The sequence below is a fragment of the Lathyrus oleraceus genome, chromosome 4 (assembly GCF_024323335.1).
Source record: "Lathyrus oleraceus cultivar Zhongwan6 chromosome 4, CAAS_Psat_ZW6_1.0, whole genome shotgun sequence".
Classification (NCBI taxonomy): Eukaryota; Viridiplantae; Streptophyta; class Magnoliopsida; order Fabales; family Fabaceae; genus Lathyrus; species Lathyrus oleraceus.
The window spans coordinates 438,929,056-439,073,234 of NC_066582.1; the positions used below are offsets into that span (position 1 = coordinate 438,929,056).

The window sequence follows — 144,179 nt, forward strand, 5'->3', positions numbered from 1 at the left end:
AAACATGCAGAAGTGATATTTTGGCATCCACTGTGAGCGACTCTGTTATGGCTCAGTATGATTTCGATAATCCCATCTACCAAGCCGAAGAGGAGAGTGAGGAAGACTGTGAACTCCCTGTTGAGTTGGTCAGATTGCTGAAGCAAGAGGAAAGGGTCATCCAACCTCATCAGGAGGAGTTGGAAATTGTTAATCTGGGCACTGAGGACGCCAGAAAAGAGATCAAGATCGGGGCTGCTTTAGAAGACTCTATCAAGAGGAGGCTAATTGAGATGCTAAGAGAATATGTGGAAATATTCTCCTGGACATATCAAGACATGCCTGGGTTGGATACAGACATTGTGGTGCATCGGTTACCTCTTAGAGAAGAGTGTCCGTCAGTCAAACAGAAGCTTCGCAGAACTAGTCCTGATATGGCTGTCAAGATCAAGGAGGAGGTTCAGAAGCAGTGGGATGCAGGTTTCCTGGCTGTTACCAGATATCCACCGTGGGTTGCCAACATTGTTCCTGTGCCGAAGAAGGATGGCAAAGTCAGAATGTGTGTCGACTACCGGGATTTGAACAGGGTGAGTCTGAAAGATGATTTCCCATTACCTCACATTGATGTATTGGTGGATAATACGGCTCAATCCTCGGTATTCTCTTTCATGGACGGTTTCTCAGGCTATAATCAGATCAAGATGGCGCCAGAGGACATGGAAAAGACGACATTCATTACACCTTGGGGCACGTTCTGCTACAAAGTGATGCCATTTGGGCTGAAGAATGCCGGTGCTACCTATCAAAGGGCAATGACGACTCTCTTTCATGACATGATGCACAAAGAGATTGAAGTGTACGTGGATGATATGATTGCGAAGTCGCAGACAGAGGAGGAGCACTTGGTAAATCTGCAGAAGTTGTTTGACAGACTGGTCAAGTTCAAACTGAGGCTGAATCCGAACAAGTGTACGTTTGGGGTGAGATCAGGGAAGCTTTTAGGCTTCATTGTCAGTGAGAAAGGGATTGAGGTTGATCCAGCAAAAGTCAAAGCTATTCAAGAGATGCCTGAACCAAAGACGGAAAAGCAAGTCCGTGGGTTTTTAGGGAGGTTGAACTACATTGCAAGGTTCATATCTCATCTAACTGCCACATGTGAACCAATTTTCAAGCTGCTCAGAAAAAATCAGGCTATCAAATGGAATGATGACTGTCAGAAAGCTTTTGACAAGATCAAAGAATATTTACAGAACCCTCCAATCCTGATTCCTCCAGTTCCAGGAAGACCACTGATAATGTACCTATCAGTTACCGAGACTTCAATGGGGTGTGTATTGGGGCAGCATGACGAGTCTGGTCGAAAAGAGCATGCCATATACTACCTAAGCAAAAAGTTTACCGACTGTGAAACAAGATATTCACTGCTCGAGAAAACTTGCTGTGCTTTGGCCTGGGCTGCTCGCCGACTAAGGCAGTATATGTTGAACCATACTACTCTGTTGATTTCTAAGATGGATCCAGTTAAGTACATCTTTGAGAAGCCGGCTCTCACCGGACGTGTTGCCCGTTGGCAGATGATCTTAACAGAGTATGACATTCAATACACGTCGCAGAAGGCCATCAAAGGTAGTATCCTGTCAGACTATCTTGCCGAGCAACCAATTGACGATTATCAGCCTATGATGTTTGAATTCCCCGATGAAGACATCATGTATCTAAAGACGAAAGATTGTGAAGAGCCACCTGTCGAGGAAGGACCGGATCCTGATGACAAGTGGACACTGATGTTTGATGGGGCTGTGAATATGAATGGTAACGGTATTGGGGCAGTATTGATCAATCCCAAAGGTGCTCATATACCTTTCGCTGCCAGATTGACTTTTGACGTCACCAACAATGAAGCTGAGTATGAGGCTTGTATCATGGGGGTAGAAGAAGCCATTGATCTGAGGATCAAAACACTTGACATATTTGGAGATTCTGCTCTAGTGATCAACCAGGTCAATGGAGATTGGAATATGAACCAGCCGCATTTGATTCCGTATAGAGATTACACCAGAAGAATACTGACGTTCTTCAAGAAGGTGAAGTTGTATCACGTCCCCCGGGATGAGAATCAGATGGCTGATGCTTTGGCTACTTTATCCTCTATGATAAAGATTCATTGGTGGAATCATGTGCCACATGTTGCGGTGAATCGACTCGAGAGGCCTGCGTATGTATTTGCAGCCGAGTCTGTGGTTGCGATTGACGAAAAGCCGTGGTATTACGACATCAAGAACTTCCTCAAAACTCAAGAGTATCCTGAAGGTGCGTCAAAGAATGATAAGAAGACCCTGAGAAGGCTAGCCGGAAGCTTTTACTTGAATCAGGATGATGTGTTGTATAAGCGGAACTTTGACATGGTCTTGCTCAGATGCGTGGATAGACACGAAGCAGACATGTTAATGCAAGAAGTGCACGAGGGTTCGTTTGGTACCCACGCTGGTGGTCATGCAATGTCGAAGAAACTGCTGAGAGCCGGTTATTATTGGATGACTATGGAATCCGATTGTTTCAAATATGCTCGGAAATGCCATAAGTGTCAAATCTATGCTGATAAGGTGCATGTACCACCAAGCCCGTTGAATGTCATGAACTCGCCCTGGCCGTTTGCCATGTGGGGCATTGACATGATTGGGAAGATTGAACCTACTGCTTCTAATGGACATCGCTTCATCTTGGTTGCGATTGATTACTTCACCAAATGGGTAGAAGCAGCTTCTTTTGCTAGTGTCACCAAACAAGTGGTTGCCCGGTTCATCAAGAAGGAAATCATCTGCCGTTATGGAGTCCCTGAAAGAATCATCACTGACAATGGTTCGAATCTCAACAACAAAATGATGAAAGAGCTTTGCAGAGATTTCAAGATTGAACATCACAATTCTTCTCCTTACAGACCGAAGATGAATGGTGCTGTAGAGGCAGCGAACAAGAATATCAAGAAGATTGTGCAGAAGATGGTCGTTACGTACAAGGATTGGCATGAGATGTTGCCTTTCGCTTTACATGGGTACCGTACTTCAGTGCGTACGTCGACCGGGGCAACCCCCTACTCCCTTGTGTATGGTATGGAAGCGGTCCTACCAGTTGAAGTGGAGATCCCTTCTCTGAGAGTATTATTGGATGTCAAGCTGGACGAAGCCGAGTGGATTCGTACAAGGTTTAATGAGTTAAGCCTTATCGAAGAAAGACGGTTAGCAGTTGTGTGCCATGGGCAGTTATATCAGAGAAGGATGAAGCGAGCCTTTGATCAGAAAGTGCGTCCTCGGACATTTCAAACTGGCGATCTAGTTTTGAAGAGGATCCTTCCTCCCGGTACAGATAACAGGGGCAAGTGGACTCCTAATTATGAAGGACCATATGTTGTGAAGAAGGTTTTCTCCGGTGGAGCCTTGATGCTTACAACTATGGACGGCGAAGATTTTCCTTCCCCTGTTAACTCAGACGTAGTCAAAAAATACTTCGCGTAAATTGACCCGCTGGACAAAAAGAATAAAAGAGTCCAGGCAAAAATGGGCATCCCGGCGAACCAAAAAACAGAAAGAAAAGGTTCGGGGAAAAGTTAGGGATAAAAATGAAAAAATTGTACACCCGGTAAGTCGAAAACCCGCAAGGGCGGCTTAGGCAAAAATGGGTATCCCGGTGGATTGAAAACCCGAAAGGGCGATCCAGCCAAAAGAGGGATTAAAGCGAAGACTACAGTCTGAGTTATCTGTACTTCATCATGCTTTGTCAGCTGCCATCTCGAAAGATGTGATCGGTCCAGTCAGTCTTCTCAGAAAGCAAGGAGTTGGGAGGAAAATGATGATCTATGAGTTATAACAGAGTTGGGAAACAGTGGATGTTGTGTTCACATTGCCATTAAGATAGTTTATTTTCCTTTTGTGTGCAATTACCTCTTTCTAGGAATTGCTTCCCAATGTATTTGCCTTTTCAGGCGCTTTCAATCAATAAAAGTCGTTATTCAGATAAATTGCTCTCTTGTTTTTACTTTTACTGTTTTGTTTGCAAAAACGTCCGAATTTTTGATAAGCATTGCATATAAAAACATGAAGGCTAAACAATGACGTGCAGAAAGATTAAAACATTTGAAAATCATTTTGAATGTTGAGGACACTTGAACGTATATTGTCCGTGTATCCCCCTGGGGCATCTGTTGTTCCGTCGTACAGGTCGTCACCTGTGAGCTTTCTCCAGCAGTTCTTTCCTCAGACAGAGTCATTCTCCTAGCTAAGGATTGGTTAAGTCTTCCCCAGCGAAGCAATCATTTCTCCAGCAGAGTTCATCCCACCCAGTGGATTGGACAGGTTTCCATAGCAGGTCGATACCCGCATCCCCAGCTGAGTTGATTCTACTTGTGAATATCGTGGGTCGTCCCCGGCGGAGTAACAGTTATTCCCCAAAGCAGAGTCTATCGTATCTGAGGTTTGTAAGAGCCTTATCCCCAGAGAGTTACCTGGATTATCTTCCTCAGCGGAGCATTTATTTCCCCAAGCGGAGTTTTTGTGGATTGATTGGGATATCCCCAGCAGTTTACTTTTGTCTATAGCAAGTTGCTTTATTACTCCCTAGCGAGTTGCCTTGTCTTCCCCTAGTGGATTTGTATGGATGGTTCCCCGGCAGTTACCTTGTTTTCCCCCAGCGGAATTGTATTGAAGATTTCTCAGCACAGTCGTCCTGTGTATTCCCCAGCGGAGTTTTCATCATTTTGCATTTTGCATGTAGTAATCATTGCATCCTCAAAACTGCGTAGCATTTCCATCCTATATGGAGCATTACGCCATAGAACAATTCAAACATATGCATTCATGTGTTCGAAACCCCATCAGACCGTATCCCCGGCAGAGGCGGATCATTCTTGTTCAACATCAGCATAGCATGTCTGCTACAGTTACTTCGACAGCATTCAGAATTGATATCCCCACAGAGGTTTATTTCCTCACCCGATGGTGACAGAAAGTTTGTTTCTCCCCAGTGAGACCCCCCAGCAAGTGATCAGCCTTGCCTTGGCATATCTAAGATGTCGTTCTCGTGATACCAGTAAGTGTCATGACAATACCCGCGTGTGTTCTATCATTTTTTGGTGTCGGTAAACACCATTGTTTCGGTGTCGGTAAACATCGAGTCTCACCCAGTCATCGGTAAATGTCTGGTCATTTTTGGTGTCGGTAAACACCATTGTTTCGGTGTCGGTAAACATCGAGTCTCACCCAGTCATCGGTAAATGTCTGGTCATTTTTGATGTCGGTAAACATCATCTTTCGATGTCGGTAAACATCGAGTCTTTCCCTCAGTCATCGGTAAATGTCTGATAACTCCCCAACTAGAAGTCCCCAGTAGAGTCATCTGTAAATGTCCTATCTGGTTTCCAGTTGCAAATTTTTGTTTGTATCTCCCCAATAAATTTCTCATCCCCAGTCATCGGTAAATGTCTGGTCATTTCTTTTAATATCGGTAAACATCATCTTTCGATGTCGGTAAACATCGAGTCTCATCCCAGTCATCGGTAAATGTCTGGTCATTCTTTGTTCTCTTGTTAATAAAATCAAGATCCCCAGAAGTCGTCGGTAAACGTCTTGTCTGGTTCCACCACAAAGATCTTGTTCCTCTCCAAGCAGAGATGCCATCGGTAAATGGCCCAGTTTTCTTCGATATCGGTAAATATCGAATTCCCAGTTGCAGCAGCCATCGGTAAATGGTCTTGCTAAAGTTGACATCGGTAAATGTCAAGTTTCTTTGAAGCCACCATCGGTAAATGGTCTTGCTTCCTTTCTACATCAAATTATTTCCCAGCAACCATCGGTAAATGGTCTCGCTGAAGTTGATATCGGTAAATATCAAGTTTCCAGTTTCCAACCATCGGTAAATGGTTTCGCTTGCCTGAAGTTGTCATGCAGTTGTCATCGGTAAATGACGTGGTTCTTCTTGTATTATATCCAGTCGGTGCAAATTTCTACGGTTCTTTGGTATTCAATCCCTGTTTACCCTGAAAGTCTGACAGCCATTGCTATCATCCGTTCGGGTTCCCAGCTGATTGAATAGGGGCAGCTGTAGCACCTCAAATTTGCACCTATCATTGTACATACATTCTCACATTAGGTCATAGCATAACATGGTCCACTGCATAGCATTGCATTGTCCCTTTTGCCTCAAGTGCAAGCCAGTCAAGAAATTAGGTCAAACTGATCAGGAGATCAGTCAACCAAGCAAGCAAGTGTGTTTTCCATTGAGCCAAGGCCCTAGGGTTGTTCCAACATGGTCACATGACTTGGGGATCCATTTGAAGTGTTTAGGTCAAAGACTGGATGCTCAGAGGTCATCAGTTCATGCACAATCAGTCAGAAACCCTAAAAAGTCAAACTTGGTCAACTGTGGTTGATTTTATGGTTTTGATGGATGGATTTGGTTTGAGAGAGCTTATTCATGTCCCAATAGGCCTCATATATCATGGCAAACAACATCATTGAAGAATTTGAAGCAAAATCAGAAATTTCCAAAAATAGAAACTGGACCTGTAATTTTTAACTGCCAAAAATGGAAACTTCTTGAGCTTAAGCTTACATCATGATACAAGCTTCAAATGAATTTTTGCCCAACATGAAAAGTTGAAGATCTTGTTCTCCCATTTCCAAAAAGTCCAAGAACTCTCAATTCCCATGTATGGTTGGCAAGATATGATCAATTCATTTTCAAAAATTCTTGAACTTCAAAAGGCCATATCTCTCAAACCATTTGGCCAAATTTGGTGAGGTTTTTTCCAAAAAGTCACATTTAACCTCCTCTTTCCAAAAATGTAACTTTCATGTGCCAAAACTCTATGGATCAAAATGGCCCTTTTTGAACTATCATGTTTAAATTTCAAGTGTGGTGCAAAATTGAATTGTTGAATTAAGCATTTTCCATCAGAATGGCCAATTGGAATTGTTTTGAAATGTCATTTGTGACTTGCTACAAGGCCCAAATTCGTGCTCCTACCACCACACCCCACCATTTGGACCAAAGTGCTCATATTAGCAAATTGCTTCATTTTGAACTAAGCATGATTAGCATACATGGATTAAACATTAAACAGACATATAAGAGTTCTTTTTCTGCCTTGCAAAAGCCCTAGCAGCCACAGAAAGAAAGGAATCGACTCACTCTCTCAAAAACCTCATTTCTTGCCATTTTCAATTTCTGCGAAGAAACTTCAAAGAACTGGACCTTGCTTTTGTTGTTTCATCATCCAAGCATCATTGTGAGCTTGTTTCCACCATCATTCTCCAACTGTAAGGCTGTTTCTCACGACTGTTTTTGCAAAGCACCATTAATGGCAAAGTTCGATTGAAGCTGTTTCAAGTTGTTCCAAGCCAAACCAAATTCACCATTCAACTGTGGGGAGCTGCTAGTACATCTGTTTTAGCAAGGCATCACACAATAACATCAGAATCCCTACTGCACTTCAGAATTGGTAAATTTTCGATCTCTTTATTTCTTCAAATCAATACATGCTTTAGAAAGGTCTATCCATGCTGAGCTTCATGATGGTTTTGCTTTTGAAAATGGTTGATTATTTCTTGAGTTATGTTGAAATGAAGTTTGGTGATGAAATATGTTCTTGCTCGATTCGTGACTTGTAGTAAGTTTTAGTGAAAATTGATGATGGATTCATGTTAGTTATGCTTTGCTGATCATTTTTGTATATTCATTTGCCATTTCTGAAAAAAAATTGGTTGAGTCGAATTTGAGAAAATGAAGGTGATGATACTGTTCATTGGAAACCCTAGATATTCATGCCTTGCCCAGAAATTTGAAAACTCACGTTGCATGGTACTGTTTCTTCATACTGGCCAATGAAAACATTCCCTTTGCCGTGCCAAAACGGCAGCGTTTGATTAAGTGACCCAGCTATTTACCAATATGCCATTCTCGGTTTATTAATTCAATTTAATTCATTTATTTTTCTCATTTCATTTCATTTGGCATGGCTTACTTGCAAAAATCATAATTCATTCATTTTAAATCCAAAATTCATGGGACTTGTTGCATTGTGTTCATATGGATCTCTAGTTTATTATCATATTTTTTCCAGAATTTTTGGATGAGTAGATTTTAAATGGTGCTAGGGTCTTGCTCATGTGCTCAATCTTTGTACATCTTGCCAAATCCTTTGTGAAATTGTGATGCATTATCCAATGGCCCTGAAATTTTTTGTGCTCAAACTAGAATCATTCATGTTTATTTTGATGTAGAGTTTGTGAATTTCTCATGTCTGGATTGGGAGTTGTGAATTTTTGAAGTAGGGTGTGACAATTTGTGTCACACCATTGATGTGCAACTTGTTGATTTTCATAAACTTACTTCTTGACCTCTAAATGGATTGAATTTTTGCATGATTGAGCTATTGTATGTCTAGTTTGCACATGATTTTTTTGTGGAATTATTTGTGCCATTTTCCATTTGTTTGAGATTTTCTCCCCTGTTTGACCAAAATGTTGACCTTATGTGATGCATGTTGCCATTTCATTTGTGAAATCCTCATACTTTATTAGATGGACATGAAATTTTACATGAGATAACTAGACATCCTAATCTTTGCCATGGTTTTAGTCCCATTCATTTATCATACACCATCTCTGATTTATGAATTTTTCAAGTTGATGCATGTTTGGTTGACTTCTTTGAGCATGTCCAAAATTGCTTTGACTTTCTGATTTTCATTGACTGCCTTCCACTTGTCCAAATGAGATGAAATTTGACATGCTTACCATGCTATGTGTTAGGATTGATCATGAGTTATTTGGTGATTTTTGGAAATGTTTGAGTTGACTTTTGATGCAAGTCTTTCTGTTGACTTCTATGAGCTCTCATTTGCCATGCTTTGACTTCTTTTGCTTATGAAATGATGATAGTGATTGATATGAATATGAACCCAATTGGCATTGATTCTTGATTGTTTGAACATGATTTTGGATGCTTGCCCTTTTGCTGTTTTGACTTTTTCATTCCTTTTTGACCCTAGGCTTGCCCTAGTGGTCCTGTTACTCACCCTTGAGTTCATGTTTTCAGGTTGACCAACAAATGACCAATGAGACCAATTCTTTTTGATTGAGCTTGCTTGAATATCATTGTTTAACTTGTTTGTTTTGTAGGTGGCTTGGCTCACATGCCTTAAGCCTTATGCCTTGCATATCCATTTGCTTCTGATTAACTGATTGATGTCTGTTTCTTTTTGCTTTGTTTGAAGTTGTATACTAATGTCTGCTTGACTATTTCAGGTGCTTTTAGTTGCTCAGTTCCTTGTGAACTTTTGCTTTGCTTTGCTTATTAAGCAATTTGCATTGAGGTATATTTCTAATCTCCATGTAGTCTGGAAGACCTGGCCTGTTACTTGGCCAGGCAACTGTCTGAAGTCCTCCTTAAGAGGCAATGTTTGTGTATGTTTAAATCTTGTCCCTGTACATAGTCAAAGACCTCCTAAGTGAAGAGGCAATTGGCAGAACCCAAGGGATAAGCAACCTATCCCCTGCTATTCTGTGTGTCATCTGCTTTGCTCACACCACTGTGTTGATGCATTGCAGATACAAACCCAAGATCTTGTACAATTGTACAGTTGAGTCAGTTTTAAATGTGTAGAAGGGTTCCCACTTTCTGAACCCACACATTCTTGTCTTAAGCTCTCTCAGGCCAGGGATAAGAGTTGTGAAGTCTTATCTTCACTCTCCTTTCATCTGCTGCACCTTAGCCCCTCAATGGCAAGGTTAAGAGCAACCTTTACCCAATTCCAGAGGTTTGTTTGTTGAGGTTGATATGACCCCTCGACTAAAACCTAGCCTTGATGTTTGAGCCCCTTGTTGGTGTGTTTATTTCATGCTGTATGTGCTTGTGTGGTGTGATTGTATCCCCTAGGTTTGTTAGACTCCGCGTAGTCTCGTTTGCATGTCAATTAAGGTAGCACGGTTCCTTCGTATAGGACTTCCTTTCTTGCTTGAGCTTTCTTAAAACACAAACAAACACTATCCCCTCTTAAGGATACGTTAACTCCTTCTACTACAGGTGAGTAAGTCTCCAAAGGTCGAGCATCAGGTAGATTGCGCAGTGACGTTGTCCACTTAAAAGACACAAACCAACAGAAGTAGTTTAGCCGAACTACGGCAACTCTGATTCTCATGTCCAGATGAGATACGTAGGCACGAGATGCGATGTCTTGTCGAGTTTGACTAACCACTAACACTAATTCTTTTCTCTCACCCCTGTTGTGATTGAGACATCCCCTTTCTCTTGCCCTAGTTGCAATCGAGACCTTTCTCTTTCCCGTGCCTGTTAGATAGAAACCTTAACTTAGGGACAATCTTGCATGACAACATCTAGGCTCGAGTCGTAGTCTCCCTAGAGTTGTGTCTCCCTCTGTTATCTGGTTAGGCTAGATCCTTTATCCCTGCGTAGGGGAACTACATCGCCCTGATCTTCATACCAGATGAAGTATGTAGGCAGGAGATTGAGCTGATCTCTCCGGGCGCCTTTTCTTTTCTTTTGTGTGTGTGTTTGACAGTTATAGGCTCGAGTCCCCGACTCCCTATTAACCTGTTGTGTTGTTGTGTGCTTGGAAGCCGATGTAAGTCCATCGAGTGGCATTTGGGTTCCAGTGTGTGTGTGTTCAGGTTCGGATGCTGATGTAAGTCCAGTGATTGGCATTCGGGCTCCACGTTTGCCTGTGTGTGTCTTGTTTGTTTATGTGCGTGTCAGCCGAGCTACGAATGCTCTGATTCTTCTCTCGTCCGAGAAGGTACGTATGCATAGGATGCGATATCCTAGCGAGCATGTGTCGTCTCCCCAGTCCGAACTACTTCGACTCTGATGTCTATGCCTGATAGACTAAGTAGGCCCAGGATACGATGTCCTGCCGAGTCAGTCTTGTCTGTTTTCTTGTGTCTCTTTCAGCCAGTGTGTGTGTGTGAGCAGTGTTTTAGCAACCATTTTCCTTTCCTATTGTGCGTGGATCCCGTAGAGTACTACGGATGCGTAGGGGTGCTAATACCTTCCCTTCGCATAACCGACTCCCGAACCCATCCTCTTTGGTCGCGAGACCATGCTTTTTCCCAGGTTTACTCTGAGCGTTTCCTTTCCCTCTTTTGGGATAAATAACGCACGGTGGCGGCTCTGTTGTTTCTTCTTTTCCCGCCGGTTTTTCGCGTAATGCGACAGACAAATCTTTGGGAGGAGGCACAGCGCTTTTGAGATAGATTCTCCGGACCGCCTCCAGCACCTCACTTTGGCCAGTTCACCTTTCCTTGGTGGAACCAGCCAGTCCAGATAGGGGGAGAGATTCCGCAGCAGCGACCGCAGCAGCCACCGCACCAGACACCACCTCAGCAGCAGCATACTCCGTCGGGCCACACAGAGACGTTGACGCCTATCTCTGCCTTCGCACGAGGGCACACTATGTTGGATCCGACAGATGAGATTGACTTTGATACCCATATGCAGGACGGTGGACTGGGTGATTGACTTTGATTATGTTTTTTGTACTTTTGGTTTTCTCTGTGCAATTTTTGTGTTTTTTTTTATTTATTCAGTTTTTAATTTCTGTTGCTTTGATGTAATCACCTATTATGGGTTGGCTTAATCTAATGAATTTGATTTGGTTTACCTCCATTTTCCTGTTTATTTCGTTAGATACGTGACTATGTCTGGCTATTGGGTTTCTTGATCACTTACACCAAATACTTGGGCGTCCTCTCTTTCAGTCCCCTGACTGTAGATACTGTTGTTTATGATTGGACGCACTGGTTAAGATTAACATCAGAACCACGAGCATGAGCTTTGAACTCAGAGGTATGATAGAACAAGTCAGCTTAACCCGTCCTGGTGAGATCATACAAAGCCAAACACTTATAATCATATGAGAGATATCAGGTATGTCTTTATCAATCTTGGTTTGCGTATGTTCTTTTGTTATTATTAGCTGTACGACTACACACACGGAGGCATGTTTTTGTTTATCACCTAGAGCCTTTCTAGCCATCCCATTATTATTATTATCCATTGTTTTACCCTGTTGAGCCTGTTATCATTTATTTTTGATATCCCCATTTTTTTTTCTAAATCCATGACCTTGTACCTATCCTACCCTGTTGAGCCTGTTAATCATTTATTTCTGATATACCCGTTTGTTCTAAATCCATGACCTTGTACCTATCCTACCCTGTTCAGAGTATGTGAGGATTGATTTCATCTCTACGTTTCTATCTAAGTTTGGGGTTGCTGTTGGAATAGCAACCTTTAAGTTTGGGGTAGCTTTGCAGTACATGAATAGTAAGTGAATGTCGTATAAAAGAAAAAAGAAAAAAAAAAGAAAAAAAAAAGAAAAAAAAAGAAAAAAAAAAAGAAAAACAACAACAACATGAAAAGAAAGAAAGAGAAAAGCGAAAAACAATAAAAGAACAGCTTTTGAAAAATGCTACATTCACTATAGATAAAAGGAAAAGAGGATTGCAAAACCCTACAGGAATAATAGGAAAGAAACGTAGTGAGAGAATGATTTCATGTACTCTGAACCAAAAGACCCAAAAACCGTTGTTCCAATTTCATACCCTACCTAAACCAAAGCCCCGTTACAACCCAGAAAGACCTCAAAAAGTGTGTGTGATTGTACATGTTGATAGGATGAGAGAATTTATTCAAACTGCTGATTTGATATTGCATATTGTGATTTGAGAGTGATAACACTTTAACCCAGAGAGACTTGGTGAGAGTGTGATATAAGCTGACAGGTAAAGTCATATCTCTGAGGGAAAGAGTTTCTAGCTCGTTGGCTATGTGGAAGAATCAGAAAACCTGAAAAACATCAAGAGGTCCAGTGCGAAAGATTTCAGCAGTATTGTGGTAAGAACTGTTTTATAGTAAGTTTGGGGTGACATGATCTTTGATGGTAATAAAATGTTACTTGAGGACAAGCAACAAGCTAAGTTTGGGGTTGTGATCAGTCACCATTTATGCTAGACATTCCACTATTTAACCGTAAATAAGTCAGGTAAACTGTGTAAATTGAAGCATTTTTAGTTAGATATAAGCTCAATTCTATAATATTAAGTGTGTTGTTACTTATGAGTTTCTTGAGGATATTTTACACTTTTGGGTATGTTAGCAGGTAAAAAACTAGTTTGGAAGCTCAGGGAATCAAACGTCAGATGCGAAATTGAGCCCGAGCAAGAAAACGGAAGAAAAAATCAAATTTTGGAGAACCTGCTGTCCATACGCGTATGGCCTTACATGATACGCGTATGGACCTGCCCAGTACGCGTAGCATACGTATATGACCAGAGGGATGGAAAATCAAGCAAAATAGTAAGCCTCTGGTGATACGCGTATGGGACTGGGCAGTACGCGTACCAGCCTGGGCAATACGCGTATCAGAGGTTGTCTTACGTGCAGTACGCGTTTGAGACTAGGCAGTACGCGTATGAGACTGGGCAATACGCGTATGGAGCATAAAATCAGGAAAAGTCCAACTGAATAGCTATTTAGAGGGCAGAACACGATTTTCCAGGGGTTGGACGATTTTGGAGAGAAAAAAGACGCGTTTTGAGAGCTGGAGACTCTACGATTATCAGAGGATTCATATGTTCAAGAGTTTTCCGACGATTGAAGATTGATTCCTCACGAAATTCTGTAATGACAACAATGTTAATCTTTGTTTTTATTTCGATTATGAGTAGCTAAACCCCCCATTGCTAGGGGGGTGACCCTGATTCTGAATGTGACAGATTTGATGTTTATGAATGCATTGACTACTTCTTCTTTTCCATTGATTTGTTCTTATTACTGTTCTTTATGCTTTATTCGTCGGACCAACGAATGATGATTAATATGAATAGTTTAAGCTGGACAGCGATTATTCATTGATCTGGATAAGAACTTTGGATAGTAAAAATAACCTAGGACTAGGGATTTTCTATCTGACCGGTAATTCTGGATATTTGAATGCTTGAGTATGAACTTAATTATTTATGGACATAGTAATTAGGTTACATAATCAAAGGTCTTTTCACTAAGGAATTAGGAATAGATAACCTTGAGGACCGGAATTAATTGGACAGGAATATTGTCTAAACCTTCATAAATTATATCTGTTACAGGAAGTTTCATTCACCGAACCCTAGCAATCTTCTCTCATTTGTATCTCGTTCAACCTTTTTACTTGTTTTATTTATTTGCAATTGGTAGTATAATTAATCACAACACAAAAACCAAAGGCTTTTGTCTAATTGAAACAATCTATAAACTCTGTGTCGTCAAGCAGTCCTTGAGATCGACAAACGGGGAATTTCCCTTTTATTACTATAGTGAGAAAAATAGTACACTTGCTATTTTCCCATCAATGAGCATATCATTAAATTAATGCGTTAAGACCCCTATTTAATCTTAACACAGTGTATTGACAATTCTAGTAATCCCCTATCTAGATTACATCACAATTACAATCATAAAATGCACAACATGATATAATTTAGTGCAACTCAAGTATACAATCCTTCTCCTCAGTTAGGTTATTACATATACATGCAATAATACAATAGTCATAAATATCACCTAAAAACATAATGACACCATCACACTCTTATTTCACACGACAACATCATTATAAAAATATCATCATCATCAATATAACTCACAAACAAATAACACTACACTAGTTCATGAGGTAGATATGCACATTAGCTTCTCAATGCTTCAAACGACGTCTCATTTGGACTTACGAAACAAAAGTTATGGCCAAAATCGTCGGTAATGCAACAAAAGACAAAACAAATATTATGGAAGTTTGGGGTCGACTCCCAACCTCTATGGGTGGACTCCAGTTAATTATGGGTCGTATCCAAGCACGTATGGGGTCAACTCCAACTGTGCAATTTTAAAATTTTATTTTTTGTTGGTTTGGGGTCGACTCCAGGCACGTATGAGTCGACTCCAACTGATGTTTTTGCCTAAAACCAGTTTTTAACACACATGGAAGGCCATTTCCTGTTATGAAACCATCCAAATACTTCTTAACACAAAAATAACTTATTTTAAGCATCTATTTTCTCAGATTAAAACCCAACTCTTGTTAAGCCCTAATTCTACCAATTAACATATCAATTCAATCACCAATCCATCAACTCATCATTAATTCACATCTCTAAAACCTTCACCATTGCAACAATGGTGGAAAACACACATATATACACAGTATAAAATTTCTAACATCAATTCACATGAAATCACATCAACATAATCAGGATAAGATCACTCCTCAAGAATACACATATGTATTAGAGGTTAAGTACTCCTTTACTCTATCCCTCATGCATAAGCCCTTATTGAAGGTTATTCTCCCCCTTATCTTAGATTTTTCCAACAAAATTCTGCAAAGCTCTTTCAATGGATGCTCTTCATATGCCTTAGCCCCCGCCTCTTCCTCTTTCCACCAAATTCTGGTTTTTACATGGAAAACTCTCATAACTCCTTACTAACCTTTTTATTAGTAACCTAATCCCTTAATTAGAGACTTCCATCATTACCCTCATTTATCCCCCTATTCACCAAAATGCTCTTATCATATCTAATTTTATTTTAATAAACTACTACTAATACTCCTTATTTTTCTATTATTCTATTTTCTCATTTTAATTAAATGATTAAATTAAAATACTATTATTTAATTAATAAAATAAACTCTAATAATTCTAGCTCACATTTACCAATGTATTGCGTGTATTGACTTATAAATTAATATATTTGATGTTAATAAGAGTAACATAATATACTAACTTGCAAACTAATATATTTGATGCTAATGTAATTATGTATATATTTAAATTTGAATTGAACTCTTCAATCCACTCATTAATAATCCAGATATAAGAATATTTCAAATACCTAATTATTTATAAAACTTTTGGTGTTCTTTGCTGGTATTTGATCTGTCAAGGTATATAGTTGTTGATTGCTTATTGTTAGTGTGTATTGCATGATATATATAACAAGTGTTTAGGTATATTTGTGTTTAAAAGTGTGCATGATTGTTTCAGTGATGAAACATCATGTGTTCCCCTGCTGAACCTACATAACCAGCAGATGCACTTCCTCTATTTCCTAATGGTAGGAAAAAAATAAAACTTAATGCTAGTGGATCTAACAAAACTTCCCGTATTTGGACCGACTTTAACATTTTACTTGACGAGCCTAAACCAATAGCCGCATGTAAACATTATCACAAAAGATATGGACGCGACCCTAAAACATGTGGAGCATATAACATGCTAGCTCACTCGAAAGTAGGCCACAAAACCTTACCCTTTTGTTGAAAGATCCAAATTAAAGAAACCCTGTAAGTGGTAAGGGTAGAGGGTTTAAGAAACTTTGTAAGTGCTGCAACATGTAGGAGGGCCATTAACACATTTGTCATCATTGATGAGCATCCCTTTAGAGTGCTTGAGGGTGGGGGGTTTAAAAAACTATGTAAACAATTGTAATCACAAATGGCTATCCCTCAAAGAAGGACTGTTGCTAGGGATTATTTTCATCTTTTCCTAGATGAAAAATTACGTCTAAAAGCCCTTTTTAAATTTGATTGTACTAGAGTTGCACTGACCACAAACTGTTGGACTTCCATTCAAAACCATAGTTATATGTCCACCACTGCACACTTCATTGACAACACATGGAATTCCACTTACTTAATGTTGGATGATGCTGAAAAGTTTGAGTCAACATTTGAAAAGTTAGAGCATGAGGATCCTGGATACATGAGATTTTTTCACCTTCTAGTCCACCTTGTACTATTGATTGGGAAAAATATAAGGTTTTTGTGATTTTTTAAAACACTTTCTATGAAGCAACCAAAGTCTTTTCAGCTTCACAAGTAGTATCCTTGCATTCAGCTTCCCATAACTTGTCTTCAATTTTGTGTGAGCTTCAAGAAGCGTCTTTGAATATGAATACTTTTGTGGCTCTAATGTATCAAATATGAAGACCAAATTTGATAAGTATTGGGGGGATGTGGGAAAAATGAATCATTTTCTTTACTATGGTGTGATCTTTGATCATAGGTTTAAGTTTGGCTATATTGAGTGGTCTTTTAATGACATGTAGGGGATTTGTAGCGAACTTGCCAAGAAAAATGCTAAGTGTGTAAAAACTAGTTTCTTTAAATTGTACAATTGATATAGATATGAGCATGATAAGAATGTTGGGGTTGGTCTAGTAAATGAACCATTAGGGAGCACTTCCCTTAGAAAAACATCTTCCCAAACTAAAAGTCCATCAATTTTTACACTGGTTGATGTTTTTAAAAGTCCATTATGAGCTCTTTGAGTCCAGAAATGGTCGAGGCCCTTATTTATTCTCAAAACTGGTTGAAGCCTTTTGACAACAATCTAAAAATCTTTAATATGATTGAAGAATGTGAGATAATTGATTCAATTATTTCAGGTATTTTATGAATCAAAAGATTGTATTTCTTTAACATTATTTTGAATACTATTTGTAAAAATTAAGCCTAATTATTTATTTTTAATCACCATTAGAGTTTCAAGTAGCTATTTGTGGAATAGCTGCTCCCTAGCATGCTGAGCTTATTTAAGTCACACTTAGGTACAAATTTTGTTTTATATGGTTTTACATGGTTTTAACCATACTAATTTGATTTTATAAATTTATTTGCAGATGTGATTTTTTTTTAATATTTTGGAGTCACTTAATGACTCAACAACATAAGCCTCTATTTTTTGAAGTCACTAATGGAAATTTTATTTTGATATGTGGGACATCTTCATCTGGAACTAATCATTTTCGGAGTCATTATGTTCTTTGTAATGATATATTATTAAATTGAAACTATTAAGACGACGACTTGTTTTTACAATCAAAGTCTAAGGTGGTTGGAAGCTTGCCTAACTTATTTACTTGCTCAATGTCTCATTTTGTGTTGCTGATGATATGCAGGTCGAGGTAATATTGGACAAGGAGAAATACAATTTGGAAGAGCTTTTGCTGTTTTTGTAGGCCCCGGAATGCAAGGCCTTGAACAATCGTCTCATTAACATGTATGTTTATGTTCAGTTCAAAATAATGGAATTCTTCTTTCCCTAATAATTTTCATCCATTCCGATGATTATTTTTGTTTGTCAGAGTCTAATGACATTAAATGATCAATATAGTTGTCATATAGTGAAAACTAAGGCTTAGTTGTTGTTGTTTTACTTATTACTATATCTGTCCAAACAATATTTTTTTAAACTCAGAGTTAAACTTAAAACACAACATACTCAAGAATGTTTAGCTTAAAATACAACATACTATCAAAGTTAGCTCTGATAGTTTTCCCTAATGTTTGACATAGTCTAATGATATTGAAGGATCAATATATGATGTCTGATAGTATGTTGTATTTAAGTATGTTGTGAAATACAACATACTTAATAATGTTCGTTTAACTTTGATAGTATGTTGTATAAAGTGCTCCATAATGTTTGTTTATTATAAGTTTAATTGCATAACGCAAATGTTGAGTATATAAAGATGATCATTAATTTTTTGCTATTGCTGTTTTTTGCTTTCAGTTTGAGAGATAAAGAGCATGTTGAGCAATTGTTTCACTACATTATTGAAGAACCACCAATGGATGCTGAAAACAAACAAGTCTTCAAGTATGTAGTTTTAACAAATAATTTGTTTTAAAAGAGCTTATGTTTCAATGCTTCAACTTTCTTATTTATCCTAGTTCTTGTGACAAGGATTCAGGTTTGAGCAATTGCTTCGCTACATTATTGAAGAACCACCGATCGATGTTGGAAACAAACGGGTCTTCAAGTATACGGTTTTAACAAACATTTTATTTCAAAATAACATAGGTTTCAACAAATGCTATTAGATAACACAATGATTGTTTAAATGCTTGAAAGCTTGATTGCACGATCAAATTTGATTTAAAATTATTAGAAGTTGATTCAAAGTTGATTCACAGCTTGATAGTAGGCTGTTATTATTGCTTTAAAGTTATTATTAAATATTATTTTAATTTAAAAAGTTAAAATGTAACTGAAATTTTTTATGACAATTAAATAAAAATTAACTCTACAATCCGATCCATTGTAATCATAAACCATTTAAACCGATTTAAATTTCAGTCGAAATTGAGCCTTGTAATTGCATCCAAGGTTTCAAACGGTTTGGCATTTTGGGCCCGAGCCCAACTCAAATGGACCGTTGTCAAACCCCAATACCTATATTTAAATGTTTGATTCACTTTGTGGAAACAGTCCTATTACACATTCTTCTTTTTTAAGAGGAAATGACATTGATGGTCATGTTGTCACGAATGCCATGATTCATTCTTCTTTTTTTAAGAGGAAATGACATTGATGGTCATGTTGTCACTAATGCCATGATTCGTGCATGCGGGTTTCACCATGATTCATACTTCCACCATCTCATAAAAAATATCTTATTTGCATTTTTTTCCCTTAAAATAATTATTCTTTTATAATATCAATATAACATTTATTTATTTTTCTCTTATTACTATACCCTTATTTATTAACTTTCATTTTTTAACTACTTTATTAACTATAATTAATAAAAATATTTTAATAAATAATAATAGATTTATCATTAAAATCAACCCATATCATTTTCTTTAACAATCATACAATATAACACTTTTATGAGACATAGGGAGAGGGAGGAGAAAGTATTTGAATATTACATTTTAAAAAAACTAAAAAATAGGTTTCTCATGATTCAGTTTACCTAATCAAAATTCAACTACACAAGAACATCTAAATGACGCGTGCATAGAAAAAACATTTAAGTAAAATAAGTTAAGCATTTTTCAATAAAACCAAATGCATAAATTTTTGAATTCATTTAGTATATATAAGGAGCCGTGCCAAGACCAAGAACAATCGTAAATAGGTTTTTAAAAATAATTTATAAATAGTACAGTATTACTTAAATATATCATTATTCTTTATGTATAAAAGTATTTAATTTCTACTGCATTTAAACAATAATATTTGTTATTTATTATAAAATATAGACTTATATAATTTTTTATTCCCGTAATTTGATGTATTTTTGATTTTTGCCATTTATATATTTTTCTAAAATAATGTAAAAATATTTTTAATTTTATTTTTAAAATTAAAAAAATTCAATCTAAAAAAAATCCACTGAAAATCTGCAGTTTTTACTCTGAATATAACTTTAATAACTAAGATTAAATGAAATTTAATATTTATAAATTGTATTTAAAACAAAATATATGCACGATAGAAAAACACTTCAAAAATCTAAAATATTTAACTCAAAAAATTAACGTGAGCATAATTAATTATTATTTATTTATTGATATAGTAAAACAAGATCCAAAAGTGTGTGGAAAGGATTCTTAGGTACTACATCAAATGCATATCCCAATATTTTAATTATTTTTAAAATTAAATAAAAAGGTAACTTGTATATTATTCATCCAAAGATGACAAAAACGAATCAGCTGTTTTTCTTAATTATTTTTTAATTAAATACTTCGCCGGACAGGTTCGTGAACGGTCGGCTTTGACGATTCAACATCTGCAACGTTTTCCTCATTCCCATTTCACTCTCCCAAAACGAAAAATTCAAATCTCTGCTACCAAGGGAAATTAACCATTATTCTCCGTTCAACCATGGCGGCGACATCTCAGGCTCAGTTGTTCTGCTTCCCCACCGTTCATCGTAGTCTACACATCCAGCAACGCCGCTCGCTTCCATGCCTTTCCTTTCGCCACTCCAAGGTCCTCATTCCACTCTTGGCTTCTCAAACTCTTCTTTTTTCTTTCTCCATTCAACTTATATGATAATCATCGTTATTAAATTAAACAAATTCGTATTGAATCTTTATGTTTTCTCTGTTTTTTTGTTGTATGAAATCCTCTTTGATCACGGTTGAGTTCAATTATGACTTACTAGGGTTTTAGTTTATCCAATTGAATTTTTCAACTACATGAACGCCTTCGATTTTCATAGATCTATTTACAACGACTCCCAGGTTAAAGAAACTTCGAAATTGAAAATCTGAATTCTTGTCAATTTTTATGAATGAGTAGCTGGTTTTAGAATGAAAAATTGTTATCTCTAAGTAGTATATTGTTGAATTTGTGGTTCTGTTAGCTACAGTGTTCTGAATTTGTTATCTCATAGATCTTGGCTTTCTTTTGTGCATCTGGTTTTCTGAATTTGTTGTTTTTATAGTTAATGGATTCAAACCGTTATGTTTTCCTTTGAAATCATGGAAAATCAAATTTAAAAGAGGCGTTAACATAGATCCATTTTAGTTTAGCTTCATGATTCAAATTTAGTGTCTGAGAGTCATTAACACTCACACATAGGCATATTTTCCGGCAAGTACCAGGAAGTGTAACTTTAATGAACAGATATGCTTCTACCTCACTGTATGTAATTCTAGTTAGAACCGTGAGAATTGTGCTGGAAGTGTGTATGATCGATCAAGTTGGCATTAACGATATAATGATCGGGAAATGCACAACTAGTTTATTTTTGCTTGCTGCTATATGTTTATACGCAGTTAGTGGAAATCATGTAAAATCTTTATTTTTGCATATGCCACTCTAAGATTAAAAGGCGTAGTGCTAGACGTTATAAATAGGGTTAAAGGGTTGTGCGTATTATATATTCTTTTAAATGAAAGATCTCTGTTGCAATTATTTTGATCTTGATACTAAACAGGAAACATATCTCATATAGTTATCAGTTGCTATGAGTTTGGAGAGGCATGAAGCAGAGACGGCTGATACTGAAACAAAAAATACACTAAGTTATGCAGCTGATGAATCAAAATTGAATGTCGAAGAAAAGCAGGAGTCATATTCAAAATTAGAAGAAAGTGGATCAGAAAAATTAGGGTTAGGAGAGGCAACACAGGAAGGTGTCGTTGATCAGCAGAAAAAGACTGCAATAATTCATGATTTTTGTTTAGGAATTCCATTTGGTAAGTCTTCCCAATTTGATAACTTGTCTCTTAGACGACTTAACTGTTCAGTCATAATATTTTTCACTTTGGTGTTGGTGAATGGTGATACAAGTTTGACTAGTCTCTCTCTATTTGCCAACAATAATAACCAAAGGATTTCCCACCGGGTTGGGTTAGTTACATGGATTAGGTGATGGATCATATCTTATCTTACCAAAAGGGAAAATAGACTCTTTTGTGGGATTAATGATTAGTTTGATCCTACGAAGCTCCGACACGCTATTCATACGGCGTGTCGCCGTGTCGGACATCGACACGTATACGACACGTATCAGACACGTTTTTGAAGTATCCAACGAAAATAAATAAATTTATTACTACGCACACGGATACGAGACCTTATTTCAAATAAAGGACGCGGTACAATTCAGAAAATTTCAGAATCTTTTTTAATATGAAAACTCAGCTCAAAATTTTTCAAAATTTAAAAAATAAATAGGTTTTTTAGCTTTCATATTCCACTTTACTATAAAAACAACACAAATAGGATTCCTTATTTTTTTTATATTTCACTTCTTTTGTCTCCACAAAATTCTTTTATCTTCTCCGGTTATTTTCATTTTTGCACACCATTGGTTTGGTTTTCACAAGGTAGCTATGAATATTAATTATCATGTTCGAAATTTGTTTGATAGTGTCGAAAGAATTTTTGATTATTTTATCTTAAATAAACATAAATTTTGCTTTTCATTTTAAACTTTTTACAAATTTTTCCCATAAATTGTATTATTATATTAATATATAAAATATATATAGCCGTGTCCATGTCCTATGATTTTTACATTAGTGGAGTCCTGGTGTCTGTGCCCGTGTCATGTCCCGTGTCCGAGTCCGGGCTTCATAGGTTGGATCTAATAATATATACTTGTGGCCTTTTTTATTTTCTATAAACTTTCCTGTGCTATTAGTTTTATTTTTTCTTTCCTTTCACTCAAGAGAGGGGTGGGGTGGGGGTCTGTTTCAATATGATATTCTAGTTGAGGTACTTCTTTTATATGCATATAAAATAGTTTAGATCTACGTAAGTTGAAAATAAGTGTAAGTGAGAGGGAAAAATAAGGGTGTTGTAAGTTAAGTGAAACATCTTGAAAATAATACAGGGGATTGATTTACCCTCAAGAATGCCTTTTTGAACATAAGTGTTTTATAGATTGTGGCTTTCACATGTCTGGTAGTTTAAGAACATTATGCTGAACAGGGTATAGAACTTGTAGGCGACATTTTGAGTAGAAAAACAATTCATAGGAAATGACCATACCTTATTTCAATACAAAAAATAAATAAAACAATTTCCTATGCAATTTATCCTCTATTTAAATATTCTATATGTTTCTTTGTCTTTTGTTGTAGGTGGATTTGTTTTAACAGGAGGCATTATTGGATTCCTTTTTTCACGGAGTCCTGCAACACTGGCCAGTGGTGTGCTCGTTGGCGGTGCTTTACTATTCCTCAGCACCCTTAGCTTGAAGGTCTGGAGGCAAGGAAAATCAAGTTTACCATTTATTCTAGGACAAGCAGGTATAAGATTTCATCAGCATTAAAAGCAAAGAGACAATAAAAGGCCACAGGTTGATATATTTTATTTGGACAATTTTTCTTTAATGTCTGTTTCTTTGTTTTGCAGCATTGTCAGGGATCCTTATATGGAAGAACTTTCAGAGCTACTCATTGGTACTACATCTTTTTTACAAAAGACATATTGTACCATATTTCATTGTTATACTCATTTGCTTTTCTGCATGCAGGCAAAGAAAATATTTCCAACCGGCATCAGTGCTATTATAAGGTACATTATCTCATTCTGTTAACTTTTTGGTGTTTGAAGTTCGTAATTGTTCTTTTATTCAGCGTGTTGGCTTCAAGATGGTTCTGACTTTGGTCTGATTCCTTATATATGCGTGAAATTTTTTCTGTGCAGTTCTGCAATGCTCTGCTTTTATCTATATGTGCTTGTCTCCGGAGGAAACCCCCCACCTAAGAAATTGAAGCCATCTGCCAGTGTAGCCTGATGAGATAATAAAAAAGTTATGTACTTAGAAAGTGGGAGGTATAGTTTCTTAGTTTTGTGAATCAAAATAAGGTTGTAAGCTAGTAATTTAGCCAAGTCACTTATGGAGGTAGGTCAACAAAGAGCTGCTGATGTGATTATTGCATTAGATTTCTAAGCATATAGTGGATTATATACTCTGAAATTCGGTGCAAAAGCTTATTTGCTTGTTACAGCTGCATACATAGTTTTGATACTGATGTCTACACGGCACATGTATTTTGGTTCGACGATGAATTTGGTTCCTTCAAAACATCCATATATTTTACCTTGAATGTTCATCCCGATTTCTCATTTTAGTTTTCTGTCAAGGAGATGCCTTTGATGATCATATCCTAGGTATTAAGGTCAGGCTTTTTTTTCATGTTTCATTCAAGAGGAAAAATAAGAGTCAGTCATTTGCATAGGTCTTCTATTAGCTAATCCAGCTAGGTTTAGATTAAAACAATAAATAAACATGGCGACTTTTCTGATCAATTTGACCCAAGCAAATAACAAGACAAAATTTGGCCATGTTCAGCCATGAGCACTGATAAGGTTATTAAAATAAAAAATTATGAAGCAGGTCATAGTAAAAGTCATATCGACTTTTGTTGATGACTTGAGCATATCGTTAGGTCTCAGATGGCAAAAAATGGGACAACCAGCTTCTCGACAACAACAAATGTATAGAGGAAGTAGTTATTTGGATGCGCATGCATCATGTTCAAATACGATAACCATTTTTGGGGTAATGCTTTGCAGGACACGTTGAGGGACTGCATGGGGAAAGGCATGCAAGCGTTTACGCTGCAAAAGTTAAGGATCTGAACATTGAGAGCAGTAATTTCTTACTAGTATATATAGGGATTTCATTTCTAAAACTAAAGATGTCACTTTTACTACAAAATCTCATTTACACTCAAAGTAACAATGTTAAGAGAAAAAAGTCTTTACTGAGAGAATGTATGGAACATGAAACACCAATTTTCACTTTAATGTTAAAGTCTTTCAAATTCAATTTATCCTTTTTCATATAATTATTTTCGTTTATGCATCATTCATCATTTTCCCTTTACTTTTGCTTTATTACAGTAGTTTACTTTATTCCTGTCGAAACTACACTTTTTACACTGCTAACACGACCATTTCGCCCAAGTCGAGATAGAGTCATTTCCTAAGAGTAAATCACAAATTAAGAATTTTAGCATAGTGTCTTAAGATTCACTATTCGATCATGCATGTAACCTTCAAATAAGAGATTAGCGGTTGTTTGTAAAATTTCATCGTAAACAAATTGACACACCTGGTGGGACCTGTGCTTAATTATCTAGTTTGCATAAGTGTTCATAGTTTTTCTATTAGAACTTGTTCTCTATTCATAAATATTTTTTAGGTTGTTTGCATGCGTTTAAGGAGTGGAAAGTCTTTGCCAAAAATGACACGTCATTCTATAGATAGCAATAATGCACAAAGCAATCCCCAAAATATGGTAGAGCAACCTATCAGATCGACGATTGATGACGCAGTTGTGTCAACACCTGTTAGGACAACTGCTCTGTGACACCATCGACGCTAGTAGTACCAGTACCATCGTAAGGGGTAATCCCCCCACCACAGTCAGGAAATGCCTTATTTAACCCTACGGTTGTAAGGTCTTTGTTTGGTTTTTCTATGCCAATGAATAACATGGATTACTCGTATGGCATGCCGACATCGATGATGGATGGCTACAAACATGTCTACGTATAGTGACAATGCAGTGGCAACAACACTATTGTATAACCCTCGGAATGCCTTTGCGTCGACCATTGATAACATGAGTCGCCTTGGTGGGATAGGCTATATCCCTCAGACAACACCATCTTTGAATACCACTTCTATGATGGCTATGAGGCATAATAACATAACAAGCGTGGCCGAACAAATCTTGGTCCAGAGTGGCCTCAATGTGGGCCTTCATAGGCCTAACTTTAAAGAGAAACTTTGTTGATTATGAAATTTTGTTACACGTTTGATTTATATACACAAACAAAAATGTCGCATAGGCAAAATGCTAACCCACACTAGTTAGGTTAAGCTTAACAAAACTAAACAAGAAACCCTAAAACTAAAACACACACTTTTGGAACGTCAACCTCAGAAGCTTATGCTTCTGAGTCAGAACACTACTTATGAATATGAATCACTTCTAACACCATCCCTTAATTCATATTCAGCTAACTAAACTCTACAACACCTTTAGGTGGATAAAATGTTCAATTTTCACAACTTTAGTTAGCACATCTGCAAGTTGCTTCTGAGTACTACAGTGCACAACTTCTAGCACTCCATTATGAACATGATTCCTCAGAAAATAAAACTTCGTGTCAATATGCTTGCTTCTTCCATGCAACACTGGATTTTTGGCAAGGCTTATGGTTGATTTGTTGTCAATCATTAGCTTCACAGGCTTGTTCACTTTGATCTTTAGATTCTGCAACAAATTGATAAGCCAAATAGCTTGATACGCAAACAAAGCACATGCAATATACTCAGCTTCACAGGTTGATAATGCAACGACTGGTTGCTTCTTGGAGCACCAAGAGATAAGACCTCCCAGAGATATCTAAAAAATATCCAGAAGTACTTATTCTTTCAACTCTTTCTCCACACTAATTATAGTCTGAATAACATATCAACTTTTAATCAGATTTAACACCAGAAGGAAACAAAATTCCATACCCCTGAGTCCCTTTAATGCCTAACAGTAGCTTGGTGTGACCACTTTGGTTTGTTCATAAACCTACTCATCATTTCAACTGCATAACAAATACCAGGTATCGTGTTACACAAATACCTCAATGAGCTAACCAACAATTTAAAAGTTGTAGCATCTACATCGTCACCCTCAACATCAAAATCTAACTTGCGATTCGTTTCGGCAGGTGTGATTGTAGTCTTGCAATTTGTCAGATCGAATTTCTTCAAAAGTTCAAGTTCATACTTCAACTGATGCAAAATGATACCCTTCTCAGAGTACATAATCTCCATCCCTAAAAAATATACCATATTTCCCAGATCACTCATCTCAAACTCATTCATAATCATCTTTTTGAACTTCATTATCTCATATGAACAACTTCCTGTCAGCAATATGTCATCAACATAGAGACACACCCAAATCATATTGCCTTTAGAAGTATGCTGAACATAAACGCCATACTCTATCTCACACTTTTTGAATCCTTGGAGCTTGAAAAATGAACCAATGTTCATATTCCAAGCTTTAGGAGCTTGTTTTAGTCCATACAACACTTTATGTAACATGTACACCATCCCTTCCCGATTCTTTTTTTATAAATCCAGGAGGTTGTGACACATATACCTCTTCTTGCAATGAACCATTCATAAAGACAAATTTCATATCCAAATGTATCAGAGGCCAATTCCTATTTACAGCTATAACAATCACTGATCTGATTGTTTCATGTCTAGCTACAAGTGCAAACACTTCAAAGTAATTTAACCCAAGTTTTTGTAGAAATTCTCTTGCTACTAACCTTGCTTTGTGTTTTTCAATTGATCCATCTGGGTTTAACTTCACCTTGAAAATCCATATGACGCTGATGGCTTTATTCTCCTTTAGAAGCTCAGTCAACTCCCAAGTCTTGTTTCTTTCTATAGCCTTAAGTTCTTCTTCCATGGTCTTCAACCATACTTTCTTCTTGAGAGCTTCTTCAGTACTAACTGGTTCAAAGTCTACTGACATGGAACACTGAGTAACTTCTCTCTCAGGGTCTATCTCAGTATCTTGCAACATGTCAAACTCTATGAATCTCCTTGGTATTTGTATGATTCTTTGTGGCCTCTGAACTTGTTTAAAATATTCTTTAGTTGCTGGAACAATATCAGATGCTTGACCATCTCTAGAAGTTGGATCACCTTCAGAAGCTCCACCTTCAGAAGTTTGACCTCCTCCAGAGTCTTAACCACCAGAGTCTGGATCATTATCAAAATCTGGATCAAAATTAGATTCATCTTCAGAGTCAGACTCACCTTCAAAGACAACTTCAAAATCATCTTCTCATTCTGACTCATCTTCAGAACCTTCAGATTCTAAAGTATCTTCCGAAGTTAACTATGGTGTTGGCACTACACCAGAGTTGGATTGAGACTTATTCCAATCCCACGCTTCTGATTCCTTCACAATGACGTCTTTGCTGACTTCAACCTTATTACTGACTGGACAATAAAGCTTATACACACCTATGATATGGTACCTAATCAACAACATTACTTTTCTTCTATCATCCAACATATATCTAGTAACACATGGAACATGTTTGTAACAAACTGAACCAAATACCCTGCAATGACTCACACTTTGCTTATCACCAGTCCACTTCTCAAAAGGAATAGTTTCCTTCAGCTTCTTTATTGGATACCTATTGAGCACATATGCTGTAGTGGAAATAACTTCTCCCCACAAGGTATAAGGAAGATTTTTCTCCTTCAACATGCTCCTTGTTGTATCAAGCAAAGTCCAGTTTCTTCTTTCAGCAAGACTATTGTGTTGAGGAGTGTATGAAGTAGTCACCTCATGCTCAATTTCATTCTCCTCACAGAACTTTTTGAACTCTGTAGAGTTATACTCACCCCCACCATCAGTTATGAGAACTTTCAGCTTCTGACCACTCTGTTTTTCAGCCTTCACATTGAACTTCTGAAACTCAGCGAACACCTCATGCTTAAACTTGATGAATGTTACCCATGTCATTCTTGTGAACTCATCCACAAATGACATAAAGTATTTGTTTCCTTCAAGTGAAAGTACTTCAAATGGTCCACAAACATCAGAATGTACTATTCCCAAAACATGATTTGCTTTTGAGGCTAGTTCTGATGGAAATGGAAGTCTAGGTTGCTTGCCTTTCATGCATATCTCACATGACTTCTCAGGCTTCACAATCTCGGGAATGTCATATACCAGCTTCTTAGAATTCAGATGCCCTAAGCTTCTGATATTACGATGTCCCAATCTCTTGTGCCACAACTCACTTTCACTTTTAGTGCCTTATGTACTAAGGCATTTAGTTTCAATCCTTATGACATGACAACGTCGATTATGGTTGGCTTTCACACTAACATGTCGACATATAGTGACAATGCAATTCCTATTGACCCATCATATAATCAACATAACTCCTCTACTTCAACCATAAACAATATGGTTCGGCCAGAAGAGATATGTTATATCCCTCAAGTGACGCCATCATTAAATATGACATCTATGATGACTATGAGGCAGAAAATGGATGAAAGCAATCTTGAAATGGTTTATATGTTGACCCAACGGATGGGTACAATATTCAATCCTTTGATTACAAATTATCGTACTTTCATTTTTTTTGCCAATTTTTCATTAAATAGATTGATGAATGAATAAAAAAACAAATTAACACAACATATGTTGTCCCGAACAAATAGGACTGCAATAACGTAAGAGATATATATAGATATCTATAGCTGAAGTTAGATCTATGAATGTTTAATAAATCCCCATCTTTTTATGCCCTGCAATCCTCCAATTCTAAAATAAGGGGTCAAAATATCTCTCTTCTTTGTGAATTCTCATTCTTTTTTGAACACTTGAAATGGTAAAGGGCTCAAAAAAATAGTATATTTTTTTTTCTGATTATTTTATTTTTTATATCTTTCTCTCATGGAGCCGAGCAAATACAGAATTTATTTTTTGGATATCAATCGAATTGGAATATGGAATATCATACTATACTAATAGTATAAATAGAATTCATTTTTTTTAGATTGTAAAAAATACCCCGACCCGAAGTCTACGTGAAAGTTATCCATTTGTTTCCATTGATATTACAAGTTCAATTCTATTTGTATTTTTGCAAATTCTAATTGGAGTATCCAATTTCCTCTTTTAATAATAGGTATTTCATAGATGTAGTTAGGTAAAATTTCATGTGATTCAGTAAAGTAAAAAGAACAGAAATTCCATTATTGATAAATCTATTCATGTGATTCGATGAAGAATGACAGCAAATAATGGGATATTTTCGAAAAAAAAGGGGGAAATAAAAAATGCTTGGGGTTGGGAATGAAAGAATGTCTACACTACCTGGATTGAATCAAATACAATTTGAAGGATTTTGTAGATTCATTGATCGAGGCTTAACAGAAGAACTTTTGAAGTTTCCAAAAATTGAAGATACAGATCAAGAAAGTGAATTTCAGTTATTTGTGGAAACATATCAATTGGTAGAACCCTCAATAAAAGAAAAAGATGTTGTATATGAATCACTTACATATTCCTCTGAATTATATATATCCGCGGGATTAATTTGGAAAAACAGTCGGGGTATCCAAGAACAAATTATTTTTATTGGAAACATTCCTCTAATTAATTCCCTGGGAACTTTTATAGTAAATGGAATATACAGAATAGTAATCAATCAAATATTGCAAAGCCCCGATATCTATTATCGGTCACAATTGGACCATAACGGAATTTCAGTCTATAGTGGCACAATAATATCAGATTGGGGAGGAAGATTAGAGTTAGAAATTGATAGAAAAGCAAAGGATATGGGCTCGTGTAAGTAGGAAACATAAAACATCTATTCTAGTTCTATCATCAGCTATGGGTTCGAATTTAAGCGAATTTCTTGATAACGTGTATGGAGAATTGGACTTAAAAGGGAAACTTGGATGTTAACGGTATGGTTATGATTGAAATGAAATGGATTATGGTTTTGAATGTAAAATGAATGGGCTTATGCATTTTTACAAAAAAAAAAGAAGGTGAATGAGCTTAATTATGTTTACCAACCCTGGCCCACCAAGAAAAAGAGAGAAAATCAAAATGATTGAAATTCTAACAATAAATTGAAACCGAACTTGATTTTCAAAATAACGCAATGACTTCTAAAATTAATCAGAAGTCTCAAGAATCAATTCTAAAAAAAGCAGGTTTGTATTAAAAATCAAATTAATCTTTTTAAAACAATGTAATTCCTAGAATTAATTTGAAAAACGAAATGATTCATAAAATCAAAATTTAAATTTCAAAAATCATATCCAACCTCAAAAAATCAGTTTAAGCTTCAAATATTAATTTGAAGTAAAAAACCAATTTGAAGCTAAAATCAACTCGAAAAAAATATTATGACATAATGCTGACTGTAATGACAACATGCAATGAACTGATGAATCCAACTGACGCGACTTATAAATCGGATTGAACCATGGTTGAATGAATGGATGAACGCATCAATGCATCAAGAAAACGTGTAATTGGGAACCAAATGGCTGACCAAGAATGATCATGGTTCAAGAGTAAAATGAGGTATAAAACCCGATGAGCACCTGGTCATCATGACATATGCTAAAATCATGATTATCAAGGCATGATCATGTTTGATAAAATGCCTCAGAATCAAACAAATTATCACGCAAGTGAAATCATTTACCAATGCTATAAACCAAGGGATTAGGGTTTGATTGCCCGATCCACCTCATATTACGGACGAACCCTAGTTTCCAGTAGATGCAAGCACAAAGCCATGAATCCAAGTCACTTGTCTCCTTGTGTTGAACCATGCTTATGTAGATGAAATGAATGCCCAAGATGATATGCAAATGTTCAAGATTAGTGACCTATATGATCATTGTGAAGGGTAGGGTGAATTTTGGGGTATGCCACTTGGATATGAGGCGTATAGCTCAACCATTCGAGTACTCATCATCCACTCCAAAACAATCTCAACCAATCAAACTTATATTTTCTAGTCCACACACGATAAAAATATTTTCACAAACGAACATTGTTTAATCCGTTCTACCGTGATACAAACAAACACTTAAAGCCTTCTATTGCAAGCACAAACAACTTTTAATTGCTAGAATGTGACCTAAACACTCGTTCACTAAAATCAACCAACCAACACTCATTTTCTACCAAGAACTACGAAGTTTTGAATTACTCATCGCACTTGCGAATACGTAGGAGAAAGACCCGCAATCTTGTCAAGCACCATAATAAAAAACCTTTTTTTCGAACTTTTCTCTTTCCTTTTACACTTGTAATAACTAGAAGAAAGCAAATCACGTAAGCTAACATTCTATTCACAGATCTAACTAAATGGTTCTCATTGAGTATAATGGATGTGAGAGGTGCTAATACATTCCCCTCGCATAATTGACTCCCGAATCTGAATTTGGTTGCGACGACCATTTTCTTTTTCTTTTAAGAATTTTATTAATATTTTTCCTTATTTTATGGAATAAATAAAGTTCAATGGCGACTCTGCTTATCATCTCGAACGCGTGAATGCTCCTGATATTTTTTCACGCCAGAACACTTACCGAATGGTAATCTTGAGGAGATCAATCCAATATCTTGTTGATGTATCGATAACGTATGAGTGGATAATCATAGTAGTATTAAAATAAAATTAATTATTGATTTATGTTGGACCAAAAGTAGCTTAGGTAGGCCTAAAGGCAAGGGAGGAAATTTGCATGTGCATGAAAATTACAACAAGATCAAAAGGACAAAAATAAAATGAACATTTTATCATAAAAGGGTAATATAGTCATTTAAATATAGATTAGAGATTATAATAATAAATTAAAAGTTAAAGTTTTAGTATTCAAATTTATTGGTAATGCTACTATCTCAAGTCTCGACTAAAAACTAACCGTGCTTATCATATAAAAATATATTATTTTATTCAATAATATAAAAAATACATTATTTTAATTAGTTAATAGTAACTATCAGGTGAAAATCCCGTGCCTGTAGTTTGTTAGCTTAAGAGGGAAAACAAAAAAATTAAAAGTTAAATATTTAGTATTGGAATTTATGGGTAATGCTACTATCCCAAGTCTAGACTAAGAACTAACTGAGTTTATTATATAAAATATATATTATTTAATGACATAAAAAATACATTATTTTAATTAGTTAATAGTTATTATAAGGTGAAAATCCCGTGTGTGTAGTTTGTTAGTTTAAGAGGGATGCATATAAATAAAGAATTAAAGATTTAGTATTGGAGTTTATGGGTAATGCTACTATTTCAAGTCTCAACTAAGAACAAAAATATATTATTTTATTCAATGATATAAAAAATATATTATTCTAATTAGTTGATAGTTTCCATGAGGTGAAAATGCCGTGCTATAGTTTAGGAGGGAAACCTATTACATTATAAATTGATTGAAATGGATTGAAAATTTGTTTTCAACCCATTGAGTGAAAATGACTGTTAGAAAGATTTCAAAATTGTTCATGAGTTCTACGCTTTTTATTTGGAATGGCATTATCGTGACCCTACTTCTAGGGGAATCGTCATTTCCACATCCTCTGGTTTTAATTTTGAAAGCTCTTATCCCTATAGGTCACGCATTTATACTCGTTTCGACTTTGTGTTTGATATGTGCATCGTCAAATGCTGGAGTGATGATACAGATCACATTTTCAATGGCTTTCAATGGTGTATCCTCCTTCTTTTTAACCAGACGTGCAGGTAGAAACCTTGGTTTGACCACTATTCTGATATGACTACTCCCTATACCTTTTGTGTTGTTTTTCAATATGCAGCATACCTGGATGCAACTCAGAAGTTTTGGTCTACGGTTACATCGAAGAATTAGATTTGTGTTTTGCTTTGAATGGGAAGATGAAGATGTTCCTGCTGCTGGTGGTGCACCTCCTCCTCCAGTTTCAGCGGCGGATTCTACGGTGGCGGGTGGTGCACCTCCTCCTCCAGTTTCAGCGGCGAATTCTGCGGTGGTTGCCGCCACCTCCGCTCAAGAAGCTAATAATTACGCTTAAGAAGCTAATAATTATGTACAACAGGCCAATACAGCAAGAATCGAAGCTCAGGCACATGGAAATGTTGCCATGGAAGAAGCAGCTCGTGCAACAGATGCCAAAGAGAGAGCAAATGTTGAATGTGCAGCGACCGCTGATTCTGCTGCTAGGGATGCGGTCGACAGAGGTTTTATTTACGTTTAGTCCTGATGATATTAGTACATGTTGCTTGCTTTCTATAGAATGGTTTCTTCTTTCTTACCAATTCTATAGGATTAAATCTGATCTTTTGTTTGTATTTCTCCAAATAAATTGGTACTTCTTTTTTACCATTTCATTTGGATTAAATATGATTGTGTGTATTTCTGCATTTGTTCTGCACAATAAACCTTATTAAAGATTTAGTGAGAAATAAAGCTCATTCGCGATGGTTCACATTAGCACAATTGAGGCCACAAATACTATGCCAAAAACTGACTTCAAATCAAAGAAGAAACGGTGCCTGTCCTTTTTCTTATTACAATTCTTGCTATTATTATTATTATTATTATTATTATTATTATTATTATTATTATTATTATTATGAATGAACCTATCTATGATGGTAAAAATATTAAAAATGGGTTACACCGATGGTTTAAGGGTCACTGAGATTTTTAAATTTTGCATGTCATGTACTAAGTACCTAAAGCATTGATGCCAAAACACCTAAATAGAATAAAGATATAACATAAGAAAATACCATTTCCTAATTAGAAATAAACATAATGTGATGAGTATGAGTGAATGGTTGTACGGGTATTGCATACGATTCAGATTTCCAATAGCTGGTGGTAGAGACTCACTTAAGTAATCTTGTTAACATAAGAAAATACCATTTCCTAACTAGAAATAAACATAATGTGATGAACATGAGTGAATGGCTGTACGTGTATTGCATACGATTCAGATTTCCAATAGCTGGTGGTAGAGACCCACTTAAGTAATCTTGTTAACATAAGAAAATACCATTTCCTAACTAGAAATAAACATAATGTGATGAACGTGAGTGAATGGCTGTACGTGTATTGCATACGATTCAGATTTCCAATAGCTGGTGGTAGAGACCCACTTAAGTAATCTTGTTAACATAAGAAAATACCATTTCCTAACTAGAAATAAACATAATGTGAAGAACATGAGTGAATGGTTGTACGTGTATGGCATACGATTCAGATTTCCAATAGCTGGTGGTAAAGACCCACTTAAGTAATCTTGTTAACATAAGAAAATACCATTTCCTAACTAGAAATAAACATAATGTGATGAACATGAGTGAATGGTTGTACGTGTATTGCATACGATTCAGATTTCCAATAGCTGGTGGTAGAGACCCACTTAAGTAATCTTGTTAACATAAGAAAATACCATTTCATAACTAGAAATAAACATAATGTGATGAACATGAGTGAATGGCTGTACGTGTATTGCATACGATTCAGATTTCCAATAGCTGGTGGTAGAGACCCACTTAAGTAATCTTGTTAACATAAGAAAATACAATTTCCTAACTAGAAATAAACATAATGTGATGAACATGAGTGAATGGCTGTACGTGTATTGCATACGATTCAGATTTCCAACAGATGGTGGTAGAGACCCACTTAATTAATCTTGTTAACATAAGAAAATACCATTTCCTAACTAGAAATAAACATAATGTGATGAACATGAGTGAATGGCTGTACGTGTATTGCATACGATTCAGATTTCCAATAGCTGGTGGTAGAGACCCACTTAAGTAATCTTGTTAACATAAGAAAATACCATTTCCTAACTAGAAATAAACATAATGTGATGAACATGAGTGAATGGCTGTACGTGTATTGCATACAATTCAGATTTCCAATAGCTGGTGGTACAGACCCACTTAAGTAATCTTGTTAACATAAGAAAATACCATTTCCTAACTAGAAATAAACATAATGTGATGAACATGAGTGAATGGTTGTACGTGTATTGCATACGATTCAGATTTCCAATAGCTGGTGGTAGAGACCCACTTAAGTAATCTTGTTTAAGGTTCCTGCTTGCAATTTGAGAAAACTTAGAAAATTGAAGAAAAAATTGACTTAATTGAAGAAAATTACTTCTTTTCTATCATTCAGTAACATTATGGATGATACCGGCAGAAATGAAGCCAATACGTGTATTATTATGAGTTATGACAAAGACTATTATGGTAGTGATGTGTTAATTTTATATTATAAAAATGACTTCCTTTCTATTCAAAATATAGTGTTCTATTACATGAGTTTAATATTGAAAACAACTTCACTTTCCACACAATTTACGTTCTTGAACAGGATATCATTTCTCATACTCATATCCCAAAGGCTCCAAGTCGTTGTGATCCAAGAATGTAATAAGTTATTGTTATATCCCGATTTTGACCCTGAAAATTTTTCCCCATCAATCACTCGTTTGTATTCTTTATCTGGTCGTGATGCTACAAAAAAAACGTTTGTTGTTGGACTCGCTACCACGACCAGTCCATGTTTGTCTGTTGGGCTTTGTTTCTTGATTTTTGGTATAAGATGATTAATCTCCTTAGCCATGCGGGGTTTGAAAACTCTTTCATTTGTTGGGATCAAGTGAACCTCATGTTTCATCTTTCGTTTCAAATTTCATCGAGGTGATTATTCATCTATCATTTGTCTTATTACCGATTTTCACCCTCCTTTCGAGTAAATCATGTGTCAAGTGCACAATATTTTATTTTGGGTCATCATGCATATTCATTTTCTCATTCATTCATAATTCAAAGAAATTCCATACATATTTCTTCATTCACATTTATATTCTTCATTTCACATACGAGATTCTACATTTCATATTTCTTCATTACATTGGAATTTTTTTCATTCATATTCAAGAATTTCCACATACTCATTCATAGTTCGATTACTTCATTCATTCATTCAATCATAATCATCCATGTACATGGCATATGAATAACTTATAATCAAAAAGCATCTCATCACATGAATACATGAAGTTTCTAAGATGCAAAGAGAGATCCTTGTCTTGCTACAAGAAACACCAATTTTCATTCATTACAAATCATAGATTATCCCAAAAAAAAAACATAATTTACAAAGAGCACGGTTTGCATCAACGACAAGTTGAAAGAATAAAGCGTCGGAAGTCACAAGCAAGGAGAGACGACGATGTTGGGCCTCAAGTTCAGCCCGAATCTCTAGTTGCCATTTCAGAATTCCATGGTTCTCATTTTGCATCAGCCAACACCTTCACCGTTTCAACAATCTGGGCCCACTTGAATTTTGAGAAGCCAGCCTTCAACTTATCTGATGGATGATTCGCCGTTGCCTTCAAGTTGTGTGCCTGCATTTATTGAGATCTCACAAGTATTGTTATTAGAATTTACAGAGATGGTTGGGGTCCCACGACAATCTGCTTTTCTTTTGTTAGATGGTGCTCTCAGCTATCTAAGAGAATTAGCAAGTTATTTTCCTTTCACAGATCCTACCTCATCGAGTAAAGTTTATAGAAAATTAGTAAAAATTCACATGAGGGCAATAGGCAAGTCCATATTGTTGCAAGGAAAGAGAACAAAACTAACCTTGCACGAAAGACAGTCGAGCACAAAGACACTGCATAAAGGACCATTTGAAGCTTGCTCTTCTAATGAGATGCACTACTTTTGCTTGAATGAATTGAAAACTAGGTTGCAGGTGTCATTCAAAGCTTTTATAGAGGGGAAATCGGAGTTGCACCTTTTGTCTACTATACAGGCCATTGAGAGAGCACTAGTGTCATACCCCAAAAATTACCCATCATTTTTCCTAAAAAAAAAAAAAAAAAAAAAAAAAAAACGAAAAAAAAACGAAAAAGAAACGAAAAAAAAAAGAAAAAAAAAAAAAAAAAAGAATTTTTTTTTAATTAATTAATTAATTAATTAATTAATTAAATAATTAAAATAAATAAATAAATAAAACATAACAAATTATTTTGGACTTGAGTCTCCCTCATTCCAAGCCCATTACCCACGAAATTAGTCTATAAATACTGAAGTTTCAGTAGGGAAAAGACACTTGGAGTTTACACTGAGAGATTTACTGGAGAAAGAAGGAAGAGAAGCAAAACACTCTGAGGTTTCCTTGGAACAAAACCTTGAGGAAAAAGAAAGAGAGAACAGAGAAGGACGGATAGAAACTTTGGCATAGGAACCCTGCCTACCCGGAGAATTCAGAGTAAACCCTGAAGGCAGCCCATCTGCACCGAAGCCATCGCCGTCCAATTCCCGCTGCCTAACTTATTCCGATACTACAAGTGGTCAATCCCTTCAACCTTGAATTGGCAAACAGGTTTGCGTATCTCTATTGTTTATACTTTCAATTGGCCATATTTACATATATAATGCATCATGATTAAATGTTGACATATAATTTGTTTTCGTATGGGAATTTAAATATGCCTGAATACCCTGAATGTTTGACCATGTTATTCCTGTAATAAAATGCCATAAAATTCAAAGTTCCTAACATGGGGCTGTTTTCAAATTCAAAATCCGTGGCCTTCGATAGGCGAGGCAGAGGCGAACGAGACAGTACCTGATTCTTCTAGTCTGTTTTTTTTATGTTTTTATCATAGCCATGCATTATTTATCCTATCCTATTTATTGTTATGATATTTCTCCGGTGTAATCTTCGATTGCACCCTGATTTGGTGTTCTGACATGTTTCTTTTTTTTTGAGTTTCGTAAAGGTTCACATATCCCAGGAAAAGGTTATTGGCTAGGTATTTCGTAAAGGTTCACATATCCCAGAAAAAGGTTATTGGCTAGGTATTCCACTTTATTTGTGGGATACCCTTGTGGAGTTTCACCCTAAATTAATTTTTTAATGTATTAATTTCTAATGTATTAATTTTTTAATATATTATTTTTAATAATTTTAATGTGGAGTTTCATCCTAATTATATAATTAATTGTAAAACTTTGCCTTTGAATAAGTGATCTTGGACCTCTCTTTGTTGCCTTACGATTACGATATTACGGTCATGTCCCGCGAACGTGGGGATACCCTTAGCAAAGACCCTTCGGTTAAATCATCATAAAATAAATTATAGTCCCTCGGATGTTGCCTTCGAATATACAACTTTGTCCCTCGATGACCCTCCGATGTTGCCTACGGTTAAATGATGATAGTCCCTTCGAATGCTAAGGTATCCTCATAACTGTTGCCTTCAATGACCAATCGATGACTTCAATGACCAATCGATGACCCTACGATGACCCTTTTACATCCAAAGGATAAAACTACTTATTTCTCAATAATAAGGACAGTTTTACCCTCATAAGGATAGGAAATACTCATAAAGACCTTGGGTCGGTATAACTCTTAATTGCTGGCTCACAACCTAAAACATTTTTTCACACCTCACACCTTTCAAAATACCTTCAGGAAATCACCACTTGGTATACATTCATACTAGAATCATTACCGAGTTATATTTTTCTAAACAATTTTCAAAACTAAACGAGATAATCACTTTGTATACATTCATACAAGAATCATTACAAAGTTAAATTCTCTTTTCAAAACAATTTTCCAAACAATTCACAAACACTTTTTTAGACAAAAATAATATAAGTGATCGAGCAATTAAGAGCCCATGGATAACCATGGATACAAAGGGTGCTAACACCTTCCCTTTGTATAATGTACCTCCGAACCCAAAATCTAAATTAAGGTCTTTCCTGTTCTTTTCCACCTTTCCTTATTGGATAAAAGAAAAGTCGGTGGCGACTCTTGCTAACCGCGACATTGCGATAAAAAACACAAAAAGTCCAGTTCACCGTATGACAACTAGTCGTAATACAAAGGATGCACTATAATCTATGGCATAAAAACAAATAAAGATGGGGTGAAATTTCAACACTTGTGGCAGCTGGCATTGATTGCTTGGACATGATTCTCGAATTTGTTTCAGGTCGGAAAGGCTTGAAGCTGATCAAAAGACACTGTCAGAGCTTAGTATCTGCTGTTTTCAACATTATTGTGCATTTACAGAGCCCACATATATTTTATGTTAACTTGAGACGTAAAACAGTTGCCGGTACTCCAGATCCAGGGTCAGCCATTCTCATGTGTGTTGAAGTGCTAACTACAGTTTCAAGGAAACATGGCCTTTTCTCAATGGATGTGTGTCATGTGGGTCACATGTTACATATCCCTGCTACAACTCCTACACAAGAGACAACAATGTGCAAATGAAAGATTGTAACAGCAACATCATCATCAAGGTTTCAATGTTCTCCTAGTGGTACTGTGGAACTTCTCAAACTAGTGTCCTTCACCAGAAAACCTTCACACTTGCATTTGTTAGGGCTTCATAGCCATTCTCGCGGTTTGGGATGGCAATGTCGACACCACAAAGGGGAACACCATTCTTCTCCCAATCCTTCATAGATATTAGAAATTGGTTTCAATAGGATGCTTGTTTCTCTCCATGATTGGAGAAATTTACGCATCATGGAACTAGCTGGCTTATTGCGTTGCATTCTAATGATTGTTCCATCAGCTGATGCTGTGGATGCTCTCAAAACTTGTGCCTGTTTGTTCAAGGAATGCAGGCCAGAATTAGCCAAATGTCTTTCAAACCCGTCATGTGCTGCCAATATTGCTTGTCTCCAAACTTGCAACAATAGACCTGATGAGACTGAATGCCAAATTAGATGCGGAGACGTGTTTGAAAACAGCGTGGTTGATGAATTCAACGAGTGCGCCGTCTCAAGGAAGAAATGCGTGCCTAAGAAATCTGATGTGGGAGAGTTTCCTGTTCCAAACTCATGTGAGACCTTTGCAGGAGCAGCTTCATAACCTGCCAAAACCTTTTCCAACTTAGAAAATCAATCCAAAGAAGAAAGACATAGATTCTTTTGTGGCTACTAATTTTAAGCTTATTGACTTTGATCCTCACCCAAAGATTGAGATAGCTGTTTAAAATAAGAGAGATCTTGGTCCCCACTTCAGATTGTTTCCGCTGTTTGAAATGAGGCAGCAACAATTTCATCAACTAGAAGCGAGTGGAGAAGCGCATCAGCATGAAGATCAATTAAAGTTACATCAGCAGCAACAGCAAATGATGGTGCATAACTCGAATGGAGATCAAAATCCAGTGCAAGCTGTTGCCATGCGAATCGCATCCGGCAACGGTATGCTTTCAGTTGATACACAAGAATCCTGCAACAAATCCACAACAAAATCACAGCAACATCAACCAAATCATGACCAAACAGGCTTTGTAATAATTGAAACCCTTACCAAATTTCACTGATAAGTTCCGAAGAAGAGAGCAGAATCCTGTGGCGCCACCGGAAGATGTTGCAGGTTTGAATCAGAACAACGTTAATGGCGCTGACTTGGGAGGGGATAACCGCGAGGTGCAATTTCTTTTGCTTCGAAGATCACAATCACATAGAGCAATACTTTCTAGTCTCTCATCAGTATTGACTTCTGCCGAAAGGTTGGTCGAGGCATATTTCCGTAGCAATTCATTAGGAAGAAACCAAGAACAACCACCTACTTCAGTTGATGACAGAGGCGTTTTTCCAGCATTGCCGCTGTCATAAATTCGGAGAGTCAAGTGGACATTGCTGTAAAAGTTGACTCCATGGTAACCTCTTTTAGGAGGAGAGCTGATGCTTCAAGATTGTCTGATGTGGACAGTGGAGACTCGTGCTCCAAGGTGCAGACTGCTGGAAAAGGTGTCCGTTGTGCTTTGTGATGATATCTGTCAAGGACTCATATTCAGTTCACATCACAAATATCAAACAGTATCAAGTAGAAGACACCGAGTCTCAAGCTGAATTTCTTCTGGCAGATTGGTAGAAACTGAGTTAGCAGAACAAATTTTGATGGACAAGGAAGTTGAAGTTTCCTTCCTAAGACAGAAGAAGGACAGTAAATATCAGTACCGCAATCTTGGTCTGTGGCTATTTCAACTACTTCTATCTTGAGTTTTTCGACAGTGTCTCCATTTTGCCTCTTCACTTCATTTTGGACATTTCTTCTAATAGATTCTTTGAAGGATATCTCAATTCTTTGTAACATCATATGCAAGTGGGACTCCTTGATTCCACGTACATCCAATGATGCCAATGGAGCATCAGAACCCTCTCCAGAATCAATCGGCTTCCAACAGCCATCATGCAATTCCACAAAAATCCTGCCACAACCTGGATCGCTTTGAGAAGCAGAAGTAATGAATTTCCAGTATCGGTTTCATATTCGATCCAAACCAAGAGGTTCCAACGGTTCTGATGAGGAAAATGTCAAAAGTCTTGGACCTGTCACATTATTGCTCAAGGGTCAGGACCTTCCTGTCAAGAGTGATGATGATAAAGAAGTGCATCCAGTTCCCAACAAGCAACATTACAACCGGAAGATTTATCCGAGAGTTATTCGGATGCAATGTTTTATGTCGTCAAATCTTATAGTTAGGATGATATTCATAAAAGCATGAAATATAATGTGTGGACAAGCACCCCTAATGGCAACAAGAAGCTAGATGCAACATATCAGGAAGCCAAGGAGAAGCCTGGTGACTGTCCCATATTTTTGCTATTTTCGGTCAATACTAGTGGACAGTTTGTTGGTTTGGTAGAAATGGTGAGCCCAGTTGATTTTGACAGAATAGTAGAGTATTGGCAGCAGGACAGTTGAACTCAAAAGATCCCAATCAACAGATGTTGAGAGTTCTTGATTATTCTTGGGTTAGTCGTCGTCTTCTTGTGGCAGCTGGGGATGATGGGACAGTACATCTGTGGGATACAACTGGATGCAACCCTAAGCTTTCTTGGATGGAGCAGCATTCGGCACCAACTGCTGGCATTAGCTTCTCTCCATCCAACGATAAGATCATTGCTAGTGTTGGCCTTGATAAGAAATTATACACTTATGACTCTGGATCTAGAAGAACAACATCTTGCATTTCTTGCGAAGCTCCTTTTTTTCTTCTGTAGCCTTCAAAGATGATGGTTGGATGCTGCCTGCTGGAACTAGCAGTGGACATGTGGCTTTCTATGATGTCCGTGGAAAACCACAACTTGTTGGCGTTCTTCACGTTTATGGTAGTTCAGAGGCTGTTACAAGCTTATGTTGGCAAAGATAAAAACCAGTTATTGTCGATGAAAGGAACTGCACTGCTGAGACCGCTCTTGTGGGAGATTCTGTTGAAGATTCAATCCTTATGCCTGATCCTTTACTTCCTGCAACTTCATCAAGCATTCCCCTATCCACATCAGTATCTGGTACTTGGAATTCTGGTCGGCTGGGTGCTTCCATTGATACATCTTTGCTTGCAACATCCAGCAGTGAATTTATAAGAAGCCTTTTCCTGCTAGAGACAGGGACCTTTGCCATCTTCATGCTGTTAATTATGTTTCATTTCTTCGAAGCATAACCCCTGAAACACAGCAGAATCAAATGAGACAATTCAAACGCTTTAATGTTGGTGAAGATTGTCCTGTTTTGATGGCCTATGCTCTTTCTGTCAAACTTACGCCGGAATGTTGCTCGCTGCTGGTGCTATGAGACAGGAGTTTCTCTTAGAATCGAAGTTGATGACAAAATGCCAAAGAAGATGATGTTGACATGCTGGCAGATGTGAACCAGATGGCAGAAGCTGCAGCTGCAGCTGGGCAGACGTTATCAGCATTTGAGAGTGAGCTACGCCCTATTGACCGATATGCCATTCATTTTCTAGAGCTGTGGGATCCAATTATAGATAAAGCAGCCTTGGAATCTGAAGTCAGGATTGAGGATACTGAATGGGAATTGGATCGCATTGAAAGGTATAAGGAGGAGTTGGAAGCCGAAATTGACGAAGATGAGGAGCCTCTTGTATATGAAAGCTGGGATGCAAAACTTCTGGTTACTATGCAGATCCTCATTTGTGGCAAGAAACATATGATTATAGACCAGGTTTAACTCATTCGGAACCGAATAACTCGATTGAGTTGCCTCCGGCTGGTTTGTCCGATATGTTTTCTTTATTTGGAAAAAGCGGCAAGGGATATTCTGGAGGCAATTAGCTTCCATTTGAATTTACGCAGTTCTCCGTTTGTAGGAATATTGGATAACATTCCCTTGAGAAATCGGGAAATTTCATCTTCAGTTTTGTCTGTTTGCTGTCATGCTAGGCCTTCGTTTCAAGGGCCACAACATCATAATATAGTGGCAACTCAAGAGGATGGTCAATTGCTTATGTATCCTGATCGTGATCATCAAGTTGATAAAAGCTTGATATCTCTTGTTAAGTCTGACAGAGCGGGTTTACATGTTAAAGACTATCAAGGTCGGTGGATTCTTGTGGATGTTGATTTGGGGCCTCAAGAGGCTATTGTTTATCCTGGGTTTGCTCTTTATCAAACAACAGCAGGATATGTTAACCCTGCATTGCACAAAACTGAGATCAATAGGGAGGCTAACATGTATGGGAGGTGTTCTTTAGGGTTCAAACTTTTGCCTAAATCAATGACTAGTCTTGATTGTTCGGAAATGAGAGCGGCCGGTTACGGAATTGAAACTCAGTTCCACCTTCCTGTTCCTGTTGATGATTTTATGCAACGTTCGCATCCAACTGACCACCTTTTTAATAGGCCTGCTTTTCAATGCTTCAATTTCCAACCAACGCATGACGGATCCATGAAGACTTTGATACGGAGGAGGATGCAATATTATGTGCAGTTGTTCATGAGTATGGTCCTAACTGGAGCTTTGTTAGTGAAATGCTTTATGGCATTCCGGCTCTGATCAATGCTACCATAGCTCCCTCAAAAGAATTCATGCAGGGTGAGTGTGCTCAAGCATTACAAGAGAATGCTATGTGCGCTTTAGCAAATATTTCTGGTGGTTTGTCTTATGTCATATCTAGCCTCGGTCAAAGCCTCGAGTCATGCTCTTCTCCTACACAAATTGCCGACACTTTAGGATCTATAGCATCAGCTCGCCGAATCTACCAAACCGTCAGATCCTTTGGTGGTTGAAGAGACATTACTCAAACAATTCAAACCTCGCTTGCCTTTCCTTGTGCTAGAACGGACCATCAAAGCTCTTGCTGGTTTATACGGTAATTCCGTACTCTCAACTAAACTAGCAAATTCCGATGCAAAACGTTTGCTTGTTGGTTTGATAACTGTGGCTGCCAATGAAGTGCAATATGAGCTTATAAAAGCTCTGTTGACATTATGCAAAAGTGAATGCAGTCTATGGTGTGCGCTTCTAGGCCGTGAAGGAGTTCAGCAATTGATATCACATCTGGGACTTTCATCAGAACAGCAACAAGAATGTGCTATTGCCTTGCTCTGTTTATTGTCTGATGAAAATGTTGAAAGTAAATGGGCCATTACTGCTGCTGTTGGTATACCTCCACTTGTTCAAATTTTGGAGTCGGGATCTGCCAAAGCAAAGGAAGACTCGGCAGCAATTCTTAGGAACTGGGTTTGCTGTCCACTGAAAGATGCTGAAGGAATTAATAATAGGCTTGAGGTGGTAGATCATTTAATAACTTTACCTGAAGTTGTGTTTCATATTGCACAACATCTTTGCAAGCTTCCAGATTTGGAACTATTACTTGGTTGGACCAAGTCTAGCCTTAAAGTATCAAGCTCTATCTTACTTCCTTTGTTGGCAAAGAAAATATTGAAAAAGAGGGTGAAAGTGTTTGGGTCTCTTGTAAAAGGCCTTCAGACTACTTTGAGTTTGCTGCTTCTACTACAGAAAGAGAAGTCTCTAATATCATCCTTGACCAAAATTGTTAAACTTCCTGTTCTGACTGGCAGTGATGGGCTCGATCAGTTCCTTACTCAGTTTGAAGCAGCTGTAGACAGTGACTTCCCAAATTACCAAAATCATGATGTTACGGATACAGATGCTGAAACACTCACAATACTTGCTGAATTATTTTTGGAGAAAGCTGCTCAATGGGTCGAAGTTGTTCATGCCATCAACTACATTGATGTGCTAAGATCTTTTGCTGTTACTTCTAGCTTTTCTTGTGGAACTGTGTCTAGGCCTGTTGTAGTGCCAACATCAAAAGGTACAAGTAAAGATAGTGGAGTGCCTGAGCTCAAAATGAAGGGACTATGGCATCCATTTGCTCTTGGAGAGAGTGGGCGTGTGCCTGTTCCAAATAACATAATCCTGGGTGAGAACGAAGACATGCAACATCCTCGCACATTGCTTCTAACAGGGCCAAACATGGGTGGAAAATCAACACTTTTGCGTGCTACCTGTCTAGCTGTTATTATGGCCCAGTTAGGTTGCTATGTCCCTTGTGAAAATTGTGTTCTCTCAGTTGTGGATATCATCTTCACACGGCTTGGAGCCACAGATAGAATCATGGCAGGCGATACCTTCTTTATTGAGTATACAGAAACTGCATCAGTACTTCAGAATGCTACTCAAGATTCTCTTGTTATCCTTGATGAATTGGGTCGGGGAACAAGCACTTTTGATGGATATGACATTGCATATGCTGTATTCCGACATCTGATTGGAAAGGTTAACTGTCGCTTGCTATTTGCCGCACATTACCATCCGCTAACAAAAGAATTTGCCTCTCATCCACAAGCTATCAAATCCCTGCAAAAAAGAGATGTTTTCCTCCAAGTTAACAACACCACACAAAATCAGTTTACATAAAAAAAACATATCCTATTTTCATCTAAGTGAGTTACAGTGGTGAATTGTTTCTTACCAACAGTGAAGTTTTGGAAATGAAGAGAATTGAGGGAGGGACCACCAACTGGGGATGAGGACAAAACTTTCCAACCTCCGGACACTCCACTCCTCCGAAAGAAAACACAGCAGAGGAAAGAGATGAGTAGCATATAAAAGGGAAATTACTATTCACAGAGAATCCTAATTTTTGAGAGAGGAGCCGCTACTGTTCACTAAGAAAAAAAAGGAGCCGACGGCAAGGAGAAAAGAAAACCATAGTTTTTCTTGATGAAGAACGGACAAGAAGATCAAAGACCGGTTCAGACGAAACCTTACCTACATCCGTCGGTTAATCTCGCCGCAACCGGTTAGTTTCCTTTTCGAATTTCTATTTCCATTTCTCCGTTTTAGCTTCCTTAAAGCTTCCATTTGTTTGGTTAACTTCTGTAAAATTTTGATGTTCAAAGGGAAAGAAAAATGATTGCTGGACTAAGATGAATATGTTTCCCAGAACCTGCTACTGTTATATTTGTTATTTAATTATATTCAACGCCTGTTTATTATATGGTTATTATATTTATAGTAATGCAGACGATATTTGGATAACAAAATAGTTATAGTCTAGTGGCAAAAACGTTGTTTGGTAAACCCTAGGTTCTGGATTTGATCCCTGGATTTTAGCATTTCTTATTTTTTTAATATACTTTCCATTTTCTACTAGTTTTTATTATTATTACCATTTTTTTATTATTTTAAACCTTTTATAATTTTTTTTCTCTTTTTTTAAACACTTGTTGATTTTAATGTTTGTCCTTGATTTATTGTTTAAACATCGATTTTTAACTTATGGATTTGGCAATTTTTCTTGTTATTTATCCATGATTATTTTTATCGATATATTGATAGTATTTCGCCGCGTTTTGATTAATCGCATATGACATTTCAATTATTGTCAATATGCGCAAACCGACTTTGAGCACATTATTTAGGTTTTGTGTGTCCCTCAATTTCCATCCGTGCAAATCCCAATTTTATCTCTTTTCGATTTAATTTTTAAGTGTGTTGTAAATATAACTTGTTGTGTTATTTTCTTCACATGGCTTACTCTTGGGCCTTCTTACAATGAGACAGTTCTCTTGCACTTACACTCATACATCACATTTTTTGTTGTTTGGGCCCGATTTAATTATTTCATTATTTTGAATTCTCATTCGACAAAATGTACCCTCACTCCCATGACATGTAATAATTTTACTGTTTTATTTCTTTATTGCTTGACTGTTTAGTTAGCTACTAACACAAGAATAAAATCAACCATTCCCAAAAGATCAAAAATAATGACTCGATCCAACATCGAGTATTTTCTCAATAAACAAATCAATCCATTTCTTCCTCCCATTCCATTTCATCTCTTTCAAACTTTCATCAAATGCTTGATCCAATGTCAAGCCGTTTTTCATAATAAAAACTCAAAAAATATTAATTCATATTCAAGACATTTTCAATAAAGATGGAAATGGAACGTGGTGGATACCACGCACTCCTGAGACTAGGGTTCGAGATGGATGTCTCGCCTATCCTAGCTATCGCCATCATCCAAATTTATCTACTTTATTTTCTCTCAAACACTCATTCAAATTTCTCTTAAACGTCCATCAATGCTTGATCCAATGTCAAGTCATTTTCACAATAAAACTTAAAATACTTAATTCCTATCTAAACACTTTTCAATAAAGATGGAAATGGAACATGATGGATACCATGCACTCCTGAGATTAAGACTCGAGGTGGATGTCTCGCCTATCTTAGCTCTCGCCATATTTAAAATTGTCAAGGCAGTTTCTTCAAACCATTTCTCAATCAAACCTCAAAAATACTTAATTCTTATTAAACATTTTTGCAAATAAGATGGAAATGGAACGTGGTGGATACCATGCACTCCTGAGACTAGGATTCGAGATGGATACCCCGCTCATCCAAGTTCTCGCCATTATTCAAAACACATCAAACCAATCAAGTTCTTTTCTCGCCGCTGTGCGATTGACTCTTAAACCTTTTCTCAAACGAAAGGTACTTTGTTTCAAAACGATGCAAGGCAATGTTTTTCCACCTGTTTTGGATAGTCCAACAATGTTTTTGTCGATTTGACACAAAGTAGTTTTCGCTATAATCGACCAACAAACAAACATTTTTTTTCTACCAAGAACTACGTAAGCCTTGATTTCTCTGTTGAGATACGTAGGAGCAGGATTCGTAAATCTTGTCAGACCCACTAATAAAAAACTTAGGTTTAGTCCTTCGTCGAAAATCCAAAAAATATTCTCCTTTCTTTTATTCTTTCTTTCCCACCTAATAACTTAAAGCCTAAACATTTCAAACTAACATTAACGCACACAACTAACCTAATGGTTCCCGTTGAGTACAACGGACGTGAGGGGTGTTAATACCTCCCCCTTGCGTAATCGACTCCCGAACCCTGATTTGGTTGCGACGATCATAATCATTGTCTTTTTTTTCTTGGGTTTTATCGATATTTCCCCTTTCCTTTTTAGGAATAAATAAAGTTCGATGGCGACTCTGTTCAGTCCATCATTGCGAGCGTGCAATTGCGCTTCGCTTAAGTCGTGTCTCCCATTTTTCTCAAGGTACGACAGTTATACTTAACCTATCTTTTTCTGTTAACAACGACGCAATTGAAGCAAAATTCGACGGATTCTGTTACGTAGTAGCCTAGCTATTTTCTTCAAAATCCAAGAGATAAAATATAAGTACATATTCTTCATTTGGCCATTGAGTAGTGATATATATATATATATATATATATATATATATATATATATATATATATATATATATATATATATATATATATATATATATATATATATATATATATATATATATATATATATATAAAGATCATGCATGACTCCAAAAAATCAAAAAACATAGTTGACCTGGAAAATTGGACAACATAAACATTAGTTAACAAAAATAATAATAAAGTAATAAGTAAATAATGATATACATACATCCATTTCAAGCACAACCCGAAGGTTGTGGTTGAGACTGTGATGATGAGACACCTGATACTCCTTTTGCGGCTAAATACATTTGTTGAAACTCTAAAATAATTAAATAAACAATTTTTAATAAGGCATAATTATACAACATTACATCATATTTATTAGAAATTCAGTAATAAATTTACTTGTTACAATATTTTCTGAAATCTCAAAATCTTCCATGAGATTCATATCTTTGAAATAGGTAAAAGAAGGCCTTAACCAATTCTGGGTGCAAATTAAAGCCTCGGCCATTTCAACAGTTAAAGAACTCCTATAGGTTTCTATGACTCTCCCTCCTGTGCTAAAAGCACTTTCAGAAGCAACAGTAGACACTGGTGTGGCTAAAATATCTTTAGCCATTGTATATAAAATAGGATATTCGATTGAATTACGTTTCCACCATACAAGAATGTCAAAGTTAGGATCCCTTTTGACACACTTACTAGAATTATACACCTCAAGCTCATTTTGTTGACCAATCGATTCTTGCTCCTCTAAATGTTGCTCAAAAGCATTGGCTCTAGCCATAAGTGATGAACGGGCAGCAGATGCATTTGTTTCATCATTGGAGACATTATTTCCACCACTACCAAGAGGCTATATGGAATTATGTTCTTGGTCATAAGCTTGCTTATACCAATCATACAACTTTTGTAAATTCTCTTTTATAGATTTTACCAAGTCGCTACCAAACTTTGATCCAACTCCATACATGTCCTTAAACGCCCACTCAATGTAACTCAACTTGTATCTTGGATCAAGAATAATACCAAATTATATCATCTTGTTCATCTTATCAGGACTTCCCCAATATCTATTATATTTTTCCATCATATCTCCACCCACACTTGCAAAAAAATCATTTAAGTTCAAAGTAGCTTGCTTTAACTCACAATAAATGGCAGACACTTGGTGAAAACAAGTATGCAAACTCACATTTTGAGAGGTGGAAAAAGTCTTAGTTGCTTCATAGAATAACTTTAGGAAAGCGCTAAAAGCCCTAGCAATGTCCCAATCATCATTACTAGGGGGATTACCTTTTCCAAAGAACTCCCTATAGCTCGACTCTTCATCCTCAAGCTTTTCAAAAGCGAGTTGAAACTTCTCCGCAGCTTCTAGCATTAAATATGTCGCGTTCCAACGAGTTGAAACATCAAGACATACTAATTTTTTGCAAGTTATTCCAGCAAATTCAATGCATTCTTTAAACTTGGTTGCCCTATGAGGTGAGGACTTAACAAATCTAACAGCATCTCTAACACTAGTTACAGATAAATGTTTATCTTTTCAAACCCTCATTTACCACCAAGTTCAAAATGTGAGCTGAACACCTCATATGAAAACACTCTCCACCCCCCATTAACCCATTCATATTTGCTATTTTTCTCTTTAGATATGTCACAACAACATCATTTGAAGTGGCATTATCAACAGTTATGGTTGACACATTCCTAATTCCCCAATCCCTTAACACTTCTTCAATCTTCCTACCTACAGTTTCACCTTTGTGGTTTGGAATTACGGTAAAGCTTATAATTCTTTTTTGGTACTTCCATTCGTTATCCACAAAGTGTGTTGTAAGGGTCAAGTAGTTGAGATTTTGTATAGAAGTCCAACAATCAGTAGTAAGTGCTACCCTATTGCAATCAGACTTAAAAAAGGCCTTTAACTTTTGTTTTTCATCCAAGTATAGCTGAAAACAGTCCCTAGCTACCGTACGCCTAGATGGGATGGTAAATTGGGGCTGCATTACTTTGGAATAAAATTAAAACCCTTCACCCTCTACTGCACTAAATGGCTGCTCATCTAGAACTACAAAAACTGACAAAGCACTTCTACAAGCTTTCTTGTCAAATCTAGAGCTAACTTGAACCAATTTACCATCTACACTTGGGTATGTTAGAATAGTTTGTGTGGAGTCAGTTGACACGACAAGGGGCTTCTTAGAACATTTTAAAATATGGTGGTTCAAATTAGTGGTGTCGTGAGTCCTAGGGTCACACAAGTATTTTTTATGGCAGTGTTTGCAGGCTGCAGTGGGTGCATCAACTAGGTCATCGGGTAATTTAATAAAATGTTCCCAGCAAGCAGATGATTGCCTAGAACCACTTGAACTAGATTTCCTCTTCTTTATAGGTTGCATAGCTGAACCTACTTCATTAATTGGTAAATTTTGATTAGGCTCACCAGTCACTGAAATAACGAAGGAGCCAACCAAGAACCTACTTCATTAATTAGAACAGAGTAAAAACTTTAAAACTATGATTAACAATAAAAACTTTGTAAAGAGAGTAATAATACTTGATACATAAAAAATAATTGTAAAGAGACAGAACAGAGACAACAATAACCACACCAAAACAAGAACAGTACTTAGAACACCACTGCATTGATATATAAGAACTAGAAAGACAACAATAACAATATAAATTCTTAGAATAACACTATTGTTACTAAAACTATGATTAAAATGATTAACAACAAAAATAATTCTTAGAATAAATTCAGCATCCCAATTAAATAAATGTCATTCTAAATAGTTATTGGAAAGCTATAAAAGTATTGGTTAAATAAGTGATATATATATTATTAAAGTATTGGAAAGATATAAAAGTATTGGTTAACACAGTGATATATATTATTAAAGTTGTAGCTGATGTAGTTTAGAACAGAAATTGAAAATACAAATTAAATGCTAAATTAATTAAATTGACATTGAAATTGACATTGAAAATTAATATATAAGTTCAACAATTTTGGAACAATTAAACAGATTAAATGAGATAAAAATGGGAGTAAGTATACAACATATTCTTGACATAGAAAATGATCATTAGCATGAAATAATTCCAATAACTGTATTCAAATCCTACAACTTCATCCAATCTACTGGCTTGTTCATCTACACTTTGAGAATCAGTTTAAAACAGTCCCAATTCATATGCATACAACATATACAAACAAACCCAATTAACATACATTTCAAACAATCTCATACACTACTAATTGGTTTTAAATCAATTTGAAAATCATTTAAAAACAGTCACAATTCAGCCCAAATTCATATGCATACAACACATACAGTCCCAATTAGCATACATTTCCAAGACACGAAGTCAAATACACTTACAATTGCATTGCTCTTGCTCTAAGACTCTTTCCATGCTACTTTGATGTTGATCCATCTATCCAAATCAAACATCAATAACATAATTAGGTAATACATATTGTTGCCATCAATGAGATAAGTACATGGTTTTTAGGACAACTTATAAATTTCAAACACAATATAAAACAAGTTGAATACTCTTATAGTTTAGTGGATCTTGCTCTATGGTTCTTTGAGTTCTTTGACTGCTACTATTTCCATGCTCCATATACCCAAATAAACATATCAGTGTCACAAATGACCATTTACTTTTGTTGAAATAACCATTTGTCCAAATAACCTTAATCTTTACCTTGTAGACAAAAAGGAAATAGAATCAACATAGATTATTTGAAATTTGAAAGTAGAACAATAGTAGAAAAAACCTAAATAGAAAATCCTAAAAGTAAACAACTCTGAAATTGAATAAAATTCACAAACCTTGCAACCGAAAGTCAAACAATAGAAGAAAGAAGATCAGACCACAAGTTCAAATGTTGTTGCTCGTCGTAAAAGTCAGTGAAAAAAAGAGATGAGAGTGGTGGTGGTGAGGTTCGCCGAGGTGGAGTTAATGGTGGTGGACCGATGTTCTTTTGGGTGGAGCTGTGGTGGCGATGAGTGATGATGAGCGGTGAGTGGAGAGGAGCTGCTAGGGTTTCTCCAAGTTGTGGTGAGAGAAATACTGAGCGAGAGTGAATGAGAGAGGAGGGTTGAGGGAGTAGTAACCCAAGTACAAAACGACATAGTTTAGCATGTGTGTCATTTGGGCGGGCCAGGGTACCTACGGTCCAGTCTTTACTACCCGGGCCCGCCCATTTAAATCCAACTGAACCCGGTTTCATCACCCGGTGAACCCGTTGGGCCGTTTGAACCCTCCTAATTCCTTTTTTTCTTTCGGTTTTTGCGGGTTGGGTTGGGTTGCGGGTGTTTGTCCAGCCCTATCTGTCACCACTGCTGTGCCAATCCAAGTGTAAACCTGTTGCCAAATTGAAATCGAAAAGGACAAAAAAACAGTAAATGCATGACATTTTCATCTCCTAATGAGTTGGACTCTGATCGCGACTTTATGAGTCTATTGGGGTATTAACTGCAAGTGCACAGTCTAATCGCGTACTTTTAAAAGATATCGATCCCACAGGGACTTAATGAATCGATATACCGTTTTTCTAAGGTTACTTCGTAAAGCTAAGGCGGATGATACTTTGATGATTAGGGGGAAAAGTAAAACTAAAGTTGGATCTAGATTAAATATCTAATAACACGGATATCGGTATGTAGTTCGTCGTAATTAGGGAATCAAATCTTCGTTGGTTTCTTAGTTTTAAAATAAGTCTTTTCAGTAGACACTATTGATTAAAAGTCTTTTCTCAAACTCTCGCTCTATTGAATAAGACTATGACTTTATATTAACGTACGCTCTCACTATTTAGTTAAATCTAAAATCACTTTTTGAAAACAATAGAATCTTTAGAAACTCTTTTTAAGAAAATACTAACCCTTTAAACACCCTCGTCTCAAACTCTCGCTCTGTTGACTTAGATTATATGATTAAACTTAAATGCTTAACTCTCGCCCTCACATTTAACTTTTAAAAATAATTTTTGAAAATGATTAGAATTTAATTAACTTTAAAAATTGCTCTCGCCCTGATTTAAAGTTAATGTCCAATTTACACTGTCCAGTTAAAAGCTCAAACCGTCGTTCTATTAATTTTAACTTCTTTTTGTCTTTTACTCTCGTACAAAAACTTTGGTGTTAACTCTGTAAATTGAGACCAGAAAAGGAGTGACTATATTTTTAAATGAATTTAAACCAACTCAGTTTTGATTCCTTTATTCCGCTTACTTTACATACTGATATCTAAACTAATTAGCCGGACATGCTAAACATGCCTAAACAATAATTATACTTAAATACAACCATATCAGACAAACAGTATAGATAAACAGCAGCACAGAGCATATATAAATTAAAACAATAAATTAATGAACCTGTAAAATTAATAGAAATCTTGGTTATTCCCTAGCTTCGATGCTTGAACACTCCACCACAAGCCGGTTGGATTTGTTCTTCACAATCTTCGATCAGACAGTAAAATAAAAACAAAGAAATAAAATACTATGATCTAACGTAAGGTTAGATCCAGTAAAAGTTACACAATAGTTTCCGGTGTAGAAACTATTATGAGAAAATTAATTGAATGCTTAGAAAATTAAGCTGGCAAAGAAAAGAAAATAAAATGCTAAGGAAATAAAAATGCTGAGAAAATGGAATGCTGGAAAATATATTGCTGAATGCTGGAAAGTATATTGATGTAAAAGTTTGCACGGCGAAAAGGAGAGGAACCCTCAATTGGATCCCTTGAGGTCTATTTATATTCATCCATAAAGTAACCGTTTTTTCCAAAGTCCCTTAAGTAGGTTTTCCAAAGCGTCAACGAGTCCAGAGGAAAAATAGGAGAGAACGTGCTTCTGTTACGCGTCAATGCCAAAAGAATAGGAGTGGGGGTGTGACGCTCGTAACACTAAGTGGAGGGGCGTGACGCTCGTCACATGCCTGTGGTGGTCGTCACAGCCTTTTTCCTTGCCCCAAACGTGGGCTGGGCTTTGGTGAGTTGTTTTCCTATAGAATCCTCTTTTTGCACCCTTTTTCTTTCCTTTTGATACATGCTTCAAATAATGTTACCTGAAATAAATAATAATAGAATACCAAGTAATATCGAATAACATAAAATAAATCGAATCAAATAACACTATAATTTAATTAAATCAAGCCCAAAAATGTGATATTATTTCATGTTATCAAACTCCCCCACACTTAGACTTTTGCTTGTCCTCAAGCAAGATACAATGTAGAAATCGATTTAAAGTATTAGCTAGATGAAATTTCCAAACACACATCAATTCGTAATAGGTTGAAAGTAAATCTCGTTTAGAAATAACCTGAGCTTAATCTTAACATCAAAAATTACTGTAACAACACTAGATAACCCCCCCTTATCCAAACCAGTTCGAGTATGCTATTATAGCTAGCCTAGTTCTTTTACTCCTATTTCACTCGTTTTCATTCTAGCGAAATCACATTAAGCCCTTTATCTTTTCGCGCACATAGTGGAGTAACCTGTTAGCGATTCTGATCCCCTTTTTAGCTGGAAGTTCTGGTACATAAGTTGGATAACTTCGTTATTTAGTCCATTGCAAATTGCGGGGGATCGGACCGTAGTCCGCCCTACCAAGTTCAGCACCAGAAACCGCTGAACCAACTCATAATGGATCGTTCATACCATGTTTTTTTTGTAGGGTCCGCAACCTTTGGATTAAATGATCGGGTAGGGATCACCTAACTTAATTAGTGCATTTCCTGATTTTTAATATGTTATTTTGGGAATCATTCACTTGTATTCATCGGCTCTCCACGTAGTTTGCTATTAAGATGGTGCCGACTTTTCGTATAAACTACTCGGGGTTACTATAAAACTAAAAGTTCAAGGAATTGGTATAATAGGTACTTAGCCTGATCTAACATGTTGAGGTTTTTAGAGCGTTGGGGCGGTAATAATTTTGTCTTAATTTCACTCAAGTTTGATAGAATAGGCAACCTTTATACTTATTGAGTGTGTTGAATTTTTGTTATGGCTCAAGAAAATTGAGGGGAGTAGATAATGAAAATTTTCACGCTAGGGACTCGACTTAAATAAATATATATATTTTTTTATATAAATGAAAGGGAAATAACATACTTGAAAAGGAAATGTTGAAAGAGAAATAAATATAACTGAAACCAAGTTTTCCCCCTACACTTAAATGAGGTCATGTAAGTAGTAGCATATAATATATATCATCATTGGGAAATTTAGACAGTGCATAAATCAAAATAAAATTTAATTTAACCAATAATGCAATAGCTTCATAAAAATAAACATAATGTAACATTTGAAGATAAAATAAAACATGCAAAAAATAAATCCTAAGATTAAAATTAATGTCAAACAAAACTATAAATTTCCTAAAACTAAAACTAGTTAACTCTAATTCTTTTAGCCACTTGTAGAATCTCTCGCCGGAGGAGCAAAGGAATTGACACGGTGGAGCAACTCGTGAAATTGATTTGTCATTCTACTCATGTATTCCATAAATTCATGTCCCATATTAGTTAACTCTTCTCTAATGGCATCTTGCTCTGACATCAAAGCTTTAATGGCGGTATTATAATCAGTTCCGGGCATATGATGTCTAAGATCAGGTATTGCCGATTCTGCGGGCGGGATAGGATGAGGTGGAGAGGCAGCATCATGGTAACCAGTTGGTGTCTGTGGATCAGACTCAACATAAGGAATCTGGTCGTCACAAATCTCATAATCTTGGATGGATTCAACAGATCTAACGGGAGAAGGTATTCCATTCATGTTGTAGAGCCAATTATTTCGGTTATGGATACTAGTCATCGGACTAGGCATGGTGAATAGGTAAAGAACTTGGTTGTTAATTATTAGTTCAAACTCCTCAGGTCCAAGGTTTCCTATAAATATAGTGTTGAAGAGGAAAGGTATATTCATAGGCTCAATGCCACAAAAAGGGTTCAAATCAAGCATGGGTTGGCGTAATCCAATAGCATTAGCAATCATAGTTATCAATCCTCCTATGTGAATCGGTGCACGGTCATTTTGAATAAGGAGGTCAAAACTCGCCAACATATAAGTGGCACCATTCACTGGACGGTTCTGGGAAGCACAAAATATTATGAAGAGTTCATCACGTGATATTGTGGTAATGTTTGATCTCTTCCCAAAAAGAGTGTGTGCTAGGATCTTGTGGAAATAACGAAAAGTTGGGTTATGTATGTTTCCATAAAGAAACTCATGTTCCTCGGGGTCGTCATTTCCCGTCAAACTTCCCCAAAAATGCTCAAGCTCTCTATATTTAAAAAGGTCTTCTTGGCTCATGGTGAATGTGTCAAAAAAAGTATGGAACCCTAAGAGATTAGTAAATTCTTGAATGTTATACTGGTACTCCATATTGAACATCCTGAACTGAATGAAACCTCGGCTTATTCCATTTCCATGGTTTGGTAAATAAATCAAGGAGCTAAGGAATTCTAGAGTTAGCCTCCGGTAAGTAACAAATTGTCTCCGAATAGGAGTGGTTTCCCACCCTATTTGACTCAGCAGATATAGGACACTCTCTCTTAGTCTAAGAACAATCATTGCCCAATCATCAGCATAAAAGCTTGGGTGCATCTCTCTCTCTCAGCTAGTTCTTCGAATTTTTGTCTCTGAGCTCTCCCTTGGAATTTGATACCCATACGATCAATATGTCCCATCAGGTTAGTGTTAACTAAAGAAAAGAAAAACAAGAATTTAGTCAGGATTTGGCCAGATGCGAAAAGAAGAAAAGAAGAAAAATTTAATAAAATAAAATAAATGAAGAATGAATACTGAATAAAATCAAAAGAATAGTCAAAGAAAAATAAAAGTTTGTGGGTTGTCTCCCACGAAGCGCTTTGTTTAATGTCGCAAGCTCGACATAAAACTATTAAATGTTAATCTATTAATTTAGGAGACAATACGTCTAAGTGCAGGACTTGCGAGTCTTCATTGTTTTCTGCACAATGATAATGTTTTAGAGGCTGCCCGTTTACGATAAATGCTTCAATAGATTTTCCTTTAATTTCTACAGCACCACTAGGAAAGACATTAGTGACTTGGAAAGGGCCTGACCACCTAAAGCGTAATTTTCCTGGGAATAACTTAAGTCTAGAGTTAAACAATAGGACTACATCGCCTTGTTTGAAAGTTTTTCTTGATATACGTTTATCATGCCATTTTTTCGTTCTTTCTTTGTAGATTCTGGCATTTTCAAATGCGTCTTGTCTAAGTTCCTCTAATTCGTTTATATCAAGAATTCGCTTTTCACCGGCGGCCTTATAGTTTAAATTTAAATTTTTAATAGCCCAATATGCCTTATGTTCTAACTCCACTGGGAGGTGGCAAGATTTACCATAAATAAGCTTAAATGGGGTTGTTCCTATGGGAGTTTTGTAAGCGGTTCGATATGCCCATAGAGCTTCGGGTAATTTTGATGACCAGTCTTTCCTCGATGTAGCTACAGTTTTTTCTAATATCTGTTTAATTTCTCTGTTAGACACTTCCACTTGTCCACTAGTTTGAGGATGGTAAGGTGTTTCTACTCGATGTTTTACACCATACTTAAACAATAATTTTTCAAGTATCCTAGATATGAAATGCGATCCACCGTCACTGACTACTATTCTTGGGACACCAAATCTTGGAAAGATTATATTCTTAAAGAGTTTAATTACTACTCGTGTGTCGTTTGTTGGAGAGGCTATAGCCTCAATCCATTTTGATACGTAGTCAACCGCTACGAGTATGTACTTGTTACCGAAAGAAGGTGGAAAAGGTCCCATGAAATCTATTCCCCACACATCGAAAATTTCTACTTCCAAAATGCCTTTTTGTGGCATCTCGTCACGTCTAGATATGTTTCCTGTGCGTTGACACCTATTGCATTTCTTGACAGCGGCATGCACATCCTTCCATATGTTTGGCCAATAAAGACCGGCTTGTAGGATTTTAGAGCAGGTCTTGGATGTACTTGCGTGTCCACCATAAGGAGCGGAGTGACAATGTTGGATTATACTTTCTACTTCTTCTTCAGGTATACAGCGACGGAAAATACCATCGGGGCCTCTTTTGAAAAGTAAAGGGTCGTCCCAGTAATAATGTTTTACGTCATGGAAGAATCGTTTCTTTTGTTGGTAGGATAAATCAAGTGGAACCACTCCGGTGGCTAAATAATTGACAAAATCAGCGTACCATGGTGTACCGTGTATAGCCAAGGTGGTTTCTACCTGTTCATCAGCTCTATTTTCTTCCAAATTAGCTATAAGTTTATCGTACGAGAAATCATCGTTGATCGATGTTCTTTCCGGTTCCAGGTTTTCAAGTCTAGAGAGGTGATCTGCTACTATGTTTTCAGTTCCTTTTTTTATCTTTGATTTCCAAATCGAATTCTTGTAGCAACAAGATCCACCTTAGGAGTCTAGGTTTAGCGTCCTTTTTCGTTAAGAGGTACTTAATGGCAGCGTGATCATTGTAAACGATTATTTTAGCTCCGACCAAGTAGGAACGAAATTTATCTAATGCAAATACTACTGCTAAAAGTTCTTTCTCGGTCGTGGCGTAATTCATTTGCGCTTCATCTAGAGTTCTACTTGCATAATATATGACGTGAAGTTTTTTATCCTTTCGTTGTCCTAAAACAGCGCCTACGGCGTAGTCACTTGCGTCGCACATTATTTCGAAAGGTTCATTCCAATCTGGGGTCTGCATTATGGGCGCGGAGATCAATGCTTGTTTAAGTGTTTGAAATGCTTCTAAACATTCATTGTCGAAGATGAATTCAGCGTCTTTCATTAATAATCCGGTTAAAGGTTTAGTTATTTTAGAGAAATCTTTAATGAATCGTCGGTAAAAACCGGCATGTCCTAAGAAGCTTCGTATTTCTCTCACAGTTTTTGGAGGTTGAAGGTTTTCGATTACTTCTATTTTGGCTTTGTCTACTTCAATTCCTCTATTTGATGAGATGTGTCCTAAAACAATTCCTTCTTGTACCATAAAGTGACATTTTTCCCAATTAAGTACTAGGTTTACTTTTACACATCGTTCTAGAACTCTCTCTAGGTTTTCAAGACATTCTTCGAAACTTTGTCCGCATACGGAAAAGTAATCCATAAAGACTTCCATGATGTTTTCGAGAAAATCGGCGAATATTGCCATCATACACCTTTGGAAAGTTGCAGGAGCGTTGCACAAGCCAAACGACATTCGTCGATAAGCGAAGGTACCAAAAGGACATGTGAACGTTCTCTTTTCTTGGTCATCAGGATGAATTGGTATTTGAAAGAAACCTGAGTAACCGTCCAGATAGCAGAAATGAGAATGCTTGGCTAGTCGTTCTAACATCTGGTCTATGAATGGTAAAGGAAAATGATCTTTTCGGGTTGCTTTGTTTAGCTTCCTATAGTCAATGCACATTCTCCATCCCGATTCGATTCGTTTGGTTATAGTTTCTCCTTTTTCGTTTTCGATCACGGTTATACCTCCTTTCTTTGGTACTACGTGTACAGGACTAACCCATTTGCTATCGGATATAGGATATATGATACCTGCCTCTAATAACTTCATTACTTCCTTCTTCACTACCTCACTCAGGATCGGGTTTAGTCTCCTCTAATGTTCCCTAGAAGTTTTACAGTCTTCTTCTAGCATGATGCGGTGCATACAAATAGAAGGACTTATCCCTTTAAGATCGGTGATGTTGTATCCTAGTGCGGTTGGATATTTTCTTAAGATATGTAGGAGTTTTTCGGTTTCAATTTTTCCTAGTTCTGCATTTACTATCACTGGTCGTTCAAGTTCTAAGTCTAGGAACTCATATCTTAGATTTTTGGGAAGTGTTTTCAGGTCGAGGGTTGGTTTCTTAAGGCATTGCGTAGGATCTGATGTTATTGCTAAACATTGGTTCAGTCTGTCTTCTACATGGCAGTCAGATAATTCGTCATTTTCTAATTTTGTTTCTTTTATGCATTCATCGATGATATCCATGAAGTAACATGTGTCTTCTATTGCAGGTGCTTTCAAAAATTTGGAAAGAATGAACTCAATTTTCTCTTCTCCCACTTCGAAAGTGAGTCGTCCTCGTTTTACGTCTATGATAGCACTGGCGGTTGCTAAGAATGGTCTTCCCAATATAATGGGGGTAACTTCATCTTCTCTTATGTCCATAATTATAAAATCGGTGGGAATGTAGAATTGACCTATGCGCACGGGAACGTTTTGAAGAATCCCTACGGGATATCTAACGGAACGTTCTGCTAATTGCACAGACATTTTAGTTGGTCTTAATTCTCCCATTTCAAGTTTCTTGCATATGGACAAGGGCATAACACTGATACCGGCTCCTAAATCGCATAAAGCTTTGTCTATGACAAATTTTTCTATGTGACAGGGTATAGAAAAACTACCAGGATCTTTAAGTTTAGGAGGCATATTCTGGATTATTGCGCTACACTCAGCAGTGAGTGTAACAGTTTCGCTATCTTCAAGTTTCCTTTTATTAGATAAAATTTCTTTTAAGAACTTAGCGTATGAGGGCATCTGTGTAATAGCTTCTGTAAAAGGAATTGTGACGTTTAATTGTTTCAGTAGGTCAACAAATTTTTTAAATTGGCTCGCATCTTTGGTTTTAATTAGCCTTTGAGGGTAAGGAATAGGTGGTTTGTAAGGCGGCGGAGGTACATAAGGTTCTTTCTTTTCTACGGTTTCCTTATTACATTCTTCCGATTCCTTAGGTTTACTTTCTTCCTCAGTTGACTTTTTAGATTTTTGGTTTTCAATCCTTGGGTCAGATGGTCCTTCTACCTCTGTTCCACTTCGTAATATAATTGCATGAGCGTGGCCTTTCGGGTTAGGTTGGGGCTGTCCAGGAAATATACCAGTTGGGACAGCAGTAGGCGCTTGTTATTGAGCTACTTGTGAGATTTGTGTTTCCAGCATTTTGTTATGGGTAGCCAGGGCATCTACTTTACTTGCTAGTTGTTTAATATGTTCGTTAGTGTGTACATTCTGGTTTAAGAACTCTTTATTGGTTTGCTGCTGAGAAGCTATGAAGTTCTCCATCATGATTTCCAAATTGGATTTCCTAGGAACGTTATTGTTAGGCGTAGATGGGGTCGGCTTTTGATATCCAGGAGGTATAGCTGGAGCTTGACTGGGTGCTTGACCTGGTGCGTATAAGGCGTTATTACTTTTATATGAAAAGTTAGGATGGTTCTTCCAGTTTGAGTTATAGGTATGCGAGTAAGGATTTCCTTGAGCATAGTTCACCTGCTCTGCTTGGATTCCTGTTAGGAGTTGACAATCTGTAGGAGTGTGACCTTGAATTCCATAGACTTCGCAATTTTGAGTTACTGCAACCACGGTGGCTGGAGGTGATACATTTAAACTTTCAATTTTCTGGGCAAGAGCATCCACTTTTGCATTAACATGAGCAAGGCTACTTATCTCGTACATGCCACTTTTTGTTTGAGGTTTTTCTACCATTGTTCGGTCGCTTCCCCACTGATAGTGATTTTGGGCCATGCTCTCGATGAGTTGATAAGCGTCAGTGTAAGGTTTATCCATAAGCGCACCACCGGCGGCGGCGTCTATTGTTAACCTTGTGTTGTACAAGAGACCATTATAGAAGGTATGAATTACTAACCAGTCCTCTAAACCATGGTGTGGACAAAGTCTCATCATGTCCTTGTATCTTTCCCATGCTTCGAAAAGAGACTCGTTGTCTTTTTGCTTAAATCCATTTATCTGGGCTCTCAGCATAGCTGTTTTGCTTGGAGGAAAATATCGGGCAAGAAAGACTTTCTTCAACTCATTCCATGTGGTGACTGAGTTGGAAGGAAGAGATTGAAGCCATCTTCTAGCTTTATCTCTTAATGAGAAAGGAAAGAGACGAAGTCGAATTGCCTCTGAAGTGACACCATTAGCTTTAACAGTATCAGCGTATTGGACAAATACGGATAAATGAAGGTTTGGATCCTCGGTAGTATTTCCAGAGAATTGGTTATGTTGCACTGCCTGCAACAGCGAAGGTTTAAGTTCGAAGTTGTTCGCTTCGATTGCGGGTGGAGCAATACTCGAATGTGGCTCATCTTGCGATGGAGCAGCGTAATCTCGAAGAGCACGAGCTGGTTCTACCATCTCGGGTATCGACGAAGGAAGGAGATTTTTGAGATCAGGAATTTTGATTGGAGGAAGATTGTTTGTAGCACGATACTCCCGAATTCGTCGTAAGACTCGGAGATATCGTTCAACATCGTTGATTCGTAAGTAGAAAGGTTCGCCTTGTGAGCGAGTGTGTGGCATACAAATCAACGAAAAAGAAGGGAAAAACAGAAATAGCCTTAGTCTCTACAGCGTAAGAAAAGAGTTACGATATCGACTAAATAAAAGTCCCCGGCAACGGCGCCAAAAACTTGATCGCGACTTTATGAGTCTATTGGGGTATTAACTGCAAGTGCACAGTCTAATCGCGTAGTTTTAAAAGATATCGATCCCACAGGGACTTAATGAATCGATATACCGTTTTTCTAAGGTTACTTCGTAAAGCTAAGGCGGATGATACTTTGATGATTAGGGGGAAAAGTAAAACTAAAGTTGGATCTAGATTAAATATCAAATAACACGGATATCGGTATGTAGTTCGTCGTAATTAGGGAATCAAATCTTCGTTGGTTTCTTAGTTTTAAAATAAGTCTTTTCAGTAGACACTATTGATTAAAAGTCTTTTCTCAAACTCTCGCTCTGTTGAATAAGACTATGACTTTATATTAACGTACGCTCTCACTATTTAGTTAAATCTAAAATCACTTTTTGAAAACAATAGAATCTTTAGAAACTCTTTTTAAGAAAATACTAACCGTTTAAACACCCTCGTCTCAAACTCTCGCTCTGTTGACTTAGATTATATGATTAAACTTAAATGCTTAACTCTCGCCCTCACATTTAACTTTTAAAAATAATTTTTGAAAATGATTAGAATTTAATTAACTTTAAAAATGGCTCTCGCCCTGATTTAAAGTTAATGTCCAATTTACACTGTCCAGTTAAAAGCTCAAACCGTCATTCTATTGATTTTAACTTCTTTATGTCTTTTACTCTCGTACAAAAACTTTGGTGTTAACTCTGTAAATTGAGACCAGAAAAGGAGTGACTATATTTTTAAATGAATTTAAACCAACTCAGTTTTGATTCCTTTATTCCGCTTACTTTACATACCGATATCTAAACTAATTAGCCGGACATGCTAAACATGCCTAAACAATAATTATACTTAAATACAACCATATCAAACAAACAATATAGATAAACAGCAGCACAGAGCATATATAAATTAAAACAATAAATTAATGAACCTGTAAAATTAATAGAAATCTTGGTTATTCCCTAGCTTCGATGCTTGAACACTCCACCACAAGCCGGTTGGATTTGTTCTTCACAATCTTCGATCAGACAGTAAAATAAAAACAAAGAAATAAAATACTATGATCTAACGTAAGGTTAGATCCAGTAAAAGTTACACAATAGTTTCCGGTGTAGAAACTATTGTGAGAAAATTAATTGAATGCTTAGAAAATTAAGCTGGCAAAGAAAAGAAAAGAAAATGCTAAGGAAATAAAAATGCTGAGAAAATGGAATGCTGGAAAATATATTGCTGAATGCTGGAAAGTATATTGCTGTAAAAGTTTGCACGGCGAAAAGGAGAGGAACCCTCAATTGGATCCCTTGAGGTCTATTTATATTCTTCCATAAAGTAACTGTTTTTTCCAAAGTCCCTTCAGTAGGTTTTCCAAAGCGTCAACGAGTCCAGAGGAAAAATAGGAGAGAACGTGCTTCTGTTACGCGTCAATGCCAAAAGAATAGGAGTGGGGGGTGTGACGCTTGTCACACCATGTGTTACGGTCGTAACACTAAGTGGAGGGGCGTGACGCTCGTCACATGCCTGTGGCGGTCGTCACAGCCTTTTTCCTTGCCCCAAACGTGGGCTGGGCTTTGGTGAGCTGCTTTCCTACAGAATCCTCTTTTTGTACCCTTTTTCTTTCCTTTTCATACATGCTTCAAATAATGTTACCTGAAATAAATAATAATAGAATACCAAGTAATATCGAATAACATAAAATAAATCGAATCAAATAACACTATAATTTAATTAAATCAAGCCCAAAAATGTGATATTATTTCATGTTATCAGACTCTTGTAGGTAACCTGTCCAAGAGGAGTCTTTAGTAGAAAATGTCATATGGAAAAATAAGAAACTTTGTTATATGGTTCTGAACAAAGTTTCTCCTTTTGTCATATTGTCATATGGTGAGTAAAGTATTTATGTGATGGCAGATCCTGTCACACGATCCTTCTTGGATCTAAGCTATTGTGAACTTTTTTCCATCCTCTATGAATGCTTAATATATTTCTAATTGGAAATGTGTTAATATGACATATTGATATTACAGGATTGACATATGTATTCATTATTAGGTCCCTAAAAACCATGATGCGGTTTTTATTGAAAATCCACCATAATTTATGGAGAATTTCTATCAATCTTGATGAACAAGATTGTTATCAACCACGCAATGACAATGAAAAGAAAAGAACGATTGAGAAAGAAAGAAAAGAACGTTGGAGAAGAAGAAGAATATTTTTTGCAGGGTTTTTTTCTCTGTCTACAATTTGTGGAAAACTTCTTTATTCACTTTGCAACTGTAAAATTCTATGAATACAATGTTATGAGTTATTTCAAGAATAAGGGTTACTCTCTATTTATAGATTTAGGTTAGCTTTTTTCCTAAGGCAAAACCCAAAACTATAAAAGGCAAAAATAGTTAACACTACTAAAAATAGGCCTAAGTCGAAATCCTGTGTGAAGCAAAATGCTTCGACACTTCGACACACTAATGCAACTCGACACACTAGGTTATTCGACACATCCTTGTTATGTCGAGCAACCTGCTTCGACACAAGGAATTACAATTCAACACACCACCTAATTCATTGTGTCTAAGCTATCTACATTCATCATAGCTCTTAGTCTTCTGGACACTTCGATCTGCACTCCCTTCATCATGATATCTACAATCTGATTCTTAGTTTTGCAGTGTTCCAAATTCATCTTTCCATCTCCTACTTGCTCTCGAAGATAATGGAACCTCATTTCGATGTGTTTGCTTCGACCATGTGCTATCAGATTCTTCACCAGATTGATAGCTGACATGTTATCGATCTTCATGGTAATTGATCAATAACTCTTCGCTATTACCCTTTCAACCAGATTCACCATCCATGTTGCTTGACATGCATAAAGGGAAACAGTTATGTATTCTGCTTCGCACGCCAATAATGCCACTACTGACTCCTTTCTCGAACTCCAAGCAACTGGTGCACCTGTAGCGGTAAATTCATGATCATCAAGCTATGGATAAGCTAGACATCAAATAACAAGAGTCGTCACCGCACTTTTATCGTTTCCAAGGGAAAAGGGAAAAGTACGAACAAAACCCATAAATAAGAAGTTTTCAAATCAAAACTAATAAAATGCCAGAGATTACAGGTAAGGGGGTTGGTTACACAGAGGAAAGGTGTTAACACCCAAAGTGTCCTAGGTACTCCTAGGGAGCTCTTTTTTGTGTGCATATGTATTTTGTATAAAATGATGTTTACAAACAAATGGAATGGGGGAATGAGAAAAGAATTCATTAATTATATTTTTGTGTTTGACAAGACCTTCGGACTTGTGCCTACATACCAATATAAAAATGAGGGATCAAAACCTCGTAGTTCGTGGTATAAATTTCAAAGTGGATGCATTGCTTTTAATAAAAATTAGGTTTAAAAGGCACAAAAACCTGAAAATGGTTTGAATGAGTTAGTTCTTTTTGGCTTTTGAAATTTTAAGTCAAGTATAATTAACTTCATTTACAAGCTTGATTAAGAAAAGAGTTTAAAATTTAATGACATAAGGCCAAAGTTTCTAATTTACAAGATGGTCTAAGTTTAGAAAACAAGCACAAGCAAAGAAGTTTTTTTAAAAGGAGGGAGAGATTTTGAAATTAAAGAAGCGGGGAGGAGATGAAGAGACTAATCCTAAGCATAAATTTAAAGGTTAAGAGTTGAAAAGATCTGACCAATGGGCTGCAATCCAATAGACAAGAATGTCATATAGAAACCCAAATTCCCTTGGACATTAGAATCAAGCAACAAACAATGCATAATATATCAACTTGAGAAGCAAGACATCAAATAAAGATAACCACATCCAAGCTTAGAAACTCCATGATCTTATTCAAATTTTCCCATGTAGTAGATGAGTTCCACAATGCCACAAGTCACAGGTTCAAAATAACAGCTTCACAATGATCATGTTGTAGATGAACTCAAATGGATCTTCAATGATGTATCATATGAAGTTTCAAATCACAAGCATTTGGTTACATGAAAATTGTAATTGGCCAAGTCCTTTGCATAGGGAGTGTTACCTAAATTCTAAGTCCAATAGTCTCAGACCAAACCAACAGTCCACACAAGATGTTTTTTAGGGTTTTTGTTCTTATCATGTACATTAATGGTCAAAGACCAAACAACCAAACACAATATACACAAACAAAACATATCACAAAATATGGTCCAAATGGACAAAGTGAAAATGACATTAACATAAACAATTAGAATGGTATGAATAATGGCAAATGAATAAAGACTTGAAAATAAAATGCATTAAAGTAAATGACTTGGAATTAAATGTTAGTTGTTAATGAGTTAGAAGTTAGTATTGCTTTTGATTTTGCTTTTGTTTTAAGTCATTCTTTGGAGAACACTCAACCCACTTATCACAAACATGGATCCTTGAACCAAGACATCTTCCAAAGGAAGGAAAAAAGGCCAAGTTTCCATACAATACCATGAAAGAGGGGAGACTTACAATCTCACTAACTAGAATGTTACGCCTTTTGTGTCAAAATTTTGCTCTATGTTAAACAATCGTAATTGGACTTATGTAGAAGTCACAACAATTTGAGGCCGAACAATAAAATTTTGGTGTTAATGCATGTTAGAGACATAGTATAATGGACTATGCTCATGAAACATACCACACACAAAAAGAATATGCAAAAATGGGGGCCTAATCTCATCCATACTTATATTGATTTTGCAATCTACTAGCCTTAGGATATAGAGACATTATAGGTCCATGACATGAATTCATAAAGAAGAGGAATGAGATGAAGAGGGAGGGGGAAATAGATTAAACTCAAATTGGACAAAGGAGGACTTTTACCAAATTAAGATCATTCATTTATTTTGGGAGATGAAATGTACATTTCATCAATCCCCTAAATCCAATGAACTTAATCTAACAAAGTCAAATCAAGCTTGACCAAAGCCCAACAACACAAGTCAAACTTACAAAGTCAAACAAAATGGCTCAACACAATTAATTTGGCATTTATTCAATTAAAAATACTAAAAATAGTGCATTAAATTAAATATGGTTGGTCAAATTCCTAAAACCTCATCAAAACACCAAAGAAATGACCATGAGAATTATCATAGGTCAAACAAGGTCAAAGGACCTTGGAGAATTTTTTTTAGAATTTTTGGAAACTTAAAAGTATTTTTGAACAATTAAAAATAATCACAAAATCAATTAAATCATGAAAAATATTAATAATGATCCAAAAAATAATTTTAATTCAAAACATGAAAGAGGATTTTATTTAAATTTTTTTTTGTGAAATTCATATTTTTTGGATCTATATTAAAATTAATATGAATTAATGAAAATCAAAGAAATAAAATGAAAATCAGAAATTACAAAAAAACGTGGACCTCTTGATCTCCCTCATTAATTGAGGTGGCAGATCAAGTGGCCACAAATGCGCGTTCCATGATGGAACTTAGTCAGCGCGCTGTAACACTGGTCATCTAAACCAACGCCTATGATTAAAACATTTTAAACCAAATCAATGGTTCTGAGCCGTGCCACCTCACTGTCGGGGCAAAAGGCCAGTCACCTTCTCAGGCGAACCTCGTCAGATTGGTTCAATCATCACCATGACTAAAATGAAAAAGGAGTACATGATCTGAAATAAAAAATGGCGTAGATCACGAATTTGACCTCAATTTTAACTAACTCCAAATATATAGAAAGATATGAGGAGTTGAATTTTGAGGTGTGTCAATTGAGTAACTTCGATTTGACCTCAAAGCAACTCAATCTTCTTGTGTACATTGGTAGGACTTCAGGCAACCAAAGATCCAAGAGAAATGATGAGAATTGAGTGAGAATCCAAGAGAAAAAAAAATCTGGAAAATACCTTCAATATTATGCAAAACTTGATCTCTCTTACTTCAATTCACGTTTGATCTTGCTCCAATAGCTTACAGAAGTGGATTAGGATTAGGACAAAGCTTTGGATCCTGGAGTTTTTGAATCTCCAAACAGTGAGATTCAAACTCAATTTTCAAGTGAAAATTATCAGGTTTTCCTTTGAATTGTGAGGGTTTGAAGAATGGAGGCAAAGCTGGCGCGCAAGGGTCCTTTGAAATAAGCTCAGTGGGTCTCTATTTATAGTAAATTAAAGTGTTATTCCCACACTTGAAATTTCTCCCAAAACTGGCAATGCAATGTTCATGCTTGCATATGCGTGTACAAGCCCATGAAGCAACTCACTAAGGTCCAAAATCAATTGTGATGAAGTCTGAATGAAGCTTGAATGGCAAGGCAAAGTGAAATGGTCATTTGAAGTTTTAATTTTACCAACTGATGCAGGTCTGTTAACACCATGTGCAACCCTAGCAAACTTAGTCCAAAATGATTGAATTAGGACTCTCTGGAAAGATTAGATCAAGATGAATAACTATTATGTTGAACACTTTTCCATTTAGAACTTGTATCATGGTGAATTTTGAGGTGGAAGTTTGGAAATTTCAACATGTTGAAATTTTTTCTAAGTGTCAAGTCATATACTTCAATGTTCCACCTTACTTAACTTTTTATGTAAGCCCCAAATGAGAAACGTGTCTTTATCAAAGTTGTAGATCTTTCAAATACCTTCAAAATGGTCACCAATTTGACATCATTTAGATCTATAATTACAGAGTTATGCATTTTTGAAGTTGGGGAAAATCACTTGTTCAATGGTATTGGTCCAAAATGACCTATAATGTATCCTCATATCACATGCTCATAAAAGTTGATTTACCTCTCACTCCACACATCAAAGTTGAAGTAGACATCTTGAATTTGATTGTGTGACTTGGAAAGCTTTCATCTCATAAAAATTGAGCAAGTTATGGCCTTGGGAAGTTGACTTTCAAATTAGGGTTTAGACAAAATGACCTATAATGTTCCAACATAGAAAATGACTTTCCAAGAAAAATTAGCTCTAGACTTAAACATGAAAGTTGTTTGCAATATCATTTAGAGTAACGTTTCTCTTGGAATCATTTTCATATGGCGAAAATTGTAGGAGATGATATCTAGGGAGACCCAGTTTTGATCAGATGAATTCATCTGGCCAACCACCATCAACCAACTTGCTAACTTGCAGTTATCTTGACTTTTTAGGCTCATGGTAGATCATATATGCATAAGATGATGAAATTTGAAGTTTCCCTTGAGGAATTTGATCAATTGATGAGGAAGCTTGGTGAAGAAGTTACTCAAGATACCCAGACAAACTAGGGTTTCCAAGGCAAACCAACTTCAAACTCTTGAAGGAATCTTGATCAAAATAACATGTAAAGATCATTGGGACTCATATATGATTATTAGTGACATTATGGATCAATCATTGGTTGTTATCTTAGCAATGAGGGTCTTAAACCCTAGATGTGAACTTGATAGATCAATGGGGATCATGCCCTACCTTCAAAAGAGTTAGGCAAAAGCAAAGACATATTTTTGGTATTTTTGTTAGTAAAATGATAATATATAAGTATGATACAATCAAATAGTGCTTGGTGATCTCTCCCAAAACAAACCTAATGAAAAAGGGGTAAGGAGGATGCCAAGTTATGATCCCAATGCTATGCATATGATGAGATTTCATGAGGGATCTTAGGGTCGAAATTGGGGTCTTACAGCTGCCCCTATTTAAGGACATTCTAATTGAGGAGGTGAAGGTTAAAATCTTCATATCGACTCAGTAGAATGGGCTTAAATAACAACATATAGAAACAAATTTTGGTCCCTAAGAGACCTCATGATGCATATGATATGAATGTAAAAGCAAATTCTATGCGGGGAAATGTTGCCACAAAGGAAAAGAAATCAGAGCGACCGAAAGTCCGCAGGAGCACAATGCATTTCGTAAGGAAAGCTCACCGGGGAGACAGAGACTCTGAGGGGATAAAAGGGTTATGCGTAGGCCAGGCTACGACTTAAAAACTGCTGGGCGACTAGAGGAATTCGATGAAAATGGAAAGACTCAGTCGGGGAAACAAAAACATCTGCAAGGGAAACGAGTAGATCAGGATAAAACTGAAGTACTTGAATCATGCAGGAAAAGCAATTTCATTAAGGAAATACGCACTCAACTCAACTAGGGAAGAAATAAACTTCAACATAGAAGGAGCAAAAATTTATTATCCACTACCTGTTACTGGGTAAGGAGATAATAAAGATCTGACAGAGAGGACATTCGTCATCGGTTAGGATGAACATATCAAGGATGACTCACTGGGAATCGCCAGGAGGGAGTATTCATTATCGGTTACTGGGTAAGAATAGCCTTGCTGGGGAAAAACTGCAGAAATAGGATTTACAACTACCAGTTACTGGGCAGAAGACCAAAGATGAGAATATCTGTCACCGGTTAGGGTGAATATATCAAGGATAGACTAAAAGGAAAGAAAATCTATCATCGGTTAAGATGAATATATCAAGGATAGACTTTCTTGGGGATGTTAAGGAGGACATCCGTCATCGGTTAGGATGAACATATCAAGGATAAACCAAATGAACAAAAAATAGGAATTGCATCTATCGAATGCTGGATAGAATACCATCAAAGAGAAAATATGTCACCGGTTAGGATGAACATATCAAGGATAGACTCCGTGAGGAGAGAAATAGGGATTACATTTATCAGTTACTGGATTGAATACCAAAGGAGAGAATATCCATCACTAGTTAAAGTGAACATATAAAGGATAAACTCTGCAAGGGGAGACAAACAGGATTTACAACTACCGGTTACTGGGCAGAAGACCGCAAAGAGAAGAAAACCCGTCATCATCTAGGATGAACATATCAAGGATTAAATCTCTAGGGAACATAATAGGGATTACAACTACCTTTTTACTGGGTAGAATACCAAAGATGGGAGTATCCGTCATCGGTTAGGATGAACATATCAAGGATAAACCCACAACAGGGGAAGAAAATATCCGTCATCGGTTAGGATGAATATATCAAGGATATACTTCCTGGGGAAACATAAAAATGAATCCGCTGGGGAGAAAAAGGTTACTTTTGTCGGGTATTGGGCAAGAAGTAACAAACTACAAACTAAGAGGAATATTACCAGTTACTGGGTAATAAACTCTTAGGGGACCCAAAGCATCTATCTAGGTAAGATCTAGAAAGAACGGTCAATCAAGACTCAACCCAATGAGGATATAACTCAAGGGTAGTGGTTCCATCCAGGTAATCAACTGAGGAGGAAACTGAAATAATAATCATCCACGAGGAATAACTCAGTGGGGAAAGGAGAAAGGTTAAAGTCTTTCTGCTTAAGGGGCTGACACTCTACAATTGAGGGAGGACAGACGCCAAACTTGTATGGGGATAAAGTACCACCATAACAGAGAATAAGAATCACAAGAATGAGCTAACAGATGTAATGAGGCAATTATGAAATTATATGAGTGTATATGTATATGTATATGTATATATGATGATTATGCTGACAAAACGATCACAAAGGATACAAAGGTGTCGCAGATTTGAATCATCGATACAATTCTCAGGCAATCCACACAAGAGGGAAACAACTGTTGGAGAAAAGAGGTCAACATCCCAAAGGCCCGACCCTAGCCGGGGAAAGAGGAGACCTGCTGAGGAAAATCGTTATCGAGTCTGCGGGGGATTTTAGGTCAACACTATATCAAATGGGAGACAACCATGCAGAGGATAAACACAAATAACTGCTCAGAAACCAGGAGGTAACTCTGACTGGGAGCAAATCTGATGGCGACCGATGGGGAAACCAACGTTATGTCGAAATCACGAAATTACCGTAATGAAATCTCCGCGCTCAGTTGGGAATAATCATAAACTCGGTTGGGGATAACAGAGAATTACTCGTCTAGAGAAATCAACAAACACCGGGTGCTGAACATGCTGTCGGGGATGAAAGAGAAATTGCGCCTACTGCTTGGGGAGAACCAATAATGCTCCACACTTAGGGCTTACTGCTTCCGAACCACTGTTGATATTCTTTTTTAAATGAAATCGATTGCTTAAAATTCATGCTTTTATATGTTTAAGAAAAATGATTTTGATTAAAAAAATTAATTTAAAAAATGATCATAATAAAATTCAAATCTATTTGGCTGAATTAAATAAGAGTAGAAACAATTGGATAAAAGCTCAACTTTATTTAATAGAATGGTAGTTTGTAAATGACAAGAATCCATAGATCTTTACAAAGTTGAAAATGGTAATTTTCATGGAAAAAGGGGTACATTGAATACAAATGACCACTAATCCTTCTACCAACTCTTGATGTCCACTGTGCTTTTGGCCACTACTGGGGGTAATGCATCATCGTCGACCATTGTGCTTAACAAAGTCTCCAAATCTGAAGATCAGCAGGATGCAGTTACTTGCCATAATCCCTAATTTTTGCATAAATTTCCCCAAGTTGGGGTACTCAATTTATCGGGATAATTCTTCTGTTTAATGTCTCTAACTTTTGCTTGGGTTGCCCTTTCAGGTTTTCAATCCACCGAGACGCTCATTTTTTCCTAAGCCGCCCTTTCGGGTTTTCAACTTAGCGTGCTGTTCTTTTCTTTTTAGGAGAAGTATTTCTTGACTGCATCTGCGTTCACAGGACGAGTGAACTCTTCACCATCCATAGTTGTAAGAATCAAAGCACCGCATGAAAAGGCTCTCTTAACAACATATGGGCCTTCATAATTATGAGTCCATTTTCCCCTAGAATCTGGTTTGAAAGATAGGATTTTCTTGATCACAAGGTCGCCTTATCTGAATACGCGCGGTCTGACCTTCTTGTCAAAAGCTTTCTTCATTCTCTGCTGATATAACTGACCATGACACATGGCAGTTAATCTCTTCTCTTCTATCAAATTCAGCTGATCATACCTGGCATGACACCATTCAACCTCAGTCAACATGGCTTCCATGAGCATATGCAATGATGGAATCTCAACCTCTACGGGGAGCACTGCTTCCATACCATATACAAGAGAGAAAGGGGTGTCCCTTGTTGAAGTGCGAATGAATGTACGATACCCGTGCAAAGCAAATGGGAGCATCTCATGCCAATCCTTATATGTTACAACCATCTTCTAAATAATCTTCTTGATGTTCTTGTTTGCAACTTCAACATCCCCATTCATCTTAGGTCTGTAGGGAGAAGAATTATGATGTGCAATCTTGAAGTCTTTACAAAGAGCTTCCACCATATTATTATTCAAGTTTGATCCATTATCAATAATGGTCTTGCTTGGCACACCATAACGACATATAATCTAATTCTTGATAAACCTTACAACAACTTTCTTGGTTACATTTGCATACGATGTCGCTTCAACCAATTTTGTGAAGTAGTCAATTGCCACCAAAATGAAACGATGTTCGTTCGAAGCTTTGGGCTCAATCATGCCAATCATATCAATTCCCCACATGGAGAAGGGCCATGGGGAGGAAATGACGTTCAATAGTGTCGGAGGAACATGAATTTTATCTGCATATATTTGACACTTGTGGCATTTCTTCACAAACTTGCAACAGTCAGATTCCATTGTCAGCCAATAGTAACCTGCTCACAACATCTTCGCCATTGCATGTCCATTGGAATGAGTATCAAAGGAACCTTCATGGACTGCAGTCATCAACGGGTCTGCTTCGTGTCTATCCACGCATATGAGCAAAACCATATCGAAGTTTCTCTTGTACAACACATCACCATTTAGGTAGAAGTTTCCGGCTAATCTTCTCAAAGTCTTCTTATCTTTCAAAGATGCCCCAGATGAGTAAATCTAACCTTGGAGGAAACACTTGACGTCTTAATACCACAACTTCTCGTCTTTGACCTCTTCAATAGAAAACACATGAGCTGGCCTATCAAGACGCATCACAGTCAAATCGGGAACTTCATTCCAATACTTCACTATAATCATTGACGCCAATGTTGCAAGAGCATCTGCCATCCAGTTTTCATCTCGAGGGATATGATGAAACTCAACCTTTGTAAAGAAAGTTGAAATCCTCCTCGCATAATCTCTATACGGTATGAAGCTGGGTTGATTCGTCACCCATTCACCTTTGATTTGATTCACAAACAAAGCTGAATCTCCAAAGACATCTAAATGCTTGATTCTGAGATCAATGGCCTCTTCAAGCCCTATTATGCAAGCTTCATATTCTGCCATATTGTTTGTACAGTTGAAAGTCAATCTAGCTATAAATGGAAAATGCGTGCCTTGAGGAGTAATAATCACTGCCTCAATGCCATTACCATGCTGATTAACAGCTCCATAAAATACCATGCCCCAACGGGAACCAAGTTCTGGCCCTTCTTCAAGCAATGGTTCATCACAATCTTTCATTTTCAAGTACAAGATCTCTTCATCAGGAATATCATACTGCACTGACTGGTAATCTTCAATCGGTTGGTGAGCCAAATGGTCAGCCAAGACACTACCTTTGATTGCTTTCTGAGATTGGTATTCAATATCATACTCTGATAACAATATCTGCCAACGGGAAATTCTCCCAATTAAAGCAGGCTTCTCAAAAATATACTTGATTGGATCCATTTTGGATATCAACCAAGTGGTATAATTCAACATATACTGACGCAGACGCTTAACAGCCCAAGCCAATGCGCAACAAGTTTTCTCTAGCATAGAATACCGAGTCTCACAGTCGGTGAACTTCTTACTGAGGTAGTAAATTGCAAATTCTTTCTTTCCAGCCTCATCTTGCTGACCAAGAACACAACCCATACTATCTTCAAGCACAATCAAATACATGATCAACGGTCTTCCTTCAACATGCGGAGACAAAATCGGAGGCTCAAGTAGATATTCCTTGATACTGTCAAAAGCTTTCTGCAATCTTCGGTCCAATCACAAGACTGATCTTTCCGAAGAAGCTTGAATATAGGCGCCCATGTGGAAATTATGTGTGAAATGAATCTTGAGATATAATTCAAGCGGTCGAGAAAACCTCTGACTTGCTTCTCAGTTTTGGGCGCATGCATCTCTAGTATTGCTTTGACCTTGGCAGGATCAACTTCAATACCCTTCTCGCTGATAATAAAGCCCAACAACTTACCAGAACGAACACCAAAAGTACACTTATTGGGATTCAAGCGGAGTTTATACTTCCTCAAGCGCTGGAATTGCTTCAACAAATGCTCAACATGTTCCTCTTTATCAATGGATTTAGCAATCATGTCATCGACATAAACTTCAATCTCTTTATGCATCATATCATGAAAAGAGTAGTCATTGCTCTTTGGTAAGTTGCACCAGCATTCTTCAAACCGAAAGGCATCACTCTATAACAGAATGTTCCCCAAGGTGTAATGAATGTGGTCTTCTCCATATCTTCGGGTGCCATCTTGATCTGATTATATCCAGAAAATACATCCATAAACGAAAAGACTTTGAATTTAGCTGTATTGTCTACCAACATATTAATGTGTGGCAGAGGGAAATCATCTTTCGGACTGGCTTTATTCAAATCTCTATAATCAACACACATGCGGACTTTTCCGTCTTTCTTCGGAACAGGCACAATATTGGCCACCCATTGCGGATACTCAGCGATCACAAGAAAACCGACATCAATCTGCTTCTGCATTTCTTCTTTGATCTTCACTGCCATATCAGGATGCGTTCTTCTCTACTTCTGCTTGACCGGCAGGCATTCTGGCTTCAACGACAATCTATGCCCCACGATGTCAGAATCCAAACCAGGCATGTCTTGATAGGACCAAGCAAACACATCTGAATACTCTCGGAGAAGATCAATCAACCCCTTATTCACATCTGGACACAGTTGAGAGCCAATCTTGACTTCCTTTACATCATCCTCGGAACCCAAGTTGACTAACTCAATCTGCTCTTCAAATGGATGGATGGCTTTTCCTTCATGCACAAGAAGTCGAAACAATTCATCACTCACTTCTTCATCACTTTCCTCCTCAGCCTCAAACAAAGGGAATTCAAAATTTGGAGAAGGAGAAGGGTCATTATATTCAATGGGGTTAGAAACCAACCTGCATAATGATTTGATATTTTAATTTTAGAGAAGTGAAATTGTGACCAAATATTATGCAGATGGACAATTATATTCTTTATTTATGTTTTTTGTGATTACCATTTTCAAAATAAAGCAAAAAGTAAAAACAAAACATCATAGATATGGATGAATAGAATTATACTTTATTAATGATCAATTTGAAAAGGTCAAACAATGTTCACTTCTCCCTTAGGCATAGGAGAAGGATTTTCAAAACAAATAAAAGCAATTACTTAGATCGATGCAAAATAACAGGAATATCAACATCAATCCAATTATTTCAAGCCTTTCCATGCGTCACAAAATTGGTGCAGTCTTCCTCTTCGTCGTCCTTTAGCACAGTAGCTATGTGTTGTTCATTGCCATGAATGAACCCTCCGCTACGGAAGCTAAGTTGCATATCCTCTAATCTAGCAGCTGACGAACTCTTTGCAGTGCTTCTCTGTGTGCTTCTGAATTTATAAGTAGAGACAATACTGAAATCTTTGAGGGGGTTTGGAGCAGCTGCTCCACCACATTGAACTCACTTTTCTTTATCAACTGAAGTACCCCATCATCATCGTTAGTCTTCAAATTGTTGGATTCACCATACTGACACTTTGGAACACTAACTAGATCTACTTCAGGAACTTCTACCTTCTTACTAACTGTTGAATCGTCCACATCTTTTGGGAACACTGGCCCAAACACTCGACCACTGAGGGTCACCTTGGTAACATCATCAATGCTCACGATAGAACTGGTCGTAGGTAATGGAACCTCTTGACCATCCTTCACCATAGTTGCATTGTACTGATAAGGAACAACCTTATCGTATGCGTACGGACTGGACAACCTTATAACCAACGGTGATACCGATCTCTGGCTAATACTGTTACTGTTGCTGCTATCATACTGGATTACCAATCTCTCGGGATTCTTAAATACTGACACTATTACATTGACATCGTCATCTATGTGACAGGATTGCACAATCTGGATCAAGCCTTCATCCATCAACCGTTGGATGTCCCTTTTCACAATCTCACAACCTCTTGAATTAACACTACAGATAGCACAACCATCATGGTCATGCTCACAATCACTCACCCAACAAATATCCTTGTGCATCGCCACCAAATATCTCCTAATGAAGTGGACATCGAACACTTTGAACTCCCCTAGACAACCTTCTACCATGTTGACAGATGAATTCCCATGGGCAGGTAGTGGGTTTTCTTTAACATTCGGCACTCGGTCCTCAAAGGACACCATTCCACTTTTCACTAGCTTCTGGACTTCATATTTGAGTGGATAACAGTTTTCAATATCATGTTCGGGTGCTCCTTGATGAAAATCACATCAGAGTTCTGGATTGTACCACCATGGAAGTGGTTCAGGGATTTGTGGAGGATTTCTTGGTTGTAGCAGGTTCTTGAGAACCAATGATGGCTATAGCTTTGCATATGTCATCGGAATCGGGTCGAAAGAGACCTTCCTTTCAAAATTCTGTTGCTAATGATTGTTGGTATTGTTGTTGTTGTTGCATTGGTGCTGATTGACTGGATGAAAACACAGGAATTACTGACGATACTTGATGATGGTGTTGGCGGGGTGGTTGAGTTCTTCTGATCTGAGGCCTTCTCTGTCTCCCACTAATAATTATGTTGGTTTCATTATCCTTTTTCTTACCAAAACTGTTGTCGTATCTCTTGCTGGACGAGACCTCCTCCTTAGACAATCGTCCCTCTCTGACACCTTCTTCTAGCCTCATCCCCATATTTACCATTTCGGTAAAATCACTAAGGGCACTGGCGATCATCCTCTCATAGTAAAATGAGCTAAGGATCTTCAGAAAATTTTTGGTTATCTCTTTTTCCTCTAACGGAGGGTTGATCTGAGCAATGAGCTCTCTCCACCTCCGCGCATACTCCTTAAGTGTCTCTTTGTCCTTTTGAGACAGTGATCTCAACTAATCTCGGCCGGGAGCCATATCAACGTTGTACTTGTACTTCTTAAAAAATGCTTCACCCAAATCATTGAAAGTGTGGATGCTCCCACTATCCAACCCCATATACCATCTCAATGCAGCGCCGGTCAGACTATCTTGAAAGTAGTGGATCAACAGCTGATCGTTATTCGTTTGGGTAGACATTTTGCGGGCAAACATCACCAAATGACTTAGCGGACATGTGTTCCGCTTGTATTTTTCAAAGCCAGGCACTTTGAACTTCATTGGAATCTTCACATTCGACACTAGACACAATTCAGCAACACTCTTCCCAAATAGGTCCTTACCTCTCAAGGTTTTCAACTCCTTGCGCAACTCAAGAAATTGATCCTTCATTTCATCCATTTTTTCATACACATCAGGGCCCTCAGATGGCTCGGAATGATAAATTATGTCTTCAACGCGAGGCAAGGTATGCACGACAGGCAGTGGCACAGACATGATCGGCCTAGATGCCGGCATAGAAGCAAATATAGGCGCAAAGCCTTCAGGCACGAAGTTCGGAGGCATTCCCCATGGGAATCCGGTTGGCATGGCAGGTGCAAAATGAGCAGCAGGTGCGGGAACAGTAGAGGTAGCCACCTCTGAAATAACAGTCCTCTGAGGAGGAGGAGTTATAGGTGTTGGAGAAGACTGACTCTGCATAGCTAGAACTGACTCCATCATGGCAGTCAGGCGGGTGACCTCCTCTTTCAAATCTCTATTCTCTTGCTCAAGATGTTCCATAATTATAGAGTGATTGGCGCAAGTATTATACCGATGAGTCAGCTTGGCTGAAGCACAAAAGAAACACCAATGAGACATCTGGCAAAAGAGAAACATGCTTATGCAAATGATGCATGAAATGCAATGCTTGATTGTTTTAATTTTCAAGGAACTTACTATATTATTTGCAAATATACATATATAACAACAATTGCAACAATTTGATATGAACATAAAATCTCTTTTATTTTAGTAATTGGAAGGATTACACTGAGTAAAATTTCAGAAACCAAATGAAAAATACAAGAGAAAAGGAGACTAGTCATCTTAAGGATCCCTAACAACAATGTCAGAAGATCTAGCTGCAGGCGCATACTTCCTTCGAATGCGTCGAATCTCGGTCTCAAAAGAAGCTTTCATCTGCGTCTTCTCGAGGAGAAGCTGATAAACAATCCTCTTCCAAGCAAAGTAAGGTTGAGGCATGCTAGAGGAAGATGAAACCTCCGACTCTAGCTGTATCTTGGTCACTCGGTCTTCAAGTAGCTCAATAAGTGCATCTTTGTCCTTAGACTCAAGCTGCAACTCCTCATGCTTCTTGCTTAAAGCATGGAAACGCTCTTCCCGCATATCCTTCTCTCGCTTTATCTTGGCGAATGCGTCTTCCAACTCCTCTACATCTTGGTTAGGGAGAGTTGATGGCTCAGCCACAACCATAGACATAGGTCTTTCACAAGGATAAGGCATCTTCAATTCCAAATCTCTCTTCTTCACCCAAAGAGTGTAAACTTCCAAAGCTACACAATTGCACGGACCAAACTCGGATCTTCCTTTCCTATGCACATTATGCCAAGCGTGCACAATCTTCTACTTCAAATATTAGGGATCTTTACCCTCTTGATAGAAAAGACCTTCTAACAAAGTGTTATTAGGCTTGTCTCTCAAGGGAAACCCAAGTTGACGACGAGCCAAAGAAGGGTTGTAATTGATTCCCCCTTGTGTACTGATGATAGGCACATTAGAGAATTCACCATAACTATCAATAGTCTCCAAACTGCTCAATGAAGGATCATACCAAACTATATCATCATTAATGAGAGACATAAGTCTCTGAGACCACCTTAGACATTGTTTGTTCTCCACAAAAGCAGGTGCCTGAGGCAAGTGCAAAATAAACCACTTGTACAGAAGAGGAATGCAACAGACAATAGTTCCACTACCCTTAGAATTCCTTAGATGCAAAGAGAAGTACATATCTCCTAACAGAGTAGGAACATGATTCCCAATCAAGAAAATTCTAATGGCGTTAACATCAACAAAACCGTCAATGTTAGGGAACAAAGCTAATCCATAATGGAGCAATACAAAGATAACTTCAAAAGCGTCCATACTACCGGCTTGAGCAAAGGCACTAGCTTCCTTGATGAGGAAATCAGAAGGCAACCCAAACAATCCTCCTTTCTTCACCCAATGAGCCTCTATCTCATACTTCTTCAAGTGAAGAGCTTCAGCAATAAGATGAGATCTAGGAATCTCTTCCAATCCACTAAAAGGCACTTTGTTAGAAGTAAGTATTCCCAAGAGATGGGCATACTCCTCCAACGTAGACACTAGCTGATAATCCAGAAAAGTGAAGCAACGGTACAGAGGGTCATAAAAATGAACCAACAGACTCAGAAGTCCTTCAACCATATTAGCAGACAAGATAGACAAAAGTTTCCCATGACGTTGTTTGAAGTCCAATGGATATAATACAAAAATGCTAGCTTCCTTAACTCTTTCAAGTCGGGACATCTGAAACTGTACTTCTTAGTATTCCTTCGTCCACAATCCATGGTCTGAAAATATTTGCAAATAATACCTCAGTTCCTTGAAATTTTTGTGTGATGAATGTTATGATGCGCATGAATGCATGAATGAAACAATCACAAATAAGGGATCACACACAAGGCAAACAAACAAAGGTCAAGGGATGAACCAAGTCATTGTCAAGATCAATCATCCATTTTGGTGGATTATGGTTTACACCTTATATCACCCAAGTTCCATTGATATTGACAAGACTTGATTAGACCAACCAAGAATCAAGGGTTTGTTGTAAGTCACGGGCATGGAGTCTGGGTAAGAACCATCCCAAAGGAGTTAACTAAGGATAAAAACCTGTAGATCATGTTCTAAAAAGTTCCCAGAGTCTTAATTCCGTCTATCAGATATTACAGGTTAGGATGACTGACTCATCAACCCATAATATTCTCTAGAGAAACTCGTCTGAGTGTAGTATCGCATAACAACTATTATCAAGTCTACACTTGAATAGTCGTTGCACTACGTCCTAAATAGGCCAAGAGGGGGTAAATGTTCTATGATTCTCAGCTTCTCGGACCCCAAATCAGAGATAGTAATGCCTAACCAACATATACTTGTGTGACATTTCCAAATCCAAAAGGGTCTCCACTGAGCGGATGGGTCTCAAGCCAACTTGTTAAGGACTACTTCACACAAGTCGAACATGACTATACCATTCTCCTATCTAAATTGCACTCAAGTTCGGGTTAGAACTTATCTCACCACTCAGAGATCACCAAGCACAACAAGCAGATTATATCATACAAACAAAGATACATACATCAATTATATACAAATTATATTCACAAAAAAGTAGGCTAAACCCACTGGAGACTACTCCCCAGCAGAGTCGCCACTTAATTTCTATAGCGGTAAATTCATGATCATCAAGCTATGGATAAGCTAGACATCAAATAACAAGAGTCGCCATCGCGCTTTTATTGTTTCCAAGGGAAAAGTACAAACAAAACCCATAAATAAGAAGTTTTCAAATCAAAACTAATAAAATGCCAGAGATTACAGGTAAGGGGGTTGGTTACATAGAGGGAAGGTTTTAGCACCCAAAGTGTCTTAGGTACTCCTAGGGAGACCTTTTTTGTGTGCATATGTATTTTGTACAAAATGATGTTTACAAACAAATAGAATGGGGGGATGAGAAAAGAATTCATTAATTATATTTTTGTGTTTGACAAGACCTTCGGACTTTTGCCCACGTACCAACATAAAAATGAGGGATCAAAACCTCGTAGTTCGTGGTATAAATTTCAAAGTGGATGCATTGCTTTTAACAAAAATTAGGTTTGAAAGGCACAAAGGCCTGAAAATGGTTTGAATGAGTTAGTTCTTTTTGGCTTTTGAAATTTTAAGTCAAGTATAATTAAGTTCATTTACAAGCTTGATTAAGAAAAGAGTTTAAAATTCAATGGCATAAGGCCAAAGTTTCTAATTTGCAAGATGGTCTAAGTTTAGAAAACAAGCACAAGCAAAGAATTTTTTTAAAAGGGGAAGAGATTTTGAAATTAAAGAAGTGGGAAGGAGATGAAGATACTAATCCTAAGCATAAATTTAAAGGTTAAGAGTTGAAAAGATCTGACCAATGGGTTGCAATCCAATAGACAAGAATGTCATATAGAAACCCAAATTCCCTTGGACATTAGAATCAAGCAACAAAAAAATGCATAATATATCAACTTGAGAAGCACGACATCAAATAAAGATAGCCACATCCAAGCTTAGCAACTCTATGATCTTATTCAAATATGCCCATGTAGCAGATGAATTCCACAATGCCATAAGTCACAAGTTCAAAATAACAGCTTCACAATGATCATGTTGCAGATGAACTCAAATGGATCTTCAATGATGTATCAGATGAAGTTTCAAATCACAAGCACTTGGTTACATGAAAATTGGCATTAGCCAAGTCCTTAGCATAGGGAGTGTTTCCTAAATTCTAAGTCCAATAGTCTCATACCAAACCAACAGTCCAAACAAGATGTTTTTTTTAGGGTTTTTGTTCTTATTATGTATATTAATGGTCAAAGACCAAACAACCAAACACAATATACACAAACAAAACATATCACAAAATATGGTCCAAATGGACAAAGTGAAAATGGCATTAACATAAACAATTAGAATGGTATGAATAATGACAAATGAATAAAGACTTGAAAATAAAATGCATTAAAGTAAATGACTTGGAATTAAATGTTAGTTGTTAATGAGTTAGAAGTTAGTATAGCTTTTGCTTTTGCTTTTGCTTTTGTTTTAAGTCATTCTTTGGAGAACACTCAACCCACTTATCACAAGCATGGATCCTTGAACCAAGACATCTTCCAAAGGAAGGAAAAAAGGCCAAGTTTCCACACAATACCATGAAAGAGGGGAGACTTACAATCTCACTAACTAGAATGCTACGCCTTTTGTGTCCAAATTTAGCTCTATGTTAAGCAATCGTAATTGGACTTATGTAGAAGTCACAACTATTTGAGGCTGGGCAATAAAATTTTGGTGTTAATGCATGTTAGAGACATAGTATAATGGATTATGCTCATGAAACATACCACACACAAAAAGAATATGCAAAAGTGGGGGCCTAATCTCATCCATACTTATGTTGATTTTGCAATCAACTAGCCTTAGGATATAGAGATATTATAGGTCCATGACATGAATGCATAAAGAAGGGGAATGGGATGAAGAGGGAGGGGAAATAGATCAAACTCAAATTGGACAAAGGAGGCCTTTTATCAAATTAAGATCATTCATTCATTTTGGGAGATGGAATGTACATTCCATCAATCCCCTAAATCCAATGATCTTAATCTAACAAAGTCAAGTCAACCTTGACCAAGGCCCAACAACACAAGTCAAACTTACAAAGTCAAACAAAATGGCTGAACACAATTAATTTGGCATTTATTCAATTAAAAATACTAAAAATAGTGCATTAAATTAAATATGGTTGGTCAAATTCCTAAAACCTCATCAAAACACCAAAAAATTGGCCATGAGATTTATCATAGCCAAACAAGGTCAATGGACCTTGGAGAAATTTTTTCAGAATTTTTGGAAACTTAAAAGTATTTTTAAACAATAAAAAATAATCACAAAATCAATTAAATCATGAAAAATATTAATAATGATCCAAAAAATAATTTTAATTCAAAATATGAAAGAGGATTTTATTTAAATTTTTTTTGTGGAACTCTCATATATTTTGGATCAATATTAAAATTAATATGAATTAATGAAAATCAGAGAAATAAAATGAAAATCAGAAATTACAAAAAAAACGTAGACCACTTGATCTCCCTCATTAATTGAGGTGACAGATCAAGTGACCACAAACGCGCGTTCCATGATGGAACTTAGTCAGTGCGCTGTAACACTGGTCATCCAAACCAACGCCTATGATTAAAACATTTTAAACCAAATCAATGATTCTGAACCGTGCCACCTCACTGCCGGAGCAAAAGGTCAGTCACCTTCTTAGGCGAACCTCGTCGGACTGGTTCAATCATCACCATGACTAAAATGAAAAAGGAGGACATGATCTGAAAGAAAAAATGGCGTACATCACGAATCTGACCTCAATTTTAACTAACTCTAAATATATAGAAAGATATGAGGAGTTGAATTTTGAAGTGTGTCAACTGAATTGCTTCGATTTGACCTCAAAGCAACTCAATCTTCTTGCCTACATTGGTAGGACTTCAGACAACCAAAGATCCAAGAGAATTGATGAGAATTGAGTGAGAATCGAAGGGAAGAAAAAATCTAGAAAATACCTTCAATGTTGTGCAGAACTTGATCTCTCTTGCTTCAATTCACGTTTGATCTTGCTCTAATAGCTTGCAAAAGTGGATTAGGATTAGTACAAAGCTTTGGATCCTGGAGTTTTTGAATCTCCAAACAGTGGGATTCAAACTCAATTTTCAAGTGAAAATTATCAGGTTTTCCTTTGATTTATGAGGGTTTGAAGAATGGAGGCAAAGTTGGCGCGTAAGGTTCCTTCGAAATGAGCTCAGAGGGTCTCTATTTATAGAAAATTGAAGTGTTATTTGCACACTTGAAATTTCTTCCAAAATTGGCAATGCAATGTTCATGCTTGCATGGGCGTGTACAGGCCCATAAAGCAACTCACTAAGGTCCAAAATCAACTGTGCTGAAGTCTGAATGAAGCTTGAATGGCAAGGTAAAGTGAAGTGGTCATTTGAAGTTTTGATTTTACCAACTGATGCATGCCTGTTAACACCATGCTCAACCCTAGCAAACTTGGTCCAAAATGAACAAATTAGGATTCTCTGGAAAGCTTAGATCAAGAGGAACAATTCTTATGTTGAACACTTTTCCATTTGGAACTTGTATCATGATGAATTTTGAGGTGGAATTTTGGAAATTTCAACATGTTGAAATTTTTTCTAAGTGTCAAGTCATGTACTTCAATATTCCATCTTACTTAACTTTTTATGTGAGCTCCAAATGAGAAAAGTGTCTTCATCAAAGTTGTATATATTTCAAATACCTTTAAAATGGTTACCAATTTGAAATCATTTGGATTTGTAATGAGAGAGTTATGCATTTTCGAAGTTGGGGAAAATCACTTGTTCAATGGTATTGGTCCAAAATGACCTATAATGTATCCTCATATCACATGCTCATAAAAGTTGATTTAACTCTCACTCCAAACACAAAAGTTGAATTAGACATGGTGAATTTTATTGTGCAACTTGTAAATCTTTCATCTCATAAAAATTGAGCAAGTTATGGCCTTGAGAAGTTGACTTTCAAATTAGGGTTTAGACAAAATGACCTATAATGTTTCAACATAGAAAATGACTTCCCAAGAAAAATTAGCTCTAGACTTAAACATGAAAGTTGTTTGTAATGTCATTTAGAGTAACTTTTATCTTTGAATCGTTTTCATATGATGAAAAGTGTAGGAGATAAGATCTAGGGAGACCCAGTTTTGATGAGATGAATTCATCTAGCCAACCACCATCAACCAACTTGATAACTTGCAATTCTCTTGACTTTTTAGGCTTATGGTAGATCGTATATGCATAAGATGATGAAATTTGAAGTGTCCCTTGAGTAATTTGATCAATTGGTGAGGAAGCTTGTTGAAGAAGTTACTCAAGATACCCAGACAAACTATGGTTTCCAAGGCAAACCAACTCCAAACTCTTGAAGGAATCTTGATCAAAATAACATGTAAAGATCATTGTGACTCATATATGATTCTTAGAGATATTGTGGATCAATCCTTGGTTGTGCTCTTAGCAATGAGGGTCTTAAACCCTAGATGTGAACTTGATAGATCAATGGGGATCATGCCCTACCTACAAAAGAGTTAGGCAAAAGCAAAGACATATTTTTGGTATTTTAGTTAGTAAAATGATAATATATAAGTAGGATACAATCACATAGTGCTTGGTGATCTCTCCCAAAACAAACCCAATGAAAAAGGGGTAAGAAGAATGCCAAGGTATGATCCCAATGCTATGCATTTGATGAGATTCCATGAGGGATCTTAGGGTCAAAATTGGGGTCTTACAGCACCACCTAGCATAAACACATAATCAACTATGGATTTTCGATCCTTAGCATCACTACACCAACTTGAGTCGGTGTATCCCACTAGTTTGCATTCTTTTCCTTCATCAGTTACAGGAAACAAAATGCCATAGTCGAGAGTTCCTTTCAGATACCTTAGTATCCTCTTCGCCGCTGCTAGATGTGATACCTTTGACTTTTGCATGAATCTACTCACCATACCTACATTGTATGCTAAGTCAGGCCTTGTGTGACAAAAGTATCGAAGTGATCCAATAAGTCTTCTATATTGGGTTGGGTCGACATCATCTGAATCTGAATCTTTCGATAGTTGTAATCTAGGCTCAGCAGGAGTCGAAGTTGGGTTACAATCTTGCATCTCAAATCTCTTGAGTATATTGCCTGCATACCTTCTTTGATGCATCATTAAACCTTTACCACTCTTGTAGAATTTGATACCAATGAAATATGAAATGTTACCCAAATTTGACATTTCAAATTCCTTGTTGAGATCACATTTGAAGTCTTCGATCTTCTTCTTGCAGCTACCTATTATCAACAAGTCATCAACATAGAGACTAGTATAAGCAATTCACTCTTTCTTATTCTTACATATACTCCATACTAAGTTGTGCACTTCACAAATTCCTTCTCCCTTAGAAAGCCATCTATCTTCTTGTTCCAAGCTCCTGGAGCTTGTTTAAGTCACTATGCCAAATAAGGGAAAAGAGGGCGCTTTTTTTGGCCTATAACAACGCTTTAAAGCGCCCTCTAATCTGGCGCTGGCATAGGTAAAGACAACGTTTTTTTTCCTGGTGAAAGCGCTCTCTAAAGTGGCTCTTTAAGCCTTTTAAGGGCCACTTTAGAGGGCGCTTTTTAAAGAAAGCGCCCTCTAAAGTGGAAACTTTTAAGGGTTTAGAGGGCGCTTTTACTGGAAAGCGCCCTCTAAAGTGGAAACTTTTAAGGGTTTAGAGGGCGCTTTTACTGGAAAGCGCCCTCTAAAGTGGAAATTTAAAGGGTTTAGAGGGCGCTTATTTTGGAAAGCGCCCTCTAAAGTGGGTGGTTATTTAAATTTTTTTTTTAAAAGCGCTATATTTATTTATTTATTTTAGACAAACTGTATATTGAAGCAGTACACCTAAAACTGTATAATTTGAAGCCCTTTTTCACACATTGCATTCAACAAGTCTTATATACAATAATCCATACATATACAACAATCCACTGATATATAATCGTTTAACTTCTAAAGATTCTAAATATACAACCAATTCATAACTTAAAAAGAAATAAAACTAAGTAGCAAAAGCATCTCTGAGATGTATGTTTTTTTTGGCGTCCTTTTCATAAACAGCATAAAAAAGTTCAAGCAATCTCTCTCTGGTGAAAGATTTTTTACTCCCCTATCATGCCAAAGTCGTAATAAATAATTGATTCATCAACATCAATGGCAAGATTTCCAGGATGTGGTACAGCATGAAAGAATCCTGTTTTCAATATCTGTAATACAAAACAAAAATTATATAAACCAATGAGATGAATATATTCAACATCTGACATTAGATAGTCGAGTTTCAGACAGAAACAAGGTTGAGGACCTGAATCAAGTATGCCTCAATAGCACGTGATGAGATCCTATCTCGATCATAACCACGAGACATCAATGTATCCACTTGATTTATTTTAACACCTGTTCCCAGAAAGTAAATCAAAGTTAGAGCAGTTACAAATCCTAGTTCAGTGGCATAATGACAGAGACAACACTTCAAGAAATGTGCACTAGTCAAGATGATAACCTGGTACATACTCCAAGGTCAACACCTTCATAGCTGTGTAATCCCAATAAACTAGCTACAATGGTGCAAATGAAGGATATGTGATTAATATAGGTTATGTATTCAACAATTTTTCAATATATGAGACGTGGGGATTTAGTATTGTAACAAGAAACATACAGGTGCTCGGACCCACTTTATGTTTCGAAAATCTCGACGGAACCTATCAGCATTCTTCCCTTCATTTATGTAATCAATTTCTTGATACAAAATTCTGAAAAATAGCATGTGCGGGACGATACGATATCAATTATAAAAAGGCAATGTACGAAGTATTAAAAATGATGACGAGAATAATTAGCGACAGTAGATTACTGAACCCCAAAAAGAGTTGCGTAGACTTTAACTTGTAACGGGGAAGGTGAAATTTTCTTCTAAAATAATGTTGGTACAACTTACGTTGCACATTCTTCATATATACCGATCCAATCTCTAGTTGGACCACCTAGAGTTTCACTTCTCTGAAAATACTCCGCAATCAGCTTTAAGTTTTCTGGACAAGACACACAAACTTGTTGACTCTACCAAGATCACAAAATGTGTAAATGGTAGAAACAAAATGAGCGCAACTTACGCAAGTCAATGTCAAAAAGCTTCTTCAAGCCAGGCCTTTGAACTTTGATAACTACTTTTTCTCCGTTGTGCAGAATTGCACGATGAACCTGACCAAGACTTGCAGCAGCAATTGGCTGGTCTTCGAACTCTTTAAACAATACATTAATGGGAGCTCCTAACTCGCTCTCGATAAAGCCTCTTGCTTTCTTTGGGGAGAAAGCAGGGACATTGTCCTGAAGAATCAATGAATACACTAAATCAATGGATCTCCAGTGAACGTGAAAACATCGACAAAAAATCTACAAAAGTACCTGCAATTTTGCGAGTTCATCCACAAATTCGAGGGGAAATAAATCAGACCGTGTTGATGATAACTGTCCAAGTTTAATGAAAGTTGGACCGAGCTGTAATACACATTCCCTTAGCCATGAAGCAGTTTTCCGTCTTCTGCTTTTCTAAAAGGAAAAGCTAAATTATTTCAGCTCATTAAAGCATAAAAAGAAACTTAATTGATTATTAAAATGAATAAATAAAACTAATGGACTGAGCGACGAAGAAATGTTTTCTGAGAAGGTTTCAACCAGAACCTACCTGCTTTTCTTCTGTAAAGCCACCCACATACGCCCATTTTGCATTGTCCAAAAGAACATGAACACGTAAAGAAAGAACAAAGGACCATACATCAATAGATCTCTGCCAGGAACTGTAGTTTTCATTGGCCCAACTGAAGCCTTCGTCCGACGGCAAAACCTTTAACTCTTCTAACGGTGGAAGTTCTTTGGAGGTTTCCGGTTTTGCTATCTTTGTCTTTGTCAATGCCGGTGTAGGATCTCTTCTTACCAAACTTGCTCCATTAACCGCTTGCTTCGAGCCATTCACCGTCTCCGCTTTATTCTCTGACACTAGCATTGCAACATAATAATTATTGTTGAGAATACTCAATAAATGTATGAACCAAGAAAAATGAAACCAAAAATGAACAATAGCGAACGTCAGAAGAGAAACCAAGTAATATGAAGATTAGAAAAATACCTATGGTGTCAAAATCGAACAGCTAACAACGAATTAATAGAAGGAGGAAACGTCGTAGATCTAACAGAGGTGGAAGGAGAACGCCTTAGAAGTAGCGAAAATCGTAGCAGTGAGAACCCTAACGTGAAAAAGAACGAAAATAACAGAGAGTGAAATAACAAAATGCGTAGTATGTTATAATTTTAATGTTTACTAAAGGGGACCTTAGAGGGCGCTTGTGGAAAAAAAGCGCCCTCTAAAGGGGGCCTAAGAGGGCGCTTATGAAAGCGCTCTCTAAGGCTTTTCAAAAGTGCTTTATAAACTGGAAATGCACATGGACTTATAGAGCGCTTTTTTAAAAGCGCCCTCTAAGGGTAACCTTAGAGGGCGCTTTCTAAAAAGCGCCCTGTATTGTTGTCCCTCTATCTCCTCCTTATTTTTTCGCTTCACCTTAGAGGACGCTTTATTACAAAAGCGCCGTCTAAAGTGCGATGTCTATTCCAGTTGTTCGCTCCTTATTTTTTCGCTTCACTTTAGAGTGCGCTTTTGTAATAAAGCGCCCTCTAAGGTGCGCTGTCTATTCCAGTTTTTGGCGTAGTGAGTCCGTACAGGGCTTTATGCAGCCTGTACACCTTTCTTTCTTAGCCTTGTTTCACAAACCCAGCTGGTTGTGCTACATAAACTTCTTCTTCTAAGGGTCCATTTAGGAATGCACATTTCACATTCATCTGACACATCTTTCAGTTGTTCATGTTTGCTAGACCAACAACCAACCTGATTGTTTCGATCCTAGAAACATGTGCAAAATATTCATCGAAGTCGATTCCTTCTTTCTAAAGAAATCCTTTCGCCACAAGTCTCGCCTTGTGTCGAGTCACTTCTCCTTTGGGATTCAAATTCACCTTGTACACCTAATTCACATCGATTTCCTTCTTATTTTGGGGAAATTTGATAAGTGACCAAGTGTTTTTAACTTCGATTGACTTCAGTTCTTCATTCATTGCTTTCACCCACTTTGAATATTTCAATGCCTCAACTGCATTGATTGGTTCGACATCTGCATAGAAATAATAGTGTACCAACTCACCTTCTTCATTGACCACATCATCTGATGTAATTACACATCCTTGCAACCTTGTAGGCATGTGTCTTATTCTTTGAGGTCTTCTTGGGTCTGCTTGACCTCAGACTTCTTGTCGAACTTCTCTTTCGACTTCACTAGTTGGTTCATCACATAAGATTATCATTGAATCCTTCTTAACATTCTCAGTCCAATCCCATTCCTTAAGCTCATCTATGATCAAGTCCTTGCTAATCACCACTTGCTTGTTCACTGGGTCGAACAACTTGTATCCTTCATTCGAATGATATCCTATCAGGACTATCTGACTCGACTTGCCATCAAGTTTTCTTCTCAATTGATCTAGCACATGTCTATGTGCTATAGATCCAAACACCTTTAGATGACTAAAGCTAGGCTTGACACCAGACCAACATTCTTCTGGTGTGATTCCTTCTAGCTTCTTCTTCGGGCATCTATTCAGAATATATGTTGCAGTCGACACAACTTCTCCCCATAATTCTTTGGGTAGATGCTTGCCTTTCAACATACTTCTCACCATATTCACGATGGTTATATTATTCCTTTATGCGACTCCATTCTACTATGGAGTGTAGGGTGGAACCACCTCATGCACAATCCCTTCTTTCACACATAATGCATTGAAGTCTTTTGACACATATTCTCCACCACCATCAGACCTCAGAATCTTGAGCTTTCGACCACTTTTTCTTTTGACCCTAGATTTAAACTTGGAAAATACCTCGATCACTTCACTTTTCTTCTTGATCGGGTAAGCCCACGATTTTTGACTGAAATCATCTATGAATGTAACAAAGTATATGTTACCTCCAATCAAATCCACCTGGATAGGACCACATACATTAGAGTATATGACTTCAAGAATTGTCTCCGACCTGCTTCCTGCATCCTTACTGAAATTGTTCGTGTGTTGCTTTGCCTGCACACATTCTTCACATAATTCATTTGGAAGGTCGACTTCTGGTAATCGTGAAACCATATTTCTTCTCTTCAAATATCTGATATCTTTGAAATTGAGATGGCAAAGTCTATAATGCCATATCCATTCATCTATGTTGACTGCTATTGCAAGGCACTTATGCTCTATCACATTAAGCTCAATCTTGAAGATTATATTCTGAGACATTGGAGCCTTCCTGATCGACCTTCCATTTGAGTTGATAACTCTCATCATATTGTCTTTGATCGACACCTTGTAGTTTATTTCGACTAACTGCCCTCTGCTAAGCAAATTTCTTTTCATGTCTGGTGTATACAACACATTTGAAATTACTAACCTCTTGCCATCTTTCCTCATAATCAGAACATCACCAACACCTTCAGCTGCTAGAGTATTGTCATTTGCAAATTTCAACATATTTTTCATTGGGGGCTTCATGTTGACAAACCAATCTTTCCTTCCAGACATGTGTGATAAGCATCTTGGGTGCAAGTACTACTAGTCCTTGAACCACTATTCATCTCTCGTTGTAACCATCAACAACATCTCTTCTTCTTCATGTTTCGCCGGCTTTACATCAGTTTCTTGATTCTTCTGCTTTTCTGGACAATCACTAGAGTGGTGACCATGCTTATGACAATTGTAACACTGAATGTGATCTTGTATGGCTTTCGACCACCACCTCTTCCTCTACCTGCAACACCACCTCTTTGGTTTCCTTGATTCCAGGGTTTTATATGATTCAACCAATTTCCTTCTTGCTGATTTCGACCAATCGAATTGTTGTAGCCTCTTCTGCCTTTGTTTCCATTCCAACTTCCTTTGCCTTTCCTTTCTTTTGTTGATTGCGCCTGCAAAGCCACATTACTCTTCGACTTTCATGCAACTCTTTTAGCCATTCTTTGTTCATGAGATTCAAGCGTCCCTTGAAGCTCTTCCTTTGTCAGTTTTGACAAATATTTAGACTCTTCTATGGATACTACCACGTGGTCGAACTTTGGAACCAATGACCTCAAGACCTTTCCAACAACAAATCTTGATGTCAACACTTCTCCACATACCTTGATTTGATTCACCAGTTTCGTAACCTTAGTGAAGAAATCAATTATGCTTTCATTGTCTTCCATCTGAAGAAATTCATATGTTCTTTTGTGAGTTTGTAACCTCACCTCTTTCACCTTCTTCGCATCTTCAAACGACTTTTCCAGAATTTCTCACGCTTCTTTCGTTGACTCTACATCACTAATCGTTTCAAAGTTATTTGAATCAACACATTGATGGATTATAAAGAGAGATTTATAATATTTATTTTTCAATTCTTTATGTGCATCCCTTATTTGATCCGTCGTATTTTCTGCAAGCGTTGTTACTCATTCCTTCACAAGATCCCAAAGATCTTGACAAGAGAACATAACCTCCATCTGCTTGCACCAATTGTCATAATTATTGTTATTGAGAATCGGAAGATTCGCTGGAAAATGTCCGTTTGGATTATTCATTTCCATTGTGATTTTCTTCCCATGAATCGCTCAAACCGGAGCTCTGATACCATATGTTGGAAATCCACCACAACCTTAGGAGATTTTTTTATCAATCTTGATGAACAAGATTGTTATCAACCATGCAATGACAATGAAAAGAAAAGAACGATTGAAAAAGAAAGAAAAAAACGTTGGAGAAGAAGAAGAATATTTTATGCAGAGTTTTTCTCTCTGTCCACAACCTGTGGAAAACTTCTTTATTCACTTTGCAACTGCAAAATTTTGTGAATACAATGTTATGAGTTATTTCAAGAATACGGGTTACTCTCTCTATTTATAGATTTAAGTTAGATTACTCCCTAAGTCAAAGTATAAAACTATAAAAGCCCAAAAAAGTTAACACTACTAAAAATAGGCCTAAGTCGAAATTCTGTGTGAAGCAACATGCTTCGACACTTCGACACACCTATACAACTCGACACACTAGGCTATTCGACACATCCTTATTCTGTCGAGCAACCTACTTCGACACGAGGAAATATAATTCAACAGTCTTCAAATGTTGTTGTTGTAACGTTTCCACCTTCACTTCTTTCTTCATCTTGTTCAAAAAGATTGCAACATATGACAGACACCTTACTTTCAACTTATTTCCAGCTCATGGTGTATACACAATGAGTTAAAAGTCAAAAGTAAAAGTTTTTTGCCATACAATATTTTTCTTGATTAAAATCATTTAATAAAAACTGTGTTTTAAGTTATTTTCCAGATTATTTGACCGATTTATTATCTTTTTTCTCGTTCCTGGCTCTAGTTGTTTTAAAGGTCATTTCGACCCGATACCTTATTCAACTGATTAATTTGGTCTATAATATATATATATATATATATATATATATATATATATATATATATATATATATATATATATATATATATATATATATATATATATATATATATATATATATATATATATATATGATAAAATTTCTTTTCAAAATATAAAAGAGATTTTAAAAATCAATGCACTAAAAAACTTATATTTTCATAAATAATTATTTTAAAAAATAAATATTCTATTTTTTTAAGGAGAGATTCTATTTAAAATATGTTATGAATAAATTAGATAGATTTTAAGTAAGATTTTTTTTTTTTAAATTAATAAATTATTTTGATCTATTCATTCCAAACCTATTAAATCTTTGTCACCCCTAAAAAGATCCCTCCTTTCGGAACAAGATTAGTGACTACTCTATAGTTTAGGTTGAGCTTATTGCATCATACTGTAACCAAGTTGGGCATAAAACTTTTTTAAACACGTGTTTCAATTGATATAAAATATATATATATATATATATATATATATATATATATATATATATATATATATATTACCGTATGAGTATACGGTTTAAACTATCATTTCTCTTAAAAAAAATACAGTGAAATCACTAAAGAAAAATGATAGTTTTATATATATTTTTTATTTTATATATATATATTAATTGTATGGAAATTGAAAATTATGCCAATGTAAAGTAAAACTTAAATGATATGGTGTATGGATATGTGTCAAAATTGTTGTGTCAATATAGCATTTTTCTTTTTTTAAGGGTTAGTTTTTGACTTTTTATATATATATATATATATATATATATATATATATATATATATATATATATATATATATATATATATATATATATATATATATATATATATATATATATATATATATATATATATGAATTACATTGACGGTATATAATAATTAATCTCTCTCTATAAATAAAGTTAATCAATTTTATTATTTTTTAAATAATAATTTTTTTTTATTTATAATATTCTTAACTATTTATTAAATATATTTTATTTTTTTTCTCTCTTTTATAATAATTATTTAAAAATAATTTTTACAAAAATACAATTAATAATATTTTTAACTTTACAAATAATAATTAAAAATAACAAAAACAAATTATCAAAAGGCGACCTATCAACTTTCCTCGCTAATATTGAGAAATGAGTAGAGTACTTACCTAGAGTTTGATTACACTAGTAAGTAGCCTACTACACACCTATTTTTCTTTTAAAAAAAATCTTTCCAATTTGCCTCATACTATCTATGTTACTAAAATAAAATTGTTTTCTTTTACACAATCTTATGAATTTAAAAGTATTTAATTAATACTTCTTCTGTTTTTTTAAAAGTTATTTTTTGAGTTTTTACTCGTAATAAAAAAACTAATAATTATTATTATTTTTTAAATAATTATTCTCTTTTTATCTATAATATTATTAATTAATTATTACATTCAGTTTATTTTTTTTTGTAAATAATTACATAGAAATAATTTTGACAAAAATATAAATAATACAATTTTAAATTTTATAGATAACAATTAAAAAAGAATAAAAATTAAAATGACATTTAAAAAAAAGGGAGAGAGCACTTCCTCTATTTTATGCTATAAATCATTTTTAACTTTTTGTTAGTAGATAAATTAATTAATTGTTGTATGAAAAAGACATATCACATGATTTTATAAAATTGTTCTTATTATTGAGAATTAATAATATTTAAAAGATAAATCTACATAATTAAATATTTAAGAGTTGAATAAGAAAAATAGATAATTTATTAATATTTTATAGGGTTAAATACACTTTACCCCCCTGTAATGTTAGCGAGTTTAGGGTTACCCCCCTGGTAAAGTTATTTTTTCAATACCCCCCTTATGTTATGTAGATTCCTTCATAGAACCCCCTTAATATCCAGGTGGCATGGAATCTTGGTTTTTTATTTCAGACGTGGCTTTTTTATTTTTTTATTTTCACATGTGAATCTCCAGCATGGCATAAATTAGAATTTAGGGTTCCCTTCCCAAATCCATCCCCCTCTCTTTCTTCGTGAAATCCCAAATCCCTACCCCAAATCCATCCCCCTCTCTGTCTTCGTGAAATCCCAAATCCCTACCCCAAATCCATCCCTCTCTTCATCTTCGTCCGTGTCCCCTTCATCTGGGTTATGGGTGGCAGCAAGGCATCTTCCACGAGTGAAGTTGGAAACGGCTTACCAAGATGTGGATGCAATGAAACCATGAAGTTGTTGGTCTCCAAGTCAATTGAAAATCCCGGTCGCAGATTTTGGAAATGCAGGAATTCTATGGTGAGCAATTTTGAAGCATTTTATTATTTTGAGTTTGATTTCGAAATTAATTGTTGGTGGTGTTTGTCTCAAATTGCAGAATGGGTGCGGTTTATTTTTGTGGGATGATTTGGTCAGTGAGTTTGCAGTGAAAGAAACCAATCCGTCCGGATGCCGCCAATGTGAAGTCAACAAGGCTTATTTGATTGAATTTGCTAAAGAGATTGTTGAGGAGATAGATTGCAGAGTCGGAAAGCTTAACAAGTTAGAAAAACTGAAGAAAAAGATTGCAATGGAAAAGAGGAAAAATTTATGGTTAATGTTTGTAATTGGTCTGTCATGGATGTTGATAGCAGCTATGGTTAAGTTAGTCTAATGAGTCTGTCATGTAATTGTTATGTCATTAGTGTTTTTCAGCAATGTAATGTTGAACTTGTAATGTGTTCATCAATGAAATGTAATCTGTTCATCAATCTTAAACTGTCAGTGCAGCATCATTACCGTAATAAACTATTCCAAAGCCTCCACTTCCAAGTTGGTTGGCTTGGTGGAAATTATTTGTAGCTTCTTCTAGCTCCTTATAAGAGAACAGAGGTATTTTAAAGTAGACAGTTCCGTTTTCTGAGTCTTGATTTCGATAGGGATCACTTTCATCATTATATGATTTGCTTTTCAATTGATTTTGGAGGTCTGATGGAGCACGTTTTCTTCTAAAGAGACATCGGACTATAAGAATACCCAGTGCAACAAATGTAATGCTTAAGCCTGTAGTAGGAAAATTCAACCCTCAATCAGGCAAAACTTCAAATATAAGATATATAGTAGGATCATCATATATACCATTGTGAAGTGTACCATTAAGTCTACACTTCATCTGAAGTGTACCATTGTGACAGTAGAACTTATTGTTTGCATTAAGTCTACATTGGCCTCCTTTGTGGTTGCAGCACTCTTCACAATCAGCAGATAATACTATTTTAACAACCATCTGACCAGATACAAATGATAAGATGTTTTCGGTATCAGTCAAGTCTTTAGATGGAAACTGAAGTAGGGAGCAGGATGAGGAAAAACTACGCGCTTTCTCTTTAGTAACATTGGAATGCTGCTTTCTGTCATAATAGATATCGAAGGAAGGGCAGTTGTATTTAAAATACTCTGAAGGGGGATTGAAATTGTGGCTATGGTTGCACTGGAAGAGAGTTACATTATAATTTATATAAAAAGAAATTGTGGCTATGGTTGCTATATTTCCTTTTTTGACAAAACAGCACATTCAGACATTGAATCCTTCAACATTCAAACGCTTCCCAATTATTGACTGTTCCAACTTGAAACTTATTTATGTGATGGTTTAACCATAAGAGGGAATATAACATGAATTGCAGAATTGCAGATGAATCTTGCAGCAACATGAAAACCAGCACAAGCCCTGCACTAGTACACATAAGAAGCATGTCCAGAACTACAAGCTGCAAAATAAACTCAAGTAAAACATGAAATACACCAGAACCAGCATAATTCATTTCAAATCTACATCAACATACACATAGCAAAGAAAACTGACATTTTCCTTCAATTGAAGTTTGATAATTGGGCAAAACAAGGCTCACTATATTTTGCAAATACATTCTAGTAGATTGCTTTTACTGCATCAGTTCATAAACATAAACATTTTCAGGCCATTCTAATTGGTTTATGTCTATTGGCATAGCAAGACTAAGATGCAAAAGTCATTGACTAGTTTCTTATTAAGGTGTATCATGGCAATACAAACTAGTCCCAAATTCTGCATTGAAGTCAATTACAAGTCAGGATCAAACTTTGCAGTGCTATGACAGTTCACAAAACATCAGCATATCACAACATACTGTTTTACATCAGAAGCATATCCACAATTGTCTCAAAATGCACTAACAAACTTTTAACTGAATAACTAACCATTTGTCTCGAATTCCAAGTTCCACAATTGAACTTCATTAACTCCTAGGCTGCCCTAATCTGCTTAGTTTCACAGAACCAAATTTGAGACAGTTTTTCATTCAATGAGGCAACAAAGGGTTATTCTTGCTTTAACATGGAAATAATGGTGTATGGCCAATTTAGAGTCAAAATTTTAAGAGTTTTTCTTGCTTTAAAAAACTGCCAATATGTTGACTAAAATTAACAAAAGATGAGTGGTAGCAGAGTGCATATGTATGAATCCAGCCAAATAAGAGAGAGCATTCAAAAGATCAGTGGTAGCAGAGTGCATATGTATTAACCATAGCAGTAAGTGTTTTCCAAAAGGATTACAAAAGGATTACAAAAGGATTAACCATAGCAGAGTGCATATGTATTAACCAAACAAATTTCTAATGTATGAATCCAGCCACCAAGCAGTAAGTGTTTTCCAAAAGGATTACAAAAGGATTACAAATTTCCAAAAGGATTACAAAAGGACTACAAAGATCAGTTGGCATTACAAAAGAGTTTTCCAAAAGGATTACATGTCTTCATTTTCTGGTAGGGTAATTGGTTTGTCACTAGATATTCCTTCACCTGTTATGGGTCTTTTAAACCAACTCAACTTGATCCTCTCACTTTGCCTTCTTTTGATGATAGGTTTTTTTTCAACCCTTTTTCTGGATTGTTTTGTGATTGAGGCAGCCACACTAGATCCTGTTTGACTCATTGCAGTTGGAACAGGCATATCAGTTGGAGGCTGTGGATCAGTTGGAACAGGCACATTTGTTGGAACAGTCATATCAGTTGCAGTTGGGACAGGCATATCAGTTGCAGTTGGGACAGGCATATCAGTTGCAGTTGGGGCAGGCATATCAGATGCAGTTGGGGCAGGCATATCAGATGCAGTTGGCATATCAGTTGCAGTTGGGGCAGGCATAGAATTTGCAGTTGGCATATCAGTTGCAGTTGGCACATGTCCTTTTTTAGGTTTTCTCTACAATGTAAGACACAATGTATGGTTGTCATCACAATGCATATCACAATGAAGAATGTAAGACAGAATGTAGAATGTAAGACAAAATGTATATCACAATGAATTACCTTTCTTTTAAGTGCATTGGGATCCTGAGTGGTAGCCTTACAAGTCATAGCATTGTGACCAAAATTATCACATTTGGTGCACTTATATGCAACACCAGATCTTCTCTTCCTTGCACCATCCTCTCCACTTTCTCTTATCCTAATCTTCTTAGGTCTACCAGGACCATTTTTATATGCAGGTGGTAGAGGTAACACTAAAGTGGAGTGTAACACTAAAGTGTTGTGAATCCTGTCAATATATTATACCCACATGTCAAAGATTGTTGATTTCAAGGTTTTACCCTACGACATTGATGAACTTCAAATTTTTACTAACCTCGGACTTTGGACACTTCACTGAGCTCATCTTCACTGAGCTGGATCGCTTCTTCGTATTCGCTGAGGTTGTCTTCATCTTCGTCTTCACTGCGGTCGTCTTCATCTTCATATTCGTCTTCACTGCGGTCATCTTCATCTTCGTCTTCATCTTCGTCTTCCCTGAGGTCATCTTCATCTATGTTCAGAACCCTAATTTTCTAAGGGGGAATTTGAAATGGCAAAGTGTAAAATGACACATAATCACTTTAACAAAATTAAAAATATGCCAGGTGTAGGACCTCTTATTAGATTCCATGCCACCTGGATATTAGGGGGTTCTATGAAGGAATCTACATAACATAAGGGGGGGTTTACAAAAAATATTTTTACAGGGGGGTAACCCTAAACTCGCTAACATTACAGGGGGGTAAAGTGTATTTAACCCTATTTTATATTATAATATATGATATGAATAAAGATAAAAGTGGATGTTCATCCTTATTCCCTATTAATAGCTCTAATTTTCCATCTTTATTAGATCATATAAATAAGATCCACATTGCAATGTAAACGGTATTTTTGAAGAAGATAATATAATGTTATTTTCTCTCTTCTCTTCCTCTCTTTGATCTCTATATTGTTTTATTTAGTTTTATAACATGTCATTAGCACGAAGCTCTCAGGTATGTGTAAGACCCCAACTTTGATCATAAGATCCCTCATGCCATCTCATCATTTGCATTGACTTTGTGATCACACATTAGTATCCTCCTCACCCCTTATTTATTGGGTTTGCATTGGGAGAGATCACCAAGCACATTTGTGATTGTATCATACTTTATTTATCCTTTATTTACTAACCAAAAAACCAAAAATATGTCTAGTATAATGTTATTTCTTTTGTAGGTAGTGTGTGAATTCACCTATACCTCATCAAGCTCACATCTATGATTTGAGACCCTCAATGGAAAAGATCGAGTTAATAAAGGTTCACATTGGTTCAAAGCATCATATATGGATCCTCATGTTCTTTATTTGTCATTTTGATCAAGAATTCATCAAGAGATTGAAGTTTGTTTGTCTTGGAAGCCCTAATTCATCTGGGTATCTTGTGTGCCTTCCTCAATAATTTTCTTCAATATTTGGTCAAAAATATCAAGGGTTACTCTATTGTACTTCATCACAAGCATATATGATCCTCCATGAGCCCCAAATAGCAAAAGAACTTCAAGTTTGCAAGTTGGTTCAAGGAGGTTGACCAGAGAAAGTCAACTAGTCAAATCTAGGGTTCCCTAGACCCTATCTCCTACAATTTTTGTCATATTAAAATTATTCCAAGATCTAAGTTACTCTTTATGACACTCCAAACAACTTTCATGTTGGCATCAAGAGCTAATTTTGCTTGGAAAGTCATTTTTTATGGGGAAAGATTATAGATCATTTTGTCTGTCTCCTAGATAGAAAGTCAACTTTCAAGAACGATAACTTGCTCAATTTTTATGATATGAAGATCATACAAGTTTCATGATCTATTTCAAGATGACATATCCAACTTTTCTTCTTTGATAAAGATCAATTTCCACTTGCAAGGGTATGTACTAAGAGGAAACATTATAGGTCATTTTGGGTTGTCATCATTGAACAAACAATTTTCCTCAACTTCTAAAATACATAACTCCATCATGGTAGCTCCAAATGGTGTCAAATTTATGACCAAATTTAATAGGATTGAATTAGCTACAACTTTGAAGAAGTAACTAAAGTTATTTGAAGTTCATAGAAAAAGTTATTCAAGATGGAAAAATGGGTCATTTGACTTTTAACTTAGAAAATTTTCAAGTATGTTTGACTCCTCCAACTTCCACACCAAAATTCATCATTATTCAAGCTCCAAATGGAAAACGTTTCAACAACAAAGTTGTTCTCCTTCATGGTAGATTTCCAAATAATCTAAGATCATGGCATTTGGATCAAATTTGAGGGACTTGCATATGGTTCATTTGCATGGCCCTATTTGGTAACTTTTAAACTCAACTTTTCAAACAACTTTGCATGGCTTCATGAAGTGATCTCAACATCAATTGTGCACAAATTTGGACCTATTACAATTATCATTTGGGCCTAAATGCATGCCCATGCACCCATGTCCATCACTTTCTATTTTTGGATTCAAATTGGAAATGTGTGATTATCACTTTGCATTGCCTATATAATGAACTCATTGGCCTCAGAATGAGGGAGGGTCCTTGCCTAAGCTTTGATCATCAATCCCAAACCTCCATTGACAGAATACCTTGAAGGTTTCAATTGAAATCAAGTTTTGGTTCTCTTTCTATTTTTGAGCTAAAACTCCAAAGATTCAAAGCCATTTGTGTTCTAATCATCTCCTGCAAGCAAGAGGAAGCAAAACCAAGAAGAATTGCATCGAGATCAAGCCAAATCACTACAACCCGAAGGTGGATTTTCAAAAACTTTCCTTCTTAAATTCTCTCTTATTCTCCATAATTTTACTTGATTTATGGTTGGATAAAGTTCTACGAATGTAGGCAACAAGATTGAGTTTCTTTGAGGTCAAATCGAAGCAACTCAATTTGCATACCTCATTTTTCAATTCCACATATATTTTTATATAGTGAGAATTGGGAGAAATGAAGGTCAGATTCGTGTTCCTTATGATTTTCTCTTCAAAACAATATGTGGATCTTTCATTTTTGTGAAACTTTTGGTTGAACCAGTCCAGTGGGGGTCATCGGAGAAGATGACCGAAGCTAGGACTCCGGTGGTGCGTTGGAGTGATCCAGACCATCTAATATGGTCCCCATTTCTAATCTTGACCCTTGGTTCTAATTACCATGTTTACATGCGCGTTGACTAGGGTGCACCATGGATGACACGTATTTGGCCATCAAACCTGTCACCTCAATTAATGAGAGAGATCTAATGACCCTCATTTTTTTTGATTAATTGATTTTTCATTTTAATATTTTAAATATCCCTTTCTTATTTTATTCATAATAATTTCAATTTTAATCCCAAAAATATGGGACTTTCACCAAAAATCTTTAAATAATTTCCTCTTCCATATTTTGAATTAAAATCATTTTTTGGATTAAATTTGATATTTTTTGTGAATTTAATGGTTTTTCACTTTTTTTTAAAATTAATTTTAAATACTTCTGACATTCCAAAAATTCCCAATTTTTTTGTCTAAGGTCCTTTGACCTATTTGACATAGGATAAATCCCTTGGCTATTTATTTGGTGATTTGAAGGGATTTGAGGTTTTACCCCTTTTTAAATGTATTTTTATTCATTTCTAAATTGATTTTAATTGATTAATTGTTTAAAATTTATGTTGAGCTATTTGGTTGGTTCTACTCTTATTTATCTATCATCCAAATAGATTAAATTTTATGATGATCATTTTGAAATTAAATTTAAAATTAAAATCATGTTTTCTTAAAAGCAGTTACTTTAAGAGCAATTGATTTCATTTAAGGAACATCAACAGCGGTCTGAAAACCGGTAAGCCCTAAAATGCGAAGCATTGTTGTTTTTCCCCGAGTAGTTAGCATGAGCTATGTTTCCTCTCCAGTGGCATTCCAGCATCACTAGTCGAGTTTTGTTGGTTTCCCCAGTTGAGTTTGTAAGTGCCTCCCTCGAGTTATAGCGTATTGTCTCAGTAGTTTGCATAGATCTAGCACCAGATTCTGGCTTCCCCTCAAGTCTCCAACGGGTTTCATTCAGCAGAGATTCTAGAGTAGTATGTTGGATCCTCTGTAAGGTTGTCTCCCGTTTGATATGATGTTGACCTAAAATTCCCCACAGAGTTGATAGTGCAGATTTTCGACAGATCTTGTTCTCTTCCCCAGCCAGGGTTAAGCCTTTCACATGGATGATTCTCATTCTCCCTTCACTCCAATTTCTCCAGTTGGTTCCCTCCTGTTGAGATTGGTTGAGTGTTGTATTGACGATTCAGACTAGTGACTTTGTATCCTTTGTGATTGTTTTGTCAACATAATCATCATATATACTTATACATATACATACACATTCATAAATTTCATTATTGCATTATTATTTGCACTTTGTGATCCATTATTTTCCTGATTCTTTGCTATGGTGGCATCGTTTTTCCCCCACGCAGATTTGGTACGTCTGTCCTCTTTCAATTATAAAGTGCCATCCCCCTAAGCAGAAATAATTCAACCTTTCTCATTCCCCACTGAGTTATTTCCACGTGGATGATTATTATTTCAGTTTCCTCCAAAGTTGATTATCTGGATGGAACCACTCCCCCTGAGTTATGTCCTCATTGGGTTGAGTCTGTGATTGACCGTTTCTTTCTAGATCTTACCTAGACAGATGCTTTTGATCCCCTGAGAGTATATTACCCAGTAATTGGACTTATGTATAAGTCACAACTATCTGAGGTCGAGCAATAAAAATATTGGTGTTAATGCATGTTAGAGACAAGGTACAAATAACCAAGCTCCTAAAGCATACCGGTGTTAGCATGTATTTTTATTCATGCTAACTGCTCGGGGAAAAACAACAATGCTTCGCATTTTAGGGCTTACCAATTTTCAGACCGCTGTTGATGTTCCTTAAATGAAATCGATTGCTCTTAAAGTAACTGATTTTAAGAAAACATAATTTTAATTTAAAATTTAATTTCAAAATGATCATCATAAAATTTAAATCTATTTGGATGATAGATAAATAAGAGTAGAAACAATTGGATAAAAGCTCAACTTTATTTAGTAGAATGGTAGTCTGTAAATGACAAGGCTCCATAGATCTTTACAAAAGTTGAAAAAGGGATACATTAAATACAATGATCGCTAATCCTTCTACCGACTTCAATATCCACTGTGCTCTTGGCTTCGGTTGAGAGTGACGAATCAAAACCAACTGACATGCTCAAGAATGTCTTCAAGACTGAAGATCAGCAGGATGCAGTTACTTGCCATAATCCCTAATTTTTGCATAAATTGCCCAAAGGTGGGATACTCAATCTATCGGGATAATCTTCTATTTTATGTCTCTAACTTTTGCCTGGATCTCCCTTTCGGGTTTTCAATCCCCCGAGACACTCATTTTTGCCTAAGCCGCCCTTTCGGGTTTTCAACTTAGCGAGTTGTTCTTTTCTTTTTAGGCGAAGTATTTCTTAACTGCATCAACGTTCACAGGACGAGTGAACTCTTCACCATCCATAGTTGTAAGAATCAAGGTACCTCCTGAAAAGGCTTTCTTAACAACGTATGGGCCTTCATAATTAGGAGTCCATTTGCCCCTGGCATCTGGTTTGAAAGATAGAATCTTCTTGAGCATAAGGTCACCTTCTCTGAACACACGAGGTTTGACCTTCTTATCAAAAGCTTTCTTCATTATTTGTTGATATAATTGACAATGACACATGGCAGTTAACCTCTTCTCTTCATTTAAATTCAGCTGGTCATACCTGGTCTGACACCATTCAGCTTCAGTCAACTTGGCTTCCATTAATACACGCAATGATGGGATCTCAACTTCTACTGGGAGCACAACTTCCATGCCATAAACAAGCGAGAAAGGGGTTGCCCTTATTGAAGTATGGATGGATGTACGATACCCATGTAAAGAAAATGGGAGCATCTCATGTCAATCCTTGTATGTTACAACCATCTTCTGAATGATCTTCTTAATGTTATTATTTACAGCTTCAACAGCCCCATTCATTTTAGGCCTGCAGGGAGAAGAATTATGATGTGAAATTTTGAAGTCTTTGCAAAGAGATTCCACAATATTGTTATTCAAGTTTGATCCATTATCAGTAATGATCTTACTTGGCACACCATACCGGCATATAATCTGATTCTTGATAAACCTCACAACAACTTGCTTGGTTACATTCGCATAGGATGTCGTTTCAACCCACTTTGTGAAGTAGTCAATAGCCACCAAAATGAAACGATGTCCATTCAAATCTTTAGGCTCAATCATATCGATCATATCAATTCCCCACATGGAGAAGGGCCATGGGGGAGGAAATGACGCTCAATAGTGTCGGAGGAACATGAATCTTATCTGCATAAATTTGACACTTGTGGCATTTCTTCACAAACTTGCAACAATCAGATTCCAATGTCAGCCAATAGTAACCTACTCTCAACATCTTCTTTGCCATAGCATATCCATTGGAATGAGTACCAAAGGAACCTTTATGGACTTCAGTCATCAACAAGTCTGCTTCGTGTCTATCCACGCATCTGAGCAGAACCATATCGAAGTTTCTCTTGTAAAGCACATCACCATTCAGGTAGAAGTTTCCAGCTAATCTCCTCAAAGTCTTCTTATCTTTCAAAGATGCCCCAGACGGGTAAATCTGACTTTGGAGAAAACATTTAATATCAAAATACCACGGCTTTTCATCTTTGATCTCTTCAACAACAAACACATGAGCTGGCCTATCAAGACACATCACAGTCAAATTGGGAATTTCATTCCAAAACTTCACCATAATCATTGAAGCCAACGTTGTAAGAGTGTCTGCCATCCGGTTTTCATCTCGAGGGATATGATGAAACTCAACCTTTGTAAAGAAATTTGAAATCCGCCTCGCATAATCTCTATATGGTATCAAACCGGGTTGATTCGTCTCCCAATCACCTTTGATCTGATTCACAACCAAAGTTGAATCTCCATAGACGTCCAAATACTTGACTTTGAGATCTATGGCCTCTTCAAGAGCCATAATGCAAGCTTCTTACTCAGCCATGTTTTTTGTACACTTGAAAGTCAATCTAGCTGCAAACGGAAAATGTGTGCCTTGAGGAGTAATAATCACTGCCCCAATGCCATTACCATATTGATTAACAGCTCCATCAAATACCATGCCCCAACAGGAATCAGGTTCTGGCCCTTCTTCAAGCAATGGTTCATCACAATCTTTCATTTTCAGGTACAAAATCTCTTCATCGGCAAATTCACATTGCACTTACTAGTAAACTTCAATCGGTTGGTGGGCCAAATGGTCAGCCAAGACACTACCTTTAATAGCTTTTTGAGATCGGTATTCGATATCATACTCTGACAATAACATCTGCCAACGGGAAATCCTCCCAGTTAAAGCAGGCTTCTTAAAAATATACTTGATTGGATCCATTTTGGATATCAACCAAGTGGTATGATTCAACATATACTGACGCAGACGCTTAGCAGCCCAAGCCAATGCGCAACAAGTCTTTTTAAGAATAGAATACCGAGTCTCACAGTCGGCGAATTTCTTACTGAGGTAGTAAATTTCATATTCTTTCTTTCCAGTTTCATCTTGCTGACTTAGAACACAACCCATACTTTCATTAAGCACAGTTAAATACATGATCAACGGTCTTCCTTCAACAGGTGAAGACAGAATCATAGGCTCAAGCAGATACTCTTTGATACTGTCAAAAGCTTTTTGGCAATCCTCGGTCCAATCACAAGACTGATCTTTCTAAAGAAGCTTGAATATAGGCACACACGTGGCAGTCATATGCGATATAAATCCCGAGATATAATTCAAGCGGCCGAGAAAACCTCTGACTTGCTTCTCATTTTTGGGCGCAGACATCTCTTGTATTGATTTGACCTTGGCATGATCAACTTCAATACCTTTCTCACTGACAATAAAGCCCAACAACTTACCAGAACGAACACCAAATGTACGCTTATTAGGATTCAAGCGGAGTTTGTACTTCTTCAAACGCTTGAATAGCTTCAACAAATGCTCAACATATTCTTCTTCATCACTTGATTTAGCAATCATGTCATCAACATATACTTCAATCTCTTTATGCATCATATCATGAAAAAGAATGGTCATAGCTCTCTGGTAGGTTGCACCAGCATTCTTTAAACCGAAAGGCATCACTTTATAACAGAATGTTCCCCAAGGTGTAATAAATGTGGTCTTCTCCATATATTTGGGTGCCATTTTGATCTGATTATAACCGGAAAATCCGTCCATAAACGAAAAGACTTTGAATTTAGCTGTATTATCTACCAACATATCAATGTGTGGCAGAGGGAAATCATCTTTCGGACTAGCCTTGTTCAAATCTTTGTAATCAACACGCATACGGACTTTTCCATCCTTCTTCGGAACAGGCACAATATTGGCCACCCATTGCGGATACTCAGCAGTAACAAGGAAACCAATATCAATCTGCTTCTGCACTTCCTCTTTGATCTTCATTGCCATATCAGGATGAATCATCCTCAACTTCTGCTTTACTGGCGGGCATTCTGGTTTCAACGTCAATCTATGCTCCACAATCTCAGAATCTAAACCAGGCATGTCTTGATAGGACCAAGAAAGCACATCTAAATACTCTCGAAGAAGATCAATCAACCCCTTCTTAACCTCGGGACACAGTTGAGACCCAATCTTGACTTCCTTCACATCATCTTTGAAATCTAAGTTGCCTAACTCAATTTGTTCTTTGAATGGCTAAATGGCTTTTTCCTCGTACTCAAGTAGACGAAACAATTCATCAGACACTTCTTCATCACTTTCTTCCTCATCCTCAAACACAAGGAATTTAAAGTTTGGAGAAGGAGTAGGATCATTGTATTCAATGGTTTAGAAACCAATCTGCATAATGATTTGATATTTTGATTTTAGAGAAGTGAATTGTGACCAAATATTATGCAGATGGAGAATTTTTTTTTTATGTTTTATGTGGTTACCATTTTCAGAAAAGTAAAAAGTAAAAATAAAACTTCATAGATGTGGATGAATATAATTGCATTTTGTTGATAATTAATTTGAAATATGCCAACAATGTTCACTTCTCTCTTAGGAATAGGAGAAGGATTTTTTCAAAAATAATAAAAACAATTACTTAGAGCGATGGACAATAACAGGAACATCAACAAAGATCCAATTGTTGCAAGCGTTTCCATGCGTCACAAAATTGGTGTAGTCTTCATCTTCGTCACCCTCGATCATGGCAACTGACTATTGTTCATTACCATGGATGAACCCTCCGCTACGGAAACTAGGTTGCATATCTTCAGCTTTGACAACAGACATCCCTTGCTGGAAACCCATACCGGCTCGATTCTTGTTCTCGACGACCTCTACCATTCGGCCCCACTGACCAGAATTGCCATCTTCAATAATCTTCTGAGCATCTTTAAAAGAGGACATAGGTGCCCCAACTTTCTTCTCTTCAGCAATAGATATAGCTTGGAACGGATTTCCAATCTCATCCTCAGCTTCCACATACGAAAGAGACGACAGGTGACTTGCCAACAATGATTTCTCTCCGCTCATAATGACGAGCTTGCCATTCTTCACAAATTTCCACATTTGATGCAGTGTGGATGTAACAGCTCCAGCCTCATGGATCCATGGTCTTCCTAATAAGAAGCTATAGGCTGGGTAGATGTCCATTACTTGAAAAGTAATATGGAAATCACCCTGACCTATCTTCACAGGAAGGTCCACTTCTCTTATAACAGTCTTGCGAGAACCATCAAATGCTTTAACAATCACGCCACTGTACCTCATAGGGGCGCCTTGATATGATAACCTTGACAGAGTTGACTTGGGGAGTACATTCAATAAAGAACCGATATCAACCAACACATTTGACAACACATCATCCTTACCATTCATTAATATATGTAGCGCCAGATTGTGATTTCTGCCTTCCTCGGGATGTTCTTCATCACAGAAACTTAAGTTGTTGCAGAAAGTGATGTTAGCCACAATATGGTCAAATTGACCCACAGTAACATCGTGTTCCACGTTCTCTTGCTCCAACACTCTTTGCAATGCTTCTCTGTGTGCTTCAAAATTCATAAGCAGAGACAACACAAATTTTTTTGAAGGAGTTTGGAGCAGCTGCTCCGCCATATTGAATTCACTCTTCTTTACTAATCATAGTACCTCATCATCATCAATAGGCTTCAAATTTTTGGATTCACCAGACTGACACTTTAGAGCACTAACTGGATTTGTTGCAGGTACATCAACCTTCTTACCAATATCTTCCACATCTTTTGGGAAAACGGGACCAAAAACACGACCGCTACGGGTCACCTTCGTAACATCAGCAATGTTCACAATGGAATTAGTCATAGGCAACTGAACCTCTTGACCATTCTCCAATATAGTAGCATTATACTTATATGGAACATCTCTATCGGATGCATACGAGACGGGGACCGCTAACCGTATCACTAACGGCGATACCGATCTATTGATGTTGTTACTGTTGCTGCTATCAAACTGAATCACCACCAGCTCTGGGGTTTTAACCACAAGAATTATCACATTTATATCATCTATATCCCTCAACTATTAAATCTGGATTACATTCTCATCCATCAACTTCTGGATATCTCTCTTGACAATTGAACACCCACAGGGGTTTACACTACAAATCGCACAACCGTCATGGTCGTGCTCACAATCACTGATAGTACACAGGGTCTTATGCACTTCTACCAAGGATCTACGAATACGTCGCACATCGAATACTCGGAAACTTCCTGGACAAACATCTACCATATTAACAGAGGAATTACCATGAGCAGGCTATGGGTTAGCTTTCACATTCGGCGTACGGTCCTCAAAGAACACCATCCTACTCTTCACTAACTTCTGGACCTCATACTTCAAAGGGTAGCAATTCTCGATATCATGGCCGGGAGCTCCTTGATGAAAGGCACATCGGAGTTCTGGCTTATACCACTATGGAAGTGGTTATGGAATTTGTGGCGGATTTTTAGGTTGAAGTAGGTTCTTGAGAACCAAAGATGGATAAAGTTCGATATATGTTATAGGAATAGGGTTGAAAGAGACCTTTTTCCTTTCAAAATGTTGTTCATTATTATTGTTGGTGTTGTTGTTGTAGTTGTTTGTTCTTTGTTTGGGTTGTTGTTGACGTTGTTGTTGAACTGGCATTGATAGATTGTTTGAAAATACCGTAATAACAGATGAAACTTGATGATGATGTTGACGTGATTGCGGACTTATTTTGACCTGAGGCCTCATTTGCCTCCCCATTGATACTGCATTGGTTTCGCCTTCCTTTTTCCTAACGAAACTGCTACCATACTTCTTGCTCGATGATACCTCTTCCTTAGACAAACGTCCCTCACGGACACCCTCTTCTAACCTCATCCCCATGCTCACCATTTCGGTAAAGTCACTGGGGGCACTAGCAATCATCCGTTCGTGATAAAATGAACTCGGGGTCTTAAGGAAAATCTTGGTCATCTCTTTATCTTCCAACAGAGGGTTGATCTGAGCGGCAAGCTCTCTTCACCTCTGGGCGTACTCTTTGAATGTCTCTTTGTCCTTCTGAGACATCGACCTCAGCTGGTCTCTATTGGGCGCCATGTCTACAGTGTACTTATACTGCTTCACAAAATCCTCACCCAAATCATTGAACGTGTGAACACTTGCACTATCCAATTGTTAGGGACCAATTAGTACTACTTTTTATATCATTTTATTGGTCCCTTTTACCAAACTTGATGTAATTATACACTTTTATTCTTGTTAATTGGTATAAATGCAATTAGATTTAATTTATTTTGCTTTGAATAGTCATTTCACAAATTTGTTAGTTTTGTAGAAGTTTAGATGAAAGAGCTTTTGGAAAGCAACATCACAAATTGGAAGATTTTGGATGAAGCTTGCAAAGCAAGGAAGCTGGATAAGCTTCAGTTCGCGCCGCAAACCTACTTCGCGCCGCGAAGGCTGCGAATCCAGCAAGCTGATTTTGGGTCAAAAGTGTTGTCCTTCATGACCAGCTGTCTTGCCATTTTGGTGTCTGTCTTGGAATAGCTTTTCTGTTTGGGATGGAAATGATCAATTAAGGAAATGTCAACTCTTTTAGGACATGAGAACACATTATTCTAGGGCATTCATTATTATTTCAGAAATTGATACATTGAGATATTTTGTAAGAGAGAAGAAGAGAGTTTTTTCTTCCATTAACATTCTGTTTTGTAACAATGATGATGAGGAGATAAACTCCCTTTTGTCAAGATTGGAGGTAGTAGCTATTCTCATATGCTTATGTATTCCATTTGATTTATATATATGATAAATATTGTTGATGTATTGAATACTGTTTTTGCCCTAAGTTGAAAACCAGATTTGAGTAGTTGTCGAGAGAGATTATTTGAGTCTTGACATAAAACAGATTTTCAAAGTAATGAATAAGTTGTAGAGATAGATTTATTCATTACTCTTCTTTAGTATTAAACATTAAAGATTGCTATATTGATAGTTAGGTGGAGAGATCGTCTAAGGATCAATATAGTGATTATCACAATATCATTTAGACATAAATGACTTTGAGAGGATACTTGAACATCATCAATACTCTTAAATCTATATAGTTATCGTGAGGAATCATAAGCATTTGAAATAGTGAACTCCAATCTTGCCAAGCTTTTACATTTGATTAAAACCATTTTACTATTTTTAGTGACATTTACTCACAAGATAATTTTCCAAAGAAAACAACTTTGTTACTTTCTAAACTAATAACAAATCGGATTATAGAACGGCGGTAATATCAACCAATCTCTGTGGATACGATATAAAAATATTTGCCGAAGATATACTTTTCAACACCAATCCCATGTACCACCTCAGAGTGGCACCAATCAGACTGTATTGGAAGTAGTGAATCAATAACTGATCATTATTAGTTTGCATCGACATTTTCCTGGCATACATAACAAGATGGCTAAGAAGGCAAGTATTTCCCTTATACTTTTCAAAGTCAAGGACTTTGAACTTCATTGGGATCTTGACATTTGGCACTAAGCAGACTTCATCAACACTCTTACCGAACAAATCCTTTCCCCTCAAGATCTTCAATTCCTTTTGTAGCTCAAGGAGCTGGTCTTTCATATCATCCATCTTCTCATAAACATTCAGACCCTCAAATGGCTCGGAATGGTAGATGGTGTCCTCAACACGAAGCTGAGTGTGAACAACTGGAGGCGGAACAGACATAATCGGGCTAGATGTCCGCATAGAAGCAAAAGTAGGCACAAACCCTTCAGGCACAAAGTTCGGTGGCATTCCCTATGGGAATCCGGAAGGCATAGTCACAACAAACTGAGTGGCAGGCACGGTTGAGTTAGCAACCTCTGAGATGACAGTCCTCTAAGGAGGAGGAGTTGTGGGCGCTGGAGAAGACTGGCTTTGAGCACCTAAAACAGACTCCATCATGGCAGTCAAGCGAGCAATTTCGTCCTTCAACTTTCGATTCTCTTGTTCCAAGTGTTCCATGATTCTTAGTTGATTGACACGAGTGTTGTATTGGTGAGTCAGCTTGGCTGAAGCACAGAAGAATAACCAATAAGACATCTGGCGGAAGAAAAAACCTGTTATGCAAATGATGCATGAAATTCAATATTCAGATTGTTTTTATTTTCAAGGAACATACTATTTTATTTGCAAATATATAATAATCACAATTGTGACAATCAGATTAACCATAAAAATCTCTTTTATTCATATAATTTGGAAGGATTACACTGAGTACAATTTCAGAAACCAAAGAATAAATAAAAGAGAAAGGGAAACTAATCATCCTAAGGATCCCCTAACAACAGTGTCAGAGGCGCGTATTTCCTTCGGATGCATCGAATCCCGGACTCAAAAGAAGTCTTCATCTGAGCCTTCTCGAGGACAAGCTGATCAACAATCTTCTTTCGAGCACCGGAAGGCTGAGGCATTCTAGAGGAAGATGGACCCTCTGGCTCTCTGTGGCTCTTTACTGCCGGGTCTTCAAGAAGTTCAATAAGCGCATCTTTGTCCTTTGACTCAAGCTGCAACTCCTCATGCTTTTGGCTTAAAGCATGGAACCACTCTTCCCACATATCCTTCTCTTGCTTCATCTTGGCGAGTGCGTCTTCCAACTCCTCTACATCTTGGTTAGGGAGAGTTAATGGCTCAACCACAACCATAGACATAGGTCTTTAACAAGCATATGACATCTTCAATTCCAAAGCTCTCTTCTTCACCCAAGAAGTGTAAGCTTCCAAAGTTACACAATTGCATGGACCAAGCTCGGATCTTCCTTTTCTATGCACCTTATGCCAAGCGTGTATCATCTTCTGCTTCAAATGTTTGGGATCTTTACCCTCTTGATAGAAAATACCTTCTAACTGAGTGTTATTAGGTTTGTCTCTCAAAGGGAACCCAAGTTGATGATGAGCCAGAGCAGGGTTGTAGTTGATTCCTCCTTGTGTACCAATGAGAGGAACATTAGAGAACTCACCATAACTATCAATAATATCCAAGCTACTTAATGTAGAGTCATACCAAACTATGTCATCATTAGTGAGGGACATAAGTCTCTGAGACCACCGTAAACATTGTTTATTTTCCACAAAAGCAGGCGTCTGAGGCAAGTGCAAAATAAACCACTTGTACAGAAGAGGAACACAACACACAATAGTTCCACCACCTTTAGAATTCCTTAGATGCAAAGAGAAGTACATGTCACCCAACAAAATAGGTATAGGATTACCAATCAAGAAGATTCTAATGGTGTTAATATCAATAAAATCGTCAATGTTAGGGAACAAAGCCAAACCATAGATGAGCAACACAAAGATGGCTTCAAAAGCATCCACACTACCGGCTTGATAAAAGGCAGTAGCTTTCCCAATAAGGAACTCAGAACTTAACCTAAACATTCCTCCTCTCTTCATCCAATGAGCCTCGATCTCAGACTTCTTCAGATGAAGAGCTTCAGCTATAAGATGATATTTAGGAATCTTCTCTAATCCCTTAAAAGGAACTTTGTCAGAAACAGGTATTCCCAAGAGATGGGCATACTCATCCAACATAGGCATAAGCTGATAATCGGGAAAAGTGAAGCAACGGTAAAGAGGATCATAAAACTGAACCAACACACTCAAGAGTCCTTCAACCACATCAGTAGATAACACAGATAGAAGCTTCCCATGACATTGCTTGAAGTCCAAGGGCTCTAATACAAAAGATGATAGCTTCCTTAACTCTTTCAAGTCGGGACATTAGAAACTGTACTTCTTAGTGTTCCTTCGCCCATAATCCATGGTCTGAAAATATTTGCAAATAAAACCTTTGTTCCTTGAAGCTATTTTTCATGTGATGAATGTCATGATGCGCATGAATGCATGAATGCAACAATCACAAATAAGGGATCACACACAAGGCAAACAAACAAAGTTCAAGGGATGAATCAAGTCATTGTCAAGATCAATCATTCATTTTGGTGGATTATGGTTTTCACCTTATCAACACCCAAGTTCCATTGACATTGACAAGACTTGATTGGATCAACCAAGAATCAAGGGTTTATTGTGGGTCACGAGCATGGAGTCTGGTTAAGAATCATCCCAAAGGAGTGTACTAAGGATAAAACATGTAGATCATGTTCTAAAAAGTTCTCAGAGTCTTAATTCCATCTATCGGATATTACAGGTTAGTGTAAGACCCCAATTTTGACCCTAAGATCCCTCATGGCATCATAAAATTGCATTTGCATTGCCTCAAGGATCTTTAGCATCTTGGTTCCCTTTGCCTTTGGGTGGGACTCCTTGTGATTGGTTTGAGATCACCAAGCATGCTTGAATTCTACATAATTGTTTCTCTTATTTTTGTTTACTAACCAAAAGCACAAAAATGTGTCACTAACATCTTTTGTTTGAAGCTTGAGTATCATCCAAGACATTTTGTGGGTTCTATTTAGATGATCAGTCAACACAAGGGAATGGCTTGAGATACTTCCCACAGGTTCAAATGGGGTCTATTCGTCAGTCAAAACGTTAATCTTGAAGGAGCAAAAGTTTGTTCATGAGCTGTCATGCTCGCTAGGCGAAGCCCACGTGTTTAAAAAAAAAACAAAAAACAAAAATAAAATATAAAATAAAATATAAAATAAATAAAAGATAACAAAAAATTTTGGACTTGGGCCTGTCTCATTTGAGCCCACAGGTCCACAAAATCAGGTTATAAATTCAGAGTTTCAGTGAAACAAAATTCCATTCCTATTCCATTCCTATTACCCTGGCAGGGAAAAAGATAGTGAGAGAAGAGCTAACAGAGTTCAGAGCAACCTCTAGAGACTGAAAGGAACTCATCGGCAAAGAACCAATTCCCTCTCATATAAACCCTCAGATTGCTTTGCAAACCCAACCGGCCAATTCAATTTCATTGATCTCTCCAGTCAGGTTTGCCTTATTCCCATTACTTTATGCTTTTTATTTGAATGCTCTGAATGTATGAGGTATTATGGGTGAATTTGATACCCTTTTGATGCATGTGTTTGACAAGAGGTTTAGGCCTCCTACCCTTGGTTGCTTTTTGTGAGCCTTTTGTGAATTTTAATGGCATGATTCATGTGGTTACATTTTGATTTGGGGGCAACTCTTGGTTACCCTATCTTGTTTCTCTAACCTGTTTATTGAGTTTTGTTTTGTGAGGGCTCATATGACTCTTGCGGAGATGGTTTGCCTGGTGTTCCACTTTATTTGTGGGATACCACCTGGAGGTTTATTCCGATTACCTGTACTGACTCACTTTCTTTGATGGTGCTAGCTTGAGAGATCTCTGGGTTCCTTGTTCCGTTAATTACTGTTACTTCGGATCTTTATCCGTGTGGTACTTTTACATTTTCCCGTATTTTTACCGCTTTCTTAGCTGGAAGACCTCGATAGGAGGCAATGTTTTGTGTGTTTACTTTATGCAGGTTCCTTCGTCTAGGACTTCCCTTTTGCCTGAGCGTTCCTAAAACGCAAACAAATTCATTGATTTTTCTTCTCAATAGAACATGTTTACTCCTTCTACTACAGGCGAGTAAGTCTCCAAAGGTCGAGCATCCGGTAGATTGCGTAGTAACGTCGTTCGCCCCAAATCCAAACCCTTAACCTCGTAGTTAGTCGAACTACGTTTTGCTCTGATTTTCATCCCAGATGAGATATGTAGGCATAAGACGCGATGTCTTAGCGAGCAAACTCCTCTTTAACCCATAGGTAGCCGAGCTACGAAGACTCTGATTCTCAGATTCAGATGAGATACGTATGCAGTGGATGTGACGTCCGTGCGAGTCATTTTCTTTTGACCCTTCTTTTGGTAAGTAGTACATTAGATAAACATACACACTTTTCTCATCCCTTCAATCATGCTTGCACAAATAAATTTTCACAAAAAAAACAACAACCTTTGCAACAAATGTGAAAAGGGCTCCCTAGGAGTACCTAGGATGCTTTGGGTGCCTAATACCTTCCCATTGCATAACCAACCCCCTTAACCAGATCTCTGACATTTTTACTAGTTTTTGATTCGATAAAACTTTTAGGTTTTTGTTCGCTTTCTAACCATTCCTTTGGATAAATAGAAGTGCGGTGGCGACTCGACTTGTATGATTTACCTTGGATTTAGTCAATATCTCTAATGGTAACGAATACCCCGCTATATAAAAGTGGTGATTCTGCTGGGGACGTATAAATCCTAATGGGTTTTGCCTACTTTTCATATTTGTTGTATTGTATTATTTTGTGACATAATTTTTGTGCAATTTGGGATTACTGTATTGTATGTAATGATTGAATTGTTTGATATTAATTCCTTGTATGCTTGGTGATCTTCGTGAGATGAGTTCTATACCCGGACTCGACTGCACTTAGGATAGGAGAATGGCATAGTCTTGTCGACTTGTGTGGAGTTATTCCTTAGCAAGTTGACTTGCAAGTCCATTCACTTGGTGGAGGTCATGTTGGGATCAATAATGTCACACAAGTAGTTGTGGTTAGACATTACTCTTTCCAATATAGACCTTAGAAGCCAAGGACCTTAGTTTACCAAACCCATCTTGGCCTATACGTAGGATGTAGTGCGAAAGTCGTTCAAGTGTAAGATTTGATACGATTGTTACGCGATACTACACTCATAAGAGTCTCTCTTGAGAATATTTTTGGAATACGAGTAGTCGTTTCTCCGATAATATCCAAAAGATGGGATGATGACTATGGGAACCTTTTGTAGAACATGTTTGGCAGGTTTAAACCTTAGTACACTCCCTTTGGGTGGTTCTTAACCTAAACTCCATGCTCATGACTTACAACAAACCCTTGATTCATGGTTGATCCGTTCAGGTATCCTTAATATCAATGGAACTTGGGTGTTGATAAGGTGTAAACCATAATCCACCAAAATGGATGGTTGATATTAAGGATAACATGATCCATCCCATGACCTTTGTTTGGTGTGCTTTGCTTGATCCTTGAGTGTGATTGTTGCATTCATGCACCCATTTGCATTAATATCATCAATAATAAAGAAAATTTTCAAGGAACTTAAGGGGTTTATTTGCAAAATAGTCAGACATGGAAAGACAAAGAAGGAATACAAAGAAGTACAGCTTCAGGCAACCAGATTTGAAAGAGTTAAGGAATCTGACATCCTATGTATTAGATCCTTTGGGTTTCAAGGCTCGTTTTGGGAAGCTTCTTCCTCTTCTGACTACTCAGGTGGATGAAGGGTTGGTGAGTGTATTGGTGCAGTTTTATGATCCCTTGTATTGTTGCTTCACGTTTCCGGATTTTCAGCTTTTGCCTACACTTGAGGAGTATGCTTACCTTGTGGGTATACCTGTTCTGGATCAGTTGCCGTTCAGTGGCTTGGAGAATATTCCTACTTCTCAAGAGATAGATGACATGTTGCATATAAATGAATCTCTGGTTGATGTTCATATGACTACCAAAGGTGGATTTCAAGGTCTCCCTTCTGAGTTCCTTATTTCTCAAGCCACTATATATGGGAAGACCATGAGTGAGGATGCCTTTGAAGCCATATTTGTACTTCTCATCTATGGATTGGTATTGTTCCCCAACATCGACAAGTTTGTGGATGTGAACGCTATTAGGATCTTCTCTACTCTTAATCCCGTTCTGACTCTGTAGGGCGATACCTATTTCTCTTTGCACATGAGGAATGCAAAGGGTGGTGGAGCCATTGTGTGTTGTTTGCCTCTGTTGTATAAGTGGTTTATTTCTCACTTACCTCAGACGGTCGCTTTCAAGGAGAACAAGGAATGTCTACGGTGGTCCACGAGACTTATGTCTCTCACTAATGATGATATCTCTTGGTATAACCGTGTGTATGATGGTGTGCAGATTATTGACTCTTGTGGCGAATTCTCCAATGTACCTCTTCTTGGTACGTGTGATGGGATTAACTACAACCCTATTTTGGCACGTCGTCAGCTTGGGTTCCCCCTAAAGGATAAACCTAATAACATTCTGTTAGAGGGTGTATTCTTTCAGGATGGTAAAGATCCCCAAGGCTTGAAAGCTAGGATGGTCCGCGCTTGGCGCAAGATTCATAAGAAAGGAAGAAAAGAGTTGGGTCCTAAGAATTGCATCGTTTCGGAGCCATACATTGCTTGGGTAAGGAAGAGAGCGTCTGAGTATCTCATGCCTTACGAGTATCCGAGACCTACACCTATGATTATGGCTGGGCCTTCAACCCTCCCTAATCAAGGAGTAGAGGAGTTGAGAGACGAAGACCGTTCACGTGCCTGGATCCGTGAATGTGAGGAGTTGCTTCAGCAGATTAAGGAGAAGGATGCGTTGATTGAGTTTCTTGAGCATCAGGTTATTGATGACCCTGATGATGTATGTACTTCTCTACTTCCTCAGTCTTCTAAGTTCTGGAAGAGGAGGTATGATCGAGTCACCAAAGAGAAGGCCGATATGGAGGCAGCCTATGAGAGGGAGGTGTAGAGGCTTCGCGCATCTTATCTTCCTGTGTCCCGAGCTTTAGATGATTGTTTCTAGGGATCCATAGGATGATTATTTTCCTTTTCTCTTGTATATGATTGGCGATGCTGCACTTCTTTTCCCTGATATTATTTGATGAGATATTTCCACATGTGATAAAATGCTTAATATTTCCAAGATTTGCAAATAAAACTCTAAAGTTCCTTTGAAATAAAAAACAAATCATATGCACAAACATTGCATGCATCATACGCATAAGCAGGTTCTGTTTCCGGTCCCTTGCCCTGTGGTCTAACTCTGTGTCCTTCATTTATTTTGAAGACAAGCTGACTCACCGGTACTACACTAGAGCCAACATTTCAAGACTGATGGATCACTTAGACAACGAATCCCGGGCTGGCATAGGCTTTTCTTCTGGCACTTTCAACAAGCAAGGGTTATTCAAGAGTGGAGGTTTCATCCACACTAGTCTAGATGAGGAGGCCGTTGCCGTTTTAGAAGAAGATACAAAGGATTCTGGCAACTTCATCATCCCTGGTGGGGTCTGCAACAATTGGGTCGCTGTGGATATTCCGACAGTTGTCCATAAGTCAATGTAATAATCACTTTGTTTGAAAACCCTTCTCCCATGCCAAAAGGAGGAGTGATGACATTGTTGGCGCATAAATACAATGATATTTTCATTCAATAAATTCATGTTAAATGTTTGTTTTTCCATTTATTTTCCCTTTTTGCTTTTTGCATGAAATTGGTGATCACATAAAACCCTAAAAAATAGAATAAAATCAATCTTTCCATATGCATAATGATTTGCCTTGTTTGAATTCTAAAGCTTTTCATATCCAAAATCATTATGCAGGTTGATTTCTAGACCCATTGAACATAATGACCCAACACCATCTCCCAATTTTTAATTCCCTGTATTTGAGGCAGAGGAAGATGATGTTGAAGAGATTCCTGATGAGATTACCCGTCTACTTGAGCATGAACGGAAGATCATTCAGCCGCATCTTGAGAATTTGGAAACAGTCAACTTGGGGTCTGAAGATTGTGTTAGTACCTTAAGATTGGCATTAATTTTGTAAAACAAATAATGTAATCACCTCTGTTGTTTTAATATGTTGGGTTGAAGAAGTTCAACATATGGACCAACATGTCATGTAAGATGTCACGACATCGGGACTGTGACATCTCACACGTGTATCAAACTGAATCAGTTAATTCTGGTTTGGTTTGTGATTAATTAGGAGATCCGGTGAATATCCTAACTCCTATGTGAAGATCTTGGAGATTCAATCAGAAGATTTGGAAATATATATGGTGAATATACATTTTCTAAATATGAAGATATGGTAAGATCTTTTAAGAAAATAAAAGATTGAAGACCTTGATTGAAGCAGAAGAATTCTGCCAGCTCTGTAACAACAAAGGAATGATTTGCTGCGATTTCTGAAGGCCCAAATCCAGTTGGGTGATTAGGTTATAAATAGTAGATTGTAACCTAGGTTTTGTAAGCCTCAAACAATGTAAAAAATTAGGGGTATGTGTGAGGTAAACCACCCAACCTGTGGGAAGGTTACCAGGTGTTTCTCACTGCTTGAAAGCATGAGATTATTTGTAACTCAAAGCCTGTAGGCAAGAGTGGTTATGTTCTTGAACGAAGCTGTGAAGCATGTTCAAGTTGTCCAAGCATTACATGGTAATTGTAGTGGTAGGAATGGAAACTGGAGGTTTCTATCTAGGAGTGCCTAGGTATAGATTGCACTGGGTAGGGATTAAGTGAAGAGTTGTAAACGGGGGAGTTTAACTCTGAATTAATACTGCTAATAATGGATCTTCTTCCTGGCTTGGTATGCCCCCAGAGTAGGTAATGTTGTACCGAACTGGGTTAACAATTACTGGTGTTTTTACCTTCTGCACACTATATTTTGTCTGTTATAACTCAGTCTGTTTCTAGTCTGTTTATGGAGAGAATACCAGACTTGACACATAGCTTGCAGTCTTGTTGCAAAACAGAATGTTATGACATTCAGTATTGAATGATGTTGTTTAGACTGATTGGTCTGTTACAGTTCAACCATGTTGGAACAGGTGATGTTCAAATCAATGTTGAGACATCATGCTGATAACTGGGCAGGATCGATAAACATAAGTGCTATATTTGATCTCTACTGTGTCTGTGCACTAGTTGGACAAAACTAGATGTTCTTCTTTCCATGGTGGTATAGTAGCAGATGTCTTGACATCTGTGACAGAGTGCATATGAGTACTGAGTTCTCAATTGTTATAACTGTCTTGCTGTATTAGTAACAATGTTGGATCAGATGTCATGACTTCGTATAGAACATCTGAACTCTGACTATACCAGAATTTCAATTGGTATCAGAGCAGGCATCTTGTTCTGTCTCTGGATGAGATCCATGGGTGATACTTTCTGGTATCTTGCAAGGAGTTATGTTAGTACTGATGGGGGAACTTGTGGAAGGCTCTGTGATCCTCCTGAATGGTCCCTTGAAGAAGGTGGATGGACCATTCATGACAAGAACTGTGTGTACCTGTCTCTGGAGGTTGGCAGTGGCCTTTGTGTGAAATAGTTGTGCTAGTATTGAAACATATTGAATCTTGGTATGTTCTTGGAGGCTGATCTGGTAAAGTGTGTGGTCATAGGTTGAGTTGTGTTATGATTTCCGCTGCATAATACCGAGCAAGACTCAAACTCTGATGAAGTTTTTTCCCTCATATGGATGAAAGGCTGCTGTATTCAAGTTTTCATCATAATCTACTGAAGATGTCAAAGATACTTGAGTCTCCTCAAGTCCACTCATCATGACGTTCTCACTTCAGGATTGTAAGAATCACTTGATCACTGATTCTTTTACTCTCTTGGGTAGTGGATATGAAGACCTTGAAGACTTTCAAGGAGGTTTTTGTTCCAAGAAGGTGGAACTAATGTTCTAGGTGATGTTAGAACATGTTGATTCGACAAGTATGCAGCTACTGGTTGAAGAGCAGATGTGCTTAGGTGTCAAACAAAGGGTTACTTTTGTTTGGAACCTACTCCTGACCTGGAAGAGGAGACATCTGGGTGTGCTAAGGTGACGAGGATAGGGTCGACTGTATGTGAGCCCAAGAAGTTCACTTTTAGACGTCTTGTCTCTAAAAGTGAAGGTGGGTGAGATGCGACATGGTGCAATTTCCTGCTGTCTGTCTTATTCATATAGATTGGTCAGGATTGGATAGTTGTTCCCTGAACTACTATGAAGACATGTCCCCTGGATGTTAGAAGTCAATAATAAGGTAACCTGATTGCCATTGGGACCATGAATCTTGTTATTCAAACACCACGCACAGAAGTGGCAGTTCTTTCAAGGAGTGAGAATATGAAGATTCAGAGGTTGGTTGAGGTAGTATGCTCTGGCAATGCATATCTACTATTGGCTGGTGTTGGTTTCTTTCACTAGTACTGATGGTCAGCTTGAGTCTGATTGGTAGGGATGGTGTATGTCATGCTGAGACATGTGTGCACAATGCATGGATATTGGTGTGGAGTTTCCATGATTGTTAATTTGAGGGGGAGTTTTGGTTAACCTCCTCACGTCCGGTCAGCCTAGGGTCTGGTTGGCTGTTGACTGATGTCACATGAGTTCTGGTGGTTGTGTGACACATTTGCAAGGAAGAATTCATCTCTCTCATTCCTAAGGGTGAATTTAATCTGGGAAGATTTTCAAAACTGTTGAAGTGCTTGCAAGCAGAAGATGTTGACACTAGAAGAGTATTTTCAAAGTATTCTTATGGTGAAAGTATCTGAAAGGAATATTGGGAAAGGATTTAAGATCAATGTCTACTTGTGCCAAGTACAAGTATTTAATTGATTATCCTTGGAGGTCAAGATAAATGGTGTTGATCCTGTGCAGAATCACAGGAAGGATAGTACATTGGTTTATGATCTATCACTTTGGTGACAGCAAAAGTATGTGATCTCTGAAAAGGTTTCCTGGCAAGAAACATGTTCAGCCTTGGTGTGTACAAGAAGAAGAAAACATCATAGTCCTGATGGTGGTTACTTGGATCAGTTTACTTCTGATCTAGGTAAGGAAGTGCATTAGCTAATGCACACTATGGAGTCAAGAACAAGTGGCAACAGTCTTGACATCATGGAAACAACTTTGCTTTAGGAAGTGGAATCCTTGGTATAGATGAAGGGATAGTTTCTAACTGGTCCTTCTGAAGACTCATGCATCAGAGTGTCTGATGTCTTTGGAGAAAAAGCAGGGATTCATCAAGGTGGGAGCTTGGATGACTTAACTGCAAACCTGCAGGATGGAGGATGTTTACTCAAACTTGGTTCCACAATCAAGTCTATGAGAACATTGAACTCTTGTTCTGTGAAGGGAGGAAGTTCTTTCAAGTGGCAGAAGAAGGAGCTGAATTCAACAGCTAGATGTCAAAACACAATGTTATGACATTTGGTTCAACATCAGAATCCTAGTTGGTGAAGTGGCACATCAACTTGAGATAGAAGGGTCTACAGGGTTGTAGATTGGATACTTCAAAAAGCTTGAAGTTCAAGTCTCACTTGGAAGGTCAGAATATCTTTGGGAGAAGTCTGATAAACGTGGAGAGGTCAAAAGAATGGCATTTGACGTTTTTCATATGAGGATTCATGAAGGAGGTAATCAACCAGTGGCACTTGGTCTATCTCAGGAGTGAGTTCGAAGAATCAAGATAATATACATATGGCAACTGATTATTCTTGAGGATAGTCTGAGATAAGTTACTTTTGAGCAGAAAAGTAGTAAGTTGAAGACAAAAGGAGGTGTTTTCTAGTCATCTCTTGGTGTATGTACCTGCTAGAGTTGAAGAACATATGCAAGCAGGATTGTTTCAGAATGCCACATACATTGACAAGGCTTCTGATATTGGTTGTACCTGTTGGAGCTTACTTGGAAGACATATGCTGCAGGATTGTTTCAGTTGACATACTCATTGTCATGGTAACTGATATGGCTGTACCTGCTATAAAAGGAAACTGGATTATGCAGGATTTTTTCAGATGTCAGACCCGATGTCATGACATCTTGTACACAGAACATTCAGTATGAATGTCTGGTGTTTTGTGATTGCATATTTGGTGGCAATCATTGGTTGATTGAAGATATGGCTAGCTGGCGCATTCTTTCAGGGATATCAACCAGATTTGTTTATTTTCCAAGAAGATCTTTACAGCTGATATGAAAAGATTTGATTGGAAAATATATTTAGGGTTTTCAAGTGTCCAATGTTTCTATAAAAAGGGACTTAGAAAACCTGATTGTACACACAACCAAGACTGAGCGAAATTTAGAGAGAAAGCTAGAGTTTGTGTCTGGTTTCTTGTGGATCAAGCTATTGACTCGGTAATTTCTGAAGATTATCAGATGGTGTTATGTTGTGAAGGATGTCCTAACTCAAGTTAGAGCATGGAGTGAAGTAGCTTTCTGTTCTGATTAGAAGAGAAATTAACACAGAGTGTGGATGTGTTCAACCAAGAGGGTTGAACAGAGGGTGTGCTCTTGAAGATATGAAGATGCGTCTTATGTTTTCCATTCATCAAGTGGTCTGGGTTCTCTTTGAATCAGGAGGTTTGTGAAGGTCCAACCTTGGGATGATGGATATGTTCATGTGTGATCTCCAAGTTTCAATAGGAGGTTTGGGTGTTCATGACAGGGGGAGTTCTGTCTTTGCACTGCAAGTATTCATCAAGCTTGTGGCCTATGGGTCTCTCAGATAACAAGGTATGGCACCTTGTATGCTAGTGAGATGATGGGACGTGTGTCAAGGCTGAGTGAGCAGAAGAATGTCTGAATGGATGTCATGATATGGCCTTGGACAATATTGTGATTTTCTTCTGAAACTTCTGTCATAAGGAAATATGAATGTGGTGCACAGGTGCTGATGTTGAAGCAGATGTCAGTATGACATTCTGGCTGGTACAGGTACTGGAGATCAGTAGCTGTTTTGAATGCACAGATTGAGGGGGAGAAGAAGTACCCTGGTGCATTATGCATTTGTGTGTCTTACTAGTTGCATCCATAACTAGTAATTCTGTTGATTATTGCACAGATTGAGGGGGAGGAGAAGTACCCTTGTGCATGTGTGTATTACTAGTAGCCATAACTAGTAATTGTTTTGCTTCTGCTGCTAATTTAAACTACTGTTATGTGGTTTAACTGCTGATAGTATGCCTTGTGAATAAAAAGGACAGAGTGTTCATAAGATGTTATATGTGATGTCTTAACATAAGATATCCTATGTTCCTGCTGGAAGTTATATAAGGAAATGTGGAGGTGTGGTGCCAGATGTCAAGCTACCATTGGAGGTGAGAAAGTAGCTTTAGAAAACGGTGATAGGGAGCATATATGAAGAATGCAGACAAAAGCAGTGTCAAATGTTAAGACATAACTTGTAACGTGTCTGACAGCATTTATGGAATAGTCTTGGAACTGCTGTTTCTGGAAACAGTCAAGAGCTGTAAAAGGTATTCAAAGATAGTCTGAGATACTGGTGGTGATTCTCTGACTGATTCTCAGCAAATATTTATGGATCTTGACCAAGCATTTACTCCTACCGTTAATTCCTAAGCATGGTCTGGCCTAATTAAAGGATGTATCAGCACTCCTCTTCTCACAAGAGCGACATTTCATTCCCTCTAAACCATGGGGTTTGTTAAGATCTGGGCATACTGCTCCTGGATCTGGTTTTGTGAAGGTGTCATATATAAATGTTTAGCTAAAAAGGGGGAGAGAAACATTGTCCTGAAGATGCACCAGAAGCAAGCAATATCTGGTTGCAAGGAGAAGATGGGTTCAGACACAAAAGTCATTAACTGGGTATATCAGTTGTGTCTTGTGATCTGAGTTAAGAAGACAGTTGTGTCTTGTGATCTGAGTTACATTATCTATGTACTCAGCATTACATATTCTTCAGGAAGCCCTACTGTTGAGGGGAAGGGTTGTGGTGGAGTTGATCCCTGTACATCTTCTTCCTCATGTACACCAACAATGGTGGTGGCATTGGGGCTGTCAAAGACAAAGAGGATATTTGTTTTAGCTAAAATTTGCCAAAGGGGGAGATTGTTAGTACCTTAAGATTGGCATTAATTTTGTAAAACAAATAATGTAATCACCTCTGTTGTTTTAATATGTTAGGTTGAAGAAGTTCAACATCTGGACCAACATGTCATGTAAGATGTCACGACATCGGGACCGTGACATCTCACATGTGTATCAAACTGAATCAGTTAATTCTGGTTTGGTTTGTGATTAATTAGGAGATCTGGTGAATATCCTAACTCCTATGTGAAGATCTTGGGGATTCAATCAGAATATTTGGAAATATATATGGTGAATATACAGTTTCTAAATATGAAGATATGGTAAGATCTTTTAAGAAAATAAAAGATTGAAGACCTTGATTGAAGCAGAAGAATTCTGCCAGCTCTGTAACAACAAAGGAATGATTTGCTGCGATTTCTGAAGGCCCAAATCCAGTTGGGTGATTAGGTTATAAATAGTAGATTGTAACCTAGGTTTTGTAAGCCTCAAACAATGTAAAAAATTAGGGGTATGTGTGAGGTAAACCTCCCAACCTGTGGGAAGGTTACCAGGTGTTTCTCACTGCTTGAAAGCATGAGATTATTTGTAACTCAAAGCCTGTAGGCAAGAGTGGTTATGTTCTTGAACGAAGCTGTGAAGCATGTTCAAGTTGTCCAAGCATTACATGGTAATTGTAGTGGTAGGAATGGAAACTGGAGGTTTCTATCTAGGAGTGCCTAGGTATAGATTGCACTGGGTAGGGATTAAGTGAAGAGTTGTAAACGGGGGAGTTTAACTCTGAATTAATACTGCTAATAATGGATCTTCTTCCTGGCTTGGTATGCCCCCAGAGTAGGTAATGTTGTACCGAACTGGGTTAACAATTACTGGTGTTTTTACCTTCTGCACACTATATTTTGTCTGTTATAACTCAGTCTGTTTCTAGTCTGTTTATGGAGAGAATACCAGACTTGACACATAGCTTGCAGTCTTGTTGCAAAACAGAATGTTATGACATTCAGTATTGAATGATGTTGTTTAGACTGATTGGTCTGTTACAGTTCAACCATGTTGGAACAGGTGATGTTCAAATCAATGTTGAGACATCATGCCGATAACTGGGCAGGATCGATAAACATAAGTGCTATATTTGATCTCTACTGTGTCTGTGCACTAGTTGGACAAAACTAGATGTTCTTCTTTCCATGGTGGTATAGTAGCAGATGTCTTGACATCTGTGACAGAGTGCATATGAGTACTGAGTTCTCAATTGTTATAATTGTCTTGCTGTATTAGTAACAATGTTGGATCAGATGTCATGACTTCGTATAGAACATCTGAACTCTGACTATACCAGAATTTCAATTGGTATCAGAGCAGGCATCTTGTTCTGTCTCTGGATGAGATCCATGGGTGATACTTTCTGGTATCTTGCAAGGAGTTATGTTAGTACTGATGGGGGAACTTGTGGAAGGCTCTGTGATCCTCCTGAATGGTCCCTTGAAGAAGGTGGATGGACCATTCATGACAAGAACTGTGTGTACCTGTCTCTGGAGGTTGGCAGTGGCCTTTGTGGGAAACAGCTGTGCTAGTATTGAAACATATTGAATCTTGGTATGTTCTTGGAGGCTGATCTGGTAAAGTGTGTGGTCATAGGATGAGTTGTGTTATGATTTCCGCTGCATAATACCGGGCAAGACTCAATACAGCCCCTTTCTCTCTTGTTTATGGCATGGAGGCTGTACTCCCAGTAGAGGTGGAGATCCCATCAATGAGAGTCTTGATGGAGGCCAAGTTGACTGATGCTGAATGGGTTCAGAGTCGTTATGACCAGCTGAACTTGATAAAAGAAAAGAGATTGACTGTCATGTGCCATGGTCAGTTATATCAGCAGAGAATGAAGAAAGCTTTTGATAAGAAGGTCAAGCCTCGTGTGTTCCGAGAAGGTGACCTTGTGCTCAAGAAAGTCTTGTCTTTCGCGCCCGATTCCCGGGGCAAGTGGACTCCGAACTATGAGGGTCCGTATGTTGTTAAGAGAGCCTTTTCAGGCGGTGCTTTGATACTTACAACTATGGATGGGGAGGATTTCACTCGTCCTGTGAATTCAGATGCAGTCAAGAAATACTTCGCCTAAAAAAATAAAAACTGAATAGCTCGCTAAGTTGAAAACCCGAAAGGGCGGCTTAGGCAAAAATGAGCGTCTCGGTGGATTGAAAACCTGAAAGGGCGATCCAGGCAAAAGTTAGAGACACAAAAAATATATAATAATGATATATGTATCCCGCTAGATTGAGTACCTCATCTTGGGGCAATCTAGGCAAAAATTAGGGATTTGGCAAGTAACTGCATCCTGACAAGATTTTGTTCTACAACTGTCGTCCGTCAGAGATCCTTGCTCATTATCAGCCAAAGCTTCAAATACATCGGATTCAGAATTGGTGGAGAAATGGTCATTATGTTCAATGTAGCCCTTTTCCAATATATATCACCAATTTCAAATTTGTAAAGATCTATGGAGTCTTGCCATTCGCAGACTACCATTCTATCAAATAAATTTGAGCCTTTTATCCAATTATTGGCACTCTTATCTATTTCTATTCAACAAATGCTTTGCATGTTTTGATTAAGAAAATATCATTGTTTTAAACAATCAAATTTTTTATATAATTTTTTTTTAAGCAAAGTGAACATTCACAATGACGAAAGGATACTTAGGAGATCCTCAGTGCTCTCCCAAGGGTGGTACGATCCCCAACGGGGCAAGATTTTTGTCCATATTCCTGGCATGACTGTATCTCCTCCCTCTGGAACCCCTTGTGGTTTATCCTACCAAGTGGATTGCTTGTTGAGAGTCACCTCTCTTCCCTTCAGCAGAGTAGCAATCTTTCTTCCTCAGTAGCTTGGATCTCTTTGGGCAATAGCGGTATTTGGTGGTTGATCCCGATAAATCCTTTATCTCCTCGGATAGATTCCCCAATAGAGTTGTTGGTGTGGTGGACCTTGTCTGTGATAACTCTTGTCCCCAGCTGGAATGATTGATGATTCATCCCTTGCAAAGTTCTTTGCTTCCTGGTATCTCTGATCCCCAGCAGATTGGATACTACCGGGTGGTTGATTCCTGGACCTGGTTGTGTTAGATATGTTTGTCTGTCAGCATACATCATACATAAACCACGCATATTCATGCATAATTATAACATTCAGATATTCATGTTGCATTCTTTTCCATATATCGTTGTTTTCTGTCTCCTGCTATTTGGTGATATACTTCCCCGAGCAGATGTGTGTGTCTGATCTCTCCATATAGAGTTAGCTCCATAGGCAGAAAGCGTCTATCCTTTCTTCCATATTCCCCATCGGGTTATATCCTCGTGGATGTTGATTGTTTTTGTTCCTTCCCAACACATATATTGGGATGGTTTTCCCCACCGAGTTATATCCTCGTGGATGTTGATTGTTTTTGTTCCTTCTCGACACATATATTGAGATGGTTTTCCCCATTGAGTTATATCCTCACCGGGACAAGTCTTGATTTGGTGTGCCTTTCTAGTTTGATCCTAGATCGGTCTCTTGAGACTCTTTTCCTGTTTCCCCGTGGTAAATGAATAATGGCTCAATAATTAGTAATTATTATCCCCGGCGGAGTCTGTGTTTATCTACCCTCATTCCGGTAGTTGTAAACCCTATTTCTTCCCTTTTTGCAGAGTAACTATTTTTGCTCATCTTTAATTGGTGACAGTTATCTTCATCCAATATTCGGTGATGATATCCCGTCATCTGCTTGGATAATTGCCCTGATTACGCAATTCATCCTCAGCGGGTCATCTCTCGTCTACCCTGTTGTTGTTGGTGACGATTGTTCTCCCCTGAATTGGTCATCATTATATACCTAGTTTTGGTATCCCGATGCCTTTCTCTTTCGGTCGATTTATCCTTTATTAACCCAGTAACCGGTTGTGGATAATCTTCCATGCGAGTATATTATCTATGTTTTGACGGTAATAGATAATATATCTCATGCACTCTTTGGTCGAAGCCTTTTGTTTTTCCCTAGTTGAGTAAGATTCATATCCCCTTTGTGGAGTCGAATATTCGTCCTGTAATCGAGTTTGCTTTTAGCCCTCTTTTGGATGATGAGTGTTTTGGGAATATTCCCCAATTCACGCCTTGGTTGGTCACCTATTATATGCCCAGTAACCGGTATCCCTGGTGTTCCTTCCTCTCTGCTCCCTATTATGACTTTTTGTCCCCTGTGGAGTCAGAATCCCTGAGTTGAAGTATACCTTTTAGGTTTTCCTCAGACGTTTTGAAGTTTTGATATCTCTCACCCTTATACCGGTCTTGGATATTCATCTCTTTCTGAGCATGTTGTATCTCTCACCCTCATACTTGGCGTTCAGATCACATGTCTCCCTGAGCTTATTACCCAGTAACCGGTAATACCTCGTCCCGCTGCTTCCCCAGGAGTCTCCTTGTGGACATCCCTAGCGAAGTCCCTTAGTGGATTGTTTTCATCCGGATTTTATCCGAAGTATCCGTTTTGGATAGTTTTTGCTGTATTGGCATATTCCCTAATACCTGCATCTTCGAGTCAGCTCGAGTCTTTCCATTGGATCTTTTCCCTTTGGAATTCTGTTCCCCACACTTTGAGTCGTGACCTGCTCGCGCATTTTTATCCCTTTTTTATCCCCAGGAGAGTCCCCAGGGTCTTGGTCCCATGGAGTGAATTGCTCATATGGATTATCACTGGCTTTTGAATTCTTTGCTTTTGTGGACACATATCTCCACAGAGTGCTACCATTTTTCATACCTACATTTGCATCATGAGGTCTCTTAGGGACCAAAATTCGTCTCTTTGTTATTATTTAAGCCTATTCTACCCCGTCGAGACGGAGATTTTAACCTTCACTTCTCCGGCTAGAATGACCTTAAATAGGGGCATCTGTAAGACCTCAATTTTGACCCTAAGATCCCTCATGGCATCATAACATTGCATTTGCATTGCCTCAAGGATCTTTAGCATCTTGGTTCCCTTTGCCTTTGGGTGAGACTGCTTGTGATTGGTTTGAGATCACCAAGAATGCTTGAATTATACATCATTGTTTCTCTTATTTTTGTTTACTAACCAAAAGCATAAAAATGTGTCACTAACATCTTTTGTTTGAAGCTTGAGTATCATCCAAGACACTTTGTGGGTTCTATTTAGATGATCAGTCAACACAAGGGAATGGCTTGAGATACTTCCCATAGGTTCAAATGGGATCTATTCGTCAGTCAAAACGTTAATCTTGAAGGAGCAAAAGTTTGTTCATGAGCTGTCATGCTCGCGAGGAGAAGCCCACGTGTTTAAAAAAATGAAAAACGAAAAAAATAAAAATAAATAAATAAAAAAAATATAATAGTAAATTTTTGGACTTGGGCCTCTCTCATTTGAGCCCACAAGTCCACAAAATCAGGTTATAAATTCAGAGTTTCAGTGAAACAAAATTCCATTCCTATTACCCTGGCAGGGAAAAAGATAGTGAGAGAAGAGCTAACAGAGTTCAGAGCAACCTTCAGAGACTGAAGGGAACTCATCGGCAAAGAACCAATTCCCTCTCATATAAACCTTCAGATTGCTTTGCAAACCCAACCGGGCAATTCAATTTCATTGATCTCTCCAGTCAGGTTTGCCTTATTCCCATTACTTTATGCTTTTTATTTGAATGCTCTGAATGTATGAGGTATTATGAGTGAATTTGATACCCTTTTGATGCATGTGTTTGACAAGAGGTTTAGGCCTCCTACACTTGGTTGCTTTTTGTGAGCCTTTTGTGAATTTTAATGGCATGATTCATGTGGTTACATTTTGATTTGGGGGCAACTCTTGGTTACCCTATCTTATTTCTCTAACCTGTTTATTGAGTTTTGTTTTGTGAGGGCTCATATGACTCTTGCGGAGATGGTTTGCCTGGTGTTCCACTTTATTTGTGGGATACCACCTGGAGGTTTATTCCGATTACCTGTACTGACTCACTTTCTTTGATGGTGCTAGCTTGAGAGATCTCTGGGTTCCTTGTTCCGTTAATTACTGTTACTTCGGATCTTTATCCGTGTGGTACTTTTACATTTTCCCGTATTTTTACCGCTTTCTTAGCTGGAAGACCTCGATAGGAGGCAATGTTTTGTGTGTTTACTTTATGCAGGTTCCTTCGTCTAGGACTTCCCTTTTGCCTGAGCATTCCTAAAATGCAAACAAACTCATTGATTTTTCATCTCCATAGAACACGTTTACTCCTTCTACTACATGCGAGTAAGTCTCCAAAGGTCGAGCATCCGGTAGATTGCGTAGTAACGTCGTTCGCCCCAAATCCAAACCCTTAACCCCGTAGTTAGTCGAACTACGTTTTGCTCTGATTTTCATCCCAGATGAGATACATAGGCATAAGACCCGATGTCTTAGCGAGCACACTCCTCTTTAACCCATAGGTAGCCGAGCTACGAAGACTCTGATTCTTAGATTCAGATGAGATACGTATGCAGTGGATGCGACATCCGTGCGAGTCATTTTCTTTTGACCCTTCTTTTGGTAAGTAGTACATTAGATAAACATACACGCTTTTCTCATCCCTTCAATCATGCTTGCACAAATAAATTTTCACAAAAAAAACAACAACTTTTGCAACAAATGTGAAAAGGGCTCCCTAGGAGTACCTAGGATGCTTTAGGTGCCTAATACCTTCCCATTGCATAACCAACCCCCTTACCCAGATCTCTGACATTTTTACTAGTTTTTGATTCGATAAAACTTTTAGGTTTTTGTTCGCTTTCTAACCATTCCTTTGGATAAATAAAAGTGCGGTGGCGACTCGACTTGTATGGTTTACCTTGGATTTAGTCAATATCTCTAATGGTAACGAATACCCCGCTACAGATAGGATGATTGACTCATCAACCCATAATATTCTCAAGAGAAACACGTCTGAGTGTAGTATTGCGTAACATTTGTTATCAAGTCTACATCTGAACAGTTCTACGTCCTAAATAGGCCAAGTTGGGTTAAATGTTCTATGATCCTCATCTTCTTTGGACCCCAAATCAGAGAAAGTAATGCCTAACCACAAATAACTTGTGTGACATTCATAACTCAAAAAGGGTCTCCATTGAGTAGATGGGTCTCAAGCCAACTTGTTAAGGACTACTCCACACAAGTCGAACATGACTATACCATCCTCATATCTTAATTGCACTCAAGTTCGGGTTAGAACTTATCTCACCACTCAGAGATCACCAAGCACAAAAAGTAGATCATATCACACAAACAAATATACAAGAATCAAATATACAAATATATACACATAAAAAATAGGGTAAACCCACTGAGGACTTCTCCCCAGCAGAGTCGCCACTTAATTTCTCTAGCGGTAAATTCATGACCATTAAGCTATGGATAAACTTAACGTTAATAAAACCAGAGTCGCCACCGCGCTTTTATTGTTTCCAAAGGAAAAGGGAAAAGTATGAACAAAACCCAAAGATAAAAAGTTTTCAAATCAAAACTAATAAAATGCCAGAGATTACAGGTAAGGGGGTTGGTTACACAAAGGGAAGGTGTTAGCACCCAAAGTGTCCTAGGTACTCCTAGGGAGCCCTTTTTTATGTGTGTATGTGTTTTTGGTATAAAATGATGTTTGTAATAAATAAAGTGTGGGGATGAGAAAAGAATTCATTAATTATATTTTTTTTGTGTTTGACAAGACCTTCGGACTTGTGCCTACGTACCAACATAAAATGAGGGATCAAAACCTCTTTGTGGTATCAATTTCAAAGTGAGTGAATTGCTTTTAACAAAAGTTTAAACTTAAAAGAGGCACAATGGGCCTAAAATAGTTTGAATGGGTGTTAGTTCTTTTTGTCTTTTGAAATTTTAAGTCAATATGGTTAGATTCATTCACAAGTTTGATTTAAGAAAAGAGTTTAAAAATGCAATGACATAAGGCCAAAGTTTCTAATTTGCAATAAAGTCTAAGTTTAAAAGTCACAACCAAAAAAAGTTTTTGAAAAGGGTGAGAAATTTGAAATTTAAGAAGTGGGAGGAGATGAAGAGACTAATCCTAAGCAAAAAATTAAAATTTAAGAGTTGAAAAGATCTGACCAATGGGATGCAATCCAATAGACAAGAATGTCATATAAAAACCCATTTTTCCTTTAGACTTTAGAATCAAGCAAATACCCATAAAAAAGCAAGATGAAGAGTAAGGCATCAAATAAATATAGCCACATCCAAGCCAGCAACTTCATAGTTTTCTTCATAAGCTCCCATGTATCAGATGACATACTCCTTGAATGGCTCAGAATAAGGCATTAGACACAGGTTCAAAGTAATATTTGCATCAAGACCATGTAGCATATGAAATCAAGTGGATCTTAATACTTGCATCAGATGAAAGCTCAAATCACAAGAACCTGGTTTCAAAAATGTTGGCATTGGCCAAGTCCTTTTGCATAGGGAATGTTGCCTAATTCTAAGTCCAATGCTCAAATCAAATCCAACAGTCCACACAAACATTTTTTAAGAGTTTTTGTTGTTTATTAAGTAGTTTAAGGTCCTAAGACCACAAACACAAACAAGGTACACAAACCAATATATACAATCACAATATATGGCTCAAGTGAGCAAAGTGAAAATGACATTAAAATAAACAAGTTAAATGATATTTATAATGACAAATGATAAATGGCTTGAATTTAAAGTTCATAAAAGTAAATGACTTTGTATAGCGGGGTATTCGTTACCATTGGAGATATTGACTAAATCCAAGGTAAATCATACAAGTCGAGTCGCCACCGCACTTCTATTTATCCAAAGGAATGGTTAGAAAGCGAACAAAAACCTAAAGTTTTATCGAATCAAAAACTAGTAAAAGAGAGTCAGAGATCTAGGGTAAGGGGGTTGGTTATGCAATGGGAAGGTGTTAGGCACCCAAAACATCCTAGGTACTCCTAGGGAGCCCTTTTCACATTTGTTGTAAGGTTGATGTTTTTGTGAAAATTTGTTTGTGCAAACATGATTGAAGAGATGAGAAGAGAATATACAAGTTATTTACATTTTGTGTTTGGATGGATAAACCCATTGCCTACGTACCATCTTAAAAAAGATTAGGATCAAAACCTCGTAGTTCGGGGTAAAAATCTCAAAATGAGTTGGTGAATTGATTGGTCCAAAATCCTTAAGGTCTTTTGTTATCAAAGGGAGAAAACTCAACCTAAAACCACAAATCCACCATGTGAGGATAACTTCAACATGCTAATGAGGGGTTAACCCTGTAATAAGCATGGAAGACTCATTGTCCATCACTAAGGATATAGGTGAGTATTACATCTACCACAAGGATAACTCAAACCTAATAGCTAATGGTTATGAAAAATTTGATTAAGGAAGTGGCCAATGAAACCACAAAAAAGACATTTGAATGGGTTATATTTACCAATGAAAAGTATATACAAAATGGTCAAAGTTGACTTAAAGATTCAATTCAAAATAAGTGTTATGAAAAGAGAGTTTGAAAATCAAAAGCATAAAGCTTAGGTTTCTAATTTTGAAAGCAAGTGTTAAATGTTTGCACAAAAGTTTTGGCTTGGGTTAGAGTGGTGGGAAGAAGAAGAATGGCTAAAGTCCTAAACAATGCAAAAGGTGAGGGATAAAGAATAAGACCACAAAAGGAGTTCCTCTCTTGAGATCATATTGATGATCCAAGTAGCTCCCATCCTTTGGAATAAGCAATCACATAAGCAAAAACTCAAGCAATCAACAATCAAATGAACTCTTGGAAGGCTCCTCAATTCTTGGATTCCTCTCTCTTAGAAGCTCATGGCAATGGTTCCTCAATTTGGCTCAATGTTGGAGTTCCTAGCATAAAGACACACACATCAAAATGTTCTATTAACAATCAAGGAATGGACAAGAGGGAGTTTAGAATATGGTCCTTTCAATGTTCATCCTTAAGCTTTAAGTATTCTAAAGGCATGAGGCCTAGTTGCTCTTTGACATTTAAGCACTCTAAAGGCATGAGGCCTAGTTGCTCTTCAAACTCCATTTGCTTGGGTAAAGTCCTAGAGTCTAAGTCCATTTGCCCAATTCTTTGCATTTGGTTCACAACAAACAGACAAACACAAGCACAAAAGATATATACACAATTATATGCTCAAGTGAGCAAAAGGCAAATGGCATTAACATAAACATGTGCTCCAATGAGCAAAGGAAAAAGCAAATGAATAATATGTACAAGAATGATAACTTGCATAAAAGTAAAGTGCAAAAAGTAAATGTTAATGGTTAATGGTTAATGTTAGTAGTTAGTGTGCCCTAAGGCAAATTTAGCGCTATGTTAAGCAATCGTAATTGGACTTATGTAGAAGTCACAACTATCTGAGGCCGGTCAATAATAATGTAGGCAACAACACAAGTTAAAAGTCTTGATTAGTGAACCAAGTTCCAACAACTTGCCATGCCAAAAAGAAAAAGAGAATTGATCTTGTATTGGTTTAAGTCCTTTGCATGTTTAGGAAACAACCTATCCTTAATGCAAAGCCATTCACTTGATCAATTGATCAAGATGAATTAGATTTGAATCAAGGAAGATTAAGTCTCCCTAATCAATGCTAACTTATCAACCTTCAACTCATTGATCCAAAGGAAGAAAGAAGAAGAAGAAGATGAATAATGCAAAAATGAAAAAAAGAAAGAATAAAGTGCATTAAATGAAATAAAATGTACCAATCCATGTGTGTTGACCAAATGAAATTGAAAGTCAAAGTCAAACAATGACAAACCAGAAATGGGATGAAGATTGGAGGTCAAACAATAAGCAAAATATTTTTGGCATTTTTAATATTAAAAATAAACTTGAATTAAAAATAAAAGAAAGGTCAAACTTCGAAATCACTTCAAATCAACTTTGAAAAGTCCAAGTGATTTGTCCCAAGTTCAACAAGGTCAAACAAAGTTTGACAAAAAATTTCAGCATTTTTAAAAGTTAGAAACTATTTTTAATCAATTAAAAATGAATAAAAGTAACCTAATTGAACTAAAATCTCAAATAAATCTCAAATCAATTAAAAAATTGATGAGAATATTTTTCATAGATCCATCATCATTCAAATAGGTTAGGAAAATATTTTTGTATTTTTTGAATATTAAAAACTATTTAAAAAGAATTAAAAATAACTAGAAAAGAGAAAATTCACAAAAAATATTAAATGACAAAATAAAAAATATTAAAAATCATTTTTAAAAACTAGAATTAAAATGGAGAAGAATGCAATTGGTCCCATATTTTTTGGATTAAAAATAAAGAAGATATGAATTTTTGAAAATAAAAGAAATAAAAGAAATTAAAACAGAAATTAGAAAATAAGGAAAATCAGGAAGCGTTGGATTGAAATTCATTAATTGACGTGGCGCATCAGAGGGTAGGGAGACGCGCGCGCATGGTGTTCTTGAGTCAACAACATCACACATGGCATTAAATGAAGTCAATCAAATGGAGCGCTGAGATTAGATCAGAGTCAAAGGATCCAATGGCTATGGACTCATCCACGTGGGGACGGTGGTGGAAACCACCGTCTTCTCCGGTGAGACTCACCGTCTGGCCAGAATTTACAGGTTTTTAAAACTCAATTAAAATGCACGATCCATACATCATTGGAAAGCTGGGGTGATGTACATCACCCCTGTACCATTGGTTTCTCCTCTAGATCCTCATAGAGAGAGAAATCAGAGAGAGAAAAACATGGTGTTCATGCTGAAATTCATGGATTTCAACAATTGAGCACTCAAAACAATTGCCTCTATGAAGAGGACTTCAGCCAACACAATATCCAAGCAAATAGATCAAGAAGTAGTGAGTTTCGAAGAAAAAACCAGTTGGAGAGAACCTTTGAATTATGGAGATCTGAGCTTGCTTCCTTGCTTCCTTTGGCCAAACAGAAGTTCTATGGACTGTAGGATGAAGGTCTAGGAACTTTAGATCCAAAGATTCAACCAGATTTAGTTGAATTTTAGATCTGAAAAATTTGAAGAAAAATGAAATAGTTCCTTTGGTAATGGTTATGGATTCAGTTGTGCAGCATCTCAGGCGCCATTAGGTTGATCATGAATGAAGCTGAGCCTGTGTATTTATAGTGGAATTGGCTGAGCAAGTGGAAATTCTCGTGTGCATGGCAAGTGGATATTCCTTGCATGGGCTTGCATGATCATGTAGAAGGCCCAAATTCAATGCCAAATGCAATCTGAAGTATAATTGAGCTGAAATGGACGTGTAGTTGGCAATGCATAGGCTTGTGTAATGAGTTCCAACATGTTATGCACAATTATGCCTAAAACTTCTCCTCTTCGAAAATGTCAATTGCCAAATCCAAACATGAGAATGTGAGTAATGGTTGGAAAGGTATTGATGTAAGGAACAAATGTTATGTTGGGAAAAAATCCATTTGAAGTGTGGAAATTAGTGAATTTTGAGTTTAAAGTGTAAGGTGCAAAACATGCAAAGGTGAGGTTTCCAAATTTGGCCAATGTTCAAGCCCCTCTGTTTTGATGATGGAAGCCTCAAATGAAAAAACCTCCAACATCAAAGTTGTATATCTTTTCAAGAAAATAAAAATGGACTTAAATTTTGTATCATTTGGATTTTGTATGAAAGAGTTATGGGCACTTGAAGTTGATCTTTTTTGCCTTTCAATGCATTTGGTCCAAAGTGACCTATAATGTTTTGCATTATCACATGTATTTCCTTTGAGATTTTGAAATTTTGTTCAACATAACATTTGAAGTAGACATCTTAAGATTTCTAATTCATTTGATCCCACCTCAAAATCATAAAAAATGAATGAGTTATGTTCTTGGGAAGTTGACCCAAAATTAGAGTTTCAGTCAAAATGACCTATAATGTCTTGGAATGGATGATGACCTTAAAAGCTTCAAATCACTTTTTCATGAACATGAAAGTTGTTCATATTGTCCTTAAGAACATTTTTGCCTTTGGGATCATCTCCATTTGACCAAGACATAAAAAGTTAGGTATCAGTGCACTTCAAAATAGTTAGATGAATTGACTGATCAACTTCTCAAGTCCATGACTCATATCTTGATGAATTGATGATTGAGGACACTCAAATAAGTTCAAATATGCATGAAATTATGAATTAAAGAACTTCCCTTGATTGTATTTGACCATGGGCTGAGGTTGCTTCATGAGCAAGGCATTGTGGTATGCAGATGAATTAGGGCTTCCTTGAGAAACAAAACCTCCAACCCCTTGACTTGCTTTGATCAAAAATGATGAATTGAGATGCTAGGGAGGCATATTTGATGGATTAGAGCTTTGGGAACCATTACCATGCTTGCTATCATCTTCACTTGGCCATATCTCTGCACAAAAGGATCTCCTTGAAGCTTTTGACCTTGTGATTGCTCAAACTACAAACAAAAATGTTAGTGACATATTTTTGTGCTTTTGGTTAGTAAAAAAAAATAAGAAAAGCAAAGATATACAAATCAAGCATGCTTGGTGATCTCAAACCACTCTCAAGAAGTCCCACCCAAAGGCAAAGGGAACTAAGATGCTCATGATCCTTGAGGCTTTGCAAATGAAATGTTATGATGCCATGAGGGATCTTAGGGACAAAATTGGGGTCTTACAGATGCCCCTATTTAAGGTCATTCTAGCCGGAGAAGTGAAGGTTAAAATCTTCGTCTCGACGAGGTAGAATGGGCTTAAATAATAACAAAGAGACGAATTTTGGTCCCTAAGAGACCTCATGATGCAAATGTATGTATGCAAAAGGTAATACTCTGTGGGGATATGTGTCCACAAAGAAGAAAAGAAATCAGGAGAAAACTGACAGTCCATATGAGTAATTCACTCCATGGATCAGAGACTCTGGGGCCTCTAATGGGGATAGGAGAGGAATAAATTGCGTGAGCAGAACACGACTCAAAGCTTAGGGAACAGAATTCCAAAAGGAATAAATCAATTGGAAAGACTTGAACCGACTCAAAGGCGCATGTATTGGGGAATATGCCAATACAACAGAAATTATCTTTAACAGATACTTCGGATAAAAATCCAGACTCCAGATGGGGACAATCCACTAAGGGACTTCGCTGGGGATATCCAACAGGACTCTCCTGGTGAAGCTGCGGGATGAGGTATTATCGGTTACTGGGTAATAAGCTCAAAGAGACGTGTGATCTGAACACCGGTATAAGGGTGAGAGAACAACATGCTCGGGAAGAATGAATATCTAAGACCGGTATGAGGGTGAGAGATATCAAACATCCGAAATCATCTGAGGAAGGCCTAAAAAGGTACGCTTCGGCTCAGGAAAATCTGACTCCACAGGGGACAAAAAAGTCATAATAGGGAGTAGAAGGGAAGGGACACCAGAGATACCGGTTACTGGGCATATAATAGGTGACCAACCGAAGCGCGAATTGGGGAATATTCCCAAGACACTCATCATCCGAAAGAGGGTTAAAAGCAAACTCGATTATAGGATGGACATTCGATTCCGAAAAAGGGGATGTGAATCTTACTCGACTGGGGAAAGACAAAAGGCTTCGGCCAGAGAGCGCATGAGATATATTATCTATTACCGTCAGAACGCAGATAACATACTCGCATGGAAGATTATCCACAACCGATTACTGGGTTAATAAAGGATAAATCGACCGAAAAGAAAAGGCATTGGGATACCGAAACTAGGTATATAATGATGACCAATCCAGGAGAGAAACAATCATTACCAACAACGAAGGGTAGACGAGAGATGACCCGTTGGGGATAAATTGCTTGATCAGAGCAATTATCCGAAAGATGAGGGGATATCAATACCGAATATTGGATAAAGATAACCGTCAAGAAGGGGATTATATCTACCGGATACTGGGTAGAAAACCACGGAGAAATAACTGTCATCAATTACGGATGAGCAAAACAGTTATTCCGCAAAGGGGATACAAATAGGATTTACAACTACCGGTATAAGGGTAGAAGACCACAGACTCCGCCGGGGATGAACGATTACTGGTTACTGAGTAATTATTCATTTACACCACCGGGGAGTGCAAGAAACAGCCAGAAAATGCCAACCTAGGATCGAACTAGATGGGCACACTGAAATAAAACTTGTCCCTATGAGGATATAACTCAATGGGGAACTCCTTCCCAATATATGTGTGTCATACCCCAAATTTTACCCTGAGTTTTTCACTTGCATCAGCATAGCATAAATCAATCCGTTTTGTCGTGTATTTCATCAATTTAAAGCATTCGTCAGGGTTCAGGTGAAAAGTCGGGAGTTCTGGCATTTTATATGATCTTGATGATGTTCATTCAGTCATCTATTGATTAAGAAGTCGAAAGATTTGATTTCTCAATCTCAGTGCATCATTTGTTTCCATTTTATCATGATTTCAGAGGATCAGAGGGTGACCAATAAAAGTATTATCGTCATCTGAATCTTTGCATAATTTTATTTGTGTTTGAGAATCAGAAGCAAATGGTCTGAGGGTGTTTCATTCGCACCTGATTGTCTATTCACGATTACTTAGTAAACAATTTAGTGCATTTACAAGACATATGCATTTTTCTACTTGTCATAACATACATTTCGTTTTGCATAGTGCTTCAAATATCGCTTGAAGTAATTTTTAGATTCTATAGACAGACCAGTCGAATCGTTTCTCAAATGTGCATCAAATTGGCGGGCGAAAAATTTCAAAATTGAGCTTGCAGACGTCAGTTTAATTAATCTAACTTTCGCATA

General features: G+C 37.2%; 2 protein-coding genes, 1 non-coding gene and 2 pseudogenes across 3 annotated transcripts; 4 read left to right on the forward strand and 1 right to left on the reverse strand.

Annotated features, from left to right (window-relative positions):
- Positions 1–20,537: 20,537 nt before the first annotated feature.
- LOC127135215 (protein FATTY ACID EXPORT 1, chloroplastic) lies at positions 20,538–24,267 on the forward strand. The gene is made up of 6 exons (XM_051061983.1): positions 20,538–20,819; positions 21,790–22,033; positions 23,426–23,593; positions 23,700–23,746; positions 23,821–23,861; positions 23,994–24,267. The coding sequence occupies exons 1-6, from the start codon at positions 20,712–20,714 to the stop codon at positions 24,082–24,084; spliced, it is 699 nt and encodes a 232-aa protein (XP_050917940.1). The 5' UTR covers positions 20,538–20,711; the 3' UTR covers positions 24,085–24,267.
- Positions 24,268–43,607: 19,340 nt separating this feature from the next.
- LOC127137884 (uncharacterized) lies at positions 43,608–44,936 on the forward strand (annotated as a pseudogene).
- On the forward strand, positions 44,780–47,235 carry LOC127137885 (DNA mismatch repair protein MSH7). The gene is made up of 2 exons (XM_051064295.1): positions 44,780–44,857; positions 44,934–47,235. The coding sequence occupies exons 1-2, from the start codon at positions 44,780–44,782 to the stop codon at positions 46,635–46,637; spliced, it is 1,782 nt and encodes a 593-aa protein (XP_050920252.1). The 3' UTR covers positions 46,638–47,235.
- A 4,253-nt stretch (positions 47,236–51,488) lies between these two features.
- Positions 51,489–91,403, reverse strand: LOC127137886 (protein ACTIVITY OF BC1 COMPLEX KINASE 7, chloroplastic-like; annotated as a pseudogene).
- Positions 63,164–63,270, forward strand: LOC127077763 (small nucleolar RNA R71). The gene has a single exon (XR_007787537.1). It is a non-coding gene; the product is annotated as a small nucleolar RNA R71 (small nucleolar RNA).
- Positions 91,404–144,179: the final 52,776 nt, after the last annotated feature.

What these genes read in the sequence shown, in the direction of transcription:
- LOC127135215 (XM_051061983.1), top strand. Translation starts at nt 20,712, where the DNA reads ATGGCGGCGACATCTCAGGCTCAGTTGTTCTGCTTCCCCACCGTTCAT. An exon ending in ACTTTCAGAGCTACTCATTG is followed by an intron (nt 23,747 to 23,820) that starts GTACTACATCTT and finishes TTCTGCATGCAG; the next exon opens with GCAAAGAAAATATTTCCAAC. An exon ending in GGCATCAGTGCTATTATAAG is followed by an intron (nt 23,862 to 23,993) that starts GTACATTATCTC and finishes TTTTCTGTGCAG; the next exon opens with TTCTGCAATGCTCTGCTTTT.
- LOC127137885 (XM_051064295.1), top strand. Translation starts at nt 44,780, where the DNA reads ATGCAGGGTGAGTGTGCTCAAGCATTACAAGAGAATGCTATGTGCGCT. An exon ending in TTTCTGGTGGTTTGTCTTAT is followed by an intron (nt 44,858 to 44,933) that starts GTCATATCTAGC and finishes TAGGATCTATAG; the next exon opens with CATCAGCTCGCCGAATCTAC.